Here is a 121,896-nt window from a genome sequence, read left to right as displayed (position 1 = left end):
AACCAGAGATATGATCAGTCAAGTATTGAGTGCTGAATCAGTCCTCTCACACACACACCTCTTATTCATAAAGGTGTTACTCCCACCCCTCTTCTGCCTCACCTGTAAAAAGACGTGTCTATGCACATACCCTGCTGTTTGGACAGTGAAACGTTTTCTTTTGTTTTAGGTCAGCACTACAGCACACTGACGGTAAATTACACTGACTTTTAGCTTCACATAATCCATACTGGATGGGTGCTGTATAGTCCGATGGAGCTCAGAAGGGCAATGATAGGGTTACATTTCCCAATCATTACACTATTCATCAAATGTGTACCCCAAACACCCTCTTTTAGCTATTGTTTCATTTGAATTCCAGAGCCAAAACATAACATAGAATGTGTCACGTTCCAAATATTGACTTTTCAAATATAAAACATACATTTTCTAATTCACAAATACTGAAAAATCATTGTGGAATGTCAATGATTCTTTTGCACAAATAAAAAGAAGGAAAAACAGCTTGTTTCTCATTAGGCATGTGGATGTGGTTTGGAAAGGGTGTGGGGATGGCATACCGTTTTTTGGGGTGCTGTATGCTGATTAGTAAACTTTGTACCCTCTCATTAGTTAAAACACTAACAGCAGGGGAGACAGAGTGTCAGCTCTATGTATGGTGTTACTTTCTCCAGAAAGAAAAGACATAAAAGTCCATTAAAAGGCACACATAACACTGTCAGAAGACCTGGTTGAAAATTCACTTTTGACAAAACAGAAATTTTACATGTAAACAATTCTTTCCTTCGAGCAGTGTTTTGCACAAACACAGATTCTCTTTATTGTTAAAATAAAGGTGAGATCAAATTAACCTGCACATCAACACTTAAACGTCTCCCAAAAGACAGTTAAAGTGGTTTTCTGTTGTAAACACACTCTTCCTGCTGGGAACTTTCCATGCCACAGGGATATGCTATGTTCTCTTGAAACCCCCTTCACTATCACCATCAACAGACGCTTTACACAATAGTGAGTCATGTCACTCATCTATGTAATTACAAAAACAAATTAAATTCAGTGGCATTTCTTCCATTTTATTAGTGAGGTAACAGTTTTAAAAGTTACAAAACGTGTTTTAGTTAATTAATCTGAGGAATATAACTAATTTCTAGTCCATCCAAAACATACCAATGCAACAAGTCAAAAGGAATCGCCACTCAATGTCCATTTACTGGCTGGTTCCATAGCTTTCAACCATGTTGTGTGGTCTTCATGGTCAACTTTAGCAAATAGCGAATAATGAAGTTTAAATGTCTACAGTTAAATGACAATTCATCTGCTAATGAAAGCAGGTCTTAGACTGGTCTGAAGTGTTTGGCCTGAGATAACTCTACTGCAAGTTACTGTTTCACTGAAATAAACAAAACACAGGCATCCAGCCAACAAGAGAAAGCAAAACATGAGTTACAGTTTGTGGTTTGTTGAGATGTTGTGTAGTGAGCAATGAGGGAAAAAAACATTTTTAGAGAGTGCAGTAACCTGTTGAAAATAAACAACAGTGAGGACCTCATCAACCATTTTACATTTGTCAGAGGAAAATTCTCCTGAGTCTGACTGACAAGTGAGCAAAAGTAGTGTGGACAAGGTCTGAGAAGTCACAGCAGCTCAGCTCTACTACAGGTCTGAAGTTTTTGCATATGTTAACATGTTAAAAGTCTATCTTTGTGATATCAGCTCCGAGTGATAGTCTAAAGCTTTAAAACAGACCAAAACAAAAAGATCAGTGATTGTTTTGTCAATTGCTGTTTCCAAGGTCAAGGATGAGGTGTAAATACTCAATTCCCAATATAAATGTATTAAAGTTTTTATATTGTCAACGACGAATAGTATTGAATTATACTGTATCATCAATGACTATCAGCAGTTTCTTCAGACACATCATACTACTTCATATTTAGTTATTACATTAAATTCAAGCTAACTGTTACTGCATTATGTTATGAGAAACTGACTAAACATTCTTTTTGTGGCAGATCTATGCAGGGCAGAAACACAACTGGGATTATATTGTCCTGAAAAGGCCTATTAATACTAACCTTATATACACTATACTAAATGACAGCTTTTAAATTCATTAAAATTAGTCATAATATCTAGTCATATCATTATATAGTGTAGGCATTAGCAAATGTGTTTCTTAGGTTTGAAATTATCCAACCAAAGGTGCTGTTTTCAATGGTACTTAAAATGTCTACAAACCAGAGTTGACTACTTCATTGTTCAGTCTTTCCTTCCAACAAGCAACCCCTCAAATGTCCTACACCAGAAGACAGAACTCAATATATTTGAAAACCTTTAGTCAAGCGAATACTCAACTTTTTCTATTCTGGCAGCTTTAAAACTGTTTTTTCTGCCAGCTATGCCTCACACACACTGCCTGGTACTAATCCATTATCTTTCTATACATTTTATGAAATACTTTAGTGTCATTTCGATACCAACGGTCTGAAACACCAAAAAAACTGTCCTTATTTTTCCTTATTTTTGTTATTCTTGCTATTTTTCACAATAGACTCCTGTTCATACAAATTCAGATGATAACATGAACACTCATGCACCAGAAATCCTGCACTCTCGTGCAAACACAAACATAACCATACCCAAACCTGCATCAACAGCACAGCCTTCAGGCCTCATACAGTGGAGTAACAGTGCCATCCTTCCACTGAATCAGGATTTCTCCGCGTTGTAAAGTAGGGGAGGAGTGTGGGAGGGTCATGGCATGCTTTGTCAGCGGGGCTCTTTCGCTGGGCACTGGGGACCCTGGAACACTCATCTCTGGCCTCGGAGTATACGACTTCAAAACACACACCACCTTCTTCCTTCTGGCACAGCGAGAAGAGAGAAAGTGGCTGGAAGTACAATCTTTATACAATCAGAGCACTTTGAAAGGTTGACCAACATTGTTTGCATTTTCTGATATACTGTTATGTCTTTAATCAACTATGTTCTGTTTTTGGCCCCAAATTAAAACATTTTTGAAATTTTCAAATGTCCATTGTCACAAGAGGCCAAACTGAAGTCTTAAAAAGGCAGAAAATCTACAGACTACAACTGAAAAGAGCAAGCTAATTTTTAGCCAGCTAAATTTTTACTGAATTCAGTAAATGGTTCTCTTATAATCAAATTATGATTATTGTAATGTTTATTAACTTATAATCTTATTTCAATACTAGATTAGTTTGTCTAAGTGAAGCTTACATGCAAAGTTATCTGAGACACACCTTATGGTGAAGGGAAATACAAATAAAATTATTGACTGAAGTGTGTGGCCACATAATTGTGGTTGTGTACCTAAGCACTCACCTGTTGGAGTAAACGTTGAGGATAAGAATTACAGTTCCCAAGACCAGAGCCAAAGAGCTTAATACCAGCATGGTGATCTTCCAGCCCATTCCTATATAAATGCATATACAGACCAAGAAACACCTCATTACTTTGACACAACCCACACTGCAATCCACATTTATTTACGTTCTTCTAAATTAAAGGAAGCCAGTCTCTATTCTAATGACAAATACATACAAAATTCACTGGCCATAAACAAAAACAAAACATACAAATTGTTCACAAATGAATTTTCCAATCCACAAACAAATACCAACGAAAAATACTAAACTATTTTACAAATAAATACAGCCCAATTTGAATGAATGCCAATATTCTACATCTATATTTCCAGGTTCAAGTTCCTTAATAGTTCATGTAATAACATTTGCTTTTGAAAATTATACTGTGCATATAAATCCATGGAAAATATTTGCATATACATTTCTAAACTTGTTTCTAGACATTAATATCAAGGCTCTTAACCTGCAAATAAAAGTGGTGTGAAACACACCCACCATGGACACTCTTTTCGGTTTCTCTATCATCCATCACCACCTAGTGGTGAACTGTATATCAGCCTATTGTAGATTTCCACTCTCAAAATTGAATATATGGAGGATAAAGTAAATCTTTTATTGATTACAGTTCACAAAATGTACCATAGTCCATGCTGAAGAATATCATGGAAGGATCTGCAGGAGATTTAGTGCTCAGGGATGACTGAGACACATCTATTACAGGAAATGCTTCTGTCCCCTCAGCACCTATTAAACCTCCAACTGTAAGTAGAGGAAAAGAGACAACATGTCAACTACAAGCACCAAAACATAGGTTTCACAAGTTCTGACTTCTTAGCCAGCACATTCTTTATGGAGGAAGTGATAGTTTCGTATATCCATCTAATATACTAAGAGGAAAATCTAGTATTATATAATCCAGTCAGTCACAGGGTCGCTGTATGGTGGAGTGGCTGGCTGGCTGGCTACCAACATGAGGAAAATATTGATCAGCAAAAACACACTTAATTGAACTAGATCCAGGCTCAAGCAGAGAGCAGGCTTGCTGTAATCAAATCTGTAGGGCACTGAAGAATATAGTACATCATGCAACTGGTATCAGATATACAACATGGACAAAACCACTGGCATTGTCCTGTTATTTTCCATTAGTGTAGGAAGATAACATGTCAGTAAAACAGCACTACTGAGCTACTATGAGGTTCTTACATGATTGAGCTTGCCTGTCCATATCAGAGATGCCATTTGGAAAAATTACAGGTTCCAACGATTTCCCCAGATGGTGGTGAGGTGGATCTTGGTGTTGCTTATGTTTGCTGTCTCTCCCGTTGCACAGTGTTTGGTTGTCAAGTGTCCGCCACCTGCTGCCCTGCTTGTCAACAGTCAAAAGAACATCCATATGACATTTTATATCTTACTTTAATTAGGTGAAAATATTCAACATTTCCTCCCTCATTGTTAGACACTTTTAAAATAATCAGATTAATGTTCAATCAAATGGTATATTGCATGGAGAGGGAACTTCCTGTTGAACCTGAAATATTTTCTTCAATGATTTTACCTGCTTGAGTTCCCTTGAAAGGAAGACCAAACTGGATTCTTGTGTGGCACTAAGGTACAGCCCCTTCCTAACCAAAGTCAGGTGGCCTTTCTTGGAACAGGACCATTCCTGACTGCCTGCCTCTCTGCCCACCTCAACTGCAGCTAATATAGCACCAGTCTCTTCACTTTCAGCCCTGATGATGCAGGGCTGCAGGTGGACACCTTCATACTGCTCTCCTGTTGCAGTCAGACACTCCCCAGTGTGGTGACTGCTGAGTGCCTGGCTCCCAGGCAGCCAACGCCATTCCTGTGAGGGTGAAAATGAGTTGCAATCCGCCAAAGACACTCTACTTCCAGAGGTTCCTTCCTGCAGCTGCAGACATTTACCCAGCAGTTTGTTTCGAATCTTTAAGCCAGACACATCTGTGGAGGGGACATGAAAAAAGGTATTGTCCAACACATTTTCTGACTAAGATTTATAACAAATTTGCACAACTCCGGAAACTAAAACCTGTAATAGAAACATTTAGGTAATTATTATGATTGGCAAATCATGGGACTTTCTCACATAAGAAATACATGTGTTGAAAGCAGTGGTGAAGGAAGTATTTAGATCCTTTACTTTAGTTAAAGCACCAATACAACAATGTAACAATACTCAAGTCAAGGTCCTGCATGAAAAATTTTACTAAAGTAAAAGTGGATATGCATCAGCAGTAAAATGTAATCAAAGTAGTACAGTATAAGTAGTGATTTGGTCCCTCTGAATGATGTATTATTATTTATGACACGATTAGATTATTAATACTGAAGCATCAGTGTGTAGCCAGCATGTAAATTGCTCTGCCTGGGGACTACAGATGTAACCTAGCCTATTGGCTAACATTGCAATGTGAACTTAAATGTTGATTTCTGTGCACTGCCAAATAAATCTTAAATAAATAAATGTTACTGGTGTAGCTGCTGGACGTGGAGGTAGTTCCAACTACTTTATACAGGTAGCTAATTTAGTCAAGTGGTTACCAACCTGGGGGTCGGGTCCCATCAAAGTGTCGCCAGATAAATCTGAGGGGTCATGAGATGATTAATGGGAGAGGAAAGAAAAAAAAGGAAAGTCCGGATACACAAATCTGTTTTCACTTTTTGGACTTTTTCTCTAATCTTTGATTTTTGGTGAAATATTGGATCATTTGAACATTTATTGAAATTAAACCATGTGAGAAGTTTTAAAGGGAGTTGAACCTACAGGATTTGGTTTTACAATCCCATATTGTAATTGGCAATCATTCCTGGAGTGGAGGTAGGGCTAAATGCTTCAGGTGGTTACCCTGCTTCCTCAGTGTTTGGTTGATAGGCCCACACAGCAATATAACTTCAAGAGGAGTTGGGGTTTCTTTTGTTAATGATTCAGCCCTTTTAATGCAGACTGTAATCATAAATTATGTTTCATTGATAAGCTGTCCTCCAGAAGGCTTAACGGACATACAGACTTGTAACTGATGAAATATTGGTGGTAGTATTAGAAGGTTGTTAAATTTTGTCTGAGCGTTTCTATTTTAATGGCTGCAGCTTCTCGAGCTATTACGGTAAAAGTGGAGCAGCTCTTGGAAACTCACAGACCACTGTGCATAGCCAATCTTCTCACATGATGCTAATCAGCCAAACAAGTCAGTGCATTCGGGCATGTGGAGAGACTCGACAGTCAGTGAGATACAGACGGAGAAATCCAAAAAAATCCCCCCAAAAACTTCACCATTACAGCCCAGATTTAAAATTCTGGCAGGACAAGCAAGAGCTCACTTCTCTCATTAAACAAGATAAAGAGAAAACAAAGAGTAAAAGCAGTTAATATGTGTTGAGATGTTTTGTTAAAATTATTAGATGGGAAATTAAGTTTATGGTTTAGTTAAGTTTAAAGGTAAAAAGGGATTCCTTTTTATTTTTCTAAAACTAAGCACTTTATTTAAGAAGCACAATCAAAAGCTTTCTGTAATGCACTTTTTAAACTTTTTAAAATGCCATCTTTATTTGATATAAGAAAAAAATTATATAAAACAATTTATATTTATAATATTTTTCATTCTTATTTTATCCATTTGATCATTTATTTGAATCCCACAAGTTCAGTGTAAATACTAATACATGAATTATACTTATTTATTTGACAGTCTACAATCTACCCACTAAACTCAGATGCTGATGGAATTACAATGCTACTTCAAGGTACTGAATAATAACACAGACATTATGATGTTCTGGACCTTCACTTGAGGACATTTTCACAAATTGGACCTCAGTGTCTTTTAATTGAATATCCCTGTTATAGACATTTGAGGTGTGACCCTAACTAAAGACTGTTTTTAGTCAAACGAAAAAAAGGTTGGAAACCACTGGTTTCATCTTTAACAATGTGGTCCTTTTTTTTTTTTTTTTTTTTTTTTTAAAGCTTGTTACACGATGCATTGTGTCAAATCTTCACATGAAAAGTAACTAAAGCTATTAAATAAATGTAGTGGAAGTACAGCATTAAATAGAAATTCTCAATTTTACTTCAGTACAGTACTTGATAAATAGTAAATGCACTTAGTTACTTTCCACCTCTGGTTGAAAGTGACCTAACATCACTATAGTAACTGAAGTGTGTAACTTACTAATTGTCCAACATTGAGACGCTGGACATGGGGACATGAAAACAAAGATCCCACAAGAATTTAAGACATGGCAATTTAATAATTCTTTGTTGTACGGCGAACATGTCTCGTGAAATATTACTTCGTCTTTTGCAAATGTAAACTTTGTTGTATGCTTTGAAGCAGGCAAACAACTGAACCAACCAACAGCCATCATCTCAAAACAATTCAAATATTTTACTCTGAGCTACAAGCTAGGTTAGCTAATTTATAATTATACAAACATAAATTAGACTACTAAACAAGTAACTTAAAGCTTATGAACTAATAACGTTAACGCACTGCTATATCAATTAATTGAATAAATTAACCCATGCAGGCTTGGAAAGTGTCCTGGGAAACTTTACTTGGGACGACGTGTGCAACTATCCGTGCAACTAACATTAGCTAAAGTTAGCTAGCTCAGATTAAAGCACCTTTAAGTCAACACATGTCTGTAACTCAGCTGAAATCAACAGCATTAGAGGCACTTATGCCTGGCCCTGTATTGTTGTCTCAGTTTTCGCTATTGGGATATCTAACGTCCAGCTACAGTAATAACAAAAAACGGTCTCAGTTACTAATCTGACTTAGCAAAAAACTATCAAATGGTACCAACATCAATCTGTTTTACCTTTGAAAATGACAAGGAGAAGCAGATAAACGCACAGCAGCTTCCTGCTCATGGCGGTGGCGATGACAGGCACAGATAGTTTGGGGTCCTCTGTCACATCAACAGCAACAAGTGCATGTGGGCGGGCACAAAACTTCAAGCAGCCTTCCTCCCTGCATTCATTACATGAATGGATGAACAGAGGGATCATGCATTCCTTCTACAAAACAAAAAGGGGAAAAAGTCCTTTACAGGGGACAAAGTGAAGACTTCAGATGAGAAGCTCTGTTATTGATCAAATTTTAACATTTTAAGGATGTGTTTGAAAGGTTCCACTCTTGCTTTTTTGCTAATAAACAAATCAGTGAAATCTCACATGCTGCTGCACCTGAAGGTGGTACCTTGAGCACTTAAGAAATATAAAAAGTGAGCCCATCAATCTGGGCTACTACCAACGCTGTTTTCATTTGTTTGCTGTTTTGCATGTATTTTATTACTCTGGGAAATGTGGGTTTACCAATGGTTACACACAACTCATACACACATGTTGTTCGCTTCTATGGTATAAAGATAATCTGTGCGCAACCCCGGTGCTACAACTCCATGGACTACCAATTAGATTTGAAGAGCATAAATCTGTTATATGGAGAAAACAGTGTTCCAAGCTGAATAGGATTGTCCACTCGTTAAGGTGAGAAATGGGACAGCTTTTGTGGCCTGCGTGGTCACATGATGTTTTTCTGTATCATGATGCACCACAAAGAATGTGAAAGGCCATGGTAACAATAAATATCTTAAGTGGTCTTAACAGATCTATTCAAACTACATTCTCAAAAAAAACAAAAAACATGTCACAGCTTGTAGCTACTATGAAGCAGGATTTGGGGTATTTGAATATGTTTCTACATTCTATTCTGTTGTATGATTACTGGCTGTTATTTATGTTTCACTTAGTTGAATATGACTTTTTGCTGTCCCTAGAACAGAGGTTTTTCACAAGTACCTGGTATCACTGTTTCTTCTCATTATATATGTACTTCATTCATAGTTCTGATGATGTCGCTAATGAAATAACAGTCAGGCTGGTTAATAGCCTGCTTCGTATTACTGGTTGTCTGGATGGCCAGTCCTGGGTATACTGACCTTGCTTTGTGGTACAGGCCCCGGACGCCCTCAGGCTTTTCTGCCTGTTTATGACAGGATTGAGTGGGAAGAAAGACAAATAAGTGGTTGCAGATTATATGTAAGGACCACTGGTGCTGTTGCTTGATATAGACTCATTGAAACTATGTGTAAAAGTGAACTAAAACTCTGAGCAGCAGTTATCTTTTAGTTTATGTTCATGCAGCCTTTATGTGCAAGATACTCTCCTTGACAGATTTCATGGTTCTTGTTTGTCAACAGAAAAGTATGTTTCTAGTCTTTCGTAAAGGTTAAAGGAGATGTAGTGCTGAAGTTATGTTTTCTGAGTTTGCTCAGCGTGACTTGGCTGTCCATGTATTTAAGTTATATTTATGTATATCCAAGACAGTTTAATGAATGACAGTTTAGATATTAGAGGATTATGCATGGTTGTTTTGTGGACTTTGGCTTATGATTGAAGTTCTGTCTTTGGTGTGTCCTCAGCCCAAAGCAAAAAAAAATGTTTTTAATTTTCCCAGCCTGCTTTTCATTTCACATCTGCCCTGCATTCAGTCTTATTAGCCCTGCCCTGCTACCTCCATCAAAGAGCATTTTTCAGTTCCTGCTGCCACCAACTTCTACATTTGGGTTCACATGCTCCATTCTTCTAAACAATAAGTTCCCTTTTGGGCTGAAACTCATTCAGTATCTTGTTCTTTGTAAAACATTTGAAATTGTGTTTACTGTGTTTACAATTCAAAGCCACATCAGTTGGTTTTCACCTCTGTCAACTTTATTCTTACACCTATAATTAAACTTTTTGATCTAAAGTCATAAAATAATTTATTGGGCCATCAATTAATGAACATGAAAATAACTAATTATAATCTAAATTTAATAATTTCCCACAGCAATGTAATTTATTTGGGGTATGGAAAATTTAATTCCAACATAACACACATTGTACATTCATTTTTTTCAATGACTGTGAAAGTTATTAAACAGTAGCACAATTTCAGAATTCAGCTTCAGTTACACACCTGCAGCCCTGCACTGATATTGGTGATTAAGTGCTGTAGAAAGTCTCTGGTGCCTAGACTCTATAGGGAGATTTTAAATGGAGGAACTTCAGTCCTGAGCAGCAGCCAGATAAATCCACAAAAATAAGCGATGGAAAACTTGGAGGAAACACAGCCTAATATTCTCCCCCAAAGAATGTTATCCTACGAGGCAGGGAACAGCCACAATGAAATCATACAAAGAAATGAAACACAATGATGAGCATAGCACAGAATTTATTTTTATATTTATTTATTTTTGGGAGCAACTGAGTCTAAAATGGAGAACATTTCTCTGAGGGAATTAATACATTTTTCAGTTATAATGAAGCACTGAAAACCTGACTGATCTGGGCAAGAGAGGTCAGCAGTGACCTGAAAAATAGTAATTGCTGAGTGCTGCAACAAATAGATAACACTGCCTAATAATTTCCCAACGGGGGTACGTGCTTATCATTATTATATTTTTGCAATTTTTTGTTAGAGCTTAAGTGATTATATATAAACTATACCATAAATAAATAGACCAAAACAAAATAAAACCATAGATAATGGTCAGCAATAACGTGAATGCTATTGACTTGCCAAGCAGGAAAGAAAGAAGTCACAAATAATCATACAGTAGCACAGCATAATCTGTGAGATGAAACAAAATAATGTGCATGATTGTGCATTTTTTTTTAGCTTACATTATATACATGAAAATCAACAACGTAAATAAATAAATGAAAAGACAGGCTAAACAAAGCCAGCAATGGCTACTGGTTTAAGACTAGTTAGAGAGAGATAACACCAAAGAAGCTGAGCCAAAGGAGCAGCAGTGACCATAAATTAGTAATTAGAGAGTGCAGCTAAATAATGGCGAGACAAAACACGAAACAACCAACAACCAGTTACATAAAATGGCTTACCATAGCTGTTAGTCTTTGAAAAACGTTGAACTATTATTACTGAAGAGCCATCAAGATGTACGCAAGCGTAAGATGACCATCAACCCAGTTACTGAAGACCTTGCATGGTTGCTAAGATTGCTTCACATATTCTATGAAATAATCTGAATTAATCTAAAACAGATTTTAGTTGTTAGTTGTTGCTACCAAGAAGGAAATTTTGATTTCTACATACATAACATTCATGACATTTTTTTTTAAAAAGACAGCTGATGTGAACAACTGACATCTGATGCCCAGGGGAATGACAGCAAGGAAATTATGAGTGAGCTGTGTGATGCATCAGAAAGACAGAGGGTTTGAGAAATAAAACTATAGGCCTCAGCATGAAAAACAATAGTTTGCCTAACTGAACTTTCACTAAGCTTCATTATAATTGTGCTCGAATGCCTTTACCATCGTCAACACATGATTATTTACTGTTGTTTTTTATGTTTAGGTTTCACTATATGGTCCACTGCTACTGCTGAGGTGGGAAAACAGACATGTAGGATGGAGGCTCTCTCCACAGTGAAACACAGTTGGAGCAGTAGGAGCTTGATGCTGCACTGAGGAGGGGGGGAAAGCTGCACCCTATGGAGCTGACTGCGGTGTAAACAGATTATTATAGCCACTTGCTATGTTTGCATGATGACTGGGACCTGGTGCTGGGTATCCAGAAGCCTCAGAATCTGCAGGTACAGGATACGGTCCAACAGAGAATGCAGGGGCAGGGAAGTCACTGTAGCTGGGGGCCCCAACAGCCCCAGCTGGGTAGGGACCAAAATCCCCATGAGGCTGATGGGTTAAAAAGCAGGAAGGAACAATGACCAGTGGAAACACCACCTCAGGGTCGATAGCAAAGCTGATGTCCACATACACCTAAAAAACAGGAAAACTGAAATGTAAAATCTATTCACATTACAAACTATTTCAATCAAACTGCCAGAATAATTGATTAATTTGACATTGATTTTATTATGGCCCTGTGGGCTTGATAATGCTGTATTATAGTGTCTATGTTTACACAGCATTTAATACAGTTTTACAAGCTGTTGTGCTGTTGTGTATTTTATATTTTTAATGATTGTGACTGTGTAATTTAAAATATGTATGCCCATCAGTTATTTTACCACCATGATATAATGTCAATACTACATTATTACATACCTTAATGGAATAGGTAACTGAGATGTATTCACAGTTATGGATGGTATAGGCAATATCTTCAGGAATCTTCAACTGGCAGGAGACAGTTTCCTCTGAGTTTGGTCCGATTGTGTCCAACCGTTTTGCACAGACTGTGCTTGCAGAGTATCTTGGAGCCACCGTTAAGGTACACTCTCTTCTGCTGTAAACTGAATTTGGGCCTCATTTTTTTGGAAGAGGAGTTGCTGATTTGCACACCAATAGATAAAGTTTCACCTATAAAGAAAAATTAATCATAAAATCTGCATATGTCACCATAATACATTACAAACAATCTCCCATCCATCCATTCATTTTCTGCCACTTATCCTGGGCCACTTATCACGGTGGCATTAGACTGAGCAACCGACCGCTTCACATTCGGCTGCAAACCATTCCAGTGACTGTTGGAGGTCATGATGTGTTGAAGGCAACACACAATAAGAATAAGTGACAAGGGCTCAACACCTGTTAGGAACAGGTCTGGCTTACTGCAGAGAATGCAAACACAGCTCAAACAGCTGTTGTCTCACAGCTTCTCCAAGTCCACAAAGCACATGTAGACTAGATGTGCAAATGCCCATGACCCCTCAAGTATCCCTGCAAGGGTAAAGAGCTGGTTCACTGTTCCACAGCCAGGGTGGAATCCCCATTGTTTCTCCTGAATCCGAGATGAATCTCGACAATCTACCGGAGCATCCATTCCAGTACCCTGGCAAAAGCATTTCCTGGGAGGCTGAGTAATGTGATCTCCCAATAGTTGGAGCATACCCTTTTTTTTAAATGGGAACCACCATCTCGTCTGCCAGTCCACAGGCACTGTCCCTGACCTCCATGTGACATTGAAGAGGCTTGCCAGTCTTGACAATGTCCAAAGCCTTCAGCATCTCAGGGCGAAACTCAAACACACCTGGCGCTGTGCCACTGAGGGGATTTTTATATACCTCAAGACCTCTGCCATGGATATGGGTGAGGCTTTCCCTGAATCGTCCAGCTCTGCCTCCTCCATAGAGCGCATGTTGGTCGAGTTTAGGAGATCCTCAAAGTGCTCCTTCAACCACCCGACAATATCCCCAGTCGAGGTCAGCAGTTCTCCACCCCTGTTGAGAACAGCCTGTGGGAAGCCCTGCTTCAAGGTTCAGGTTCAGATCGGGCAGGCCATTGCTCCCAATTATGCCCCTCCAAGTTTCTCCATCATTACCCGCCTTTGCATTGAAGTTCTTTTGCAGAACTATGGACTCATCAAGCCACACCCCTACAGGGCTCCACCCAGAGAGTCCAAGAGGGCCGGATACTCTGAACTGCTTTTTGGTGCTAACACACGGACAACAGTCAGATTCTTCCTTCCAGCAACATGAAATCGTAAGGAAGTTCTGCAGGAAGTACTCCAAAACCTCTGCGCTCAGTCAGGAACTCGTAAGTATACCCTCCCTGTGCCTCTCACCCTGCGCAAGTCCAGCCCCTCTCGAGGAGTTTGGTTCAAGAGCAGGTACTGTGTGTTGTGGTAAGCCCAGCGCTATCTAGTTGGTACCACTCTACCTCTCACACCCCAGACTTTATCCCTGCAGGTTATGGGCCCAAAAAATCGTGGATAAACTTGTAATAACCTATAAACTTGTTCTGAGATAATCGTGCTAATATTAATACAAAAAGAACTTGGAACATTTTCAAAGCTATGAAAATGTGATATGAGTTGACAATACATTGTAGTTTATGTCTTACAGGGACACTGGGTTTTGTTATTAGTAAACTGGAGGAACTTTACCTGGAGAGCAAGCTTTTCTGTTAATGGTGGCAGACATCTGGACCTTTCCTTTGGAGAAAACCCCCAGGTCTTTACTGACTGAACCAGCCTGGGGACACTTGAACAAATCATACAAACATTTTATACTAACATTTTATTCAAACTTAATTTTTGATACAGCTGAAATTCAGTTCTGATACTTTTGGATCAAGCCAACCTTGTCTATAATGACGCCATAAAAAGTAAACACATTAAAATCCCAAGAGGAATCTTCCAGGGCCAGGTTTGATGGGTTTAGCAATATTGTAAATGTTCTCTTAACTGTCTGATGAGCAATACAAGGAAATTAATTATTTCCAAAGTTCAACACTGTTCACTGCCATATACCAACATAACTTTTTACAGTGGAATCCGCTCCACCCACTGGGTTTTTTCTCAACATGTATCACATTACAAACGTGAACTCTCAGATTATCTCATACTGTCTCCATACTCTAAGTTGTTCTGAAGTATACTATACTGTTGGTATGTGAGAAATGTTTACATGGCAGACTTAATGCCATTCTTTTGTGGTGTACACTGCGCTGTTTTCAACTGCTTTCACACTTAAGATATATCTCTTCATTGTTGCAATTTCAACCACGTGTCTCTAGTCATGATTTCAACTGCTCCCTTTCCCTCTCTTCTCCACCTCCACTTTCAGAACCATCTCTCTTTCCCCTTCCCCTGGTTTAGTATGGATCTCAAGATCTTGTCATTCGTCCAGTTTTGCCAGATGCCTTCAGAGTCTTGTGGCCTCTGCCTGTCATCTGATCCTGCATTTCCATGCACTCCTGTTCCTCGTTCCCTTATTTAGCCTCAGGATACATTGTATATGTATACCTGTATATGGTCTGATTTGCCTTATGTTTGTTTGTGACCTGTGCAGCCCTTTCAAGTTTGTTTGCATTGTTGGATATCCTTGTTAACAATAAATTCATAACATGTGTCATAATATTCTTACCATCACTTGTCCAGGTTAGTAAAGACTTGGAAACAAAGTTGAGCTCTTTTTCTACTATAGAAGGCGTTTCCGATTCTCTGGACAACTTTGCATGTAGCATGTAGACAATATTTGCATAATAACAATCTTTGAAGGATGATGGCATAAGACGAGAGAAGAGTAGAGAGAGAAGAGTAGAAAAGAGAACACGTCCACAAATGCATTTATTAGTAAAAGCATACAATGACATAGTGCTAATGCCAGATTTTTGAAATCATCACTTACTCCTGTGGGATCTTGAGGTTGAATTTATAGTGATGAGTCCCTTCGGGAAGTACATTGTCTGCAAAGAAGTGGGTAAAAAGAGTATTTGTCACTTTCCTGTAGAGAACAAGGTTAGTTCACAAAAGTCAATTGATTTTGATAAGTCACAGAGGACAGTCATCACTGAGTTAAATGAATGCAGTTTGAAGGCCTAATCCTGAGAATATTAAGACACCCAGAGATTTGTGTCACTCTGGGCTCCTTTGCATTATTGATATCATCACCGGAAGACAACAGTTTGCAAAAACATCTACATTATAGTTTCTTTTGTTTGTTTGTTGTTGTTGAAAAAAAATCTATCTAAAGAAATAAAATGACATGGATAATAAAGTATATACAGTAGTCTACTTTGTCGTAAAGTTAGTCAGCAAACACTGTCTCTAAGTCAATAGTAAGCTGTAAAATATCTTACATGCCAATTTTAACAAATAGGCTAAACTAATCCTGATATCCTACATCAATGTTTTTCTCCTAACCACAGCGTCTAAAAAATGAGCAGGGTATTAACTCAAAGAACCATGCTTTCTTTTTTCTACCTTTTGCATCATTTTCAATAAATGATTCCTCGACTTTAAGATATTTCCTGGTATTAAAGTAGAATCTGCTGTGTTCTCCGGTTCCTTCTGTCCAGCTAACGATTGCATCACCTTTGATTCCCACGAGAAGGCTTTTCACTTTGGTCTCTTTTGTCAAAGTGAAAGTAAGTGCGCCTGTGACAGTATCCCCATTAGTAAAGATATCCTCCTTGTTGAGAGCTTCATAAGTCAGAGCGAATTACCGTATTGGGGTCATTTTAGAAATGCTGTCTGAACGCGTTGTTCACACACACACACACACACACACACACACACACACACACACACACACACACACACGCACACACACACACACGCACACACACACACACACACACACACACACACACACACACACACACACACACAAACACACACACACACACACACACACACACAAGAGATAAAGATGAAGATATCTGGCTCTTTTAAACATATCCGCTCTGACAATGAGAGTGGATTCACAACAAAACTTCCACTATTGCCTTCACTGTATGTCAAGCACGCAAAAAAAAACACATTTATGACGAAATACTGTTGAAAACCCCAGTTATTGCAACAGCATTGCGCACATGTTCATGCTTCACGGGAAGTTGATTAACACACATTGAACCATATACAATTATGTACAATGTAGGCTATTTCTTAATGTGACATTTCACCGGTGTAATTATTCAAGTTTCAAGTTGATTTTATACAAAAATATAAAATCAACTTAAAACTCAAATTATAATCACCGGCCACCTCATTAGTTACACCATAACATTCTAATGCAATTCAAGGTAACAGCTCTGATCTGCTATAAATTCTACTTATACTAAGCATATACATTTTTAGTTTTTGTTGACATTATGAGAAAGCTGATAATTCTCCTTTATGTTTATTACTCAGGCGGGGAGGGCAGGTGTCGTGCCAAAAAGTGATCGTCTGCCAGAATCTGATTTGTGGCCGCGGGAGCGCGCACAGCAGCCCGTTGAGCGGTAGCGCTATACAACGTCTAATTTTCTGTTGATTAAACGGTCATACTATGCATATACAAACAATTATCACACATTATTACACAAAAGAAGTGTAGTTTGTAGCGAAATAAGGCATGGCAATTACGTGATAGACATGTCTCTACAGTATGTTTGATTTATGGGTGTGTTTTCAATAAAGAAATGATCACTTTTGCAATGATCCTCGTGACTCTGCATTGTTTTTTATCTGATCTGGCCCCTACGTAGTATTTGCTTCCCATGTTTGGATGTGTTTTGTATATCTAATATTATTGTTTATGCCTACTACTAAAATAACAAACAGTTTTCACTTGCCAAAAATTGATTGCAGGCCAAATGCAGTTACTGAATGGTTATTTCTGCCTATATATGACTTGATCTCATTCATAAGCTTCATAATATAAACACTAGAGCTCACAGGACAGTTTGGAACTCTTTTAAAGGGACATTACAACACAAAATAAGGCATGTTCACCTGCCAAAAATTGATTGGAGGCCAAATACACTTACTGTTAGGTGATTTCTGCCTAAATATGACTTGATCTCATTCTTGAGCTTCATAATATAAACACTGGAGCTCACAAGACAGTTTGGAACTCTTTTAAAGGACCATTACAACACAAAATGGGCTTTTTCACCTGCCAAAAAGTGATTGGAGGCCAAATACAGTTACTGTTAGGTGATTTCTGCCTAAATATGACTTTATCTCATTCTTGAGCTTCATAATATAAACACTGGAGCCCACAAGACAGTTTGGAACTCTTTTAAAGGACCATTACAACACAAAATGGGCTTTTTCACCTGCCAACAATTGATTGGAGGCCAAATACAGTTACTGTTAGGTGATTTCTGCCTAAATATGACTTGATCTCATTCATAAGCTTCATAATATAAAGATCTGAGCTCACAGGACAGCTTGGAATTCTTTTAAAGGACCATTACAACACAAAATGGGCTTTTTCACCTGCCAAAAATTGATCCCTGCCCTTAACTTAATAGGAGTTTGTCATGCTTTTACACAATGAGTCAGTAATAAAACAATAATTTCCATTTAAATGTACGAAGAGAGAGCTATTATTTAGATATGTTTTTTTCTTAGCCACATTACAACATGTAGTTGTTATTGCTGGTAGCAAAAAATCCCAGTTGAGGATGCTTGTCACATTCTCTACTGGGTTGGCTGTCAGTTGTTGGTCCATATCTTTTGAACAGAATCAACTAAAGGAGAGTAAGACCACTCTATTTCTACCTGACACTTGAGGCTTCTATTAAAAATTAAAAGGGAATATATTCAGTAAACGGTTTATGAGGAATTCAAAGGCAAGTTAAAAGTGTGACTATACCAACCCCGTTCTCCCATAATCAGATTACAGGTACATTTAGTAAAAATCGGGATTATTTAGCAGGATTACAATTTTAAAATACATTTTACAATAAAGAACGACACAGTAGCTACCATGCACTGTAACAATCCCAAACGTGAGCAGAGCAGAAACGAGAGGGAACAATAACTCGCTGATCCACGATGGTATGGGTAGAGGATTATACCACATTGCGCGTGTAGCTGAATGAAATTGTGTTATTGTGTTCTCAGCCTAAAGCAGCATTTTCTTGTTTTTCCCAGCCTGCTCTTCCCTTCGTTCCTGCCCTGCATTCAGTCTCACTAGCCCTGCCCTGCTCCATGTGTCATCCCCATCCAATCAGCTCCCAGTCTGCTCTTGTGTCTTGCCACCTGTTCCTTGTTGTTGCATAAGTTCAGTTTGTATATTAATTCCTGGTTTTCAGTCCATGCTTGATCGATCCTTTGATCAGTGAAGTTTGGTTTTTTTTCTGTCCTGTACAATTTTGCTTTGCCCGAAGCTAACCTCCATCAAAGTTCCTGCTGCCACCTGACTCCTGCATTTGGGTCCACATGCTCCACTCCTCTGAATAAGATGTTCCTCTTTCTCCTGAAACTCGTATGGTATCTTGTTCTTTGTAAAACATTTGAGATTATGTTCACAGTTCAAAACTATATCAGTTGGTTTTCACCTCTGTCCACTTTATTCTTACACCTAGAATGAAACTTGTTGAAATAAAGGGTATAAATAATTTATTGGGGCATCAATTAATGAACAAAGGAAATAAGTATTCATAATCTCAATCATTTCCCACAACAATGTAATTTATTTGGGGTATAGAAAGATAATTTTCCATCATAACACACACTCACTGTACATTCCGTTTTTTTCTGTAAAGTTATTAAACAGTAGCATAATGTCAGAATTCAGCTTCAGTTACATAACTTACAAATACGTTTCATAAGAGAGATGAGTGAATTAAGTAAATTCTGAAATTAGCTATTTTCCCTGAGGCAATTAAAAAACTTTCATTCATAATAAGATATTGAAAAATTAAGCAATGACTGATCTGGGCAAAAGATATCAGTAGTGACTTGAGAAATAGGAGCTTACTTACCAAACAGGAATAAAACAGGTCTCAATTTATCATACAGAGATGTCATAATCTGCTAAAAGATTAAAAATAAAAATGAGCATGACACTGCAACACTTAGTATATGCATCTGTAAATAGTGTACCATAAATGAATAAACAAAAACAACATACTTGGTGGTTAACATGGTTAATGGTCATCATGACTTCCCAGCTAAACATTTTGAGAATAACAAGTAATGGCTGTGATCAGCAATGACCTGACAGTTGGAAAAGTGTATGGTAGTAATTTCTTTATTAGGAACAATGTACAGTGTTCAACATAAATCTTACTATTTGATGTGCTGTACCACAGTTAGTTTATAGCTCATTTTCAGGCAAGAATTTGAAAATGTTTTAAAATTCTCAAACTCAGTACATTGTATTTCTCCAGTACTCTACAGTGATGGGAATGCATTGGCATTTTGTCCAGAGTTTTAAGGATTTATTAAGAGTTACTTAAAGGACTCAAGGTCTTATGGCTGTTTCTCCAGTCTGCCCCCATGACGTTTTTTTCCTATCTTTATTCAAGAGTGTGGTATATCAATTTGAGAGGATGCTTTATTGATTTCATATTTAGTAGCCTCTGCTTGTGCTTAAATTTGCTCTGTTACTGCTCCAAATTGTATGTTTGCACTCAGATATATTGTTGCTTGTACAGACGTTCTGTGCTACAACTTCAGTTCTTCTTATCGCACTCAAGTTGCTTCTGCACACTTGTTAAACTTCTGCTCTCAGATATCTTCTCTGCTCTCTGATTTTTTTTTTTTGCAACAATCCTGTCAAAATCCCCCATCCAATTGAACGGTAGGTGTAGTGTTGACCAATCAAATTATCCTACACGCAGCTAAAACATTATTTCCTCAGCAGATGACAGAAAACAAGCTCCAGAACAAAAGCAGAACATAACTTACCCCTTTTCTTTTTCCTGTCGATATGGCCTACTGGTTTGTAAAAAAAAAAAGAAAAAAAAAAAGAAGGAAATTAACACATATTTTTGCAGGTTGGGCGGTGCAGATTCAATCTCACTAGTCAGCAACTACAGTGTAACAGATGACTCTGGTGAGCGTAGAGTGGCAGGGGGGGCTTAACCTGCAATAGTCTTGCACTACGAGCACATGCATGAGCATACAATACAAATAGTCCACAGGTGAGGTCGCTACTGAGAAAGGATTTCTGATTTCTACCTACCTGTATAACATTTTGAAAAAGACAGCTGCAACATGAACAGTGAAAGTGTTTGGTGTGTCATTCTGCTATTTTTTAAATTTTTTTAGATATGACCAGGTGATATGAACAGCTGATGTCTTACTTGATGTCCAGGGGAATGACATCAAGGAAATTATGAGTGAGCTGTGTGATGGACCAGAAAGACAGAGGGTTTGAGAAATAAAACTATAGACCTGAGCATGAAAAACAATAGTTTTCCTGACTGAACTTTCACTAAGCTTTATTATAAATGTGCTCAAATGCCTTTACCATTATCAACATGATTATTTTAGTGTTGTTTTTGATGTTTAGGTTTTGCTATCAGTTCCACTGTTACTGCTGAGGCGGGAACACAGACATGTAGGATGGAGGTTCTTCTCCGTGGTGAAGCACAGTTGGGGCAGTAGGAGCCTGATGCTGCATTGAGGAGGGGGGATACGCTGCACTTGAAAAAACATATGGAGCTGACTGCTGCTGAAATGGATTATTATAGCCACTTGCTATGTTTGCATGTTGACTGGGACCTGCTGCTGGGTATCCATAAGCACCCGAACCTGAAGGTACAGGATACGGTCCAACAGGGAACGCAGGCGCAGGGAAGTCACTGTAGCTGGGGGCCCCAACAGCCCCAGCTGGGTAGGGACCAAAATCCCCATGAGGCTGATGGGTTAAAAAGCGGGAAGGAACAATGACCACTGGAAACAACACTTCAGGGTCGATGGAAAAGCTGATGTCCACATACACCTAAAAAGACAGGAAAACTGAGATGTTAACTCTACATCAGAAATAATTTCAATCAAACTGCCAGAATAATTGATGAATTTGACATTAATTGTATTATGGCCCTGCTGGCTTCTTCATGCTGTATTATAGTGTCTATGTTTACACAGCATTTAATACAGTTTTACAAGCTGTTGTGCTGTTATGTACTTTTATATTTCTAATGATTGTGATTGTATGATTTAAAATATGTTTGAGTTAAAGTTACTTTACCATCATAATATAATGTCAATACTACATTATTACATACCTTAATGGTATAGGTAACTGAGATAATTTCACAGTTATGGAGAGTATGGACGATATCTTCAGGAATCTTCAACTGGCAGGAGGCAGTTCCCTCTGAGTTCGGTCCGATTGTGTCCCCAACCATTTTGCACAGATTGTGCGCGACAACTCTTCTGGAGGCATGGGCACGGTACACTGTCCTCTGCTGTAAACTGAATTTAGCCTTCACTTTTTTGGAAGAGGAGTTGTTGATTTTGGCACTAATAGGCAAAGTTTCACCTATAAAAAAAATCATCATAAAATCTGCATGTCATCATATTACATCACAAAAAAATCTTGTTTAAACTTATTTTGAGATGTGATAATCATGCTTATAATAATAAAAAAGGACTTTCATGTGAATCAGCAATGAAAAATTTAAAAAGGGCTATAAAAGTGTGACATAAATTGACAATACACTGTTGTTAATGTTTTACACAGACACTGGGTTTTATTATTAGTAAACTAGAGGAACTTTACCTGGAAAGCAAGCTTTTCTGTTAATGGTGGCAGACATCTGGACCTCTCCTTTGGAGAAAACCCCCACGTCTTTACTGACTGAACCAGCCTGGGGACACTTGAACAAATCATACAAACAAACATTTTATACTCATATTTTATTTAAACTTAATTCTTCATACGACTGAAATTCAAATTTCATCTTGCTGTTTACTTTTGAATTTAGCCAACCTTGGCCATAAATGACACCACAACAAGTGAACTTCAACCTCATAGAATCTCAAGAGGAGAGGAGAACATAATACTTAACATGGGAAGTTAAGTGGAACAAAATTTCTATTAAATCCATAACATAAGCCATTCTACACTTACTTTTATTTGTCCAGGTTGTAGTAAGGACTTGGAGGCAAATTTGAGCTCTTTTTCTACTCCAGAAGGCAAATGCCATTTCCTGGACAACTTTGCTTGTAGCTTGTAGACGATCTTTCCATGAATCCCCTTGAAGGATGATGGCGCGTCTCTGAGAAAAGATGAAGAGAGAAAAGTAAAATAGAGAACCAGTCCACAAATGCATTTATAAGTAAAAGCATACAATTACATAGTACTAATGCTGGATGCTTGAAATCATCACTTACTCCTGTGGGATCTGGAGGCTGAATTCAAAGCGATGATACCCTTCGGGCAGTACATTGTCTGCAAAAAAGTGGGTAAAAAAGGGTAAATGTCACTTTCCTGTAGAGAACAATGTTAGTTCACAAAGGTCAACTGATTTTGACAAATCACAGAGGACAGCGCCATCACTGAGTTTAATTACTGTACTTTGTAGGCCTACTCCTGAGAATAACTCAAAGAGGAGAGAGAGAGAGTGAGTGAGTGAGAGCTCTATTTATAAAGGAGCATTCACACCAATTCAGGTTTTGACCATCTCTCCTAATGAGCCACTTCCCAGATCCCAAACAACCAATAAGAAATTAGGTTAGAGGTCACGAGGCCTTCACACAGCTGCTTTCTTTGCAATAAAGTTAGTCAGCAAACAGTGTCTCTACGTCAGGAGTATTCAATTCAAATTCACTGAGGCCCAATTTGTGAAAATGTCCTCAAGTGAAGGTCCAGAACATCATAATGTCTGTGTTATTTTTCAGTACCTTGAAGTAGCATTGTAGTTACATCAGCATCTGTGTTTAGTGGGTAGATTGTAGACTGTCAAATAAATACAGTAGAATTCATTTATTAGTAGTTACACTGAACTAGTGGGATTCAAATAAATGATCAAATAGATAAAAAATAATTAGATAAATACATTTTATATTCTTATATCAAATAAAGATGGCATTTTAAATTAAAGTGCATTACAGAAAGTGTTTGATTGTGCTTCTTAAATAAAGTGCTTAGTTTTAGAAAAATAAAAAAGAATCCTTTTTACTTTTAACTTAACTTAAACCATAAACCTAATTTCACATCAGCTCTTGCTTGTCCCGCCAGGATTTTAAACCTGGGCTGGAATGGTGAAACCTTTTTGGATTTCCCCGTGTATATCTCAGTGACAGTCAAGTCTCCCCGCGTGTCTGAATGCACGGATTTGATTGGCTGATTAGCATCACATGAGAAGCTATGCACAGTGGTCTGTGAGTTTCCGATATTTTACCGTAATAGCTGGAGAAGCCACGCCCTTTAAAATAGAAACGCTAAAACAAAATTTAATAATCTTCGATATTTTATCAGTTACAGGTCGGAGTCCGGATTGGACGGCGTCTGGGTCCGGATCCGGACCGCAGTCCACCTATTAGTAAGCTGTAAAATAGTCTTGCTATCCACTTTAACAAATAGCTACGCTAAATCCCAATATTTTGAACATCAATAGCAATCAACCTACTTTCTCCTAACCACAAACAGCATTTAAAAGATGAGCAGGCAATTAATTCAACGAACAGCACTATCTTTTTGTCTACCTTGTGCATCTTCTTTAATAAAGTATTCCTTGACTTTGAAGTATCTCCTGTGATCATTGTGGGATCTCCTCCTATCTCCGGATCCTTCTGACCAGTGAACAGATGCGTCACCTTTTATTTTCACGAGAAGGCTTTTCACTTCGGTTTCTTTTGTCAAAGTGAAAGTAATTAGACCAGTGACAGTGTCCCCATTGGTGAAAATATCCTCCTTGTTGAGCGCTTCATAAATTAGAGTAAAATCCTTAATCGGGGACATTTCTAAGTCTTAACGCGCTGTTTGCACACATGCAGCAAACAGAGAAACCGGTAGACCTTCAAACGTATCCGGCACCGCCCCTGAAAGTGAAGTCAGTGAAGAACCTACTGTTCTACCTGTTCATGACAGGACTGAGTGGGAAGGACAGATGACAGGTTGCAGATTATAGTTAAGGACTACTTGATACTCTCATTGAAACTGTAAAAGTGAACTGAAACTCTGAGCAGCAGTCTTTTCATTTATGTTCATGCACCCTTTATGTCCAACATACTCTGCTTGACAGATTTAATGGTTCTTGTTTGTCAACAGAAATGTTTCTAGTTTTTGGTAAAGGCTCCTGGGTTGGAGATGTAGAGATTGTGCATGGCTGTTTAGTGGACTTTGTATTATGAATGAGATTATGTTTTTTATTGACCTCAGCCCAAGGCAGGATTTTCTTGTTTTTCCCAGCCTGCTCTTCCCTTTGTTTCTGCCCTGCATTCAGTCTCATAAACCCTGCCCTGCTCCATTTGTCTTCCCCAGCCAATCAGCTCCCAGTCTGCTCTTGCGTCTTGCCACCGGTTCCTTGTTGTTTCATACATTCAGTTTGTATTTACCGTAAAAACTGGTGTATAAGGGCGCTTTCACTAAACAGTCCATTCGGACCAAACGCTCTTAGTTCGGTTCGTTTTCGTTGGTGTGAAAGCATCAATCGCACTTGGGTGCGCACTAAATCAAGCGGACCGAGACCTCCAAAAAGAGGTGGTCTCGGTCCGCTTGACTCCGCACCAAATGCCGACCTACCGGAAGATGAGGGAACGTCAATCGGACCAATTTTGATTCGTTTGCAGGTGTGAACGCAGATCACACCGCAGTCTGTATGCTACATTGTAACAATTTTACTGCCTGGTGCGGACCAAATAATCGAACTAGTGGTGTGAATGCGGCCTAAGTCGCAGTCTATTTTGGGGGGTCTCGTGCTGGGGAAAACGCTTTTCTATTAAAGACTGCATTTGACTGTACCAGTAGATATTCATTTATAAACACATAGGTTTATACTCTCAAACGTTTCAGTTTACTTTTATTTGAAACACAATAAAAACACACATTACACCTAAAACAGTGTGTTGGGTTAATGGTTAATGGTCTGGGTTAAGCTATGAGTTTCAATTAATGAATTTAAAAGAACACGGTAACTTTACATATTTAATACAGTGTGTATACAGTTTGGTCTGTAAATACTGAAACATCACAGCAACTAGTGTCCCCAAATACTTCTGATCAACACACAATCATTTTTCCGTATAGCATACAGCATCAACGGGTCATCAATAGTCTATCTATTTTCATTAGCCGTCAAAACAGCTGGAGCGCGCAGCGCGTGCTCGACAGCTATTTATAGGACGTATAGTTCAACCTCACTCTGTATATTACTGCTGAATAGGACACACCGATGTATAAGACGCATCCCACTTTTAAATGAAAAAATAGTACGTGAAAGGTGCGCCTATACAGGGTTAGGGTTAGTGAAGTGTACTTTTATTCTGTCCTGTTCAGTGTTGCTTTGCCTCCACCTTCATCAAAGAGTATTCTTCAGTTCTTGCAACTGCCCAACTCCTGCATTTGTGTCCACATACTCCACTCCTCTAAACAAAAAGTTCCTTCTTCACTTGGAACTCGTATGGTATTTTATTCTCTCTAACACATTTGAGGTTTTGTTTACAGTTCAAAACTGCATCAGTGTTTTGTTTTTTTTTCAGTGGGTCTGTCAACTTTATTCTTACACTTAAGATGAAACTTAAGGGCATAAAATAATTTATTAGGCACTGCCATCAATTAATGAACAAAGAAAATAAATATTTATAATTTTAATCATTTCCCACAACAATGTAATTAATGTGGGATATATAGAAAGGTAAGTTTCCATCATAACAACACTGTAATTAAATATTTGTCCATGACTGTGAAAGTTATTAAACAGAAGCTCAATTTTAGAATTCAGAAGTCAAATTTATTTATATAGGTGAAAAAAGTCTTTGGTGCTAAGACTCCACAGGGAGATTTTAAATTGAGGGACATCAGTCCTGACCAGCAGCAAGATAAATCCACCAAAATAAAGTGGAACACAGCCCAATATTCTCAAAGAATGTTATCCTAACAAGGAGGGAACAGTCACAATGAAATCATGCAAACCTGCATAAACTGCTAAGAGATTAAACACAATGATGAGCATAGCGCATATTTTTTTACACCATGCGAGTATTACCACTGCAGGTCACATCTAAGTCTGAAATGAGCAAATTTCTCTAAGAGAATTAATAAAGTTTCATTCATAGTAAGATATTGAAAATGTAGAATTCAGCAATAACTGATCGGCGCAAAAGAGATCAGCAGTGACATGAAAAATATTAAAAGCAATTTAAATAAAGATAACACTGCCTAATATGTCCCCCGCGGCTGCTTACTTACCAAACAGGAATAAAAGAGGTCTCAATTAATCATAAAGAGACGTCATAATCTGCTAAGAGAGTTACAATTAGCCGTGGGTAAATGGATATACGTAAGTCTAAAATGACCATCAGTCCAGTTATTGAAGCTGTAGAACTTGCATGGCTACTGAGATTGCTTCATGCATTCTAACACATAACCTGAAAAATATTTTACTTGTTAAAACACAGTTAAAAAGACTGCAATATAGACTGGGCAGTGATTAAAAAGACTGCAAGTTAGGCTGACAATCAAGGTGTGTGACTGTGCTATTGGTTAGATGTGACCAGGTGATGTGACCAGGTGATGTGAATAGCTGACGTCTTAGTTAATGTCCAGGGGAATGACAGCAAAGAAATTATGGGTGAGCTGTGTGATGGATCAGAAAGACAGAGGGTTTGAGAAATAAAACTATAGACCTGAGCATGAAAAACAATAGTTTTCCTGACTGAACTTTCACTAAGCTTCATTATAAATGTGCTCAAATGCCTTTACCATTATCAACCCTTCATGATTATTTAGTGTTGTTTTTAATGTTTAGGTTTTGCTATCAGTTCCACTGCTACTGCTGAGGTGGGAAAACAGACATGTAGGATGGAGGTTCTTCTCCATGGTGAAGCACAGTTGGGGCAGTAGGTGCTTGATACTGCATTGAGGAGGGGGGATACGCTGCACTTGAAAAACCATATGGAGCTGACTGCGGTGGAAATGGATTATTATAGCCACTTGCTATGTTTGCATGTTGACTGGGACCTGGTGCTGGGTATCCATAAGCACCCGAACCTGAAGGTACAGGATACGGTCCAACAGGGAACGCAGGCGCAGGGAAGTCACTGAATCTGGGGGCCCCAACAGCCCCAGCTGGGTAGGGACCAAAATCCCCATGAGGCTGATGGGTTAAAAAGTTGGAAGGAACAATGACCACTGGAAACAACACCTCAGGGTCGATGGAAAAGCTGATGTCCACATACACCTAAAAAACAGGAAAACTGAGATGTTAACTCTATCTACATCAGAAATAATTTCAATCAAACTGCCAGAATAATTGATGAATTTAACAATAATTGTATTATGGCCCTGCTGGCTTCTTCATGCTGTATTATAGTGTCTATGTTTACACAGCATTTAATACAGTTTTACAAGCTGTTGTGCTGTTATGTACTTTTATATTTCTAATGATTGTATGATTTAAAATATGTATGATACAGTTACTTTACCATCATAATATAATGTCAATACTATATTATTACATACCTTAATGGTATAGGTAACTGAGATCATTTCACAATTATGGAGAGTATGGACGATATCTTCAGGAATCTTCAACTGGCAGGAGGCAGTTCCCTCTGAGTTCGGTCTGATTTTGTCCCCATCCATTTTGCACAGACTGTACCCGACAACTTTCCTGGTAGCACGGGCGTGGTACACTGTCCTCTGCTCTAAACTAAATTTGGCCCTCACTTCTTTGGAAGAGGAGTTGTTGATTTTGGCACTAATAGACACAGTTCCACCTATAAAGAAAATCATCATAAAATCTGTATGTCATCATATTACATCACAAACAATTATTTTAAACGTGATAATCATGCTTATGCTAATAACAATAATAATAAGGAGAAGACGCAAAAGAAGAAGAAGAAGAATTTCATGTGAATCAGTAACTAAAAATGTAATACATAGTTTTTTAATACACTGTAGTTTATGTCTTACAGGGACACTGGATTTTGTTATTAGTAAACTGGAGGGACTTTACCTGGAGAGCAAACTTTTCTGTCAATGGTGGCAGACATCTGGACCTCTCCTTTGGAGAAAACCCCCACGTCTTTACTGACTGAACCAGCCAGGGCACCCTTGAACAAATCATACAAACAAACATTTACAAGCATACAAATATATTTTTAAACTTAATTCTTCATATGGCTGAAATTCAAATTTCTGAAGAAAAAGCTTTCATCTTGCTGTTTACTTTTGGATCAAGTCAACCTTGTCCATAATGACACCACAAAAAGCGATCACTTTAAAATCCCAAGAGGAAACTTCCAGGACCAGGTTTGAGATGGGTTTAGCAATATTGTAAATTCTCTTGACTCTCTGACGAGAAACAAACAAACAATAAAAAAGCTTTCCAAACTTTTAACACTGTTCACTGCCAAGTGCCAACTCTATTTTTTACAGTGGAATCCGCTCCACACACAAAAAAACGGTTTGTGTTTTCTCTCAACATATCACACATTACAAGCTTAAACTCTCACATTACCTCCTGCTGTTTCCATACTTCAAAAATGTTCTAAAGTATAATACACTGTTGGTATGTTAGAATGTTTTACATGGCAGACTTAATGACACTCTTTTGTGGTGTACGCTGCACTGTATACAACTGCTTTCACACTTAAGAAGTATCTCTTCATTGTTGCAATTTCAAACAAGTGTCTATAAAGCCATCTAACTTTGTCATGATGTCACCTGCTCACTTTCTCTCTCTTCTCCTCCTCCGTTCTCAGAACCTTCTCTGTTTCCCCTTCCCCACCAGATCTTGTCATTCCCTACATTTCTGCCAGACGCCTTCAGAGACTTGTGGCCTCTGCCAGACATCTGATCCTGCATTTCCATATACTCCTGTCCTTCATTACCTCATTTAGCCTCAGGATACATTGTATATGTATACCTGTATATGGTCACCTGTATATGGTCTGTTTTACCTTATGTTTGTTTGAGACCTGTGCAGCCCTTTCAGGTTTGTTTGCATTGTTGGATAACTTTGTTAACAGTAAGCCTGATAAATGAAAATAACTTACTGTAATATGACTGTAGTCCAACCAGTTTTTTCTGGGTGTGTCTACATTTGGGAAAATTACACTGTTTTGTTGTGTAATTAATTACTGTTTTATAATAACTGCAATATAACTAGTCCGACCAGTTTTGCTTGAGTGTGCATTTAGAAACCAGTTCCACTGTTGTCCAAAACCCAAACTGTGACAAACATAATGCTTAAAATGGGAAGTTAAGTGGAAATAAAAATTATATTAAATTCATAGCACATGTCTTTATATAATTACCATCACTTGTCCAGGTTGTAGTAAGGACATGGGAGCGAAAGTGAGCTCTTTTACTTCCCTGGAAGCTAAATGCCATTTCCTGGACAACTTTGCCTCCAGGGTGTAGACAATCTTTCCATGAAGCCCCTTGAAGGATGATGGTAGGTCTCTGAGAAAAGAAGAAGAGAGAACCAGTGCACAAATGCATTTATTAGTAAAAGCATGCAATGACATGGTACTAATGCCAGATGCCTGTAATCATCCCTTACTCCTGTGGGAATTTGAGGCTGAATTTAAAGCGATGATCCCCTTGGGAAAGTTCATTGTCTGGGGGAGAAAAAAAAAAGTGGGTAAAAAAGGGTTATTGTCACTTTCCTCTAGAGAACAAAACAATGTTAGTTCAACAGTGTCCAGTTTTGAGGTTTTAATTCAACAAACGACACTTTCTTTTTTCCCCTACCTTTTGCATCTTTTTGGATCAGGTATTCCTTGACTTTGATGTATATCCTGTGATTCCTGTAGGTTCTCCTGTCATCTCCAACTCCGTGAGTCCAGCGAACGGATCCTTCACCTGTAATTTTCACTACAAGGCTTTTAAATTTGGTTTCTTTTGACAAAACGAAAGTAACCAGACCTGTGACAGTATCCCCATTAGTAAAGACCCCCAGTTTGTTGAGAGCTTCATATGTCAGAGTTAGATCCTTTATTGGGGACATGTTGTTCCGTCTGAACTGCTGTTTACACACTTCCAACATATAAAGACATCGGAAAGATATCCGCCCCGTATCCGGCACCGCCCCTGAGAGTGAATCCGTAATAACAACTTTACCGAGTGTCGTGCATAGAAAACATGTATGACAAAATACTGTTGCGCAGCTTGTTGCGCGCGACGCTGTTGAGCAAAACAGCCACTTCATTAGGTATGCCTGAACAATCTAATGCACTAATATATAAGCTCTGCCATAAATTCTACTTTTACGAAGATTATACATTGTTAGTTTTTGTTGATAGTATCAGAAATGTTCTTGTTTTTCCCTGCCTGCTCTTCCCTTCATTTCTGCCCTGCATTCAGTCTCACTAGCCCTGCCCTGCTCCCTGTATCTTCCCCAGCCAATCAGCTCACAGTCTGTCCTTGTGTGTTGCCACCTGGTCCTTGTTGTTTCATAAATTCAGTTTGTATTTAAGTTTTGGTTTTCAGTCCAGTCTTGATGAATCCGTTGTTCAGTGAAGTTTGGTTTCATTCTGTCCTGTACAGTTTTGCTTTGCCTGCACATAACCTCCACCACTGCCACCGACTTCTGCATTTTCCACATGCTCCACTCCTCTGAATAAGAAGTTCCCTTTTCACCTGAAACTGGTATGGTATGTTATTCTCTGTAAGAAATGTGAGGTTTTGTTTACGATTTAAAATTGCATCAGTTGGTTTTCACCCCTGTAAACTTTATTCTTACACTTAGAATGAAACTAAAGGACATCAATTAATAAACAAAGAAAATAATTATTATCTTAATAATTTCCCACAATATGATTAATGTGGGATATAGAAAGGTAATTTTTCATCATAACACACAATGTACATTCAATATTTTTCCATGACTGTGAAAGTTATTGAATAGTAGCACAATTTCAGAATTCAGCTTCAATTACATAACTTACAAATACATTTCAATCAGGAGAGACGATTGAATGAAGTAAAAAGACTTGTTTATGATTAAGTGTTGTCCAAAGTCTTTGGCGCTTAGACTCTACATGGAGATTTTAAATTGAGGGACTTCAGCCCTGAGCAGCAGCAAGATAAATCCCCCATGGAGTCCGGAGACTGGTGGTGGTGGATGATGATTTCTGCTGTGACTGAACAGGCTGATGATATTATTGAAGTGATGCACTGATACATCTGTGAAGACTGGGCAGTGATTAAAAAGACTGCAAGTTAGGCTGACAATGAAGGTGTGTGTGACTGTGCTATTGGTTAGATGTGACCAGGTGATGTGAACAGCTGACATTTTAATTTATGTCCAGGGGAATGACAGCAAAGACATTATGAGTGAGCTGTGTGATGGATCAGAATGACAGAGGGTTTGAGAAATAAAACTATAGACCTGAGCATGAAAAAAGAGCATTCATGACTGAACCTTCACTAAGCTTATTTTCAATCAGGAGAGCCAGGTGAATTAAGCAAAAACAGTTGTTTATTACAGACGATATTGATGATTAAGTGTCAAAAGTCTTCAGCACTTAGAATCTGCAGGGAGATTTTAAATTGAGGGACATCAGTCCTGAGCAGCAGCAAGATAAATGCACCAAAATAAAGTGGAACACAGCCCAATATTCTCCCACAAAGAATGTTATCCTAACAAGCAGGGAAAAGTCATAATGAAATCATGCAATGCCACATAAACTGTTAAGAGATAAGATTTTAAACACAATGATGATCATAGTGGACATTTTTTTCTCGGAAGCAATTCTACACACCATGTGAGTATTACCACTGCAGGTCATATCTAATTCTGAAATGAGCTAATTTCCCTGAGGAAATTAATACAGTTTCATTCATAATAAGATATTGAAAAATTAAGCAGTGACTGATCTGGGCAAAAGAGATCGGCAGTGACTTGAGAAATAGTAAAAGTAATTTAAATATAGATAACACTGCCTAATATTTTCTCCCAAGGAGCTTACTTACCAAACAGGAATAAAACAGGCCTCAATTTAGCATACAGAGATGTCATAATCTGCTAAAAGATTAAAAATAAAAATGAGCATGACACTGCAACACTTAGTATATGCATCTGTAAATAGTGTACCATAAATGAATAAACAAAAACAACATACTTGGTGGTTAACATGGTTAATGGTCATCATGACTTGCCAGCTAAAAAATTTGAGCATAACCAATAATGGCTGTGATCAGCAATGACCTGACAGTTGGAAATGTGTACGGTAGTAATTTCTTTATTAGGAACAATGTACAGTGTTCAACATAAATCTTACAATTTGATGTGCTGTAACACAGTTAGTTTATAGCTCATTTTCACCCGCAGTCCCTTCAGTAAATCAATATTTAAACATTTAACAGCACAAAAACACCCAGGACTCATTCAAAATACAAAACTACACAAAATCTCCCATCATATATAATGTAGAATCAGTGGTTACAGAGCTGAGAAGCTTTTTGCAGACTTTTTAATTTGGTTTTAAATGTGCTGATAAAACTGAAGCTCCTCATGTCATCAGGTAGAGCTTCCCACTGAGTTGTGACTTTCACAGAGAATGCTCACTGCCCAAATGTAGTGTGACAAAATGGTATGGTACAATAAATGATATTCTGGAGGATTTAACAGAATTACTGAGCAAGTATACACAAAGTCATGTAGTTGAGGAGGGGCTGAAACACTTAAAATGTTATAAACCAGGCACAAATTTGAAAGTAATTTAAAATTCTCAAAGCTCAGTACATTGTATTTCTCCAGTACTCTACAGTGATGGGAATGCATTGGCTTTTTGTCCAGAGTTTTAAGGATTTATTTTAGAGTTATTTAAAGGACTCAAGGTCTTATGGCTGTTTCTCCAGCCTGCCCCTAACATGCAATACAATAAGACATATGGGAAAGAATCATTGCGTCCAAAGAGAGACAGTTTCTTATATGTCTAAAAGTTTTTAACCATTTTCTTAACATGTTTCTTAAAGTTCAAATTTGGATCTATCTACCAAGATATTTAAATTAAGTGACTATGTGAATCCTTTACACTCTGGTGAGAATATCAGCATTAGGAGGTTGTACTATGGTTTCAGAGAAAGAAAAAAAAACCTTTCGTCTTGTCAACATTTAGACTTAGTCATAATTGATCAAGCCAATGTGTGATCCTTTCCAATGCAATTGTTAGCTTAGCAGCTGCAAACTAAACTTGTTTTGCATGTGTGTATACAAGGGAGAAGCCTGGCTCAATAGAGTTGATGCTTATTCATTACTGGCACCGGAGGAGTCCCGGGCACACTCAGGCGCAAAGCAGCAATGGCTGATGTTCAGCAATGACCTGGACAGCTGCTAACTTACCAGTTGGAAAAGAACAGGCCTCAATTGATAAAATAAAGATGAGATGTCTGCTAAAAGATGAATGTGATAACAAGCATGACATAATTAACATTTTAAAATAGAACTTGAGTGATTATATTTAAAAGTATACCATAAATGAATAGACCAGAACAAAATTTACCCATGGCTTATAGTCAGCAATTTACTTTTCAAGCAGGAAAGAAGCAGGCCAAAATTAATCATAGCACAACATAATCTGAAGGATCTGAAGGGAAGCTGTAGACCGAGCATTCCTGCTGAGATTGCTTCAGGCATTCTAACAAATAACCTGAATCGATCTAAAACTGATTTTAGTTGTTAAAACACAGTTAAAAAGACAGCTGCAATATGATAGGTTGACAGTGAAGGTGTGTGACTGTGCCATTGGTTAGATATGACCAGGTGATGTGAACAGCTGACATCTCAATTGATGCTCAGGGGAATGACAGGAAGGAAATTATGTGTGAGCTGTGTGATGGATCAGAATGACAGAGGGTTTGAGAAATAAAACTATAGACCTGAGCATGAAAATAGTTTTCCTGACTGAACTTCCACTAAGCTTCATTAAAAATGTGCTCAAATGCCTTTACCATTATCAACCCTTCATGATTATTCAGTGTTGTTTTTGATGTTTAGGTTTTGCTATCAGGTCCCCTGCTACTGCTGACAGAAGTTGGGAAAACAGAGGCTCTTCTCCATGGTGAATTAAAAGATGGGGCAGTAGGGACTTGATGTTGCACTGAGGAGGGGGTGGGGCTGCACTGGAAAAACCATGGAGCTCACTGCTGTGGAAACAGATTATTATAGCTACTTGCTAGGTTGAGTATGATCTGGTGCTGGGTATCCTTAAGAACCCGAACCTGGGAAAGGAGAGGCAGGGAAGTCACTGCACTGCAGCTGGGTAGGGACCAAAATCCCCATGAGGCTAACAGGTCAAAAAGCAAGAAGGAACAATGACCACTGGAAACAACACCTCAGGGTCGATGGAAAAGCTGATGTCCACATACACCTAAAAAACAGGAAAACTGAGATGTTAACTCTATCTACATCAGAAATAATTTCAATCAAATTAGACATTAATTTTTAGTATAGCCCTGCTGGCTTGATCATGTATTATAGTGACTATATTTATACGACATTTAATACTGTGACTTTACAAGCTGTGATGCTGTTATGTACTTTTATATTTCTAATGACTGTGATTGAGGGATTTAAAATATGTATGAGTAACAGTTACTTTACCACCATAATATAATGTCAATACTACATTATTACATACCTTAATGGTATAGGTAACTGAGATCATTTCACAGTTATGGAGAGTATGGACGATATCTTCAGGAATCATCAACTGGCAGGAGGCAGTTCCCTCTGAGTTCGGTCTGATTTTGTCCCCATCCATTTTGCACAGATTGAGCTCAACGACTTTCCTGATGGCACGGGCGTGGTACACTGTCCTCTGCTCTAAACTGAATTTGGCCCTCACTTCTTTGGAAGAGGAGTTGTTGATTTTGGCACCAATTGACAAAGTTTCACCTATAAAAAAATCATAATAATATAATCATAAAAAACATATTTTGAGATGTGATGATCATGCTAATACACAAAGGACGTTCATGTGAATTAGTAACTAAAAATGTAAAAGGCTATAAAATGTGTTATGAGTTGACAATACACTGCAGTTAATGTTTTACACGGACACTGGATTTTGTTATTAGTAAACTGGAGGGACTTTACCTGGAGAGCAAGCTTTTCTGTCAATGGTGGCAGACATCTGGACCTCTCCTTTACTGACTGAACCAGCCAGGTCACCCTTAAACAAATCATACAAACAAACATTTACAAACATACAAATATTTTTTTAAACTTAATTTCAATTTCTGAAGAAAAAGCTTTCGTCTTTCTGTTTACTTTTGGATCAAGTCAACCTTATCCATAATGACACCACAAAAAGTGAACACTTTCAAATCCCAAGCAACATTGCAGATGTTCTCTTGACTCTCTGACGAGAAACAAACCACACACAAAAAACCGGTTTGTGTTTTTTCTCAACATGTATCACATCACAAGCAAGAACTCTCACATTACCTCCTGCTGTCTCCATTCTTTAAATTGTTCTAAAGTATAATACACTGTTGGTATGTTAGAATGTTTTACATGGCAGACTTAATGACACTCTTTTGTGGTGTACACTGCACTGTATACAACTGCCTTCACACTTAAGAAGTATCTCTTCATTGTTGCAATTTCAAACAAGTGTATATAAAGCCATCTAACTTTGTCATGATGTCACCTGCTCCCTTTCTCTCTCTTCTCCTCCGTTCTCAGAACCTTCTCTCTTTCCCCTTCCCCTGGTTTAATATGGATCTCCAGATTTTATCATTCCACACATTTCTGTTGAAGTGCTAAGAGACTCGTGGCCTTTGCCAGTAATCTGATCCTGCACTTCCGTATACTCCTGTCTCTCGTTTAGCCTCAGGACAGACTGTATATATGTATGTCTATATGATCTGTTTTGATTGTGATCCAACCTGTTTTGCTTGGGTGTGTCTGCTTTTGGAACCACTGATATTATTGTCTAATAATCTAATACAATTGGAAGTTAAATGGGAATACAATTCTAGTTAATTCATAACATATGTCATCATACACTTACACTCACTTGTTCAGATTGTAGTAAGGACTTGGGAGCGAAATTTAGCTCTTTTTCAACTGTAGAAGCCATATGCCATTTTCTGGATAACTTTGCTTGTAGCATGTAGACAATCTTTCCATGATTCCCCTTGAAGGATGATGGTAGGTCTCTGAGAAAAGAAGAAGAGAGAAGAGTAGAAAAGAGAACGAGTTCACAAATGCATTTATTAGTAAAATCATACATTGACATAGTGCTAATGCCAGATGCTTGAAATCATCACTTACTCCTGTGGGATTTGGATGCTAAACTTTAAGTGATGAACTCCTTCAGGAAGGACATTGTCTGTAAAAAATAAAAACAAAATAAATTTAAAAGTGGGTAAAAAAGGGTACATGGACAATAAAGTATATACAATAGACTATTTTGCAATTAAGTTAGCCAGAAAACAGTGTCTCTACGTCATTAGTAAGCTGTAAAATATCTTACATGCCAATTTTAACAAGCTAAACTAATCCTAACCACAAACAGCGTCTTAAAGATGAGCAGGCAATTAATTCAACGAACCACACTTCATTTTTCCTACCTTTTGCATCTTCTTTGATCAGGTATTCCTTGACTTTGATGTAATCTTTGTTATCCCTGTAGATTCTCCTGTCATCTCCGACTCCGTGTGCCCAGCGAACGGATCCTTCACCTGTAATTTTCACTACAAGGCTTTTAACTTTGGTCTCTTTTGACAAAGTTAAAGTAAGTATGCCAGTGACAGTATCCCCATTGGTGAAGACTCCCTGTTTGTTGAGAGCCTCATAAGATAGGCTGAATTCCTTTATTGGGGACATTGTGTTCCGACTGAACGCTCTGTTTACACACTTCTATCATAAAGCGACCTCCTAAAGATATCCGCCTCTTTTAAACATACCCGATACCGCCCCTGAAAGTTTCAAAACTTACACTGTTGCCTTCAATGTATGTCCTGCATAGAAAACATTAATGATACTAACAATTACTTGCTGGCTGCTTTACACGCGATGATTATTTACGCACATTGGGCAATTGTGTACACTGTATTTATTTGGGCGATTACATTAACCAGCCGCTATATTAGGTACACATTAGCAATCCAATACAACATCCCTGCCATAAATTCTACTCATACATTTTGAGCTTTTACTGACATTACGAGAAAGGTGATAATTATCACTTACGTAGTAGTAGCTGGTGGTGGTGTCCTGGAGTGCATGGCATTCAAGTGTTCCCAAGATGTTGTCCACCCCATTAATATGACGGGGGCAAAAGTAGTTATCACCTTTTCTTATAACGTCAACAAAAACAGAAAATATACAAGAAAATGTAGAACTTATGGCAGAGCTGTTTTGTAGGATTGCATTAAACTTCACAGGTGTAAGTGGCTTGCGAGTTTAAAAGGAATAGAGAAGATGATGGATGTACAAGATGCAATAGATCAAATGAATGAAATTAGTTGCCAAAAAACTCTTCTATTTAATGAGTTGTGTTACTTCGTATCTAGTAGTTAAACCATACAACACAATGAAGTGGTTATACTTAACAGCAGTCTAGTAATCAAGTTCATACTCACACTGAAATGTTTGCATAGAAACTTTGTCTGATCTATAGTCCCTTATTCAAATATCAAAGTCAGAAGAAAAAGGCTGGCAATCTGTTACACAGGTTTTATTGTGTAGATAACAGAAGTAGTGTGTAGGCCTACTACTCACTGTACAGCAAAATATTTGGCATATTAGTTGATTGCTAGAGTTAAAAAAACATTTAAAAAACATTTTTTTCTTGATATAGTAGGCCACATGTTGTCAAGTTTCTTTTGACTAGCCTCTGAACAGAAGAGTGTGGTAGGTGTAAACTGTAATACTGGAAAAAAAGTTCCAATAGTGGTCAGACACTTGAGTTGAAGAAGGCTCCTGGAAACACAGTGTGTCCTGATGACTGAGGTCTCAGTTATTACATTAGCAACTGGACAAAGCCAATTACATGCGACTCACATAGACACAAAAGCCCTTTTTGTAGGCATATATAAATGTTTACATGCAAACATCGCACACAAAGCATTTAACTTCAAAATGACACTTTCACCCTTAACATTTTCGAAGACACTATTTAAGAATACTGTAAGGCTTTCACACTTTGTTACTACCTGTTGGTATTTAACATCATAATACATACAATGCACCAGTCATTATATTCTATTGTTTTGCATCAGAGTTTTTCATAGCAGAGGATGGGAAAAGAAGCGAATAAGCTGGTGGAGCTTCATCATTTTGAGACAGGAAGTCTGTGTTCCTCATTGGTGAAGTAGGCAGCAGGTTGTATGACGGAGCAGTTGGGGATATGTTGAATGTTAGTGAAGTGGAAGGGGATGGGTGAATTGCTGGAGCAGATGGGAGTGGATGAAAAGTTGGGGCAGAAGGCGGTGGGTGATGTACAGGAGAAGATGATGAGGATGAAAACGGGGATCCATACGGAGAAGCCCGCTGTGGCACTGGATTATTGTAACCCCCACTCATATGGTTGGGCTGAGCAGGGTACATGTGGGGTGAACCAGCATACACCTGTTGCCTATCTGAGTAAGCATGTGCTGGTGCTGAGTATTGTTGGGCTCCTGGGTATCTGTGACTGCCTGAATGTGGGGAAGCAGGATAGCAACCAGCAGCCACTGGAGAGGGGGGAAAGTCGCTGTTGCTTGGGCCCCCAGTAGCCCTAGCTTGATAGGGACCCACAGAAACACCAGGCTGACGGCCAGGAGCGAGCTCAGGAGGAATAATGACCAATGGGAACTTGACCTCTGGATCAAAAGCAAAGCTAATGTCCAAATACACCTGAGAGAAAAAAAGGGGAAAAAAACTGTGTCATCAACACATGATGTTGAAACTGGATAGCAAGATGCCATCTAATAGTCAATTCAATATTTATGAGGCAGTTTTACAAATTACATTTTAAAAACTGATTAATGTACTTTACCATGAAGGTGTCTTTTCATACCTTTATATGGTGTTCCACAGAGATTATTTCACAATTCTGGATTGTCTGCGTCTGATCACGGGGAATCGTTAATACACACTTGACCTCCTGCTGTGTTTGGGGTTTAATACTGTTGCCAAAAAATTTCTGGATAACAAAGTCTTCATGTCTGGTGCTGCCGTTGGCACGGTACACCACATCCTGGATTATACTGAATTTGGGTGTCATGTCTCTGGATGAGGAATTCTTGACTTTTGCAACAATCGCAACTGGTTCTCCTGTGAGAAAAACAACATATTTGTAATTAATAACTCATTCTAATTAAAGGGCCACATAATACAATTCAATGTTCTCCAGAGTGTAAAATACAGTGTATACAAAAAGAGTTTATAATGCCTGTGAGGAACTATTTACTCATGTTGTATCAGTAAAGCTGAAGTGGTGAATAGCATTCATTTATAACTCCATGCATGCATTAGGCTACTCCAAGCATGAAAGTACTATATGACCCAGGCCAAGAAATAACACTGTGACTATCATATTCAAATATGAAATCATTATACAATCACTGGCCTCTTTATTAGGTACACCTGTGCAATCCAATACAACAGCTCTACTATAAATTCTACATTTATGAAGCTTATACATTTTCAGTTGTTGTTGACATTGTCCGAAAGGTGATAATTCTGCTTTATATTTATTATTGGTTGTAGTGGGTGATGGTAGTGTATAAGGTTGCATTATATTCCTAATATTTTGTCCCCTCCATTAACATACATGTTACAAAAGTAAACCAGCAGGTGCAATACCGGAGCACTGAAATGGACACATCTAAATGGAATGCAGCCATTGATATTACTAGTTACACCTTTGCTTCTCCTGCTAAATGTCAGCAGTGAGACTATATGGTGCATTCATTTAGTAACCAGCTGGATAGGACAATTCATGAACTACGAGGCCAATATTATTATGACATGCTTTACTAAAATGTTGGATACAACAACTAGCATATGACAAAAAATAGCTTCCAGCATCTGCTCTTTGCAGAAGATCTCCCACCATGGCTTGAACCGACCAAGTCTGAAGAAGAATTTCATACCTGGGGCATAAGCCCTCCTGTCAACAATGACATCCATTTGCACTTGTCCTGTTGAGAAAAGCCCCATCTCTTTCTGTGTTGAACCAACTTGACGTGACTAGAATGTAATAAACATATGATACAATTACTTTAAAAAAACAACTTTAAAATAAGGGCAAGAGTCCTAGGTTCTCAGGATTAGGGGTATGTATCTGTACACTACCTTTTGAATCTAATCTCTTACTTCTTTCTACAGAAGAAATTGTCCCCATGAAAACAGTCCACGGTAAGGTCTATTAAAAGATAAGGCTGGCAATTACAGTATCTATATTTTTCCTTTTGTCACCAAATCAACAATGAACTCGTCCTACTTACTACTATTCTGCGTGTATCGAAAGCCTGATGTATTATATTGCTCTTAGTTCAATCAGGAAAACTCTCGTCATAGATTGAACCATTTACTGCAACAAATGGAATTACAGTTTTCCTTGGCACTGATGGCTCCACTCTAAGATGCTCTCTTGATTACCCAAGCAGTATGCTAAGCTAAAATAGGGAGTGCAATGCAGAAACCCCCATGCATACACAAGATCGGGCCCAAAGCAAGACACTGCCACTTTCACTTGAACCTTTGAGCCATGTTAGGATTCTGAAGTGGAGGCTGGGGTGGTGGACACAGATAACTAACATAGTGCTTATCCAGATTAACTGTTTCTTGCAACGCTTACATTGCTGTTGAGTTTTTAAAATTAAGGGCCTGATTTACTAAGATCCCAAATAGTGGGTACTAAATTGCGTGCACGGTGCTATAGATTGCGCGTGCCGTTTGCGTGCGTTTTGCGGGTGATCTACTAAGAATAATTGCGTAAATGAAAACAGGTGCAACAGGGTGGAGACATCAGTATTTAAATGAGGGTTGTGCGTGTCTTTATGGAGAGTTTGGATGGGCAGAAAGCTGCAAGCGCAAAATGAAATGTGATCAGGTTCTAGTGGAAGAAGTTAACAAATATATTGAGTTATAACAAAAACAAATATTACCAGAAAAACCGACATATGGGAGAGTATTTGTGACGAAGTCAATGCTGTTAGTAAAACCAAAAATATTCCACTCCAAAATTATTAACACAGGTGGAAAAACTCCGTCCTGTGCGTATTCTTTCATTGTGCCTCCGTTTCCTCCTCTCCACCGTGACAAAAGTAATCTGTGCGCAGTGCGCAGCTGGTTAATACCTGCCCTTCAAAGGTATTATTTATAGACGCAGTTAGCGTCAGAAAAAATACTTTCAGGTTTGGTAAATCACAATGCGTGTGCTAAATAACATATTTACATTTTCTCCTCCCTGTATTTTGCACACTGGGGTTGAAACGCCCAATATTACATATTCATCATGGCAAACGTACTAAATGGACAGCGCGTACTACCTTGCACAGTTGAAAGACGCAAACCTCAGTGCGCTGCGTTAGTAGATCAGCTTGCACATTTTTTGCGGGTGATGTCAAGTTTTCACACGTTTCTACACATGCAAACCTTTAGTAAATCAGGCCCTAAGTATTTTAAAACATCTGAGCAACACAAACACAAACTCCAGAAAGCCTTCTTCACAGCAGATATTTCACTTGTCATAACAGGAAAGGCACAGTTGGAGCTGATACTGTTAATTATAGATCTATTCTATGTAGCATTTCAGTAAGATGAAGTAGAGAGTGATTATGTCTAATACCTGGACCACAGAACTGAGAAATCTAAATGGAATGAAGAAATACAACTGCACTTTTCCCAATATGATATTTCAAAATGTTTTCTGTGAAAAAGAAAGAAATCATCTCTATTGTACTGCAGTGGTGGCAGAGCAAAATCTCTTAAGTGCATACAACTAAAACTATGTGCATGGTTAGATAGTAGTAGGGGAGAATAAATAGTGAACTACATTACACATAAGTATATTGTTTTCTGTAAAATCATATTAAAAAATTTCCTCTCCATACACTACACTCTGGAAAGGGTGGATACAGTTGCTGTCAAGCGACATATCAGAGATTTGTGTACTATGAATAAATATCTTGCATACCATCAGAGAATGAAGGTTTGGGATGGACTTGGAGACAAAATTGATCTCTTTTTCGACAGAACGGTTCAACTTCCAACTCCTGGACACCTTTGCTTCAAGCATGTAAACAATCTTCCCGTGTGTCCCCTTGAAGGATGAAGGCATACTTCTGTAATGGGCATTCAGCAGATTCATGTTACACAATCATAATTGGTAAACTGAAATAAACCAACAACAGTAATCTAAATTCAATGAACATGTTTACATAATGTGCAGGAGTGGGTTATTTGGTCGTCTTTGTTAATATGAATCACATTGTTAAAGTGTAAACTTTAAGTTCTGGTAAATAGTCTTCTTACTTACACTGATGGTATTTGAAAGCTGAATGCATAGACATGGGTGCCTTTGGGAATTACGGTGTCTGCAAGTCAAAGGATTTTGGTGTTACTACTATTAATGACAAGGATCACAGTGGTGGAAATCAACTAAATACTTTTACTCACATATTTTAATACAATTTTAAGATACTTGAACTTTGTGTAAGAATGACCATTTTCCATTCCACTAATTTCAGCACTGTACATTTTCACACGAAATGATGTGCTGTAATTTCGGGTTAGTTATAGTATAGCCTTATGTCTCTTTGCACTGTTATCCAAACTAGGCTATACCCTCAAGTCATATTTAACTCCAACTCCACCTACAACAGATAGTATTGATGTATAAAATAGTACGAGTTAGTAGATTTTCTAATAATACTTGTGAACATAACGTTAAGTTTAGCATGCAAGATTTAATTTATTGTTATACTGTGATGTTGGAATGTTTTAATTAACTATAAAAATCCTAACATCAGTGATGTGATGACAGATTACGAGACAAGCAGGAAAGTAAAGCATGAACTGACTGAAATGGTACAGACTGCCTGCAACATGATGGTTAGTGGTAACTCACAAGACGTCTACCGCTTACCATTTGAGCTCTCTGGGATTACAATTTGCTTCAATTTAAAATATCTTCGGTTTGCAGAGTACGTGTGAGTGCGATCGCCATGTTTTCTTGTCCAACGCACGTCAGCGTCTCCTTTTGCTTTAACGAAGAAGCTTTGAACTGCTGTTTCCTTTAATAAGGCCAGTGTTACTTTTCCCGTTATAGTGTCCCCCTCCGAAAACGTTCCGTACTCATTCAGCGCGTCGTAAGTCACTGTTAAACTTTGAATAGAAGGCATTTTGGTGGGGTAAGAGTCAGCGAGAGAGGTGGTCCCGAATCCCGATGCGTGATCTCACGTTATCACTGAGTACCAGCGTGTTTGTGGGCTATTCTTTGGGGTCTTTGATATGCGACATAGGCCACACCTTTTGCAAGCCTGCTCCTCTACTGCCATCAAACGTCCTAACGAGAGAAGGGCTCAGAGGAGGCAAAAACAGACCAGTGACTGTGCAGACTGGAGCGGAAACGGGGCTTATGGTATAGCTGTTGTGAGCTGGATAGGGAGCTGCCACTCAGCCTGGCACTTTTCCCCAGTGGTCAATCGTGGTATTGTAGCGGAAAATCCCAATGCCCAAAAAAGCATTTTTCCATAGACCACCATTATAAAAGGGACTGTAAAACTGTTGACAGGACACCCTCTAACTGCAAACAAGGTCAATTATGACTCTTTTTATTATTACTTTTTGATCCATTGAGGTTTTATGTTTGTAAAACTTTCTTCGAGCCGCGAAAAGTGATTTAAAGAGATGTCATCAAATGTAATGACTATGGGCCGAGCGGGAATAAGTCGGAAGGGCCAGAGGGGAAAACACTACTGCACAAATTCAAATCAAACCGTTTATTGTCATTTTTACCATACATTTCTGCAAGGTATAATAAAAACAGAAACAAAAAAGTTTCTCCGGGATCAAAGTGCAAGGAGACATAATTTTAGTAACAATAAATACCCAGACATTTAAGTTAAAAATCAAAACAATGCAATAATAGGAGAATTTATAAAGTTGAATAAAAATCCCTGAAGTGAAAAAGTGCAGATTGAAAAGTTGCAGTGTGCAAATTAACATTCAGTTGTTGCTGCAGTTTATTAGACAGAAATCGGGCAACTGTTCAGCAGTCTGGTAGCCTGTGGGAGGAAACTGTTTAAGTCTTATGGTTCTTGCTCTGATGCTATGAAACCTCCAGCCTGATGGCAGAGGATCGAACAGTCTGTGAAGGGGTTGTGAGGGATTTTTCACAATATTGAGTGCCTAATGCAGGCATTGGCTGGTATAGAGGTCCTGGGTGGCGGTTAGGGGGACGCCTATGATCTCAGCTCTCCCGACTACTCTCTGCAAGGCTCTGGTGTCACTAATATTGAAGCTGGAGTACCAAGTGGAAATGCAGTGTGTCAGCACACTATACAGTGGCTCTGTAGAATGTTAGAATGTTTGTGGGGAGAGTTACTCGTTTTAGTTTCCCGAGAAAGTACAATCTCTACTGGGCCCGTTTGACGATCTTGGTAGTGTTCATCGACAAGGTGAGATGGTCCAAAATCTGCACACAGAGGAACTTAATGCCTCCTCCCTGTAGGATGTTTTTTTCATTTCCACTGATGATATATTTTACTTTAAACTTTACTCCAATTATTATCAAAGTGACCTGTCTCTGAAGGGCAGAGCTCTGCTCACCAAAGAAGAAGATATCTCTCATCTAGCCTATGCTCACGAGTCTCTTTATGTTGACAATTCAATATGTAAATCTGTTGGTAGTATGCTAAGCAATTTCTAATGGAAAAACAAAACCCACTATATGCAGAAGCAGAAATCTGTAGTTTTGAATACATACAACAATGGTGGGCTAAATTTGGGCCTTTAGCTCTCACAGAGATGTTATATTTGGAATAACTGTAATATATATATATATATATATATATATATATATATATATATATATATGTATACACACTCACACACACACACACACATAAATATATATATATATATATACGTATTTGTGTGTGATGAAATTTTTATTATTATTATTATTCTTAAGACACCACATTGTACTACTGGAAAAACCCCACAGCTGCTGCTAACCAGTTGTTTTAACCACTACTGGCACCCTGTGGTTGAAATGCGTAACACCACCTAATCATCACACCACTAGGTACAATTTAGATATAGCTGAACTTGCAATGAATTACATTAAATATAGTGCTAGTGATTTCTGGTGAACATGGGAGTAATTATTAATAGTAGTATCCCAAAAGAAGGCTTAAGCTAGAGATTGTTCAGGGGAAAAAAAGAAGAAAAAACTAAAAATATGATAATAGAAAACAAGAGTAATAAATGTAAAGTGTATAACAAATAATACATTTGGACTTAATACATTTTAAAAATGATTTAAATGGTGCCTGACAATAGCATAATTTGACACAGGGCTAGAGGCAAACCACATTTCAAGAGCTGCAAGGGGGAAAAAATTAAAATGGTGATAAAGACAATTGGCAGTTTGCTATTGAGCAAGTGCATGCCTCTTGAAGTCACATAAAATCCAGAATTGTTAAACTGTACACTACAATGATTAGGCTAGGTCGTTTTGTTTTTTAAACACAGTGAAGCCAGGCGCAGTGATATTTAATCCTCTGAATCTTAGTACTTTCCTGGAACAATGCAGAAAAACAATACAGCAGGCACATTGCATGGATACAATGCTTTGGTCTGGCTGTACTCTTCACTGATTGGTTTCAGAAACATTGAACTTACTGGCTATGTAAAAAAGAAGCCAGGGCTCATTATCATCAGGAAAAACGCTGTAAAACGTGGCGGTTTTTGAACAGTTATTACGGTGTAATAAGCAGTGTCTGGTGTAGCTCTACAGCAGAGATATTCAATTAAAATTCACTGAGGTCCAATTTGTGAAAATTTCCTCAAGTGAAGGTCCAGAACATCATAATGTCTATGTAATTTTTCAGTACCTTGAAGTAGCATTGTAGTTACATCAGCATCTGAGTTTAGTGGGTAGATTGTAGACAAATAAATTATATAATATGGCAACAACATGTAGTATTTACACTGAACTTGTGGGATTCAAATAAATAATAAAAATAAATCAGAATAAAAAAATAATAAGATAAATAAATGTTCTTTTTTTATATCAAATAAAAATTGTGGCACTTTTGCTGAGTAGACCGACACAAAAACGGCTGTTTTAATAAACACGGACGTAAAAAGAGGCATCTTGTGATAAATCATGTTGAAAAAGTGGGGTTTGCACTTTGGGCTTTCCATATAGCAGGAAATCTGTGTGAGCAGAGATTATTTTAGTGCGAGGGCAGAGTTTTGAGGGACATATTACAAAATCTGAACGTGAAATCAATAAATAATGCTCTCAAATTGATATACCATGCTCTCTAATTAAGGTAAGAAAAGAAATCTCCATTCAGTATTGTCCTACATACTGTGTACTACAGTTAGAAAAACAAGCACACAGGTGTGCTACCATACTGTATTTACTCCATGAGAGAAGAACTGTAAAACTGTGGAGGAAGGCCTAATTTAAATTATTTAGTCTGCACACCTGACTTGAAATTTGTTTCGTCATTTAAAAATAGCATACTTATTCATGCACTTAATCTTAATGTTGTTAATTACACATGTACATGTATGTGTATCTAATTTACACATTACCTGTCTTCGTGTATGGGTTTGAAGACATGAAACGTAGTCACAGTTAGAATTAATCAAGTAAACAGACCTCCCATTTACTATGGTTGTAAAAAACTCTCCCTATTCTTTTTATTTACACATTGCACAGGCTCCATTGTTTGAGGATACAGTGACTGGACCTACATGCATCATTAGCGGCAGAGCAGGCTGAAACGTCATCTGCTGCAGCAGCATTGGATTCATCCGTCTGAGGTGTAGTTGAAACTTCAGCTGCAGATGTGGTGACTGGACCTTGGTCAGCTGAAACGGCGTCATTCAGGTCCGTCGGTACAGGTGCAGTGGATATTTAAAGAATGGCGCTAGATGTGACTGCTGCTTCATCAGCTACATCAGAGTCACCATCGCTTGCAGCCAGGATGGCAACTGTGTCCACTGAGTCACTGAACAGCCTTATTGCAACACTGGTGAACCCTGCAGTGAGTGCGGTCAGGTTCTCGTCGAGACTGTGGAACCATTGGCGTTCAAATCTATATGTGTATAAATGAACATTTTACCTATTGTGGACCTTTGTATGTATTATATTTATGTATCTATTGTATGTCTGTCTGTCTGTTATTGTTTTTTTTTATTTAACTATGGACCTTCACTGTGTCCTGAATAAAGTTTGATTGATTGATTGATTGAATGAGTGAATGGATCCTTAAACCAAATTAACAATCAATTATCTAGTACAGTTTGTATACATCACATCTCATCTATAAACTGTATTAACTCAACCACATGTTCACTCACTCAGAGCTGTTGCCCCTTGGCTCATGTTTATGAAGCGTTGACTCAGAGCTTCACTTTTGCTCTTAATTCAGTGTCACAGTAAAGTGTACCACTTACCATCACAAGGTCATTGAGGCTGCTGAACCTGGAGCTCCCTATGTGGCTTTGGGGTGGGAAACCAGTAACTGAACTGAACCAGTATTAAACACATATCACTCTTGCCCTGCAGCTACTTCATTTTTTATTTATTACTGCATGGCTAATTTTCCATCAATTGATACAAGAAGTCAGATAAATATGAACTCCCTTTTTTATTTAGAATTTAAAAATCTGTTGTTAAACATAAATGTCTTCACATTAAAATAAGTAGACCAAAATAAGTCAATAGTATAATATAGTAGGGTTGAATCTCACCTGCCTGTATGAGAATAACAAACTGAGGGCGGAGTGCAGCGCTGTTTGTTATCATGTTGCAGCAGAGGAGAGCAGCGTCTCTGCAATACTGTTAGCTCCGGGACAGACATCACTGTCAAACACGCCGAGCAGCTGCAGGGTTGTTGAGGTGAGACAGACTGAGCACCAAGTTATTTTCTTCACTTCAGGGTTTACGTTGTTTCATGCTGCAGTGTGTGTTAGTCAGCTGCTCTGTTAGCCGATCCGCTAACGTTAGCGTTAGCTGAGTGACGGCGTTTAAAGTTCACAGTAAACTTAACTATCGTCTCACAAAGGTAATCATTTAGTTATTTAATCAAAAAATGCTGCAGTTGCTTCTTTTTTAAAATGAACTACAGATGAACTCTGGTATGTGCGCCCCATAAGACGATCCGGCTGCTGCGCTGCCTTCACAGTTTGGTTCCGCCTTTGTCGTCCGTCAAAATCAAGTTATTAACTAACGTTTACATAATCGATTCTTGACTTTTGTGAATCGATGCAGAGTCGTCCGCATGGCGATGCATCGTATAATCGAGACATTTCCCCACCCCTATCAATTACAGTCAACTTCAACATGGATCTATGAATCTGGAACTCACCTGTATGCAATAGGCAATAGACTAACAGCTTTGATGGCTGAACTGAAATCAATAAGTTTATGTACACGACACGTACAAGGACATTGAAAGCAATCCTTATGGTGCCATAAGAAAACAAGAACGAATGTGCTTATAAAAGAATACAATAAATAATTAGTACTAAAACTAAAAGGAAGGTGAACAGTGAACACATAATACACACACATACTTTATTACATACATTATTACAGCATCAGGTTTTTTGAGCATTTAAAACAGTTATTACTTTAGAATAAAAACTGTTTTTAATCATCATAAATTACATTTTCAGGATTTCTTTCATAATAACTAGTAATAAGTATTTATTATTCTTTAGTCTTTACAGGGTCAGAAAATAGTAAAGTAAAAAAAAATAAATGCCTTCAATTTCCCAGAAGTCTTTTTTCTCAAATGTCTCTTTGTATAACTGTTCAACACCCCAAAGCATCCAGCATAACATCATATGAATATATGAAACAGAGAAAGGAAGCACATCTTCAGATTTAAGAAGTCAATGTTTTGCAGTTTTGATTGACAATGAAACTTGAACAATTTACCAATGATCAGAAACTGTGTTAATTAATTTTGTGCCTAAATTAATCAACTGTTTCAGGACTTTAAACATTTTTTTTTGCTGCATATTGGTGTTTGTTTCTTTGTTATAAAATTACTGTTATTAATTGAATCATTAAATTAAATTTGTGAAATAGTTCAATACATTGTGTGATGTTATTTATCCTGATTCCAGCAGTTTTTGTTTCAGTGACATTTTTTTTCTAATGTCTGTTTCATAACACCACTGTAAATCAATAAACCCTTTCCTCTGAGTTTTCCAGTTTAAAGTTTTACGTATACGTTTTCTTTGAATTACATCCTCCAAATAATGTGTGTAACACTCATTGAGACCACAACTGTTTAGAAGTCTCAAGTGTTTTTCTGGTTTGACTTGCAACTCAAAAAGTCAGTCGATTTTTAAAAACTCCCAGAGAAGAGACCAAATTAGTGAGAATGGGCATAAAAAACATCACTTTTTTATGAAGGATTTTAATTGCATGTTTTATTTGTTTTATTTTATTTTCTCCATTTAAATTATAGAAGTATCAAAGCAGATTATTTAAGCAGATATTTAAAAGTGGACTATCTCTATTTATTTATGTATAGATATTAACATCAAATGTACTGATTAATTTGATTGTTTGTTTGTTTAACAGATATAAAGTGTCTGTCTCTGGTCAGGCTTTGAAATCAAGCATAAAACAATTAGCCACAAAACAGATTGGTGACACTGTGTGCGAGTTTATATGCATGTACTGTACATATGTGTTGCAGTGTTCGTGTGTATGCGTACATTACAATTTTCCTATCAGAGTTTTGTGGCCAGTGCCTTGTTTGATGCTGTGGTAGCATGGCTGCCACTGATGGGTACAGGATGAACAAGCTTTTAAATGAAAATGCTGGTGGTTCTGTAGTTAGTTTGACTTGTGGTTCATTAAAGATGATTTGGATAAAGTAGGAGAGAGAGTTCAGACCATAGTTTGAAGATGTTGTCTAAAAGTGTGTTGAGTGATAGTTTATGATGCTGGGATGCACCATCAGTGTGTCAGAGTCGGTCGTTCTGGCTCTGTGACTACCTCTGTAGCTATTTACTGGCGGAGCAACTCTGTCCCCCCATTCAGCGTCCGGAAGAACAGCGAAGCAGTATAAAGTAGCAGACGGAGAGCAGTGCAACCTTAAATGATAGCAAACTGCAGCAGAGGCCAACGTTAGCTGCTCCTCTTGTCCTCTCTGCTCTTTCTCGGGGGGGCGGGGCTGAGCCCTCCGTGTTCAGCAGAGACAGACAACAGTAGAGAGTTGTCACAACTTAACTCAATAATTAAACAATGTAATCCTCACGAAAGAAGATAACGTCTAGTGTTTCCCATTAATTATATAGACTGTGGTCGGCCTGCCATAGTCTAATTTGTGCTGCCACAGTCTCAGTGAGCCGAAAATGTCCGTACACTCTCCAAAACATTTTGTTGTTTTAGGACTGGGCAGTGTATTGAGTTTTTAAGATATATCAACGTATTTTCAAACGGGATTTAGAATGAGACATTGGGCCAGATGCAAGAACATGTTCTTATTTTTTTCTTAAATTTGTCGTACTTTTATTCTAAATGAACGTGCGTTCCAGAGAATAGTAAATTCACATGAATGACGCCCTCAAAATACCATATAAGGTCAGGCGTCCAGCAAGTTGTAGAAAAGCTCCATTCATGAAAATGGCATTAAAGACTAAGAAGAAAAACTTTACGAGCTCTAAGACTGAGGTCCCACTCTCAGAAATAGATCAAAAGAAACACAGATTATTATTTAGTGTGTATGTGGTGGAATTAAAGAAGGTCCAGAGAAAGACAAAGAATGAGGAAAAAATTACCTGTGCTGTGGACGCTGTCTCAGCTGTTGCGCACACTGTCACAGAAACAAAAAAAGAAATGATTTGACATGAATTGGATGCCAAAAACTTGGCTCTCCACAATAAGACATGAGCTCCCCTGATTTGTTGGGATTACAGCTCAACAGCACGACCTCTCTGTGTCTTATTTGTGCTGATAATATTATTATTTTGCTAAATAAGACCTTGCTCTACTTAAGTACATTCATTGTTTGGTAATAACAATAACACTTAAATTTATAAAAAATTAAGAGATTTTACATGTCCCTTAAACAATTGTCCACCCTATCGTATTAACAAACCTGTCCCTTTAAGAAAAGGTCATCTGCTGCAGTGTACATAAGAAATGGACGTAACATCTGTGACGTCACCCATTGGTTTGTGGACTGCTGCTCGGAAGCCAATAGTATCGGATCTGAGCAGCGCCATCTTGAAAATGTCAGGTGAATGCCGGGAAAAATAAAAACACGGATTTTACTTATATGGGCACCAGGAGGGGCATGAGGTTCCCTCCTGAACCTGTGAACCAATCAACCTGTCAATCACGACATAGCCATGCCCTAATGCATCGTCAAATATAAAATCAGGGAGGCCAACATTTCACAAATGAACATCATACTGCATTGAAGAAGGCTTTAAACTAGCGATTGAGACCATAAAGACTGCAGAGAGGATTACTAGAACTGAACTCCCCTCCATGGACACAATCTACACACAGCGCTGTCAAAAAAGAGCAGAGAGAATCATCAGAGACACACTACATCCAGCTCACTCCCTGCTCAAACACTGCACATACAACCTCAGACACAGACGAGCGGACAGCATCATCACAAACAGAACACGCTTTTTTAACAGCTTCTTCCCTGCCACAGTGAGCCTCTTGGCCAAAACAAAATGAACTACCTCAGATTATATCATACCATATTTATTTTATTTTATTATATTATATTGTCTTCTGGGCCTGTGCAATATACCTATGCTTACAACAATGCTCTAACTTTCCCTTTACACAGGGTTTTTATGCACTTTTTTATGTCTACAGTATGTGTATGTGTTTTATGAATGTGTCTTTCTTGTATGTCTTTTTAAATTATTTTGTCTTGACTCTCTGAACAACCGCACAAAAATTCCTATGTGTCCAAGCACAAATGGCTAAATAAAGTTCTTGAATCTCTTGAAACACATTTTGAAAACGTTTACTGAGGTTAGAAATCAAGTGAGAAGTTGGTGAATTCTCCATTGACTTGTATAGAGACGGAAGTCCTTTTGACACCAAAACGGTCGCCCCCTGGTGGCCTTTTGATAGAATGCAGTTTTAAGTTACTTCCGCGTTGGCATCATTTCAGAGGACCGGAACTCCCTGCCTGGCTGCAGTCACATCACAACAACCTTTTTTTTCCTCTACTCAGTGGTGGGAAATTCAACTGCTGAGGTAAGTGTGTCTGATGACCTTGGGATTGACCTATTTTCTAGGTATAAGTGTGTTTACTTGCTCTACCCAAGCTTTCCATGTCCACCCTATCAGCATAATATATGAGGACGTGATCAGTGTACAATATTTTCAAAATATAAAAGTTTAATTACATAATAATAATTATTATTAATAATTTTCTTCAACAACAGACTAGCTAGTTAGCTAATGCTAGTTTGTAGTGATCTGAAATGCTAACTGAAGGTCAAACTGTCCACCATATAGTTGTCCCAAAATGTGGACATATTGTTCATCGTATGTAATAATAATAGTTGGTATTGCAATTTATAGTACACATGTATGTGTGTATAGTTATTAGTTATTAATTTCATACATTTGCATTAGGGATGTCCCCGATCCGATCACGTGATTGGAAATCAGGGTCGATCACGTAATTTTCAAATGATCGGAAACGGGTGGAAAAGATCCAGATCACAGATGTATCAAAAATGTAACGTTACGCTGTCCATACGTCCATGTTGTAAACACTACACATTTGCGGAAAGCGGAGAGTCGTCGCATAGAAATATACAGTTGACTAGTGCTAGTCGCGTCATTAAGGCTCTATGGCGCATATTAAATGTCAACGAGTAGGCGACGAGGCTTCTAGTACTGTATATTTCTATGAGTGGGTGTACTGTTCAGGCAACGTGAGTGGCAGTGAGCTGGTCGCTGGTAGGCTAGGAAAGCACATATGAAAAGCTGGCAAGATCGGAAGAGCGAATCAAATGTCTGCCGTTTGGAAATATTTTTCGAAGGCAGTGCTACAGCAACATGCAATGTCTGCAAGTCGGGATTTCGCACGGTGGGAAGGAAAAACACGCCTTCAACACGACGAACATGATTCGCCACCTGAGAAACAAGCACCCAGCACAATTCTCTGAGTACACTGCAGCAACTCAGGCAAAGACACTGGGCCAACTGACGCTGACAGCGACAAAGAGAAGTTGCCCGAGGACAGCGAAAAAGCCAAAAAGATCACGACCAAAATAGCTGAATTTATCGCGTTGGATGACCAGCCGCTGTCTGTGGTTGCAAACGTGGGAGTACTTGGAGTCCTGGAGTACTTGGAGCCACAGTATGTGTTGCCATCTCGACATTATTTTACCGACACAAAAAGCTACGCGACCAACTGCTAATCCTTCTAAAAGATGTCCCTGCTTTTGGATTTACTACAGACATACGGAGTTCGTCTGTTTGTCAGATGTCACTGCTTAGCTTTACTGCACAATGGGTCGACTCCAGTTCTAATTTACAACGTGCAACTTTGCATGCCCAGCACTTCCGCGGATCTCATACGGCAGAGCGTGTGAAACAAGCGATTGAGGGGATGCTGGATGGTTGGGGAATACAGAAGCAACGGGTCCATGTAATTGTTCGGGACAACGCGCGAAATATGAAGAAAGCAATTGATGATTTGGGAGTACCGAGTATGGGTTGTGTTGCTCACACCTTTCCACTTGTCATACACGAGTGTCACAGACACACTGGCGAATGCAAGGAAAATTATAGGCCATTTCAAACATTCTCCCTTGGCCTATTCACGTCTGGAAGATATTCAGATTGGTTTGAAGATGGATGTCAAGCGCCTTCAGCAGGACGTGCAGGTTAGATGGAATAGCAGCCTGTACAAGCTGCAGAGCATTCTAGAGCAAAAACGGGCCCTCAGTTACCCCTTTTCCACTGAGCTGGAGCTAGAGCTTGCTGGGAGCTAGAGCTTGACTAAGCACCTGCTCTTTGCTTTTCTACCGCCAAAGCTCCAGGCCCGAGCCCTAGAACGGGAGCCAGAGCGAGCACCAAGTCTTTGCTGGTCTAAAGCAAGACCCGATTATGTCAGCGGACTGGGGGCGTGGTTATGTGAGCAGGACTCAAGAATGAGATAGTCATATTTAGGCAGAAATAACCTTTCAGTAACTGTATTTGGCCTCCAATCAATTTTTGGCAGGTGAAAATGCCTTATTTTGTGTTATAATGGTCCTTTAAAAGAGTTCCAAACTGTCCTGTGAGCTCTAGTGTTTATATTATGAAGCTTATGAATGAGATCAAGTCATATTTAGGTAGAAGTCAGCTTTCAGTAACTGTATTTGGCCATCAATTTTTGGCAGGTGAAAACTGTTCGTTATTTTATAGGCGTATGTAACCCTCCCATAAATCATGTCTTTTATAGTCTTGTCTCCAAATAGTAGGCATAAACAATAATATTAGATATAAAACACATCCCAACATGGGAATCAAATACTAGGTAGGGCCCAGATCAGATAAAAAACAACGCAGAGTCACGAGGATCATTGCAAAATTGATAATTTCTTTACTGAACACACACCCATAAATCACATTCATTATAGTCTAATTTATAATTGCGGACGTACAGTTGTATGTAAATGCATATTATGACCGTTTTAGCGCTACTGCTCAACGGACTGCTGTGCGTGCTCCCGCGGCCAGAAATCAGATTCTGGCAGACGATCACTTTTTGGCGCGACACCGTTCCTGTATTTCTATGTAGGCTTGCAAACACATGAACAGCACTTGCATCGCGGCCGCAATTTCCTCCATCTTCGTCGTCTTCTCCTCCTTCTTTGTTGTCTTTTGTTTTCTTCTTCTCCTTCTTAGTTTTCTTCTTCTTCTTCGTTTCCGGCGGGCTAGATGCCTTGCGGCATGTTGCTGCCTCTCACTGGTGAATCATGGAAGTGCTTCAAAGGCGCGCGCTGGCTACGTTATACAGTGACGTAATCGCGTGGCTCCTTGCCGGTAGAAACACAACAGGTTCGTAAGAGTTGCTCGGGTTAACACCAACTGAGCACTCGCTGTAGCACCAGCTCCCAGCAAGCTCTAGCTCCAGCTCAGTGGAAAAGGGGTAAGTGTGTACGCAGCAGACCACAGCCTCCCAGCTACTCTAACACCCTACCATTGGACTCTGATGGAGAAGACTGCAGAGGTGTTCGCTCCGTTTGAGGAATTGACTAATGATGTGAGCAGGGAAACTGCAACAGCAGCTGATGTGATCCCTGCGATAACAGTTTAGTTTTGTATATTCTGTCTATATTATGAAATAAAAATGAAAAGAATGGAAAATATTTAAATTACTTTTATTGAAATTGTTCTAAAATCATTCATTCATTCATTCATTCAACAGCCCTCAGACGTGTGCTGCTGTCCCGGGAGCAGACCACAGACCAGGGTGTCGGAATCATGAAAAGCACTCTCCTAGAGGCAGTGGAGAGTGGAGACCCGCTTCGCTGGGGTAGAAAAGGAACCGCTATACTTCATTGCCACTCTTGTGGATCCAAGATACAAAGACATGCAAGTGCAGTAAATGTACTATTTTTAATTCTGTGATGTGTAATGTGTCATGCAAATCAACTTTAGGATAAATTATTCAAGCCAATGTCTTTTTATCTTGCTCTGCTAATGGTTAGATTATTTTTTATCTATTCTAAGTAGATTTAAGGCAGTTGCCTGATTTTACTGCTGTGCTGTGTGGTGCCTTGTGTTTTTTAGTTTTTTATTGTGGGCAATTTTTGCATTTGTCTATTTTCAGATACTTCACAAACTCAGACAACCTGAGGATTTCTAAGGAATCCTTCATCCAGGAGGTGACGAAGATAGAGGAGAGCAGGGCCACTAGTCAAGAGCAAGAGGCAGCAGAGCCTGTGACCAAGGCATCTCGTCAGGAAGCAAGCAGTAGCCTGGGCAGCGTCCTAGATGAAATCTTAGAAGAGTGTCAGTTGGAGCCCCGGTCCGTGAGTACCACATCAGCAGATGTCCAGGTGCAGATCTACCTCTCCCAGCAAACCATCCCCAGGAAAAGCAATCCACTAGATTATTGGAAAACACATGCTGCACAGTTCCCCTCGCTGGCTGCAGTAGCAGCCACGTTTCTTTGTGACCCCTGCACCTCAGTGGACAGTGAGAGACTCTTTGAGTGTCCAACATCCTTGATGAAAAATGGAACAGGCTCTCTGCTGACAGGGTAGAGATGCTGATTTTCCTTAAAAAAAACCTCCACTTAATTGTCAAGCAGGAGAGTGGCAGTAAGGAAGAGTAAAATAGAGCTCCAAATAGAACACATACTGTATAGGAGCTGACTTTCCTTGATGGAACCACTGTGCCTTTCAATTGTAAAATGCATGTTTACAGTTTATGTAGGTTCCTAATCAATGAAGCCATGAGCTTGACGCTCTCCTCCCTCGTAACATCCACTTCAAAGGCAAAAGAAAAACTCCACACGATTCTTTCGTTCCTTTTCATTGTTTACTCCAAAAATAAAGCAAGATACAATCCAGCATGATGAAAATAAAAAAGGCCAGAGCAAAATATCTAGAAAATACTGAGTAAATGCAGAGGTAAAGGCAGAGGTAAAGGCAGAGGTCAAAAAACTGTGTGGCTCCACTCCATGACGACTGACCTGACTGACTGCTGCACATGAAAACGCACACACGTATCAATCCGCATTAAAGGTTACATGTGCGATTTTTTAACCTCTAAACATCCACACATTTTAAGTCAAATGAATTAAATAGTAACTTATTAATATTAACTGTTCACCTGTAAATGATGTAAATAACCCATTTTTATCATAATTAACAACAACCTCTTCTTAAATGTAAACTTAAATTATTATCCAAATACTAATCAACCAAAAATAGCATTTAGGCTCCTATAGTTTAAAAAAAAAAACTGAGTTGCCTCAGTGTACTCAGAGAATTGTGACGAGGTATTTCTGTCTGATATTTGATTTTATAGACATCTTTTAGTTCGTTTATTTAAGAAAAGATGCATATTTAAATGGAAATAATTTATATGGCTATTTAGTACTAGTGCTGTCACTTTAAAAAGAAATCAAGTTTGAACGAATCTAAAAATCTCGGTAATTACATAGAGGAAGAACAGTTGAAAAAGCCTCCCTGAACCAAACATATATCACAGATAACGGGAGGCGCATCAACAGCTTTGTACCAAGGTTAAACAGAACAACAGTCAAACTTTACTACCCGAAAGCGCCCTCTACCGGAATACAATGCAAACTACTTCAAATGGTCTGATGCGCTTAAGGAGATTAAAGCCTACATTTCGAATGGGTAATTACAATTCGAATACAAATGTTTCACCCCTCGTTCGAATATCGAATAAAAACTGACAGCCTTATTTAGTACTTGTTTATTTTGTGATAAAAATTGTATGTTTTGATACCGTTGTTTCAATAATAATTAAAGCTGCAAACAGCGTTGCGCAGGCCCTCACACGCACATTGGGCTGTGGCACAGTTACAATGTCTGCTATTTCAGGGACCAATCCAATAGTATTGAATTTTTCACCAGTTCCGACCTATGTACAAAGTTTCACAACTTTTTTTTCAAGTGTACTAGTACCTCAAAGCAGGTAACTTCCTGTCACCAGTAGGTGGTGCTATGAGTATGACTCAATAGTGACGCATAGATCTGTTCATTGTTTCAATAATAATAAAAAAAAACCTTAAGGGACAACTTGGATGTGAACTGCATTGCCAAAGTATCAGATCGGGACTCGGTCTTGGCAGATACTCAAAATCAAATGACTCGGACTCTGGGACAAAAAAACGTGATCGGGACAACCCTAATTTGCATGTAATCACAGAATCACTGCCTTTCTCAGGACATGCTTCTGAGTGCAGAAGAAACTGCATGACAATATAGAGAACGCCGGAACGCAAACTTAGAGAGAAGAGAAGCGTACCCTCTGAAAGAAAGGGAGAGATGGAAGAAAGATAGAGAGACAGGGAAGAAGAAAGGAATAAGTGAACTCACTGAGAGAGCAAAGCGAGATAACAGGAAGAAATGGAGGGTGGCAAAGAGAGCTGCCAGAGCTAAAGCTTGCACAGTCGTGGAGCTTCAGACTCCTCCCCCAACTCCAGAAAGTCCACCACAGCCAGGGCCCTCAAGGTTAGGGTAAATATAGTATGGAAATATATGAATAAAACATGACTCGTAGCCACATGAATTACTAAGTATATTCACTAATATATTGTATTTACAAAATACAGCAGTAATTGTACTTAGGCTACCTCAATGCACATTAAAAGTTAGATTCATGTTAGTTACAGATCATGAAATGGTAGTATGTGATGTTCAGGTGTGATTGCCCTACAAATCTGACAATAATGTATTTATTCTAGGCAACGCCTTCAAGGAGAAAGGATGCAAGAAAGAAGGAAGAGGAAACTTCTGAATGACATGAAACAATTAAAAGAACTGGCAAAAGAAAAGAGAAGATCTGACAAATAGAAAAGCATTTTAAAAAACCCAGCAAAAGAAATGTTCTTCCGGGGGAGCATGCCCCCAGACCCCAGAGAGTCGGACTAAGATCCCACCACCATAGTCTCTCAAAATTCTGTGGGAAACACTCTATTCTATATAATTAATGGGAAATGCTGCCTACTGTGACATGTCAAATGTCTTCTGCTGAAAAAGACTGTGGATTAGAAAAGGTCACTTAAGTGCATTGGAAAGAAATGTGTAAATCTTCAAACCCAGTCATCTGTTTATGGTCAAAGTGAATACAAGTCAGTGATGTTGAAGGCATCACCAGTGTTTTTGTGCTATTGCTTTTCTTAAAGACCTGTCCTTTCAAAGTTTCTGCAGTTTAGAAAGTATGCTTATCTCGATTGGCTGGTGTGCTGTCAACAGAAGGTGCTATGGAAACAGTTACCTTGCTAATGTTGTCAGTGCAATGGGAAGAGGAGGGGGGATGCAGTCAGGGCAACAAGACCAATTTGAGAAAACAAAAGGACCAAATGACCAAAAAGCATTAACTGGTGACGAGGAAGTGTGAAATGAAAAGTTTTCTTCCTTCCAACATTGGCACAGGTTAGTTGCTGGTAACTGTCCTGCTGAGTGTGTGTTAGGCTTTTTTTGCTTTTGACAGCTGAAAGTGCAGAAAGAGATACAGAAATTGTAGAGACTGGTATGATGTGACAAACTTCCGCTGCAGAATTGAACTGCAGTGTGGTATGTGTCTTATGCCGTAAGCCAGTAGGGTGAAATAATTTGAAAATCAAATTAATTTTAACTAGTTGAAGTAAACAAGTAACAACTTTGATCAGAAAAAATGTGCTTGGTTTACTTAATCATGTCCCATGTTTCTGTTGGTAGGGAGAAAGTTCCTGTTGAATGAATATATGTCCAGAACTCTCGCAAACATTTGGGTATTTTCCAAGTAAGCAATAATAATTGTAACAAAGTGGGTGAGACCATACAATGTCCATCACACTTTGCTGTATTTCTTATCATGCTTGTCATTTGTTTGTTTAGCCAGTTTAACATCTCTGTTTGTAGCATTGCCTTTACATTGTAATCCAGTTTTGTTTGTGTTAAACATTGTTTGTTAGTTACCATCAACATTTTCTGTTTATGTTAAGTTATTATTTATGAATATAGTGTTGAGTTATGTAGTTGCTTGTTTTATTGCTAACCATACTCACCATGCTTTCTTCAGGAGATAAAAAGGGGAATCACCCAACTATGTCCTTATTTTAAGCTCTTTCTGACATCACCAGTGATATCATGATTTAGACCAAGTATGGGGTGATTTATTGTCTTGAGTTAAATGTTTAGTTAAGTATTTGAGTATGAGGAGTATATGTTAATATGGACAATGTGTACTGATACAAGTAACATTGTTGTTTACCTGTTGTCGTCGTGGAAGACTGAAACACCCCTAAAAGGAACATGGTTCTGTCTAGACAGTTGGCGGGCTATTTAAAGGGGGACTTAGTTGGTTGTTAAAGACAGAGACAATTATGATTTTAGGGTCCAACATAACCAATGGCCCGAGGCTTTTAAATGTTTATGCAGGGAAAGTTGATTGGCCAGACCAATGAAGGCTAATTAGAGTAATGGGTAAGTCCCTTTGAAAAACAAAGAGTAACCCGGCCAGAGACACACCTGCAGCACGGCACTCTCTTCACATGTTGGAAGAGAAGTGCCATTTTGAGGACAGAGAAAAGCTGTTGGAGCCTTGCAGCTTTGCGTAACCTCGGTTACCAAAACAGTGGAATAAAATAAATTGGATCATTTAGAAAATTGATTAGAGAAAAGTGAATTTATGTGGATATGATTTAAAGAATTAAAATTAATTAATTTTTAAAAAAAAAGAAAAAAGATTTTTAAATGTATTAAGATAATGTAAGAGGAGATTTAGTTTTGTGAATAATAGTTTTAAAGAAAATATGATTTCTATAATAATTCATGATTTGATAAATATATTCTTTATATTGTTATTTAGATTGGGAACTACTCCTTCCTATGTAGTTTGTCCATAGGGTTTACCGTAGATTAGATTGGGCGGAGTCATACGCCGCACACAAAATGTCATGTATGAAGTTTGTTGCCGGCGACCATGGTGCCACTTTTCTGTTTCTTGAGCGGAGAATAAAAAGTACATAAGTTGCTCTGAAGAAGCTGTTCTTACCCATGACCCGAAATAGATTTAATTAAGGTGACGCTAACCTACACCCAGCGTTACAATAATAACCGTTGTACTATAGCACACAGACTATAACATCCTGTCACCTCGCTGTCAATGCAGCAGCTGATCAAAGAACACAGAGTGATCAAACATATAGAGCTAGTCTATAACCTGGAGCAGTCACACTACTGCTGCTCTTTTTGCTGAAGAAAAATCCCGGTGAGTTGTTGATTGCAACTAATTTATATAAATATATGGCATTATTCACTGACAAAGTCATTTAGTTTAGGAAAAAAAGAAAAAGAAAAACGTTAGCGCTAGCCGCGCTAGCGTTAGCAACGGTTAGCCACCACTGATGTTGACAACCGTAGGTGCTAACGGTGCTAATGTTAGCGGCCATTAGCAACCGCTAGCATTGGTAGCCGTTTATAGCCGTTGGTGCTAACAACGCTAACGTTAGCAATTGTTGACTATTAAACTGATTAGTAGCTATTTTGAGTTGTGTGCATATATAAACCAATTTGTATATAAGACAACGTTAAAGTTATATAAGTTGTACTATAATTATCATATTTTATATATCTTAAGCTAAATGTATATAACCTGTGTGTAATTGTGTTATTGATTTTTAATGTCTTAATGATTGAAAAGGAGAAAAAAAAGAAAAAAAAACATGATAAGATAAGGAAGAAGTTTTATTTAGTTTAGTTCATTAAAATTTTTCAATCAAATGATAATTTGTAAATATAGAACAAGAGTGATTTTGAAAAAAGAAAAGAAAAAGGTATTTGATTTGTGTAGTGATTATTATTATTTTTTGGCTTTGTGGTTACAAGGCCAGGTTCTCCCTCCCCCTCCTCCTCCTCTTCCTCCTCTTCATCTTCTTCGTCTACGTGATCCCCGTCCTTTTCTTCATTCTCTTCATCCCCTCCATCCTCTTCGTCCTCGTCATCATCATCATCATCATCTGCATTGTTTGTAACTACCAGAGATCTTCATTCTTCAGCCCGGCTGGTTCCTGTAGTGAACATTACGGTAGGGCTAACCCCTGAACCTGATAGAAAAGTTGATGTCTTGTTTTGTTTCTTTTTATTGATAATTTAGTTTTTGATATTGTTATTATTATTTTGTTAGCATTTTATTTTGTTGAGTTTAGAAAGGGAAAAGTAGGGTTGAACGAACCACCTGTGGGGTACAGACAACAAACCTAAATAGGAATAATTAGTAAAATGACTAAACAAAGACATTTTAATCAAACAGCACTTAATATAAAACTAAATTAATAATTAACAATAATTAGATACTCACCTGGCAGGTGGATTCCTGATTATATCTGAAGAAAAGAAGGAAACGTTTATTTATTTTTGTATTTATTTATTTCTATTTTATACATGTGGTAGTATTATTGTTATATTTAGTAAATGTTGTTTTTTTGAAAAAATATAAGAAATAGAAAGAAGAGAAAAAGAACTGATTAATGAAATAAATAAATTGTGTTACTTACCTTTTTAATCATAACAGTTCGTCTTGTGTTTTGTGTCCAGTTTACTGTTCGACGCCCATTTCTCCTGAGCGAATTTAGACTTCTGAGACGCTGGTCCAAATTGTATGTGATTCCTTTCTTGTATTATAGAGAGGCTATCTAATTTTAAAGGAAACTACTTCTGGTTGTTACATGTGGGAGATAGTTGTTGTGTGTAACATTAGTAACGCTACACAGTCACCTCACCTTATACAATAATAATCCATTAAAATTAGGAAAAAATAGTAAATTTAATCTTTTGGCTGCCTAGCCAGTGAAAATATACAAGGGACCAGTAAAACTCTGATCTACTGGTCAAGTCAGTGAGAAAAAGAAAGGTGAGCTCTGTTTTTTGTTGTAGTGTGTAATCATACCATCACGTTTGAGTTCATATCAGTTATGTCAGTAAGATAAGTTTAGTTTGTCTGTTGTTTTCTTTCCATTGTTTGAGTTGTTTTTTCTGTTGCATGCCTCCTATCACTTTCAATGACACTATGGCTAAGCTTCCTCACAATTCTAAGAACAAGGCCTGTAAAAGCCAATACAGTCAGAAGATAGCCACTACCTGGAATATTTTGTCTAGAAAGCAAAACATATGTAGAGATATAATAGAGAACAAATCTGCATAACCAGAAGCTTCTGTAAAACTTTTAAGTTATATTTTTCATCAGACGGATGCGAGCAGAAGATCAAGAAACCACATCTTCAACTGGCATGCCTTAATGTGTGGTTACTTATTTTAAGCTTTTGGGATGTTAATTACAAAACTTAAATCAAAATAAGAGCTTGGTAACTGCCAGGTGTGGTAGACATCGAAAAGCTTCTTCATGCACAGAATTAAGTCAAGGGGTCTCTTTGCTGGCTAGCAAAAATTTAGTTTCAGCTGTAATTGTTTTTGTCTACTGAAAAATATGTTTTATGTGAACGAGCCATTGTATGCATGTATTTATTTTGAAACAATCTGGTACCACTCTCCCTGATTAGTGGAGGTGCAAGGAAATTATGGCAGTAGCTTAGCTGCCAATCAGTCATGAGCAGGAAACATATGAGTGAATGTGAGAGAAATATGAAAGTAATTAAAAGTAAGAAAAGTGAGCAAATCAAATCCTGCTTAGGGCCCTCATTAAGCTAAGGACAGCCTTGCATGCCTTGAAACTCATCTACATCAGACAGACATGAAACTGATTGTTAGGCAGTGCCTGATAATATTTGTCCATTGTAGACTGCAGAGGGCCATCTGTAGCATAACAGCTGATGTAGCTTCATGTCATACAAAGACCTCAATACTGTAGTGCTCCTTGTTTTTTTTGCAAAGTTTGTCAAGTTTTGTCAGGTTGGTTCCAATCAAATGACTACAATAGAATAAACAGCATGAATTGTGAAATGTTTTGTTTAACTGCACACTAGATAAAATAGGCACTATGATAAAAGATTATTATAAAAGACATGTTCTGTTGCAATTGATCCATTTATGGCAAAGACTTCTATCACATTTCTCAGTAGAAACTCATTAATCTATGCTGTGTATGTGCTCCTGTTGGATAGGCTATATCCCTGCATTGGGAGAAAGGGTGCCTTGGTCAAGTCCAGTCTTTATTAAGATTAATGAACAGCTTGACATTTTTAGTCCTCTGTCTGAATCGATAATTTTAATACTCATGAGGGCCAATGGGGATCTAAGCTTGTGGAACACACATTGTGGCCACAGGGTGCATGTTAAATGTCCAAGTGGTAATCAATGCAAAGAAATTAGCTATTGATCTCTTATAGTTTTGTAATAGGTTATCTATTGGTTTGCTCTTTCGGAAAATTCCAATATCAGTCGGATGGAATTGTGTTGGTAATATTGCTGTGGGGAGTGTGTATGTTTGTGTACACACACAGCTTTCTGTCTGTGTGTGTGCGTGTGTGTGCGTGTATGTGTGTGGGTTACATTCTAATTAGCACAGAGGGCAGATTTTAAATAAACATGTTGAGAGGAATATTGGTGATCTGCATCAGATACACAGTTCATTACAAATAAGGCTGGGAACTTCAGATTGGTTTAAAGTAAGCTTAATACTGACTAGAAGGCCTGTAATTGTAAACAGCTACATTAAAACATTTCCACCATTTTACATCATACTGCACTTGGGACTAGATGTTTATACATATATGGTGGCAGATGACTCTAGTCCAGTTGGACATTTATAAAAAATGTATTCTATATTTGTATGGGATGTATATGCTGTAGATGGAAAACTACTCATATATTATATTCAAGTCATGAAGTCTGAGTCCAAACCTGAGAGAACCATTTTCATGCATATCCACAGTTCTTGGTTGTGAATAAAATTAAGCTGAAGTTGAAAAAAAGTACTAATCAAATGTTCTTTACTTTTCTCATGTCACCTAAATTCATCCCTCTTGCCTGTCTCTGTTTTTAGGACATACAGTGAGTTTGATATGCATCTGCTTTGCTGGGGTAGTGGGGAGCTGGGTCAGACTGGACATGGCAGGCCAGGGGACGTCAGTCCAGAGGAGGCCCATCTGAGAGAGTTCACAGTTGCCAGGTTGGGCGAGGTGAAGCTGATGGCATGCGGATCCAGTCACTCCATTGTGGTCACAGGTACAGCCTACAGTCCACTTATATACTATTTATTAGATTTTATAGCACAATGCGGATATTTAAATGCCATTCTCTATTTCAGTATGCAGTTAATGTTGCTTGATATTTGTGTGTGGGTTATCTTGTGGTCAGGTGCGAGTAGTGAAAGTAAAGTACATATATTTTGTCATTTGTTCAGTATAGTGGAAACATTGTTTAGCTGGTCAACTTGTCCGTTGGTGCTGGTCATGTTGATGGTTTTTATTTACTAATTCTTCACCATCATTGTCTAGCACAATTAAGTCATTTGTGCACCTTCAGACATAGGATTTTGCTATGGTTTGATAAATGTATTGTTATGGCAGGTAATTCTTGCAGTATTTGGAAGTTACAGGGACAAGCTGCAATAATTAGTCTGATATACTGTTAATACACTAATGTTGATTTTCTGAAAGCCATACTTATTCAGTGAGGCTTTAAAAGGTTTACAGAACAGCCGGTTAAGTGAGACATAATCAACGTATGTGTAAACAACCAAGCCCATAGAATCCATCAGCAAACACCATACATAGTTTGTCATTTTGTGAAGACATGTTCAAACTACTTGCATGACCATGAGTGTATGGAGTTCATATAAAGGGCCCAGAATTAATTTGGTGGCACATTAAAGGGATAATCTATAGGTTTCAAATGCATATCAGGTCACATTCGTAGGATTCACCCTCAACATGAAGTGTATTCATCCCTGCCTATGAGGTAATACTGGCCTACTTATTTGCCAATTTGATAGAAACCCTGAAGACAGGAAGAGAGGACGCTCCTTTAGTACATTAGCCAGCAGTAGTCATAAATCAGTAGCCTAGGCTAGATAAGTCTTATAGATCACCCCAACACAGGGATCCTATACCTCTACCATCATTACAGGAAAAAAAGGTGACATTTTTGATTGATTAAAATGGTGCAGCCTTGCTTAGGATAAATCATGTTAAGTGATGTGACATTGCAGTTTCACATATCATATTTCTGTCAAGACAATGATGGTAGAAGGAATTGTCAAGGCATGATATCTGACAACAGCAGACATCTGGGGGGACTAGAAGAGATTTATGGGAAGGTTTTAGTAGTCTGAGGGAGATAAGAGAGAGTAAAAAGTGGTCCTTTTTTGTGCATTGTCACTTTCAGAGTGACTGTAAATTTTACTCCAGCGCTGTTGGGAATTGCAGACATTTACACTTCCTGACAAATTGCCTGCTGTAAAAGTATTTACTGGTCTTGTCCTCCCTTTATTCTTGGCCAGCTTGCAAACACATACCCCCCCCTCACAAGCACACACAGAAATATTTACCCACAGCAAATTTATGTGACACACTTATGTGGCATACCTGAGCTCTAGCCCAAGACATGTCATAATGTTGTCATGTTGAGAGTACTGGTCTGCTGTTAATGCTTTAATAGAGCAGGTCTTGAGTAGGTCATAATGGTTTTATGTCAGCCACATTGTCTCCAATCACTGGCCATTTGGCCCAGTCATCCAACCGAAAGACTTGTTTATGGAAAAATAGCTTGCAAGAGAAATCCATAAGGTGCACACAAGGGTGAAGATGAACTACAAATGTGCAATCCACTGAAACACACATATGCTGTCACTCACACAAACACAGACTAAAATAATCTGTTAACTGATTAAAGGTTTCACCCGTGGAACATTAAACGATCCACTTTAAACGAGTTTGGCCTTCAGACTTATTGTCATGGCAAACTTGTACACGCATGAATGTTGGCTTTTTGTTTAGTATGAGGTTTTTATTTGTGTTCAGGTTGAATAACTGCTGGCAACATCATACATTATTATTATTATTTTTTTTTTTAAATAAAAAAATAATAATAACTCACCATGGGAATTATTTTGATAAATGCAGTGTGATGATAATGTGATTGTAATTTGAGTCAGTTATTTTGTATGTTAGTACATGGATCTTGTCCTCAGATGATAGCAGACAAATGATCGTCTTTGTGTAAATATTGCCTCGTCTGTTTACTTTTTTCGTCCGTGTTCAAATATTGCTCCACATTTTAGAAAAACATTATAAATTATCGCCACTGGGTGGCACTGTGAGACTGTCAATGAGAATGGGTAGCAGAGTTGAGTGGGAGGGGGTAGCTCAGAGAAGGAGGCCCACACTTACCTCACACTCAGACAGAGCTATAATTTACTAATAGTGCAGGAGCCGCCATTGCTGTTATCTTTTAATAGATTTGTACGGGGGAAAGCAGGTGCCTGTTGTTAATGTGTCCAATTGCCCAAGTTGACTACTGAATTTAGGGCATCTATCACTGTCGTCGGTGGTGACACCCTGTCGCTCTACTTCATGTGGCGGGCCGGCCGGGCTGGGCTGGTAACAGATGAGGCTTCTCTCTCCTCCAGACGCCCACAGTCACACAGAGACTACCGCCATACGTGCTTGCACATACATACACACACAAGAACACACAGCTATACCACAGTCGTAGAGGGCAAACTACACTCATACACAAGGAAATGCATATTGTATATATTCCTGGAATTATTGTAGATGACTACTCTACAAATCGATATGCAAAGGATTTAGTGCATTAAGTGCTGTGTTGGAGAGAGAGAAAAATGCCAGTAAAAAATAATCTCAGTAAACTTTGCCCCCCATTGCTTTGAATTCTTGACCTTCCAGCTGCACCCTTGAGCTTAGCCAGGGGCACCATGTTGCTTGCAGGTTTGCCCTCCGCCCTGAAAAACACCCCGTGCAGCTGTGTTTCTTTAGACCGGGGCTGAGAGTTGGAGGGTATACAGAGGTGCCTGCTAATACCTTGTTAGGGCTGTTTCAGTTGCTGGGTCTCAGTGAGGTCAGTGTCAGTACTGCTTTAGTTCAAGGCCCTTGATCCGCTGGATGTTGGATGAAGCCAAGGACTCATGTGCTGGCCGTTTGTGACCTACTGTGATTTTCTACAGCCCTCACTCACTCCGAGCCCATCGACAGTGTTAGAAATCAGATGTCATTGGTGTAGAAATTATTACTTTGATTTAGGTGTTTAAATGTTTTAAGCGAAATAATTGTATATTATGCTTTATATCTTAAAACTGTTACTTTTTAGATTGTACGATTTTGGGATTGTATAGTTGTGACAGAAGTTTGACAGAAAGCCTGACTGAAGACTGTTCTTCTGTTCTTTTTTCTTTATTTCCTCCTCCTGTTTGTTCTTCACCTCGCTTTCAATTTGAGTTATGAATCTTGGTTAGGCCTTGGTGTCAGGTGTTAAACAGCATATGAGGGCTATGACCCAGCTTCCTAACCCTCTCTGACATCTCTCTTAACATAAAACAGAGCCTCACTCTTACAGTAATTGTAACCATCATGTTTCTTTTCCACTGTTTTCCATGGTTTCCGTCTCCATGCTGTTGATAAGCTTTGCAACATTTATGAGTTAAACGTTCGTCAGGTGCTCCTCTCATTCCTTAGCTGTGATCACAAGTTTTTCCTCAAATTAAAACAATCCAAATAAGTTGCGCTAATGTAATGACATCACACACCTGTTGGTAATAAAGTACACAGTCTGGATTTTTAAGTGCATAATATTATTCCATTTGTCAGCGGTGGCAAGTATTGATACATCCTCTATTCCTCAGTGTATAATAAAAATCTCTCCACAAACACTGGCAGACACATACTATATCTCTGTCTATTCAGTTTAATGATGTCCATTAAAATAGATTACTTCAGACATAGTTTGCTTTGAATGACACAGTCCTGAAATCCAATACCTTTTTTAGAAAAAATGAAATTCTCTAAAGAAACAGGAACGGACAATTGACCTATCATCTACCAGGTCCCTATTGGCATTCAGGGCAGTTACATCTCTGTAGAATCAAAGCGATAGAAAGAGTAAGATAGACAGACATGACTTTCAAATCAGCAGTCATGGCCAGGATCTGCCTTAAGGATAGGGTTCATGTAGACTCAAGTGGCTACTTCTGTAAATGTATAATCCACTTGGACTGTCAGGAAGCTATGTTAATATGGGGACCTATTTTCTTAGTCTTTGTTTCTTTCTAGTCTTTGCTCATAGGCAAATACACATTTACTTATGTATTTGTTTGTCTCTTTTAATGTTTGTCAAAGAGTGCAATACTCAGAATAATCCTAGGAAAGTATTGGCCATCCCCCTGCATGACAACTCCAATATGTCTGCTTTGGACCTAGCACTGAGGGGAGCTTTGGTAATAATTTGCCGTTTAGCTGTGTTGATGTTTTTCTACAATTTCCCAGTTGGCAAAGGTGAAGGAGCGGAAAAAGGGGGAAAAATAATCCCTGTCCTTGCCTCTCTCTCATTCACTGTTCTTTTTCTCTTTCTTTCTATCTTTTCTCTCCTCCCTTGATTTCAGTGCTTATTTGGTCCAAACTCACCCCCCCCCCCAAAAAAAAAAAAAAAAAAAAAGAAAAAGAAAAAGAAAAAAAAAAAGACAAAAGTTATGCAGAACAAAAGATGGGGGAAAATCTTGCCAATTAGCAGCTAATGAGACAAGCTTGTGAGGATATCCAAATCCAAAACGTGTTAACGTTTACGACTACCCCCATCTCTCGACTCCTTCAACTTGCGCCTCCCCCATCTGCCCTTGCACCCAGCCTCTTGTAAGGCGGTGAGGGCACCTCTGAGGCCCTCTGTGTGATTATTCACACATGGCCATGGCCCTGGAGCTTTGAGCGGCGAATAAGAGAAAAAGAAAAAAATGCCTTACGTATGGATAATATAGAAATGCTCAACTGACACATGGCCAAGGCTCTATTCTTATTCTTTTTATTCTTTTCTCTTTTTTTTCATTTTTAGACCCCCCCCACCAACACACACACCCACACCCACACACACACACACACACACACACACACACACACACACACACACACACACACACACACACACACACACACACACACACACACACCATGTTTCCATCACTTCAGGGGACATTACATTGACTTACATTCATTTACTGGACACTTATCCTAACCGTAACCATAACCACTACATGCCTAATCTTAACCCTTATCCTAAACTTAACATAACCCTAAACTTATATTAACTTTAAATCAAGTCTTCACCCTAAAATAAATCATTTACCTTAAGGGGGCTTGCTTTTTGTCCCCATAAGACAGGCGAGTCCCCATAACATAACTGTGTGAACAGATTTAAGTCCCCACAACATTAGGAATACCTAGTACACACACACACACACACACACACACACACACACACACACCAACTCTCTAATGTATCTTCTGTAGATATAGAGATCGATCCAATGAGGCACTCTGTCTCTCGCCATCCGTTCTCAATTTTCTTTAGTATAGTAAAGCCAGGAATTGGGTGGGTAGGTTGTGGTTGGGAGGCTGGTGAGGGAAACACATTTGATAAGTGAAAAATAATATGCCAAGAGAAAAACCAGTCATCCCAGTTGCCTTTGACATGCTTTTTATCAGAGATGTCTGTGTTGGAAGTGAAAATAAAATCTGCTTTTGTAATAGAGATCTTTGGACAGCCTTGAATGAATCGCCACTACTCTTTTCCGGCCTCATTTTCTCCAGAGCGTGTATTGGGAGTGAGTTTGGAATCTCTGTGGGGAAAATCAAATGTGAGTTGGCCTGGAAGTGTTGCAGTAAACAGTTGAGAAAAAGCAAACACAGGCCAGATCAGGGAATATCATGCAGAGTAATGTTTGGACTAAAAAAGAAGAAATGTGTAATGGAACAGCACAAATTCCACTCTCCAAAGGGACTTCTAATTGATTCTGTGCTTCATTACTAGTTTTCTCAGGGAGAAATGGACATCTCACTTTATTATGAAAACAGAGCAATAGACATTTAAATGGATGCAATGGTGATTATTGCGATACTGTTCTTGCAGCATTTGGCAGCAGATGAATTGCTTTAGCTTTTTCTTAAATTGTTTTATTTTTCCATGAAGGTAGCAGGGAGTAGCAGTTTGAATAAAACCTTAACCCTGACTGAAACAATTAAATGAAAAGCAGAGAATTGAAAGAGAGAGGTTTGGGAGCACAAAATAATTCAGGGATCCACTTGATATGTTATTTGTCGGGGGCAGTACATTTGTGCATGTTAACTAACTGTGCCACTGGACTTGGCCTGCTCGTAATAGAGTTCCAGCGCAAACATTTTCTCTCAGGGATTTCTATTATTAATTCTGTCTGAACACATCCATAAATGAATAATGAAATAAATAATGAAAACGTTATTACTTTTGGCAGCTGGGTCATTTCTCGTTTCCTGCTTTTTCCTCCGCTTGTTTCCTACTAATTAACTTTCCAAGGAATTGTCCTCCTTTTCATAAAATGAATTTCATCAGTATGGTGGGCCACTGAAAGTGTGGGTACACCATCTCATGAAAAGACAACAGCCACAACAGTGCACAAGTTCCTCGCTGGTGTCCTGTCATTTAAAGGAAATAAACTAAATATTGTTTTTATTTAGTAAATCACACACAGCTGGCACAAAGTTATATAGTTTTATCATAACAGGTGGATTCAAATATACAGATACACTTTTAACCAGTTCTTTACATATCAACTGTGAAAAAGATTAAAACTTCACATTCCTGACCTTCAAACCTCAGGATATCCTTATGGGCTTGCCTGCTTTAAATAAAGCGTGTGACAGCAAGCCCTTCTACTGATATCTGATTTGGTAAATCAAGATTCTTACCCAAGCTCCACCACCACTTATCTCCCTTCTTTCCGATGCCTGCCCTGTGCCCCGCACCATGCTGTTAAAGGCTTGTGTGTTGGGGCAGAGGCTTGACGATAAGTAGCCCTCATTTACTATGGATCTTAAAGAGGGCAGTAAACCTAGAGCCTCAGCAGTAGTCCCCCCATCCCTCTGGCATTACTATATAGATGACCGTTCTCTCTCCTCATTAGAGTCGTTGCAAATTCTTTCAAACTGCTCCTTCCTTTTCTGTGCGTTTTACTGTTAATTAGTTTGCTTTGTAAGGTTAGACGTGCGGACGGAGCAACTCTGGGAGTGTTTGGCTGCCATCTGTGTGCATACGGCTCTAAATATGTACAGATGGTGTGTGCTTACAGACAGGTTGCTTCTTGTGGGGAAAAAAGCACAAGAGACGGTTTTGGTTATTTTAACAAGATTTATGGCCATTCTCACAGGTAAATGTTTTAGCTGTAATGATGATTGTTAGTCAGCTGTCAAAAATGGATAATTTAAGGCAAGAGTAAGAAAGAGACGAGAATGTATATTTCTTCATTTTCACATCCCTCAGGATGAGTCTTTTAGATAAACCTGTGAATTCTTCAGAATGTTTCTTTGTTAAATTTCTAATTCTGAAACATATTGAACCAATTGGGTTGCGGCTACTTCAGAAGAGCTCTCATAATTTGGTCAAGTTAAAATACCATTAGCCACTCAGTGAACCAGTGAACCAGGTAAGTAGAGAAAAAGGCAGAGATTGCCAAATAATTGCTTGACAAGGTCACAAAATTAGCAAACATAATCAAATAAGTAGCTGACTGAATAATTTATGGTTTTGATTCCCAGTACAGAAATGCTATTTTTAAGTCCCCATAAAATTTGAAAATGGTAATTTTTACATACACTATAAGAAGAGAAACACAAACATATTAGATTCTTGTTGTTTTTAAATTACACAACGCGTTCCAGGTTGAACTAAAATGTGATTTTTATATGGCATACGTATTACAGGGTTTTTTAGTGTGCCTTTTTGGCCTGCCTGCAAGGTGCCTCTTGCTGGTGGGAAACCTGCCCTTGTCAGTCGCAGTTCAGTGGCTAATGCTTTCTACTGGGCATTGTGAATGACCCTCCCACAATTAAAAAAGGGTTAGCAAAATTATTGTTGGCCTCCTGCCACACACTTTATGTGACTTAACAGTGGTCAGAGACAGATTGTGGGCCCAGAGTCCCTAAAACGTGACTTTTTCTATCAGCCCAGCTCTCTGAAATTGCCCCGGTGTAATTAACAAATTGAAGGGAATTTAGGGAGAAGGAAATCTCGCTGTAGATGAAGAACAGAACACAGAGTCAGTGTATGATTCTTGACCACAATAACTTATGCTAATGCAGTGAACAGCGACATTGTTCACAAAGTTGAACCTTGTGCTTTCATTTTTTTCGACTGATACAAAAGAGAGGAAGAGCTACAGACGCTGTCTGTTATTGTATGTTTCCATTTAAAATGTTCATTAATAGTCCAGGTCAGAATTGTTAAATTGTGGGGTTTCTGCTTCTACATTTGTTTTCACCAGTTGTGAGTAAAATAAAAGCAGACTTTTCTTTTTCTTCAGTGTTTTTGGGCAGTATGCATGTTTGAGAAGGGCAAAACTGCTTGCTCTTCTGTATTCAGAGTGAGTTAGAGATGAGAAGAACGTGAGAAGAGTACATATATCTAGACATGAGAAAAATATGTGCGTTTTCACAGTAACGTTACAGTTTTGTCAAACACCATCAAATAAAGGTTTATTAATGATTATAATTTGCTGTGCTGACACCTTTTTCATGATGAAATGGAGTGTTGAAGCTGGGTTGAGAGGTATTGCAGTGTGGTGTCAGCGCTTATGGAGTCAGTTAGAAGAGAATCTGTCATTTCATTAGACTTGCAACAACATTATTCATTATCATGTATTGACGTATGTAACTTTGTGAGACAGGTCACAAATAACATATCTAGATGTTTACGCTACTCAGTGCTTTCCTTGCACAATTGTTCAAAAATTAGAAAGGTGTGACATTTAAGATTACATGCAGTACATCTCTATATGTACGAATGCTCTTTTTTAATACTCACCTTGATTGAATCCATAAACACAAACCTTGGTTTAAGATGTGTGATAACACTGCTTACTAATGACTACAAATGACTTCAATAATTTAAGTGTATGAAAAACTAATTTGCTATGGCTATACAACATTGTCCAATAAAACCAGCCCTCTTTTGTCTTTCCTCTTTAAAATCTCAAACCCTCTGCTCGAGTGAAGAGGGTCTTCACAAATGTCTGAGAAAGCAGCCAAAAATACCAGGGAAAAAAGATTGCTTTGTTCATTTCTTTTCCCCCCTCTTTCTCTTTCCCACTCTCCCCAAGGTTCTATTAGGAAATAGATCCCAGGTGTTCGATAAGCCTGTAGTGGACATGACAGCAGTGCAATCAAGTGTATAAATTTAATTGCAGGCTCATTTTGTGCCGTTTATTAGCCGTTTAGGGGCACATCGCTCCACTTGAACCCTGTTATTGCCAGACAGAACAGCTGTTTGGTTCCTTTTTAACTGTTTGTCTCATTGCGTAGTTTAAAAAAAATGTACTTAAATGCCAAATGCTAGTAGAAAGTAGAAATTATATTTGAAAATGTACATTGATTTTACTAGACATTTTTTCTCAATTATTTATAGCATTTGATAAGTCAGTAAATTTAATTTGATTAGGCAACAAAAAAGTACTATTTATAGCCCACAAAGATTGCCTTTCATGCGATTAATTTTTATGTCACAAGAAAACTAAAATGCATGTATCAATCATCATTCACTAATTTGTATATTAAGAAAATAACATCTTAGATTAAATATACAACTAAAATGTGCAATATAAAAGTAAAATGTGAATTATTTACAATTACAAAAGGGTTAGTGTCATACATACAACATACTATATGCAGACACAGTTGAATACACACACACAGAATAAAAGGAGGGAGAAAAAATCTTTTTGCGCAGCTCGTCTGGCTTTTGCTGGACTTGGTAAGTCTGTCCTCCATCTTTGCTGCTGACGGTGCCACACACCAAGAGGCCTGCAGATGTACTAGCTTTGGTTGAGACCTTCCTCTGGTGCGACACCCCATTAATAAAAAGCCTACAGAAAGCTGTGTTAATTGTTACCATGCACTTGGCCCTGGCATTCCTATAAATCACCCAGCTAATTGCAACAAATTGTGGGCTGACATTAAGCTATGATTCCGAACCGGCAAATATTCATCAACATTGCAACTAGCCCCATAAAACACAGAGCCGGCCATTTCCCAGGCCAAACATATATCTACCATCTAACTCCCCCATTATTTATGGATCTTACTTGTCCTCAGCATTTAAGTGCTGCATGGTGAGTGAATGAGACGCCATCTTGTTTATTTATTATATCCCTGGATAAAGCCCAAGTAGTGGCAGTCGTATGACCAGTCACAGACCTTGTTTTCCATGTTACCCTTGGAGCCTGGTGTGTTGTGCTCACTGCCCTATATTGATTACTGTGTTGCCTGTCATAACAGAATTACCTTGCAGCGTTTCAGTAAATTCAAGGCTGCTTAGTTTTAGGTTGCAAAGAATGGAGCAGTACAAATGTGCTTTATCGGTTTATATATGACTGTTACACAATCTTCTGTAGTAATAAGCTTGAAATTAATTGCAGGAAAGGAACAGTCTACACAATTTCACTTAGTGTCACTGGGATTTTCAATATTAGTACAGGAGGTACATAGAAAGTGCTTGATTCGTCGCCAAGCAGTCATATGATGGAGCATTTAACCTCCCATGCAATGTTTATTTCATGCAGACAAAAGGCTAGTTAAATCTATTTCTCTACGGTCTGACAGGCACTGTAACTGTCACTGTGGATGATCTATTTCACAGCCCAATGCATTACTACTACTAATGTTTCACTATCCCTGGTACCGTTCAAAACATCCACAGTATGTGTCAAAACAGTGCTTAATAGGCTGTCCCCCAGGTGTGCATCAGCAGCTAAAGATGTTGGAGCCAAAGGTCAGGATCTGATTTGTTATGTGTGAGTTCATGGGGAATTTTGATGTGCACTGATCAATTCCACACCCCAACATGCACATAAATCAATTGTGCATCTGGAAAGAAGGTATACATGGGCACATGGTGTATGAACACATGTGTGGGCATGCACACACACATGCACAAATGGACCCATGTGCAGACGGTAGTGCAATTAATCATACATCTCTTTCAGCATATTGTGAGTGTGTTTTTATGCCGACAGCCGTGGCCGGAGGCATTATGTTTTTGGGTTGTCTGTCCGTCCGTCCGTCCCCTTCTTGTGAATGTGATATTTCAGGAATACCTTGAGGGAATTTCATGATATCTAGCACAAACGTTTACTTTGACTCAAGAATGAAATTATTAAAATTTGGTGGTCAAAGGTCAAGGTCACTTTCATTTCATCAAAAAGTACACTTTATACATTTTTATTAACCTCCTTCAAAGTTTTCACTGCAAATATTCTGAGTGTGGACAGACATAGATGTAAACTGCAACTTGACTGGTTGGTGGAGGAGTACAACCACGAGGCAGTGTTTCTAGTGATCTCATACTTTCTCTCTTTCTTACCTTTTCCCTGGTCTGTCCCTCAGTTTTAAATTGCTGAAATCCTAGCTGGCTTGATAGATCACAATAGTTACTACTAAAGGGCGGTGGGGCTGATGGGCTGAAGAAGAGAGCAAAAAAATCCTTCCTTTTGACACTGTTAAACATTGACGGGCTTATTACCGTGTTCTCTGATTCAGCTGGATGTGTTCAAGAGTCTTCTCGGCGGTGAAAAAGGTCAGCTGCTCTTAGTTGTGCTCAGCTAGAATACTAATACTGTCCTTATTCAAATGATCTGCTCCAGCGCTTATTAAATTGATGGCCCAGGCGCTCTAATTTAATAGTGTTGCAGTCCAGGAGAGGAACACAGCTGCAGTCACCGGTGAATTAGGTGCTTCTGAGGCAAAGTTCAAGCAGGAGCCCCCTTTGCTTTTGGGATGCATTTTTCCCAGCAAATTAGCAGTCAGTGGCAGTGCACAATTAATTAGCGCAAACCAGGAAAAGCTTGTCATTTAATAAGGTGCTTTTTTCCACTCACACCTCTCCCACACGCAGAAATATCTCTCCCTATCTTACCATACCTCATTCTCTCCCTTAATCCCTCCCTCCCTTTTCTCTCTCTCTCTCTCTTGCTTTTTCTCTCTTCTACTCCCTCCCTTTTTCCACTCCACTTTACATAAACAGAGGGAATTGATCCATTAAGTGGTGTTCTATTAATACCATTTAATGTATGTCTGGTGAAATGAAAGCTGTGGGTTGGATATTTCTGTGGCGTCAGAGTTTAAGAGCTCCTTCTGCGTTGGCTGGAGAGAGTGACGATGGACCACTTGGCTGATGATTTCCTCCAATCAATAACTCTGATTGAAGGATAGATTTAATGGAGGTGGCTAAGCACTGACTGAAACACAAGACATCTTCAGGTGTCTCTCTCTGTGTGTGTGTGTGTGTGTGTGTGTGTGTGTGTGTGTGTGTGTGTGTGTGTGTGTGTGTGTGTGTGTGTGCGTATGTTTGCAGGACCTTTTGCATGCTTGTGTATATTCACATGTGCAACCATTCATTGTTGTTTCTTTATGTGTACATATGAAAGTTGTAAAGCGGCACACTTCCTGTGATTAATTGGACTTCATTTTAAGATGCCATAAATTGTTTGGGTTGTAGATTCAAGATGTTTGAAACCTCAACTAAACATTTACATAAACTTCCCATCATTTTACCAAATCACTTAAAGAGGTTCAGCGTTTTACCAGGGGTTACAGCTGTTTTTGTGAGTTAAACTTTGTTTGACCATATAATTTTGTTTTTTCACTTTTAATCTTTACCACAGATCCTTTTAATCTCATCTCTTATGATTTGTTATTTATTTGTAACACTAATACTTACACAGCAAGTTGTGGCCATGTTGTCTCCTTTTACTGTGACTCTTGGTAAGTAGTGACAGGCAGATATGCACTCAATTATACATTGACCATTACCCTACTTGCATTAGCAGTATTTTGACTGAAAAAGTGTGCAACTCTGTCTTGAGTTGATTGCAACAAGAACAGTGAGGAACTAGACTTAAATAATGCCATTTGACCTGCAGAGTCTCCTCCTATATGTCAGTTTGCTGTCATTAGAGGCAGGTTATGTTTGTTAATCTTAATGTTTTGCATTAAAATGCCCTTGTACTATTTTGAATCTTAAATCTTTTCATACATTTTATATAGAGATGTAAAGCACCTGAGACAGCCATAACTGCACAGTGAAATGTCAGGAGAATTACAAATATAGAAGAAGTCTATGTTTCCTATATTATAGTTCCAGTATGAATGAGAATACATTTCTGCATGTTTATGATAGGAGACAGTCAAAGGTAATGGCTTCTATTTCAAACAAACCCAAGAATATGGGTACTTGTTGCAAGATTTCAAAAATGCATATAATATATGCCAAATTGATAATATTATTATAATTTCTTTTTACAAATTATACAATGAATATGTGAAGAAATGTGTGTGCGTGTGTGTCTGCATGTATTTGTCCTTGTATGTGCGAGTGTGTGAACTCTAGAAAAAAAATCTTAGTGGACTAATAATAAGGATTTATTCGACATAATCAGTTAATTGATTTGATTAAAGAATTTGTCCATGTAAATGAAACAACAGCAGCACCACAATGATTTGATATTTATCATAAAAACAAAATATGTCACTTAATAAATCAATAAGATTCATACCTGTTAATCTGAACATGGTGTGATTTGAAAAGAAGACAGCATTAAAAGAAACAGTAAAGGTTTGGAAACCAGATGAATATACAGCATATATTTTATACTGGACATACACTCACATACACACATATGCGTACACACATGGTCAGACCTCTCTACTATTGTCCTATTTACAGGCTGAAGGCTGAATGCTGTACATGGAGTACAGTGGGCAATAAATAAGAGTGGTGGGGCTCTATCAGTGCTGACAGAGGTCTCTTTCCCCACCCGTACACACACACTGGCCCCGTGCTTGCTCGTTTCCCCCCCCTCGACTAATAGACTCGGGTGAAACCAGTCAGCATTGTTGTTTCCAGATTGATGTGACCTTGATGCCGTTTAGTGCAGTGATTTGTTTATTGGCACTTATTTTGATGCATGTAGAAGTGAGCCTTAAAAGCCCCACCACTGACACAGAGAATGAGGAAGATACAAATGGGGAAAACAAAGCAAGAAAGATAGAAGGAGAGAAAAAGTGAGGGAGATGGAGTAGAAGACATACTCCCGGGGCAGATTACATAATATATCATTCACAAAGCATTGTTGCCAATATGTCTTTTATACTCCTTAAATTGCTGTTGCCATCCCAGGGCCCCCTCTGCGCTTTGACAAACGCATCACAACACACACAAACATATTGTATTCTCTCTCTGTACAGTTTGTGTACAGTTAGTGGAGTCTATCACAGGCCTCCTGGGACGCTGCTGTGTGAGGAGAGGAGCTGGTGCCGAGGAGTACTGTACAGTATTGATGGAGCTGTGTTTCTGTTAGGCAGTGAAAACAAAGTCTCCCTGATGCACAGTGGAGTGTAGGGGGATCAATAGACGTGGAGCGCTTCATTTCCTCAGGCTGCTACTGAAGAAACACTCACTGATGTGTCAGGGCTGCTGCAGTTGCTGCTTTGACATAGAAGGGATACCAAACCATCAGGCTGTACTCTATGAGAAAAGATGGAAACACACACACTATCTCAAGTCATACACACACATACATAAACGCACGCTGTGAATATGCGTGCACACATACAGTATGATGAGGGAAAAGGAAAATTAAAGGTCAGTGATGTGTGTCACAATGTGCTGTGTTAGAATAACAAGAAACAGGCTTGGACCAAGGGGGGAGGATTTAGCTCACACACAGGATATAACAAGGCATGAGCTTGAGTGATGGGGAAGGGTTTGGCCACCGCACAGGATGTAACTAGACATGTGACTGTGTGCTAGGGAAGGGTTTGGCTGGCGCATGGGATGACACAGGGCCAGAGCCTGGGGCAGCCAGGGAGAGTGGAGAGCCCAGCTGTCACCTCAGTCAGCCCCTTCTCTGGGGGCAACTGTCAATCAGCAGCCTCTCATATCGCTCTGTCATTGAAGCTAATTGCTATTGTCAACCCTAGAGACCTAGATGATGCTAACGCTAGTGCAATTGCCCTTTTGGAGAGAATACTGCCTCAAAACATGAGATAAAAAATGCAGGAAGTCCAGAGAAGCAAATCAAAGGTGGTTCTGGTAGAGCATTAATAAGGCATTAGAAAAATTAAAGGCAGGATCACAAAAAAATTATCTCAAACAGCATACATCCAGGCCTGCAGTGCAAAAGCCAGACTATAAGGTAACATGGCAGTGTGGCTGAGTGGAAACAGGTAACAGCACATAATAGTTACACAGTGTTTCTAACATACACAGGGATGCACAAGCACATCCTCACAAGCAAGCACACGTATGAATGCAGCAATAGACCTAATGAAAATAAGATGGATGCTCTCTGAGAGATGGGTGGCTGTGTTATTAATTGCTGTCTGTCCCCTCCTACTGATAATGATGGGCTGTATCCTGGAGAATTTGCAGGGAATAGATTTTATTTGGAAGGATTATTTATTGTCCTTCTCATTGGAGGGGTGGTGTGTTTAGAATAGTGAGGGTTTAAATAATGGCCTGGGTGAGATAAGTCCTCATGTTAATTCCTCTTGTGCCTCTTCCTTTCCTGGCACCTTCTTAACCACACCATCCCCATTATATAGATTTATTCGCACAGACAGTGAGACTTCAGATGGGATATTTACATCTTCACTTTTCACTTCTTAATTTAAAGGCAAACGGCAAAAATATGTTGTCTGATTTGTTGATAGGCATTATAAACAGTTCTCACAGATTTGTAATCTTCTGCTAATGGTATTATTGATATTCTAATCCATCATGACTCACTGCTGTTGCGCCGAGCGTCACTGCCCTTTCACAAGTGGACACGCAAATTTAAATTACCATTCTGTCTGCATGTAGAGCCAGTTGGTTGAAACTAAAGGACCATGTCACAGAGGAGACAGAGCAAAACCCCCCCCCCCCCCAAAAAAAAAAAAAAACCCCACGTGGGTGCAGTGGAGGTTGAGTCTGCTCTCGTCTCTCACTCTCTCACTCTCTCACTCTCTCACTCGCTCCCTTCATTCGTGGGAGTACAGAGGGACAGAATTATCATAAGATAACACTGCTCCCCCCAACTCCATCCCATCACCCTCTCACAACCCATAAATCAGGATGGTGGTCTCATGGCGGCTGGAGGCGTGGTAGCTGTGGTGACATGGAGGATCCTGGTGTGGGTGTGAAATCACTTGACCTCAAGCATTAACCTTTCTGGAGTGAATGGCCACAACTCTCCTCAGCAGGCTGGGAACAAAAGAGGCCTGGTATTGATTAAACTCCGCCGTGTGCACTTGATATTAAACACTTGCTTAGATGCCTGTGTTCCCTAAACCCCTCTCGCACAACACTGCTACTGCTCTACCTCACTTGTATATGCATAAAAAAAATAATTCTTAAAATGCTTAACTCTATTGTTGATCCTGTTCCTCACTGCCAACATGGATGACTTCCAGTTAACGCACACACCATATAGTTACAGGAGGTAAAAAATTGTGGAGCTGATTATGGCTTTAGGCTGGGGTGTCAAAGGTCACGAAGAATGATGGGGAAAGAGAGAAGGGAAGGTCTACATCTCTGGGGTGATCAGTGTTTTGTCATCTGGAGCGGTGTTTACTTTTTCTCAGCACAGGTTCTCCTCCCTTCATCTCCTCCCCATTTTCTGGATCGATACTCTGCATCCACAAAGGTCCAAGAGAAGGCATACAAGCATGTGAGTCAGTCAACACTTAGTGAGCTAAAGGCAATGGAGTTTGAAATCTCCCAGGCTGCAGTTGGCGTGTTATCACCTGCTCTCCTACTTTTCAGACGTTCTGAAGCACTTGATGTCGAGTGCGTGTACTGTAGGTGTTACACTACTCCTGTGTAGACTATTAAAGTAATTTCACAAAAAGCTGCTGTTAAAACTATACAGTCTGTCATCTGCTGCAACTATTAAAATGCTAAGGGTTTATAAATTATAAATTAGTTATTCATTTTTTGTTTCTCATATCCCAAATATTTGGGCAAAAAGCAGAGGTGACATGGACTGTACACAATTAGAAATTCATGAAACAAAATATTTTAAGTCCTTTCAATGAGTAAAGAGTGCACAGACAGAGTTCTGTTTGAATAACCTTTTTACAGAGAGCTCTTCATTTGCTCTTTTATTCTTTAATCAGCTGAAACAATTTTCGTTCAAGTGGCCATTTAATCAAATAAAATGAAAGACTAAAACATCAGACTCTTATGCTGATCAGTGTCCCGTAACCTGTAAAAAAAAAAAAAAAGCAAGTGTATTTTTGGCCCTCAAATCAATTTTAATAACTGTAGAGTCCAACCCCCGCCGCGCCCCCCCCCCCCCCCCCCCCAAAAAAAAGGAGCTATGGAAAACAGACTTAATAAACAGTTAACTATTAAATTGTAGTTTAGTATTTTACCAGTACAATATTCTATTATGCAATGGTAGAAAAACCCTCATAATTTTAATAATTTAATCATTTTTTGTCTTAATTAATTTTCCACTTACACCTTTTAGCATATAACCTCCAGCAGGGTTTTAAGTGATGGAGCTTCAGAAGTATCACATACAAGCCACTAAAACATTTCCCATAATGGTGGGCAGGACTTGAACAATAAAATGCATTCAAGTCCTCAGACAAGCTTCAGTGGCCTTACAGGCGTACTTTCTTTAAGGTTGCCCTTTGATTATAAATGGTCCATCACAGGGCTGTTAGTTCATTTAGAGGCAATGGTAACTCTGCTACATACACCTTAACCTCAGAGGCTGGACAGGGTTGCTTTTCACAGGGAACGCCAGCATCTGTTCCAGGAAGTGCCCGTCTCGTTCAGGCTTAATTGTCGTTCCTCTATGAGAAGGCTGGTAAGTGAGAGCAGAAGGGGGGCTGTCACGTTCCCGTCACATCCCAATGGTCCGGTAAATAGAGCGTGTGAGTGTACCCCCCCAGTTACTGACGGACGAATAGCCCCCCATCCCTCCCCTCCCCTCCAACCCTCCTCCCCCACAATTCCACTCTAGCTTTCTCTCCCCTTATTTATCTCTACTCTGTCATGTTCTTCACACGAGTTGAAAATAATTAATTACTGCACCCAGTGATGATTTATGATATTACTGACATAATTAATGATACACATCAATTTTCCTGCTTAATTGAAGGGGGCTGCAGAGCCTATCCTGGCACCAAGAAAGGCCACTGCCCCGAGAATGTGAAAACACCCCTCCACATTCACGCACCCCACCCTCAGGTTGCTCCTCTTCCTCTTTCCCACTCCTTCTCCTACCCTTTATCAGCCTCCCATTCATACTAAAGTGCTACAGTGGCGTTGAGGTTTCATCTAGCGGGCCTATTCAGCAGAGAACTATAATCCTTGTCCATGTGCTCTAAATAAACCTTAAGAGCTGGACAGTTGTTTTCACGTGTAGATATGAATTCTCACATATCCTTGTCTTGTTATGTGTGTATGTATGTGTGTGTGCGTCCGGACTCTATAATGGCCACTATGAGTGTGTGTAGGTATACAGTGATATATGATTCATGAAGATGCGTGTGAGGCATATGTAATTCCAGCTCTACCCTCAGGACTAGAGACAACAAGGTAGTGCATGAATATTTGATTTGCAGGGAGAAGGTATAGGATCTATGCACAGCATTTTAAACAGACAACCTAGAATATTCCTCTTGGAAATCTATACAGGTTTACCATCATGCAAATATGCGTTTTTTAATTGTCTGTCTGTGACTATTTTAAAAACATAATAACAAATGTTATTATATATTTTGAAGATATGGTGCTATTTATGTCCTAGGGATTTTATAGCTTTTGTGTGTAATGAAATGTGTAGTATAACAGTTTGAATAGCAGTTCAGTTTTAACTGTTGTCTGTTACTATATGACATGATATTAAATACATTTTATGCGTAAATATCGACCAAAAATATTTTGTAAAATAAGCAAGGCCAAGGCAGCATTCACTGGAAAAGCTTTCACTTTGCCTTGTTTACTGTCACAATTGTTTTTTCCATCTGATGACAAAAACTTGGTCGGCTGTAATGTAAAAGACATTTGTATATATTTACATTTCGAGTAGGCCTATCTATGTGTTTGCATGGCTATGTGTGAGAGCAAGTTAGAGAGTGACAGAGCCCTCTTACCGACCTCGAGTACAGTGAACTCCGCTTGAGAGATTCCTGGTAGCTCTGCCAGCCTCCAGCTAAATGTGTGATCAGGTAGTTTCAAAAACTGCCTGACGGTGTCAACACACAGAATGTGGACAGGGAGTGCGGGGGGAGTTGCGGACTCGGATTAGTCTCCATAGCAACGGCAAAGTATCCATGTTTGTAGACAGAAAAATTCTGCTACATGTGAAAATGATTGGCAGGTCTATTCCTCCACAGCTGACCCATAGAAATGAGCAAGTAAGTGTTATAATACTCAGCTGCATTGACGGGGTCTCCATACTTTTTAAAGTCCTCTTGTAAGTGCTTCTCTTTTGCATTTGCATAAGAAACATGGCATGCTTATTGGAGGGGGTTTGGGGTTGTTGTGGGGGGCTTTCATATCTTAAGCTTGACGGCTTCTTTGTGATCATAGGGATTGAGGGGAGGGAGGATTGCCAGATGAGAATAACTTAATTTCCAAAGCTCCAAGATGAGAGAGAAGAGTTGAGGGTAGAAGTTCATGATGCAGTCTCACTCAGGCATTGGAAAAAAATATCTACACTGTTTGTGCAAGTGTGTGTGTGTGTGTGTGTGTGTGTGTGTGTGTGTGTGTGTGTGTGTGTGTGTGTGTATGTGAGTACTTTAAGCATTTAATGGCAGAGAGACAGGAGACTGCTTTTGAAAGAGAAAAAGCCAAATTCTGTGTCCCAAATGGTCACAATTATCAACATCAAAACCCTGCTCATATTCGTTGAGACCACACATTTTGTTTCCCAATAATTTAGGACCAAGGACAAAAACGGTTTAAGATGTGATGTAAAAATAAGTGCTCTGGCCTTGGGGTACATAGAGGAATTGACACAGGGACAAATCCCAGGATTGCCCCATAAAAATTCAAGTGTCCTCAAAACCCTCATGTGCTAAGTTTACTCCTATTATTTGATTTGTTTTTTTCCTATCACCCGATGGTGACTGTGGACCGATGCAATATCAGGAGAATACACACACATATGTAACTTGGAACATGGATTATGGTAACATGGTAGAAAACTACTGTACAGTGTCTGTGACTGTCGGCACTCACTAAAGTTCACACCAACTGAGAGACTGAAGACAGGACAGCATCCTGCAATCCCAGCCAACACGTACACCCAAACACACACTCACAGAGACATAGAAACATGGATAGAAAAGAGTTTTATAAATACAAAAATTCTATAGGAATAAACCTCGTGTCCACAGTGATGATTTAGGCATGGTTTTAAATGAGACAAAAATTTATTTTGTAGTTCGTAGTATGCATCCTATATTATGAGTGAGTAATGAGTGTGTGTATGAGTGTCAGATGGGGAATATTTGTTTGTTGCCAACATAAATTAGTATGAATATTTATTTCATAATTTAAGATGTATAAGATTTTAGATTGTTTTACACATGAAGCTGCAAACCTAGATAAACAACATATTATTCAAACTTGTTAGACTAGTTTGAAAGAAGAAAAAAAGTAATAAAATCGTTTTCCTTATCCACACTCAGTATGTGAATATAATCAAAACGTGGAACATGTAGAGTCTTCTGCAAAAAAGTACATTACATGCCAGCTGGTATTGATTGGACATAATTTTATTCAGTGTTGATCCAATCAAAAGGTCATATAATTAACACTAGGGGGCACCAGTGTTCTACACAATGTTGTGTTTCCATTCAGGAGACACCACTGGATAGAATTTTATGCTCTTAAAAATCATGTGCTTTTGGCATAACAACGCATGTTCACAAGTAAGAGGAATTACAACATTACCTTACAAATATTTTAATTAATTTTGACGAGCCTTTTAGAATAATTCAAAATGACTCTGACATACTACATAAATGTACTTTGACAGTACAGCAACTGAATAATTTTCTTTTCAGAAGAAATGACTGGTGGAAAAGCTGAGGTCAAGGTAGACACAAAGAAACACTAATGAAAACAATCCCCTCTTATCAGTGCTTAATGCAGGTCTTGTTTTCATCAGTTACTGAGAAATCAAGGTGAACAATTAACCATTCAAATTTAACAAAAAAATGTGATATGTTTCATTTCATGTAGTGATTTATAAGTCAAATAGAACAAAGTAAGTTTAAGCTTTTTAATCAAATTTCAGGAAACAGAAACAATGAACAAGTTATTTTATTTTTTCAGAATATTTGAAAATGTGTTTATCCCAAGCCACAAGTTCATTTTGATTTATTCACATTCTTACCCTACTTAACGTACCACACTTTAACTTCCCAATAAATGTCTCAAAGAATTTATTTTCTACCAATGTTGTGAAAGTTCATGAGCTTGCAAATAGAACTACTTTAATTTTTCATGATTTTAGTGTGAAATCAATTAACTGTAATCTCAAATTTGTATTTTAATAACTAACTAAACAAGAAGACATGTAATGGGTCAAGGTTTGACTGTTTTATAATCTTTGCAATTTTAGTTAAGTTTTTCAAGTTTAGTTTTTTTTATTTCTATTTTGCCTTTTTACTAACTAAATCAAATCAACAGTCTTTGTTATCTGTAATTAATTATGAGTTTAGTAAAAGAGTAAGGCCTTAAAAATAATTAACATTGCTATTGGTGACATTTTTGAAAGAAAAAACAGCTGGAGTTTGAATTTTCATCATTTGCACCACAATAGATTTATATATACATATTTATATAAAATATATAAAAATTACATTTATATGTAATTTTCTCTTGAGTTGATTTGGAGTGATTAAAACAAAATTATATAATAACACTACAAGATTTAAATCACTCAATGATGTTTTTAAACATTTAAATTAAAGTATTACAAACTGTTAAAATCATAGAAGTGATATAAATTCATTAGTAATATAGCAGATCACTGTTCTCATAGTGGTCAGCTTAGACACTTAGACAGTTTTACACACTTAAGACTCGGGTTTCTTAGGCCAAGTTTTAATCATTGATACTAGTATCATCTCACAGAGACAGATTATATCCTTTTTGTTCTTCATGCAAGATACTCTTGGGAAGTCTACTCTTTTTATTTATGCAGAATTATTGGGAAAATACCCCATATATCTTTATTTTTTTTAAATCTTTCATGCTTCACTTCTTTTTCTTCCTCTCTTTAACACACACACACACACACACACACACACACACACACACACACACACACACACACACACACACACACACACACACACACACACACACACACACACACACACAGTCATATACACACCTTCAGCTCCCTGAGTAATCATTGTTCAGTGGCCGTGGTCAGCATGTTGTCACCTGTACCCCATTAAGAACATTCTCACCTCAGCACACAATCACACATACAAAGTCTCTCTCTCCGTCTGTCCCTCTCTTTCACACACACTCACTCATACGCACACACGTACCTTATCCTCCTCTCTACTCATCCGTCCTCTCCTTTCCACCATTTGTACCCCACAATTCCACACCTGGTGTATTGCCCTTTTCACTGACCTATGATTTGAAGCCGCCCCTTTCCCTCTATGTGTTTTTTGCCTTCTATCGGTAAGACCTTGAGAATTAGTGCTTTACAACACCTTTTCTAGGCCATTCTGCATTTTTACTTTTCATACGATTTCCCTCATTGACAAGAAATGGTGGTAGGTCTGTGAGGAGGAGAGAGCAGTACAGACAAGACATCTGCGTGAGTGGGGTTCCCTAAGGGGCTTGGGTCATGGGGCATCATAAGCCACACCCTTTATCGCCTCTACTCACACCCACTGGATTCTGATTGGTTGACAGTTTGAGGCCAGGGAAAACCTAAATTGGCTCTCCCTCACTTTCATTTGAACTGAGGACTTGGAATAATATGCCAAATAATCAGACAAATAAGTTATGAAAGTACAGTAACATGATTAAAAATTGGTATTAAGACACAGCATCTTTGGTGTCCTTGGCATGAATTATGATGATCAGAGCTTTTCTGGCCAAGTGGACAGCACTCTTAATTACATTTTATTAAATTACATGGCTTTCCAAATAAACAGGTCACAACTAGTATTGTGCTATTTACACTGAACAACAACAACAACAAAAAGTTTATAACAAATGAAGAGATTTTATGTTGTGACAAAATGCAAATATATCCTTGATTTTTATGAAGTGGCGATATAAGTGTTTCCTTTAGCATTCTTTAGTGTAAGACCATGTTGTGAGGTCAAAAAACTGTCTGGGAGCATTGCCATTTATTGTTATTTTGCATTCATTAGAATAACAAATACTTGAAAAAGGCTAAAGTGGGAAAACATGAATTGTTGCTTTTTCATATTTAAATATTGACTTTTTTTTGGGACATTTTTTTCATGTCTGTGACCTACATGGTCAACACATAGACTCCCCCCCCCCCCTATTTTCTGTTGGTGACCATAAATTACAGCTCAATATCATATTTTCAGAAAATTAAAAAATGGTTGTTTTATGAATTTGTATTTACTTGTGTGCTCTTACATTCTTTGATATTTATGCATATTAATCTGTGTGTGCATGTGCACACTTGCATACAAGCACACTTCTGCATCCACAATGCGGCAGCTCCGCCTGTGCCATTGTTGCTTTGGGAGTGGGTACCCTGTCCCCATCATCTGCCTGTGACACTCACTCTGTGGGATGTGGCAGCTCCCTTAGAAACCGGCAGAGTTCCAATCATCTACATGCCATAACCTTACGGCCGCCTTTGTCCACACCTCCGCCAAGATTCATTTGTGTCGCTCCAGCAGGTCTGACCGCTGAACAATTCCCGGGCGGAGCAGGAGGGAAATACATTTCACTGATTAAAGATATCTGTTGACTGTTCTACATGCTGTCAGCACACTGTTAGTGTTCCCCCACCCCCAACAACTCACTCCTCTCCTCTCTATCTCACTCACCTCACGTGTGTCATCACCCTGTTCTCTTCCCACTTTGTTCACCTCTCACCCATCTCACTCGTGCATCTGGTAATCTCACGACTCATGCTGTAATCTCACTGCTCGCTCACTTTTGCAGATCATTTTGTAATTATAATAAGCACCATGCATAACAATATTTATTTATTTTATTTTATTTTACTATTTTCTATTGCAAGGTTAGGGTTTCTTATCACTGTGTTCCCCTTGCTCATCTGGATTTGATACATAGCAAAAAACTTTTGCTCTACCTTTACAACAGGAGAGACTTTCTCTGTAGGTAGTGAAGAGACAGTAAAGGGAAGCTAAAGAAAAAATGTACATTGTAAAAAACACACACACACACACACACACACACACACACACACACACACACACACACACACACACACACACACACACACACACACACACACACACACACACACACACACACACACACAGAAAGTGAAAACAAAACGTGGTATTGTTCAGGAAAAGACAGAGGACAATTGAAAGAGGCACCCTGCAGTCTGTGAGGGATAAAGTAAAAGCAGCACTAATGGTAGATGGGCAGAGTAAAGAGGGAACATGATGTGTATGTGTTATTATCAGTCTGTGTCTCATCTAAGTGGCTGTGTGGCCTGACCTTGGGCTTTTTTGCAGTATCCTCCTGCAGCGGCATCTGAGCCAGCTGTAAAATAAAATGGAGGACGGGCAGCACACACACACAGTAAATCAGAAATAGCTGTGCCACTGTGCACTGTATGTGTTGAAGAGTCCCGCACTGCCGTAAAAGTGCCTTGCAATGGGGTGGGTGAAGTAGAGTGAGCAGTCCCATGTAGGATATATTGGGCATTTCAGACCCTCTTCTTCTCTGTGATCAAATATCAGCTAAGTTACAAATGAGCCTTCTGTCTTTCTGTCTCTGCAACTCATCGCTACACTGAAAAGGAAAAAGCAGAACTGCATAATGACTGTGAAACTTTATTTTGCACATGAAGCACTTCTCCAGACCAGCAGGGGACAGTGTAACTTGACATGAAAATTGAGATGCTTGAACAAATATGTTTGCCCAATTAAAGAACAAGCATTCTCTTCTTTGTTCTCTTATTTGTTGTTGACTTTGTTCACATACAAGTTTTACCCTATTTCACATTATTAGTTTGACTGAACTGCCCTGCCTACATTGGCAGAAACATACAAATACAGAGTGGCCTATAACTTCAAATGACTTGATTGCTCTACTTTCTTCACTAGGTGCTCGAGTATATGGGTCACATGTTTTGGAAGGTGGAGATAGAGGGGGTGTGGGAATTGGCACATCTTTTTTTGAACATTTTGCCCATTTCCATTTCAGGAGTCACCTCCAAACCCTAATTAACAGGGAAAGCCATCAAATCAAACTTTACCAATCCCAAAGGTGCTGTCGGCAGGCAACTGGCACAGACGCTCCCAATGCCACTCGCTCCTGCCACCTTTTCATCCACTGTTAACTCATTCACTAGTGTGCCAGTAAGTGCATGTGTGTGCGCGTGTGTTTGGAGGAGCACAGGGGCAGAGTTCAGTGGGAATGACAAGTGCTGCTACTATTATGAAGGGCAAAGATCTGGAGACATCAAACCCTTCACAAGCTAATCGTCCATTTGTGTATTTGTCTTTGTGTGTTGCTAATTTACAGTTTACGTTCCTGGCTGCAGTAGCACGTTTGTGTATTCATGCAGTTAGTGGTTGTGGCTGTGCATTTGAGTGTGTTTGTATGCACGCACGCACACACGCACATCAGAGGCGACAAGCGAATGTTAGATGTCAGCCGAGGTGAGGGACTGTGGAATATGGAGAGCAGCAGAGTGGTGCTCTGTGTGACATCAACCCTGTAGACAAGGGTTAAGCAGAGAATAGGGAATAGTCCTGAGGTAATAGCATGGGGGCGGAGGGTTGATGAAGGGTGAACAAAGGTGATGCAGTGTTTTACAGACACGACACCCTGATATGCTTTGTTGGCTCATTTGATAGGAGCATGCGAGTGAAGGAGTGTGCCCTCAAGGGAAATTTAATAGCAGTCAACATCAGCCGTTATACTATGAAAGTAAAAAATAGGGTAAATACACAAGGCTGTGAGTGTAGAATAATTCAACAATGCATTGATGTAAGTCAGGATGTTTAAGTGGGGAAGTATCCCTCGCTCTGTTAAGCCAATAGGACGTAGCAATTCATGGCTAGCTTTAATTTCAGTTATCATTCAACCTGTGTCTAAATCTTAAAGCCTCAGTGTACACACTGTAAGGGCAATCGTCATTAAATGTGGTGTCCACGGTGGCATCCTCAGTGTTTCATCCTCTGTCCTTTCTTCCCAGCATGTCTATTAGATTCATTTCAGGAATTTAGCCACAGAGCCACATGTTACTCTCCTTTCTCCTATACTACACAGAAACCAAAGGCTGTGTCTACCTCTCACTACATACAACATAGGTGACTTATTCCCATGTGTGAAGCACTATTTGGAGAACTAGACAAGGGCTGATGGGCTCTGAACTTCAAATTTCGGTGTCAGGGGCCCAATGGCATCTAGAAAAGGGTAGCAGGCGAACACTTGACCTTCCATTAATTGTCTCCCATGCATAACCACTTGTTAATTACTGGAAGAGCCAAAATGGCTTCCGAAGCTAGTTTGTAAAAGGTCACTTACCACTGGGTAATGAACAGTCTCAGTGGCTCTCAAGTACGATGGTCTGCTGGTCTAGTAGACCATCAGTGGCTAAAGATGTATGCTGTTGTAATGTGGAAGCTACCTTTTGAGTGAGATGAGATGGAGGACCGTACTTTGTCTTTCAAGTTTCTTTGACCATTGTGAGGGGACTGTCTGCCTGTTAGAGTCAGTCATTGGGTAGAATGTAAATTTCCTGCAGACAGCCTGTTCAACATTCATGCCAAATACTGTAGTGTTAAAGTGGAATGAATGTAAGCCTATGGAAGTGTGAGATGCCAATTAATAACCTTGTGGTTCATAACTTTATTGCACACTGACACACGCATGCACACACTCACACACACCCCCCTCATCTCATTAGCCTTTGTCCCCATTCTCTTTATCTTCTCCACCTAGTCTGCATGAGGAGAATATATACATTCTTTGTAGTGACAGTATTATCAGGCAAGGGTCATCTTTCTTGCCTCTTTCACACAGTATAACGATAAAGACTTGTGTTATTTTAAAGAACCTGTTCAAAGAGAGGAGCGATAATACAGTGATAAAGTGATTAAACAGAAAGGGCTTTATATGATGCACATGAACAGTTTTGTACCCTTTCATGTCTCAGGAATGATTACCTTTAAGTAACTCTCCAGCTCTTTATTGCAGCTTTTGAAAGCATCTACGTGGCAGCTTAGCAACTGGGAGTGAACTTTCTAGGCTTCTTTATGTATTTCAGATTATTCTTAAATGGTTTCCCAAAGGTTTTTTTTCAGATAGTCTATTTGTTTTGCATCTGGATAGAACTCTCTTTTTTGTCCTTACATTTTGTGTGTCTATTAATTGCATGAGTATTGCACAGTCATATTAAAATTTAAATTACTGTATGAACCCCAACCCAAAGGTCTAATTCCATATTGTTTTAACTCTCCACCCGATCCATCTCATGCCTGTCTTGGCTCTGTGTCAGAATTATACGCGGATCCCTTGCATCACCACACATTTGATTGTTGGTTAGAAAAATGTGCTGGCTTCAAACTTGCCGAGGTCTGTAACCTTTCAGAGGGGTAAATATCAGAGGTATGCAATCCTGGCTGATGTTTAGTGGTATTCTCCAGCTTTTTTCCCCCTCTCCTTCTCTACCCATTTTTTAATAGCTCCTGGTATTGTCTTGGTCCTTGCTGACAACAAAGGGGATAAATGCAATGCCTACTGTAAGTCCCTGTGGTTAGGCCTTGGACATGACACGTGTCAGCCTATGATAAATTGGCTGTGTGTCTGTTCAATTTCAAATGCAAAGCTCTAGAGAGAGAAGGGAGAGAGAGAGAGAGAGAGAGAGAGAGAGAGAGAGAGAGAGAGAGAGAGAGAGAGAGAGAGAGAGAGAGAGAGAGAGAGAGAGAGAGAGAGAGAGAGAGAGAGAGAGAAAGAGAAAGAGAAAAGAACATGATGGAGAATGGGGTGGGAGAGTGTAAGGAGGAGAGAGATGCAGGCATATTTCTGGCACAGGGAAAGAAGGATGCCTCAGATGCTGGATGTTAGTGTGTGGGGTACAGATAAGGTATTGCACAAGTTTGAGTGCAGGATGCCCACTTCCCGGGGTTTGGGAGGTGAAATTTTGGCAGCAGAACAGGTGCTAGACAGTGGAGGAGGGGAGAAAGAAGGAGAGACAAGGAATGAAAGATGAGCGAGCTCCTTTCACAGTGCTGATGAATCCCTTTTTGCTGATGTATCACAAGCAGTACTAACGAGTTTGCGTCATCAAACTCTGCTCATTTCACTTCTATACTTGTGGGGTTAGTTTATTCCTTTATTTCTGTCTGTTCATTTATTTTTTGCAGGGTGATTGGGTACATACAGTAAATTGTGTGCGACACAATGATTTGAAAGTGAAACAAGAAAGGGCAGAAAAAAAAGAGAAGTATGCGGTGCTTCCAGAAGATGCCTGGCTAATAATCTGCCTGTGCTAATCAGTGCAGCTGGGCCGGGAGAGTTGGCGCTCTGACACCAGGCAGCCACGCAGAGTGTTGAGGAAGAGGCATGCATGTGAGCCAAATCCAGCTTGTATCTCCCAAGCGGAGCTTCACAGGAGGGGGGGTTCGCGGGTGGGGCGGTTGCCGGGTGAAGAAGAGAGAGAAAAAGCAGCTTCTATACCATGGGATGCGTGCCTGCCTGCTTGCCTGCCTGCTTGCCTGCTTGATGCCTCCATGGGAAAAGAGGAAAGGATGGCACTTTTCCTTAACAATTGGCCTGCAAGGTGACAAAGCTGATATTATGGTAATGCCAGTCTAATCACAGAGAGAGATATCTCATGGAAATCCTTGGCAGAGGAGTGGCCCTGCAAATGTCTCAGGGTCTCCCAGTGGGTGCCCCCCTACTGTGCATCTCCCACCCTCACCCCCCTGGCCTCTCTCACTTTAAAAACAATCTATTTCTCTGTATTGGATTGCACATTTCTCTGATTGCAGCAGTTGATCTTAAATGTTGTGATGCAAAAATGCGAAAATGTGCATGTCTTTTTACATTTTTATTAGCAATATGTGTTGATTTCCCTCAGTGTTTAAGGCAACCTGGTAACGTGGGACTGTTCTCTGTGTAGTTTTTATGACTATCCTTGTGAAACAACTCATTTTAGTCTTCTCTTTCTGTCTTTTTCTCCCAAACATTCCTCTGATTTGACTCCCTGCTTCCCCCCAGCAATCTCAATGCTCAATAATATGTAACATGAGACTCCCACCTATACATGTCGTTTTGACCTTTAAATGTCATTTGCAGGTATGTTGAGATGGCTCACTGCTAATGCACAAATTTGATAAGAAGTTTATCTGTCCCAGAATCCAAGAGCCCAATGAGAAGGAACACAGGTTTGTCTGCTCACATCCACACTGACCTTACAGAAAAGCCAAAAAATCTTGATATTATAAATGCCTGCTGACCATTGAAAGAAAGGCGGAAAGAAGAGGATTGAGGAAAAAAGAAAACGGAAAGAAAGGTACAAAGCATGCAAGACCCTAAGTGTGCTGAGCCAGGAACATTTTTCTCCCTGTGATCTATCCATAGCTGAACTCTCTGACACCTCATCTGCCGTGCTGACGAGACGTCGCCGTGCCTTAATTGAAGTGGGTTTGTCTCATCCCTGCTCTCCCATGATCCTCTTCTCTATGGGTCAATGAGAGGTGGGGGAAACCCCCTTGAGTACACGGCATTGGTGGGATTGCTATTTGCCTTCTATCGCCCCACAGAGAGGATGTTAGATTGAAGTTATTTTATGCTTGGCTTACCCCTCTCTTCCACTCTTCTGCATCGTATCTTCTGCTCTCTTCGTCTTCCTCCCTTTTTTTTCACTCTGCCCTCCCCCAATTCCTCTATTCTTAAAACCTCTCATGCAGCAAGAAGGGAGGAAGGCATCCGTTACAGTGTGAAACTACTGTGATTTTATGGAGGTCCAGCAGTTGAATAGGTATACTTTTCCCAATGGAGTTCAATTCTGTTTGAAATGGTTCTCATCTTTTTTTTGGGTCTCAAAATGCATTGAATGTGTTTTTCAAAATGGTGAATGATCCAAGGCTGTTGTGAAGTGCCTTCTTGGCTTACTTTGTTAAGAATCGGTTTACTGAAGTCCCCATACACCACAGTGACCTACTACCAACAGCCTGTTGTGTAATGTGGTGTGAAAACTGTTACATTTCTAATGTTACACAATCATTTTTCCTCAGTTACAAGAAAAGTTCAGCCAGAGTTTCAGTTGTATTCATATTTAAGAGGAAGTTATTAGGTGTGGTAATTTTTGGTAAACTCATGATTCAGATTTCTGATTCAGTAAATGGAAAGAGAAAAAATAAACTACTTCAAAATGAGTATATGGTTTGACTGTGTATGATCAATGTGAGAAATTGTGGCTACTTTGATGCAGTTATAGTCAGTGGTGTCTATAATGTGAATTCCTGGATATTAAATGTTCATCTGCAATTTTCTGTAGTGATCGCAGTAATATCTGTTGTTAAATTGTACTGAAGTAGCACATTACATGACATGGTTAAGCAACGTTTGAGTAGCTGCTCGCTGCTTTTAGTTGAAAAATACTTTCCGCTCGTATCTTAGGATGTTCGAAATACTTAACTTTTCTAATTATCTGTTAACTCCCTCTGCTCTTTCTTCTTTGTATGTCTTTGTCTGTAAACATATGGTCTCGTCCATATGTTTATGTAGGATTAGCATGCTAGGCTAACAGTCCGTCAGCTGTGTGATGTTATATCCATACCAACTTTCAGCGCACACAAACACCTTAAACACACTTATCACCTGCCCAGTACAGTGCTGTTAAACTGGAAACACTGTAATTACGCTTTATTTTTATATAGTCTATGGGCTACACACAGCGACTATACTAATCTCTTGGTATCTGTGAGTTGGTGTTCCTGTCAGTGTCAGAGCGTCTGTGTAGGATGCTTGTGTCAGTAAATGTGTGTTTTTAAAACTTATTTCAGGATGGTGCTCAGAGAGAGCTGCGTCTGGGGCTCTGCTGTAAAAGCTCCCTTAGGACATTATAGAAACTGTTTGCGCCAATTCATTTCGAAAGGGCAACAGCCAAAGTGGAAACGGGGACGGCCGACCAATGGTGTAACTTTATCATTCAGTGAGTCAGTCAGACTCCACTATGTTGTTTTTAAGTTATGTTAGTGTTTTTTCCGGAGAGCTGCCTCTGCTGCAACGCTAATACCAGGGAAAGCTATCTTTATTCAAAATACTGAAATGAAACAGACTATGGACCAACTTATTTTTGCAGTTGGTTTATGTTTGTTTAAAGTGCTATGTGTTGGTCACTCCGCTAACGTTAGTCTCTGCATAATGGGGTACAAAATTCCTAAAATCCTTTACCTTCATCTTGCACCTCCTTGCATTATTCAGTCATTAAATCCAAAATGATCCCCACATGGTTGCTTTTTGAAAATGAACAACAAGATAACTGGTATGGGTGCGCTATACACTGTAAACCCTCTAGGTTGAGTCCTGTTTTTTTTAGCTCTGTTCACGCAACTTACTTTACTAACATATTTACATGAATTGATTCTAGCATTTGTAAATTTGCTCAGAATTGTAGAAGATTAGAATCATGATTTTTATGTGAATTGATTGTTTTCACTTACATGTATAGGTTTTAGTTTTCAACACTTTTCCATAAGTGAAAAATGAAAAGTGAAAAGTGCCTTTAGATAACGTTTGTTGGGATTCGTCGCTATATACATAAATAGAATTGTATATAAAAGATAGCACATTAGCATTCTTTGTTGCTTTTGTATGTGTATGCACATTTGTGTTCATACATCTGCGTGTGGTATCCTGTGTGAGCACGTGGCTCTCCATGTTTGAGTATCTATGTGTGTGTTCCAGAGTTAGGCCTGTTTGTAGCTCTAAGTGTTGTGCGCATTAGGGGGATGAGGGTAATGATGTGCGAGGCAGTTGTGTTTTTTGCCAGGGCGACCCTGCGGCTCACACCCCATTCCCAGCCCAATGTGTTTCTGATTCACTCTATCCCTCATCACCAGTCAGCTTCTTCTGACAGCAACCACATATATATCGAGTTAGCCCACAAGGACTTGCATATGCACATGCACTTAGACACATACAGTATATGTACTTGCATTCATATATGTACAATAAACACAGAATAGGCACAGACACACACACCACACCTCACACAGTCATGTCAAAGCGCACATATTTATAGCAAGATAAAGATATGCGTACACACACATTTGAATCACTCCACCCACCTACCTCTCACATGCAAGCATAGAGCAATATTCAACCTCATTCCTTGGGTGAAATGGTAAGGTCATTGCATAAGTACAAGTCAGCCTTGATACACCATTTCGGGACGCAAACATGTGGGCACTCACATTCACCCATATAGATGTACTCCCAAAAACCTGTCAGAAACATGCCTCTGCATTTTGATTCTTCTGTTGTCATTACGATTAGAAAGATATCTTACGTTTCCTGTGTTTCCCACCTACCACTGTGGGGTCTGGCTGGGACACAAAGGCAAATATATGACAAAAGCATCTGCACTGCTTACCTTTATGGTTCACTGCAGTAATTGGCCTAGGGTGAACATTCCCGCTCGACACTGGCAGTAATGTATTTGAGAAGATATTGAAAAAGCTGATGAGGGAGACACAAGATGTGTTGTAGAATACAAAAGTTAATAATGGTGGGGATTTTGACGAATGGATCTCTAAATGTATCCTGATATCGGTCTAAATTGCATTCTTTTGCTCACAGTTTCTTGTGTTTTTAATTTATACATTCTCTCATTGACTATGCAAGGTTCTTGTGCCATAAAGAGAACAGTTCACTTTGTGTGGAGGATAATGCATGCAGACGACATACCTTTTGTGCTGTGTATATATAAATGTCTATGGAGATAGTTCACACAACACTGCAAAACCTTCCAATATTGTCTTCACACAGGCACACTCTGAATGTGTCTAAAAGAGTCATGGACTCAACACTCATACAATGTGCTTTTGAGTACATACATATCATTTTATTGCTGCATATATCACCCCCACACTGAGACATCTGAAAAGAGAGCATGATCTATACCAAAACATTAATCATCATTCATTGTATGTTAATAAATTCAGAATTTCTCCATTTACCATGCGGACGTCCACGCGTGCTGGAAATGCAACCTTTCCAGAGCTCATAAATCACACACACTGAGTCATCTGACAAAGTACCCTAAACACAGGCTGAGGCGCTGCGATCCCTAGGGCACAAACACACGCCATCTAATGTGGTGGAATCAGAGCGGGGACCAGAGCTTTCTGATGATGCCTCTTGCTGATGCTATGCTGCCAACCCCTACCAACAAGGAGTGTTTGCTGCAACCTGGGAAAAAAACAGGCAGAATCAGAGGGGATTGTGGGATGCCTGTGGCCTTGTCTGCAGTGATTTTGGGTTCAACTGAGTCCCTTCTCTGTCTCTGCCTCTCTCCTGCTAGTTTCCCTCTGTCTTTTTTCTCAGTGCCTCTAGGGGTTGAGGCCATGTGAAAACAACAACACTCACACCTAGATGGTTGGTTGGTGCTGCTTGCAGCAGGGACCCCCTGTCTTTGCCTTATTAGACAGATTTCACCATTGAAAGTTTAAGAAGAGAGGGAGTGTGAATAATATTTGCACTTTCAGACGCCTGCCTGTGTGAAAAAAAAGCAGTCTTGGTACTGTTTTTTTAAAAAACCCTCAAAAACAAAATAAGACAACAAAACACATTCAACTTGGACCTCTAGAGAGGTGGCAGCTGTCAGCGGAGCGTAGACCCTTTTTTACAGCAGATATTTTGACTTGTTAAAGTTGGGAAAAGTGCAGGTGAAAAAGAATAACTAAACTCCATTCAATTGTTGTCCCAGTTAGCCATGTCACTGAGTGAGCAGGTATAAAACCAGAGCCCTGGAACTGGATCCTGCTTTGACTAGTCCAATGTCCACTGATAAAAGGGTCAGTTAAGGTTACATGGTTCAACATTATTCATAGTAGCTGAACTGCAGCAGAACTGTAATATTAGTCAACTATGAAAAAAGTAAACCATAACAATGTATCTATGCTTTCTACATTGCAGATAATATTTTTTCGCTTCCATGTAGCACATAGATTCTGATAATAGTATTGCTGAGATTGTTGTTGTTGTTAAGATTTAACTTTACTCAGTTGTTTTTTCTCCACACGACAAATTACTCTAATCTGGCAGTCCAGAGAGATTACAGAGAGATACATTAGCTTCTCCTCTCTATACCACAGCACAAATGAGGAGAAACACATTAATCTCCTACCAACTTCAGTAGCTTAGTAATAAAGGGTGCTATTCAGGTGTAAGGCTGTTATTTGTGCACCTACATAACAGATTAAATTATTTTTAGCCTGCAGGGAAAGGATCACCATTGTGTTTGCATTAACATGGAATAATCATGTCTCTTTACCTTTTTAGTAAAGTGGTCACATGATCTCTGTGCTGTATACACTTGCTTTATGCTTCAGATTAAAAGATTAAAAGCTTTGTGGTGAGAAAAAAAAGGCACAAACAGCAGCCCAATGAAAACCATGATATTGTCAAAAAGGGTTGGAGTCAGTGCTACAGTTGTGTTGTATACATTATGGAGGAGACCCTCTGTAGTGCGATTAGGAAGATAATGTCATCACATGTTAATGACCGGAGTGTTTGCAGTGTGCAAAATGAGTGGCCTCTGATATGCAAAGCACTTCTGCTGAGAGTGTAGAATTGTCTGCATATGGAAATCCTGTGAAAATAGAGAAGCTAGTCTGTGCAGTATAGAACAGACAGCATTATTTATCCCCTTTTCTCCTTTTCTCTCATTTTCCTCCTTTTTATCCCCCTTTGGGTCTCTGGATCCTTTCCCATCTCTCCTCTGTTGCCCGGGCCTATCCCAGGCTCCCCGGGGACCGGAGGACGAGTGGTTATTTCTGACTCTGGAAGATGGTCGTGACTAATTGATTCGACATCTGATGGAACGTGTGTAACGTCTCTTTCCCCCTGCTACTCCAGCCTTGCCACTTGCTCAGATGAGCAGGAACCATTAATGTATTGTGCATATATTTATGTAATATACGGCTGTGTTTGATATGAGAAATGTGTTTATGCCAGCACTGTCTGTGTTCCTCAGTAAACCCCATGTAGTGTTGTCCCTGGTAATCTAAATTATTACCGGACTGTTTGATGTTACCCTTAGAGAAAATACATTTTGTATACCAATGCATTCCCATTGGTCTCATAACAGTGGATTATATGGCTAACACTCAAAATACTCCCACTTATGTATCTGTTAGATCGCTTTGTATTGTTTTTACATGTTTGTGAGATGTTGCACCACATACAGTAAACACAATTGATCCCAGAGGTGCTTTCTGGTTGGGAATGCATCTAACTATACCTATTGAAGTTTAGTCTTCTCTGTCTCTCTGCGTCTCTTGCCTCCCCACTGTCTTCATCTCCTCTGGTCCTCTGCCTTTGTCTTTGTGGTGTGGTTTTGGGTTGAGTCCAGAGACCTAATGAGGCGGTTCTGATGGGCTAAGTCCCAAAGCTTTTGAAGCTGCGGCAGGCCACTGTTGATGCCCACTCCAAAGTACCTAATTGATCTAATCATTTAGCCGATTGGTCAAAGTAATCAGTTGCTGGTGGGCACACATGGGAAGAACAATGACAAGTGTTTAGTGGCTGCAGGATGGTTTCTTGTCTCTATCTACAACAGGCTGGAAGTGTGTGCATGCAAGTCGCTGGAGTGTCTGTATGTTCTAATACCTTAGTGAATAAAGTTTATGGTTACTTCGCTTTCTTATCCTATCCAAACTTTCTGTTTATGAGATAAATATTTCATGAAATCTCGATACCTAGAGTATAAAGTTCTCATTCAAGCGCACATGGAGTGGATAATATTTTGCATGCAATTTAAATGAACAATGTAAAGTACACTTCAAAGTACCCTTCATTTACATCTTTAAAGGTCTGCAAAGCAAGGCGCTATGGAACTTCCTTTATGAGGAGGACACATTCAGTATATCGTCTGGTTGTGGAGAAGGCCACTAGGGAATGATCAAGTGTGCATCCCATCGACCCGCATCCTCTTCCCCATTACCCTGACATTTCATCCCTACATTTAATTCCAGGCCTTTCTAAAGAGCAGGTAATAGTGCAGAGGGGTACAGGGACCCAGAATTAAGCAGTTTTACACCGAAGGGTAATTTGGTGTGATAAATGTGCCGTCGCTGGTAACTAATAATACATATTTTAAGTAGCAGCGGCGCGGCTCCGCGGCCCAGTAAAGGTAGCATCATTATTAATGTGGGAGTCGCTGCGTGTTTTAGTCAGGGTTACGGCACCAAGGTCAGAGCTACGTTTCACTGAATTAAAAGCCATTTTGAGCTATGGCACTCCTAATCAACTCGGACCTAAAGGTGCATAGCTCAGTTATAATGAGGCACCAATGAATTTAAATAAACAGCAAGATCTAGTGATTTATAAAGGCAATGTGCTATCCTTATAGCTCGTTAGCCATGACGGATACTCTTTATTCTCCGGGCCTCTTTACCCACAGGACCCTGAGCTTTTAACCAAGTAATGTCTGCCTCCATTGTCAGCGGATACGCATTCGGAGCAGGACACTTATCCCTGTCATTATAAAAAGTGGAGACACAATACAAGAGTAATGGTAATGTATGCCATCCAAATAGGTGATTTTTCTCCTCCCCTCCCTCCGTTTTTTGCCGATGTAAAAACTACCCCAGAGTTTTAGGCCCATGAATTCATCATCATATTTTCACAAAGGGTTTTTCATATATCCTAAAAGGAAGCATAATCCTTGATAGTGGAAATGTTTTGCATTTAAAGGGGTACTTTTGGTCGGGGAATTTGATGGTGATGTTTGGGAGGGCTGTAGAGAAAGGAAAGTTCTAGTTTTTAGAGTGATCGCTTATATAAATTATAATATTTTCATGACTGAAAAGTCAGTGGCTTATTTCAACTACTTTACTTTGAAATAATAGAAACTTCGGCAGTCAATGTGCCACCATTAATATGCTGATTAGGAACTTTCTAGAATAATGATGTTTGATGCTCAGACTCCCCTTCCTCCACATTTTAGGAATTCATTCTTAAGCAGTCCCCTGTCTCTTAGCTAGAGTAACTATTTTTCACTTTTATTTCTCCTTTTCTTTTCCAATATTGATCTGGCCTGTTGCAATCACAGGTATTGCTCTGCATTTCTTACTCTAATGACCAAGGGAGGATAGTTAATACTTCAGTTGGGGCCAGGCGGGGCAGTGAGGCGTGCACATGTAGCCGCCTCTGGCCGCCCCCCTGCCGCTCCTGTTTGGGGCATGCCAGGGCATTAGCCACTTCATCAGGTTCTTTGTTGCCCGCCTCTCTTTTGTGTTGCCCTTGAAGGACGTTGCAAGCAAAGCCATGGCTACAGCCTCCACTTTACATCTTGATACAGCTTATTCAGGGGACTTTCTGAGAAATCAGTGGCTTAGGACAGGCTTTTTTTCCCCAAGCTCTGGATTCAGGATGCGTTTCCCTCTCATTGATTTTCAGCTCAAGCTGCTCACCTCATGTTAAGAATGACTGGTTTTATCGCTGTACATTTTATAGCATCTATTTAATTAGCAAGTCTTCCTTTTAAAAGAATAATTTAAGTATGGGAATTACTGCAGGGTAAAGACTAGTATTCTACCACTGAGAGGAGTAATCGGTTCAGTTGTGCATGAGCAGGTAGCGTATCCTGATATGCACTACAATTTTCTTTGTACGTGGCAATACCTGAGGCCATTCTGAATTCAAATTGACATAAAATATTTTCATTTTCCAAAGAACAAAAGTGTTGACTCACCTCCAAAATACACTTGTTTGATTTCCCGTGTGAACATAGTACACAGTGACACCCATGGCTTTCACCATTCAGAGACTCACTCACTCAGCCTCTCACTGTGCTCCGCATTTCAGAGTAATTTTCACTCCTGACACCACGGCTCTGCCTACCTGCCAATTTCTGTCTCAGTTCCTGAATGGGTGATTTGTAAAGCCATGTTCACCTCAACACTCAGAAGATTTACTCAGGAGCGAGCTTGCCAGGTGTTTGAGCTGTCAGTTTGCTGTGTGTTCACAAACTTGCTGAAGGGAAAGTAATAGCCAGACTCAGTCAGTTGACTCAGCCAACTGAGTTGCTTTTGGAGTTATAATGGAATACATATGGCGGTTAGTAGGGAAAGGAATCACATATGAAGTCAGGATACAATACTATCATGATATTTCTCCCATAATAACGATACATTACAATAAAGGCAGTTTATATTTTTTGCTGCATTGCATAATACTATATCGGAAAGAAATAATCTACAACAGCCATTCACAAACGCCACAGCCCAATTTGAAATTTGAAAATCTTCCAAGGCCCACCCAACCCTTTAATTACAATTCTGATCAACACACCAGAATAAGATGAGTGTTTTCTTATATGTATTTTTTATTTCATAGAACAGAACAGTTCTATTTGAACTCGGGCCTACGGCAATGCTGTGTAAATTAATAATCCATCCATATGCTTTACAAATAACAATTTGTAAAGCAACCAATGTAAGAAATTAAGTGCAAATAATGAATTGTTAAGCTGGGATCCTAGCTGTTTGACACAGAGTAATAAAGCATAACATTTTACAATATCCAACCCAATACCAACATGAAGAAAAAACAGACAGAAAACATAATTTGAACGTTGAATCAGCCCAACACTTGAATATCTTTCAGTACATCCATTCTGATGCAGTTATTACAATCCATCACAGCTGGGCTCATTGATGTGTAATATTTTGAGGCGTTTATGGCACAAAACAAAGTGCTCACTCTCAGAAGTCCATAAATTGACATTGACACAAGATTTACTCCAGTCTCTGTGAGACCACCAGCCAACAGTTTATCTCAAAATGCTGAATATAAATCAAACATTGGGTAACATTATATTGTGTCAACTGCAACTCATCTAATGAGAAGGGTGACGTTGCTTTGCAGCAGCTATCACAGTATTGATGTCTGGCTAAATGGACGTCAGCTTTAGGTGGAGATCAGGATTGTCTTCTGGTCCCACATTTGAGAATCCCTTTAGGTGCTCACTTGAGTACTTTCTATGAATCCTTCTTTTTGTTTTCACAGACTAATTTTGACCCTAACCCTAACCCTAACCCTTCCTATGATTTGGTTGTTGAGGTTGATTTTCTGTTAACATCTTTCCTTTTGCAACCTGATAGCCACCACTCCATTTTAACTCTTTCCCCACCAATGATGGAGTAATCCATCAATCACAATTTCCCGGCCAATGACGAGATATAAGATAGGTGTAGATCAATTATAGGTCAGAGAAATTAAGACAAAACCATAAAAACTGTAAAATATTTATGATTAAATATTTTATGGTATTTTAAAACAACATTTTCAAAAAGTATTTTTTTTTTTTAAATTTTACTTATTGTAAATGACCTCTTAAGACCCACCTGCAGTACATTTACGGCCCACCAGCTGGCGATGACAAACACTTTATTTAGTTACAATATCTGTAACTGAAGATGAAATACTTTTTTTTTTTTTAGGACATAGTCAGATCATGTACAGTGTTTATTAACAATACATTCATTTACCAGAAAAGACATACCACCAAGTCTAAATAGCGTGCTGAGGGTACTAACAGTAGCCTACTAACAGTAGCCTCAGCGCGGACAGAGAGTCTGACAGCAGCTGCTCATAGCTGGTTGTTTTACTTGCATTCGGTCTTCATTATCACTAATGGCTGCCGTTCACCTGACTGTCACCAGTCTGTTCAGCACTTCCATAAGGAGGCAGAGGGCAGTGGTAAACCAAAGGATCTCAATCAATTCTGGGCAGTTCTTGATTAAAAAAAAAAGTATTGATACTTGGTGCCATTGTATTGATAACATATCGCAAGTGGAAATATTATGATATATTGCAATTCTTTGTTCCACCCCTAGTTGTTACTATTGATTTGTATATTGCAACAACAAACACTGATATTATGTCATGAAACCATTTTACTGTCTGTTGGAACTGGTTTGCTGTAGTTCTTTTGATTGAAAAGTGAGACCTTTACATGCTGAAAGACTATGAATGTGTGCACTTTATACCTACACCCATACCTGTACATTTGTTCTGTGGTCACTTCAACTTATGTTATTCATTTTGCTGCACTTCTTCCAGCTTTTTTCTTTTCCTGGTTATGCTCCGTCCTTCCTGTTACTGTGGTTTATAAACAAGCTGTAGTTGTTTTTGGAGCTGGAGGTCGTTGATTTGTCTGCCTTTCCCCGTAGGTACTTGAGGTCACCATGGCCCCGGAAGCATCAAGCTTCGAAAATGAGAAGCCACGCTCGGCTCCCCCGCTGGCGACCAGGAGCACCCCTTGCCCGCGCCCGCCCTGATGATTAATGCCACCCCCGTCCAGCCACAAACCTTTCTGCCTCAGATAATGCCAGGCAGCAAGCACGGCTGACACTTTTAATGTATAATTAAGTAGAAAAAGTCAGCACTGGCTATGCAAATTTCATAAAATGATAAATGACGCTGTACAGCAGCAGGGATTGATTTGGTGTAAATGAAACTAATTAAGGAAATGTCAAACATAATTAATAAAACAGGTTTAAGCTGCAAAACATTGTCAATTGAATGAATGAGGAGGCATTGGCTCCCATTGTTCAGGCTTTATTTAGGTCTTGTGTTTAGCTTGTTCCCTGCTCCAGAATGCTCTCTCCCCTCCTCACTCCCTCCACCACCAATTCCCTGAGAGGGGGAAAATAAATTTGCTTGTCTCTCCGCTGACTGTAGAAATTAATTGCTGAAATCTTGTCCCATCCAAGTGTTACATTCACACGCAGGACATTAACATAACTAATTTGAAAGAGCTCAAATGACTGCATAATGGAGCTCCGTCACCATGCATGACAGTCGCTGGTCATACCAAATTAGCTTGGTTTTATAATTGAAAATTTTCCCCCCCTTTCTAATTTTTACACCATTTTCCTCCTCTTCTTCATCTGCTCTTTCTCCTCTTCCTGGCTCCTTTTCCCTCCATGGTATCATTCCTTTCCGTTCCGTTTTCTTGATAAGAACAAAGGTTTTATAATTTACAAAAAGAGTGCTTGACCTATAATTAGAGAAGAGGAGTGAGGGGAGAGGAGGGGGAGTGCCAAGTGGTGGCGGCAGAGTCAGATCCTTAGTCCTGGTAATGATGCTGGAGACCTTGTGGCCCCTGGGGAGGCAGAAGAATAATGGGATGGGCTATTTTTATGGGGTAGCAAAGCAATGGGCCACCAGCCGCTGGGATGCTGGTGCCTGGGTATGGTGCGGAGCAGCAGGGGCTAGCAGAGGGCTAGTGGGGGGCAAAGGAGGGTGAACACTCAACCTGCCAGACTGCCAGCTCTCAGCCCTGCCCATCAGTTCTGTGCGTCAGCCTGATGCACCGCTGTCGGCCTCTGTGCCCCCGCGCCAGCCGCTGCCCTTGCTGCAGAGAGAGAGAGAGAGAGAGAGAGAGAGAGAGAGAGAGAGAGAGAGAGAGAGAGAGAGAGAGAGAGAGAGAGAGAGAGAGAGAGAGAGAGAGAGAGAGAGAACGGAGTGGCTGGGTGGATGAGTGGGTTTGGGGGGGTAGAAACATCTGCCACTCTGAGAATAACAGAGGACTCAAAGATACAAGGTGATGTGGCTATCACAATAAAATGATGTATCTAGATACATCTGGATCAAATACTATTGGAAAAGTCTTTGTTTGCTAATGAGTCTTCGGAAAAATGCTAAAATATCTAAATACCTAACTTCTAAAGTTTGTAGCAGTCAGTTACAGTTTTATGTCCCACACATTTTGCACCTCTGTAATCTAAAACTAAAATATCTAAAACTAAATGCTATTTATTGCTATGTACTGTTTGACCCAAGTTTGGCGTTAATACATATATCGTTAATAATGTGCTTGAGTTCAGACTTATGCAGAAAACCCACGGCTGCCAATATTTTTGTGTTATGGTTTCACACACTTTAAGCACCGCTATTTATCATACTCCCACATAACAATTCTCAAGAGTTAAAGGAGCAAAAGAAAACAACAACAAAAAAGTACTAGAACAAAAGAAAACAAAAAAATACAAAACAAGAAAATAAAACTCTGGAACAATCACAATCTTTATTCCCATTGCATTTTCATTCTCATCTTTATTTTATTATTCCAGCGAGGACTCTTTTGCTTGTAAAAGTAAACTTAAATTCTGGACTCCTGTACTGTTTTTGTATTTTTTATGCATGACAGTAACATCTCCACAGCAACCATATCCCCACCATCAGGCACAGAGCTAAAATGATTTTTCAAGCAATGCCCTGCTGCTGTTGTATTTAAGGATTTCAGTGTTTAAAGCGCTGTCCTTTAACGGATGTCTTGTCATTATAGTATTTTTGTTACTTATTATTTCTGTGACCAGAGAAACCATACATAGACTGGAAATTAGCAGTAGTTCATAATGAGTGTGGTTGGTCCGCTGAACTGTATGTTCTGAGTTGAGCTCAAGGATATAATTTCATGTGAATTATTACCATGTGCATTTCTCCAGGAGTATTTAAAAGCTTATAACATACCACTGTATCAGAGGTGGTGTTTCTCTCTGGTGCCCAAGATGGAGCTGAAGTCAGTCTCTTGTCTTTATTGCTTGGTCTTATTCTACTGGAAAGGGAATTAAAGCTGACTACATTGTGCTGTATGGAATGTGGTTGAGTTCAATCTTGACTACAATACGCAGAGCCAAAATAGTTTTACAGTTCTTCATGGTAATAAAAACTGTGCCACACACACATATTATACATGCACAGTACCAGTCAAAAATTTGGACAAACTTTCTCATTTAAGTGAATGAGGTGTGTCCAAACCTGTGACTGGTACTACTTACACAAAGGATTAGCAGAATCTAAGCAAATGCTGTTGTAAATCCACTTGCGTATAGAATATGTTTTACATTTATACTGGAAAAATGGACACAACTGAGGTTGTTATTATGTTGGTGAGGCATAGTTTTGTCCAGCAATACAACAGACAGAGCTTGTCACAGCTGGATGAAAGTGTTAACAGTGGTGCAATGACTCAAGGGATCACTCACAACATTTTTACTACCTTCTTGTGACATTTTCAAAATTTTTCACAAGTGTTATCTTATAAATAAATAAAAAATGCACTGCTGATATTATGTATTGTATAATATAGTATGGGCATATAGTCTCGACTGTAGAGACTTAAGTGATTTACAAACATACGCTTCCTCTCCTACACACTTACTCTTCTCTCACCAAATGCACACACTTCTTCTTCCTCACTTCACAATATTTATCTTTTTATCAGAAGTATTTATCACCCATCACTTATGTGCATTACACTTCAACTACTAGTTATGTGCAATACTGCACCTTTGCACCAATGTGAAGTATAATGTACAGTACATTTGTATATTTGTCTCTTATTTTATTATATTTCTCTTGTTTTATTAAATACTGTTACTGGAACAAGAGCTTGAAGAAGACACATTTTACTGTCTCCAATGTTGTCATCTGCTTTGTTCCTGTGCATTTGACATTAAACCCTCTTGATAAAATCATGAACATTCTCCACTAGAATCAGCATTGCATTCTTACTCCTGTGATAACAGCAACATCTATTATGAATCGATTAAACTTTGCAGTACATTTAAAAAAATCTACGATAAGTTTTGCACATTTTCCCTAAAGTTTCCAAGTGGTATTTCACCTTTCATGTTATTTTCCTTTCACATATTTTGTAGCAACTCTTTCCTACTACCCAACCCTTAAAATGCCAAGGTTCACGAGTCAAACATATGCAGCACGGATTACAATTTATTACACCACATTTGCCTGATAATTTTTCTCTTTTGACAAGCTTAGGTAAATCATATAGCCTACTCTATAATGTATGAGAATTCTGCTGGCTTGATGAGTAAAGTCTGTTGCTATTGGCTGTTACCCCTGTGGTGTTTGAGTTCCCATAAGACCAATAAGGCTTGTCTGTGTTCCAACATGACTGGGGTCACTGCAGGAACAGGTAGAGGTGCATATATTTATAGAAACCATATGCAAATTGATCAGTGCCAGCCAGGTTGGATTGTTAGAGCAGAGAGGTGACAGTTAAATACATGTACATAGAAGTAGAAATATATACTCTTCTGCTTCTCTTTGAGACAAGACTAATCAGTTTGGAAGGCCTCCTCTACTCATTTCATTTGAATATATTCAGCTTAGACTCTGACTAAGTGTCTCTCCCCTCCCATGTATAGTATTCCTTCCCGCTGAAGGTTCATTATTTTACAGCAGGGTGTGTGAGAGGTGGCCCCAGTCTCTGGACTCTCTGTTGAGGCTGTATTAATCAAACTTCACACAGCGGGGAAGGGTCCACCCGCTGACACGGCACTGCTCACTCTACACAGAGGACAAAAGGGAAAACACACAAACCAAAGCTGTTAGTGTGAAACATCTACAGTCTTTTAAAGATAATCACTATTATTTATTTCTACAACAACAATCATGGGCCGTTAGGGTTAGGGTTAGCTTTCAGAGTATATTACTGCTGTGTTAATTGATATCAGTTGATTTGTCTAACAACATTGTCCTCCTTTTCTCCACAGTGGATAACGAGATCTTTACGTGGGGAAATGGCACCAGTGGACAGTAAGTACATTTCAGAAGTAAAAATATCTAAATGAGCATGTGAGCAGTGCTTGTTACTTGTTGGTATTATAACACTGTTGAGACTTGCAACAAAATCAGCGAAAGTGGATAAGAATGCGTAGTGATACTCAGGTATCCATTAAAGTTGAACTATCCTTAGATAGTTTTGTTCTGCCCAATGGTCATCCAAATACCTCATTGTCTCCTGACAATATACTGTACAGGTGTAAACAAAACAGCAGAAAGTAACCTTGATAGGCAGACAAACAGACAGACAGACATAGTTATACACAGACATAAGTGGTTTTCCTCCTGATGAGCTTCCTTGTTAAAACTTCTCCAGCCAGGAGCCAGCCTAGCTGTAATGACATCTGAGGACCTGGGGGCTACAGTGATTCAGTGGCCCACAAGTACTCAAACAGCAACACAGCAGACCTCAGAGAAATACATAAAAGAAACAAAGGCATCACTTCTCACTCTCTCATCATCTCCCATCGTCCCTTATTCTCTCGCTATAGCACTCCATCTCTCCCTCTGTCTCGCTGTCTCTCTTCTCTCATGATGCTTTGACCGCTCTAAGCAGGTTGAGGCTCTCCAGTGGGGAGCTTATAGTTGGAGGAGCCTATAGTTGGAGCTCCGCAACACCCACTTGCAGAGCAAAGGGTGAGCATCTCTGTTACACAGCTGGCACTCTGATATCTGAAAACTCCTCAGCTCTCCTGTGTGTCTCACTGGAGGCGAGAGAGGAGGAGGGTATGAGGGAGCTGTGTAAATTTAAACTGGCAAACTTTCTGATGGAAATAGCAGTGACCCCAGAGTGGTCTTGTCTTGAGTTGAAGCATTGTTGTAATCAATACAGGCTCTCATGGGGATGGCGGGCGAGGACCTTTCGTTCCCCGTTTGTGGAAATAATGGAAAAGACTGTTATTTTTCCCAGACATGCCACAAACTAGCAGATATGGCCAGGGCATTGCAGGTTATGACGCTGGCTCAGGGAAACAAATACAAAGAGGAGCATTTTATCAAGAAGCAAACAGCAGAGCTCTGTTTGAAGCTGCAGGGAGCTCACAGGTCACAGGAGTGCTGGGGCTGCGTTTGACCAGCTCATCTTGAAAAGGGGTCTTGGATGTTCTTTGTTCACTCACACCAGGGACACAGAGACAGAAACACAACTCTCAGCCAAGGCCTATGGAAAGTCATTTGCACAGCTACAAATTGAGTTAGGTTCAGTTAACATGTCTTTCCCAGGAACATAAAACTGACCTCACTGAAATATGCCTGTTAGACACACTTACTGTGTGGGTGACTCGTGTCTCTATAGGGAAAACATACCAGTATTGCTTTAGTGGTTTAAGCTAAAACCACATTATCCACATTTCATGTTTCAGAGTGAAACAATGCCATGTTATAGATATGTTTCTATGCGTAAACATACATATTTGACAGTATTTCATTAAGTAATCAATGTAAACCCATATTCCATTTACTTATTGTTACTCAGTTTTCAGTTGGACTCAGTAATCAGTGTTGCCTTTGGTGTTTCACAGTATTCAGTTTAACTTAGTAGTGTTATTCAGTGTTTCACATTTAAGTATTCCACAGTTTTTAGTATTTCATTGTTCAATATTTCAGTACTTTCTGGATTTCTGGATTCATTGAAGGAGAAAACATCACAAACTCCCAAATTTTGCCCAAATTATCCATCTTTAAAGACAACTTTGAGCCGAGGTTACAACTCATTTCATCAAATCAAATCATTTTGTAATATTAGTGAGTTATTGTGATGCTTTGTAGCTTGAGCATTCTTATGCTATCTATTCTGACTTGTTTTTCTTTTGGACCTTACCCCATATGTTGACATAATATTTATATGTTATATTTTTGTGGGTGCTTTTTCTAGGCTGGGAGACGGAAACAAGATGGTTAGGGACCAGGCAGTCAGGGTGAAGTTACCACCAGGACTGAATGTTGAAGGAAGTCACATCAATGTTGGCGTTGTCAATATAGTTGGTGTAGCGTGTGGAAGCAGGCATTCCTTCATATGGACTGAATCTGGGCTGGTCTATGGTTTTGGGAACAACTTTTACGCTCAGCTAGGCTATGACTTCCAGAGGGCTGACTTCAAAGAGCACCAGGTATGTGAATGTTACTTCCTTTTAAACTGATAACCAAATGTAACTGGTAGATTGGTATTTTAGGCGTAAGTGTTCTGTATTTCAAAAACAATTTAAGGTATTACAAAGAATATTTGAAAAGGGGAGACTGACATTAGCGGTTCAGCAAAATGCAAATGAAGGTTTTTAGTATGAGAAAATATGTAATTGTAACATTGTGAATGTTTTCGAGAACACTGTTCACCTACAGTGTCGGCATCACACAAAATATTTGCAAAAATGTGCAATAATCACGTTAAAATCAGTGTGATTTAGAATATCTACATTATCTCTACAGTAAAATAATTATTAGTTTTTAAATCATTGTTGTGTGAGAGTGGGGGGTTGGGGGTGGAGGCAGGCATGTGCGATGGATACCTCAAGGGCCTGGATGACTCTTTGCTGGTTGTCTCTCTCTATCTCTGTCCTTACATGGCTTACCATACAGAAGCATGCTGCTGAACCATACAGATCCGAAATTAAGTGCTGTGGAATTGAAATTGTCTCTCTTGTGAAGTGTTCCACTTGCATTGGAGCTTAATTTTGCCTACTCATATCATTTGATTCAGTCCCTCTTTTTCTCGCTGCAGTCCATCGCTCCCTCTTCCTTTTCATGCAAAATAAGCCCATTTACTGCAATGTGACAGTGTCTAGGTGAATGATTGCCACTCAACTTGATATGTGTGAATGTGCCTCTGTGCGTGTGTGTACAGGATATATTATGTTTCCGACAGATTTTTCCTTGCAGTTACATTAGAGCGTTGTTATACATTAAGTCTTTTAGTATTTTACATCTTTATACTGTAAAGAATGAACTTATGTGCTTCACTCTGTTTCAGTCCACTCTTCCTCTATGCCCAAATTTTTTTTTAACCTTTTCTTTTCTGCGTTGTTCATCTGTAACTCATATTTACTTTCAAAATGACTGTTTACTTGCATGCTTAAAGTAATCCAACACCAAAATCCAAAATAAATCAAACAAAACTGATAGTTTAAGATGACTGTAAAGGAGGTACCAAAATGCAGTCACTGTAACAGCAGTATTAAATACAATTATTATTTTTTTATGGCCACAGGATTGTGTTTTTGTAGACTGCATCTATTTATTACCCCATTTTTTTGGCTCATTTTAAGTAACTGTAAACTTCTGCTGCTTTTTAATAACCAGGTTATTGTTTCTTGTTCTTGTTGTTTTTCCTTTGGCCTTTTTGTGGCAGCTCTGTAAAACAAATTCCTAGAGAGGATGCTTTAGAGTTCTTACATGAGACTGGCTTTAAAGTGGGTGTGACGGCAGAAAGAACCCAGCCACCTGGCAGCAGTATGCAGGCCCGTGGGCCAAAGCGCTCACCTCACCTCCCTGTTAAAGGCCACTTGGATCTGCATAACTGCACTCAGCCCTCAGATCAAATCTTTCTGCGGAAGCAAAGGATACTGATTTGGGAAATGCAACAGCAGTGGCAGAGAGTAGGGCCTGGTAGTATGAGTATCCCACACCCTTTCCTCTCATTCTAGCCCTACCAATGGCCTCTTACTGCTGCAGGTAAAGGGCCAAAACCGGGCCCTCTCTCTAACCTCCACATGCTTTCATCACTATTGCCTCCCTGTCTGTGTTTGTTCAGTAGGTCCAGACAAGCAGCCCCACCTCTAACTATCCCCCAGACTCCATACTATATGATACTGGGTATTGTTGTAAAGAATCTTTAGGCTGGAACTGCTAGCTTCACCCCTAAGGCTCAGTTTCTCCTTACCATCTGAAATAGAGTGGTAGCAGACCGCTGAGATCTGAGAAACACTATATTCTGCTCTTTACTGGCTCAGTGATAAGGTGTTTGGATTCTGCTCACACCTGTGAGCCCTTTGTTCAGGCTCGCTATGGCATTTCACCTGCAACAGACAAGGTTAGACAGAGCCCCTATTTAACAGTTTGATTGACATTATTTAATGTCACACCGTTGGGAGCTATACGTCTGTGAATGGAAATGAAAGTATCTTATTTTTTTCCCCCCACTCATGTCTCTGCCCTCTCCCTCTATCTCCTCATTAGGACAATGACATTGTCACTTTCTCAGGGTTTTGAGCGATGTGTTTGTATGCATGTTGGACAGTCCCTCTCTAGTTCTCCATGTGCTGCTATAAACATTTTGATAAGACTTAGCAGTCAGTGACTGCTGTGTGTTGTTGCTGTAGCTTTGGTAGTATCAAACCAGTATCATGTACTATAGGTTTGTTTTCATGTGCAAGTTATTTTTCTCTCTGTATACATAGCACAGCTCAGTCGCTAAGTAGGTTAACACCTCCTAGCTGACAACGTACCACCCATTGTCTGTATCTCTACAATACTAGGCAAAAAGCGACCGTGGGAGCATGAAAATAAACTCTGTTCCTAAGTGTGACACATGTGCAGCTTGAGCTTGGCACGGCATCCGTGTTCAGCCTGGCTGAGCACAACTTGTTTGAATGTCATATTTATCCCTGTGTTTTGTCAGAAAATTAACTTCCTGTGAGTTTGCGGCAGAGCCGAGCATATGGCCTCAGTTCTCTGGAGATGACAACCTAGCAGAGCGGGAGCTCGCCGGTGCCGCTGCCCTGCTCTGGCGGCAGATGCTCCGGGCTTCTCCGCGATTAAGTGGAGATCATCACTGTTTTCTTTGAGCACCGCTGTGCCTTGTACTCTGAAGTGTTCCGTTAATCACTGCCTGCCTCTCTGCCTTTTCCACACAAGCTGCCAAAGCACTCATTAAGTTTGAATCTCCCTCTCACCACTCGCCTGCTCACCAGCTCGATACATTGCGTGACTGAATCTTAGGAGTCACCCTTTCTGCAGGAACACAATGGTTTGTTGCACCTGTTTGCTAGAGGGATCATAAAAAGCGATTATGTTTTTGTGCATGTTTGTTTGAATAGTATATGTGATTCCATATCTGGCTCTCTTATGCAGTTAATTCACTTTAAGGAATTGTGTACACAGTGTAAAAGAAGTGTTGGTCTTTGTGCAACTGAATGTTTTCTCTGGTCTGTATCCTGATGTAGTCTGTATTTTAGTTTCTCCCCAGGCACTAAGATGCTGTCTTGTTTCCAGTAGAGGCCTCTAAGAGGGGAGAGGGGGGGCTGAAGCCTTTTCTACACTTGCCTTCCTCTCTGATGATGCCTCTTTCCTTTATTTCTGCATGTTATTAGGAAACATCACAAGTTACATAGAAAAATGAATCTTTGTAACCCCTCCCCAAACCTGTGCATCCCACATTCAGTTGCGTTATGCATATCTCCTACACAAGCAACCATCCATTGTTATTGTTAAACATTGTGACACGCTTTAACCCTGATTGATCTTGATCTCCAATACAAATAATAATGTGATTACAGGCTTTTCTCTGCTTCTCTCTTCACAGCAGTGGAAAATAACATTACATATTTCCTTTCATGTTAATCGCCTTGGTTGGAAAGTATACCTCGGTGCACCAATAGGCCTCAGTAATGCCTCCTTTCTTCTAAAAAAAACATCCAAAATAACCTATTTGCAGCACACCCACACACACATTGCTTAGCTCTTTAACACCGTTATTCTGCACCCATCAAAGCCTGGCTTGCTTGTCCTAGTGCAGTGATCATTCCCCCACAATAGCGGGATGGCATTACTGTGATTTTGAAAGCATTTGCATGGCAAAGCAATAACATGCACTTTGTAAATAAAGGAACTGATCCCGTTCATCGCAGGTTGGATTTCCTGGATAAAGCTGTGGGAAATGGATCCCTGCACCATCTTGCGTTGATAAACAGAACTTGTTTCCTCGTCCTCAAGTTCCCTCCGCAGTAACAATTTACTTCTTAATCTTGTCTGTCTGTCATTCTGTCAGACAGAAACACACAATGTGTATGTGGTTCTCTCACATACACTGATTAGTGCCAGTTTGCCTCTTTTTCAATATGTAGATATCCAGATAGAAAGCTGGTCCTATTCATTGAGTCCAAATACCAAAATAGAAAATGCTGTTCTCAATCAGTTATGAAGAAATTGGTTTGCATTGTTGGAAGAGGTTGATTACTGACATTTTTGAAGTGGCTCTTAAAATGACAATACTTTCCAGGATGAGTTGACGGACAGCTGGTTCAGTGTTCATTCTACGCTGTAAGGTCAGCAATAAACAAAGTTTTTTTTAAAACCATAGTTTATACAGTATGAGTGCCATGCATTTATATCCTCTGGGCCTCCATATTGTTATTCAACACAATAAACGTTTATCTCATCTACTCAGAATCAATCTATTCACAACTGTACAAATTGCCACTGTGCTCTTGGCAAGGTGCAGCTAATTTTTAGACGAGGAAATTCCTTGTCAGGAGCAGCCAAGGGAAAAGGTGTCAGTTTGATACCACATGTACACTAACGGCTGTGCAGGAGCATAAGCGTTTGCTGCGCTTCGGTGACGGTGCGTTTGATTTCAGCTCTGACCACCGGTGATGCCAACCCTGTAGTCCTCATCGGAGCTGCCTCCTGAGATGCAAACATAGACAGCCCTCCCCCACATCTCACTTGTGAGAGAGAGAGAGAGAGAGAGAGAGAGAGAGAGAGAGAGAGAGAGAGAGAGAGAGAGAAGAGAGAGACTGAGATAGAGAGAAAAGTAAGTGAGAGGCTGGCAGACAATAAAGTCGATGTATAGTATATAGTTCTATCACTTGTCTATTGTTACACCGCAGTTCCAGGCTATGCAGTATGTGGGAACTCAGTGTGGGAGTACAGCGACCTAAACAACTATACCCATCTCCCCTAGGTGCACCTCAAAGGACGCTTGTTCTGTTCCTCTTCTCAGGCCCTGGGCTCTGCTGAAAAATGAGAGGCAAAGCAAGTGAGAGACAGGGAAGAGAGGGAACAGAGGGAGGTAGTCTCAGCTGTGTAGGAAGGCTAACTTGCCCCTCTGGAGATCCTGCGTCTTTTCAAAAGCACCAAGACAAACCAATCTCTCTGATTACTCACTCTCTACTCTGACTTGTTTAGTGCCACAGTGTTGAAATAGCTCTGTCTGGTGACTTGTGCTGCACTCTGAAACTAACTACAGGCAAATTTATCATTGTTAGCCATTCTACTTACCATAGGATGCTATACAAACTTTGCATTTGAAATATGCTTTATTTTCTGTGTGAAAGATAGAATATGGTTTTTGTGACCTTGTTTTAGTTTGAGTCATATGCCCCACTGTTTCCTAATATGCCCCTAGTGTATGTAATGCTGAAAGCACATTTATTACACATCAATAATTCTGTACATTTCCTTCTGGAAAACTAATTCTCATAATAGGATTTTGTCAATGTGATTTGAATAATGATCTCAAAACATCCCATTTTAGGCTACTTAACTAAATAGAATATTACTGATTGCAACACTTATTCATGGTTGGGGTTTTGGTAACCTTCTTTTCTGTTTCTTGCCAACAGCCAATTTTCTCTCAATTAAAGCATGATATTAGCACTCAGTAGGGCATAAACAGAAATAACCGTACACTACTGAATATCATGCCTTGATTATGAGCTTAAGAGTGGGTGTACAGATGGATCCAGTTTCTATACTCCTATTAGAGTGTTTGTGTTTTTATGTGTGTCTGTGAGAGAAAGGGAGAGGAAATCACTGCCTGCAATAATGCGATGTGCAGGAGTGTGTGTGTGTGTGTATGTACAAAGCAGGACGTTATCGGCTTTATCCTATTAAAACCTCTGGAAAGGGAGGGCAGGGGGAAATGAAAGATAAAAGTCACAGGTATAGTAAGAAGAAAAAGTATATCATTACATCGAGAGCTAGTCAGTGGTGATGCCAGTTGGCCAAAGTTAGCAGGAAGCTGTCCTAGTAAATGGCAGCAGCTGCTCGCAGTTCGAGAGAGCATGTCCCAGTCAGAGGAGAAAAGCGATGGCATCTACATTAATACTACCTTAATGGCCCATCTGGCGCTCCGTAGGGTCCCTGGCTGCGCCACCGACTCATAGGCGTTTGACAGGCAGTCTCCAGCGCACCAGACGCGCATGGCATGCCAAATGGCGGGGAGACGCCTCCATGGCGCACAGATCTGTCAAACTCTCGCTGACGCTGTAGTCACACAGGCAAGGGAAGTTAAGGCAAGTTTTCACACGTGATTGGTTCTTGACATGGATGGGGAGAGGGAGGGGGCAGGAGGAGAATGAATGGCTTGTCTATCTCTCTCCTCCACATCCTCTTCAAATGCACACATATGCACACATTCACAGGGCACACACAGATAATCACACACACCTTCACACCCACACACAGCACTCCTCATACGAGATGCTAAGCAGCCATGACCAGATTAAACCTCACTGAGAAAGCCAGGTTAAGATTAGCCAGTGGTGGATTCACTCTGCTCTGATGGCAAATGGAGATAACAAATATATTTTTTTGCTGCAAGTCACAGCCTCTTTCTGTAAACAAATACTGGAACAAATTACTTCATTGGAAGAAATTGTGGAAGGTCTTATCAAAACACCACAGGGGTTTCTGGCTATAATTGGCGTAATTGGTTGATAGAGCAGGCTGCAGTCCATGATGTGGCACAGTGATGCACTTTATGAGAACTGACTGATCATGGCTTTAGGTCTATAGATTGCCTTTTCAGATTTTTAAAAATACTGTGCAAGAAGTGTTTTACTTAATATGCAAACATAGGATATTGTAGGGTTCACTGGTGTGTTGAATTTACTTGAAAATATACTATATAATATAGCAATTATAGTAATTTAGAATAATTCTGATTTAAAATCAAACTATTGCCTTTGTTCACCATCTTGTGACCAGGGTTTAAACCATCATCTAATAACATCCTTGCACAAAGAACACTTTAGAGCACAGGTTGCTTCTCTCTTAACCAGTCCACGATCTCATCCTATTTCATACTCCTCTCTGCTTGGCCTTTCCATCAGCCTCTGTTGAGCTGCATATTATTGGCGCAGGTCACATTCTGAAGTACCCACCAGCACAGATCAGAGTCCCAGATGTGTTTATCACACTGCTGCTGGGAAACTGTGACTTCTTTCTGTATGAGTAAACTACATGCAGAAGTACAGCGAGAGTACTTTAAAACATTTGCTACCATTCTCTCTCACACTTTCTCTTAAGGACATTTTGAGAGATAGCAGCAGTTCAGAAATGGAACGGAAGGTTCTTTAGAAAATGCATTTCAAATGGCTTATCCAGTAGGTAGCCCCAGAGGACACCTCAGGGATAAACCTTGGCAAGAAAGGAAGATAGAGGAAAAAAGTGAAATTGGAAAGAAGACACAGCCGTGACTAAAACAGTAGAAATATATAGAAAAAAGTATCCTCTTAACCTGCCAACGCCTCTTCAGAGGAATCACAGCGCTCCATATCAGCATTCACTTTCTGAACATTCTGCTGTGTTCTGTGTTTACAGTGAAAGGCGAGATCTGCCGATGTCTCATGCCCCAGACAGTCTCATATTTAAACAGCCAGTGCAGGTGATTTCTATATGACTCACACCAGTTTATTTTTTTCTTGTTTAGTGTTATTATTGTGGACGATGTTTTTACTTGCATTTAAATGAGTAGAATGATGGAAATGTGTAAGATAAAGAAGAGTGCTGTTTTTTGTTTTGTTTTAAACTAAACAAAACACAAAACTGTTGAAATTGATGTCAAGGCAAGGTTAGCTGGACAGCAGCTACCAAGGTTTGTGTGCAAAAAAGGGGAAGGGAAGAGAGAGAGATAAATAGAGAAAGAGGGCTGAAGGAAAGAGGAAAAAAGAGGAATCAGCAAAATAGGTTGGGAGGTTTGAGAGAGAAGAACAGGAGGAACTCTTCAACTTTCACTCTCATTCCCAGATGTGTTCCAGGCAAGACATAGCCTTTGAAGAGCTTGTGGCAAAATAGGCAAAATATGAATACACACACCCCTCTCCACTTTCTCACATGCTTCCTCGTTTCCTCTCGTTCTTTTGCTCTCTTTCACAATCTCCCCACATTTCTCTCTCTCTTTATCTTTCTCCCTGGGCATCTCTGTTCCTTAGTGGCAAGCCCAACTGGGGGGTTTATGTGGTACTAGTACACAAACACACACATAATGCACATACTCATGCCTCCACTGCTAACTTTGATTCACTAAAGATATTTTCACATAGTTTTTATACACATTTCTATCTGTGACCAGGACGAATGGAACATTTACAGCTTTACAAACTAAACCTGTATTGTTCAAACAGGAATACAGTTTGGATATGATATTATTTTCAGAGACAGGGCATTTCCAAGACAAGACCAGACCCTTTCCCCTACCATGATCACCAGCCTTTTTTTGTGTAATCTGATTTTAAGCCACTAGAGGGAGCTTATATTATTCTGTGTCTACTGCCAGGAGTCTGTTTTACAGTACTGTTGCTCCAGTAGGGAGGTACAGTCTTTCAAATGTATCCCATCTTGTCTTTTACTACCCTCAATTGTCCTACAGAGTCATTTTTTGACAAAGCGGAGGTTATAGCCTTTAACCTAGATGAGAGACAAAGAGATGACTTGACATTATGAGTGTGCCTTCCCTCATACAAGTACAATCATTGCTTCTCATGTGTTTGTGCGTGAACACAGATATCTGCTAGTGTGAATGTCTGTGTTCATGCGCTGAGGTGATAATTCTACAGTTGCTCAGAAGCTTGAGCAGGGTGTATAATGACAATAACAGAGAACATGTCTAGGCGTGCTTTCAATCTGCTCTCCAAATGTAATGAGTCCGGGCAGAAGTCTGGTCATCCCAACTTGATCAAAAACGGGAGGAAATCTGCAAATGATTTATTATGTCCTGTGGAGATTCATCAGTTACACATGTCAAAATGATGCTGAGATGAAAATTAAAAGGCATCTTTCATCACCATTATTTTCTTAATATAG

At 39.3% G+C, this 121,896-nt stretch overlaps 5 protein-coding genes across 5 annotated transcripts; all 5 read right to left on the bottom strand.

Annotated features, from left to right (window-relative positions):
* Positions 1–2,650: 2,650 nt before the first annotated feature.
* si:dkey-245n4.2 (uncharacterized) lies at positions 2,651–14,742 on the bottom strand. The gene is given in 9 exon segments (XM_062417199.1): positions 2,651–2,864; positions 3,346–3,436; positions 4,029–4,148; positions 5,103–5,351; positions 11,982–12,201; positions 12,490–12,601; positions 12,603–12,744; positions 14,273–14,369; positions 14,734–14,742. Coding segments are annotated over 9 exon segments (1,239 nt in total). The 3' UTR covers positions 2,651–2,665.
* Positions 14,743–21,110: 6,368 nt separating this feature from the next.
* On the bottom strand, positions 21,111–24,521 carry LOC133979654 (arrestin domain-containing protein 3-like). Its single transcript, XM_062418215.1, has 6 exons — positions 24,266–24,521; positions 22,952–23,009; positions 22,689–22,836; positions 22,338–22,434; positions 21,841–22,097; positions 21,111–21,554 (listed from the first exon to the last, which is right to left on the bottom strand). Exons 1-6 carry the CDS (start codon positions 24,519–24,521, stop codon positions 21,144–21,146), a joined length of 1,227 nt encoding a protein of 408 aa, XP_062274199.1. The 3' UTR covers positions 21,111–21,143.
* A 2,831-nt stretch (positions 24,522–27,352) lies between these two features.
* On the bottom strand, positions 27,353–30,768 carry LOC133979506 (arrestin domain-containing protein 3-like). The gene is made up of 6 exons (XM_062418035.1): positions 30,483–30,768; positions 30,292–30,349; positions 30,044–30,191; positions 28,741–28,837; positions 28,242–28,498; positions 27,353–27,960 (listed from the first exon to the last, which is right to left on the bottom strand). Exons 1-6 carry the CDS (start codon positions 30,736–30,738, stop codon positions 27,550–27,552), a joined length of 1,227 nt encoding a protein of 408 aa, XP_062274019.1. The 5' UTR covers positions 30,739–30,768; the 3' UTR covers positions 27,353–27,549.
* Positions 30,769–34,762: 3,994 nt separating this feature from the next.
* Positions 34,763–37,569, bottom strand: LOC133978858 (arrestin domain-containing protein 3-like). Its single transcript, XM_062417198.1, has 6 exons — positions 37,314–37,569; positions 37,015–37,072; positions 36,758–36,899; positions 35,833–35,908; positions 35,375–35,631; positions 34,763–35,104 (listed from the first exon to the last, which is right to left on the bottom strand). The coding sequence occupies exons 1-6, from the start codon at positions 37,567–37,569 to the stop codon at positions 35,021–35,023; spliced, it is 873 nt and encodes a 290-aa protein (XP_062273182.1). The 3' UTR covers positions 34,763–35,020.
* Positions 37,570–38,603: 1,034 nt separating this feature from the next.
* On the bottom strand, positions 38,604–44,142 carry LOC133979538 (arrestin domain-containing protein 3-like). The gene is made up of 6 exons (XM_062418074.1): positions 43,823–44,142; positions 43,214–43,271; positions 42,872–43,019; positions 40,824–40,920; positions 39,746–40,002; positions 38,604–39,582 (listed from the first exon to the last, which is right to left on the bottom strand). The coding sequence occupies exons 1-6, from the start codon at positions 44,076–44,078 to the stop codon at positions 38,950–38,952; spliced, it is 1,449 nt and encodes a 482-aa protein (XP_062274058.1). The 5' UTR covers positions 44,079–44,142; the 3' UTR covers positions 38,604–38,949.
* Between the last annotated feature and the right edge of the window lie 77,754 nt (positions 44,143–121,896).

This window comes from Scomber scombrus, chromosome 4, assembly GCF_963691925.1.
Source record: "Scomber scombrus chromosome 4, fScoSco1.1, whole genome shotgun sequence".
Lineage (NCBI taxonomy): Eukaryota > Metazoa > Chordata > Actinopteri > Scombriformes > Scombridae > Scomber > Scomber scombrus.
The sequence above is the reverse complement of the archived record's forward strand: the minus strand, read 5'-3'. Positions and strand labels throughout refer to the sequence as shown.

Excerpts from the sequence above, each read along its gene's own strand:
- LOC133979654 (XM_062418215.1), bottom strand. The coding sequence starts at position 24,521 with ATGTCCCCGATTAAGGATTTTACTCTAATTTATGAAGCGCTCAACAAG. Across the intron at positions 22,837-22,951 it reads AGCCTCCAGATCCCACAGGA|AGACGCGCCATCATCCTTCA; the intron begins GTAAGTGATGAT and ends ATCTTTTCTCAG. Across the intron at positions 22,098-22,337 it reads CAGAAAAGCTTGCTTTCCAG|GTGAAACTTTGCCTATTAGT; the intron begins GTAAAGTTCCTC and ends TTTTTTTTATAG.
- LOC133979506 (XM_062418035.1), bottom strand. The coding sequence starts at position 30,738 with ATGTCCCCAATAAAGGATCTAACTCTGACATATGAAGCTCTCAACAAA. Across the intron at positions 28,838-30,043 it reads TACAACCTGGACAAGTGATG|GGTGCCCTGGCTGGTTCAGT; the intron begins GTAATTATATAA and ends GATTTGTTCAAG. Across the intron at positions 28,499-28,740 it reads CAGAAAAGTTTGCTCTCCAG|GTGGAACTGTGTCTATTAGT; the intron begins GTAAAGTCCCTC and ends TTTTCTTTATAG.
- LOC133978858 (XM_062417198.1), bottom strand. The coding sequence starts at position 37,569 with ATGTCCCCAATAAAGGAATTCAGCCTATCTTATGAGGCTCTCAACAAA. Across the intron at positions 36,900-37,014 it reads AGCATCCAAATCCCACAGGA|AGACCTACCATCATCCTTCA; the intron begins GTAAGTGATGAT and ends TTCTTTTCTCAG. Across the intron at positions 35,632-35,832 it reads CAGAAAAGCTTGCTCTCCAG|GTGAAACTTTGTCAATTGGT; the intron begins GTAAAGTCCCTC and ends ATTTTTTTATAG.
- LOC133979538 (XM_062418074.1), bottom strand. The coding sequence starts at position 44,078 with ATGCCTTCTATTCAAAGTTTAACAGTGACTTACGACGCGCTGAATGAG. Across the intron at positions 43,020-43,213 it reads AGCTTTCAAATACCATCAGT|AAGTATGCCTTCATCCTTCA; the intron begins GTAAGTAAGAAG and ends TGCCCATTACAG. Across the intron at positions 40,921-42,871 it reads CAAACCTTCATTCTCTGATG|TCACGTCAAGTTGGTTCAAC; the intron begins GTATGCAAGATA and ends ATTACATTCTAG.